Source organism: Triturus cristatus, chromosome 1_2, assembly GCF_964204655.1.
Source record: "Triturus cristatus chromosome 1_2, aTriCri1.1, whole genome shotgun sequence".
NCBI classification, from domain to species: Eukaryota; Metazoa; Chordata; class Amphibia; order Caudata; family Salamandridae; genus Triturus; species Triturus cristatus.
Window position 1 is genome coordinate 693,924,516 of NC_140580.1, and position 144,179 is coordinate 694,068,694.

The 144,179-nt window shown below is 45.3% G+C and overlaps 1 protein-coding gene across 1 annotated transcript; it reads right to left on the reverse strand.

The window, feature by feature from the left end:
• Positions 1-2,146: 2,146 nt before the first annotated feature.
• On the reverse strand, positions 2,147-87,172 carry LOC146867846 (cysteine-rich motor neuron 1 protein-like). The gene is made up of 5 exons (XM_085608551.1): positions 86,652-87,172; positions 64,346-64,504; positions 50,640-50,777; positions 49,029-49,268; positions 2,147-4,821 (listed from the first exon to the last, which is right to left on the reverse strand). Exons 1-5 carry the CDS (start codon positions 87,079-87,081, stop codon positions 4,706-4,708), a joined length of 1,083 nt encoding a protein of 360 aa, XP_085464677.1. The 5' UTR covers positions 87,082-87,172; the 3' UTR covers positions 2,147-4,705.
• Positions 87,173-144,179: the final 57,007 nt, after the last annotated feature.

The following is a 144,179-nucleotide window of genomic DNA, read 5'->3' on the forward strand; positions in this document are numbered from 1 at the left end:
GTTTTTTTACTCTGTAAGTGGTCAATGCCAGTGCTCTGAAACTTTAAAAAGTATATGTCAAATTGTCTCATCCCAAATTGGCATGTTAACTTTCTTATATGTTCCTAGTGTATGTTACTAGGGGTACCCAGGGCCTGTAAGTTGAGTGCCCTAGTGGACTGCAGCACTGGTTGTGCCACAAGTGTGACATGGTACAACATGACACCGAGACAGTAGTTACTCAACCGCTAACTTTACATTGCCATTTAAAGTAATGGCAAATCCCAACCCTTCCTTTTTAATATATATGTCACTCTTGAGGCAGGGTGCTGTATATTAAAAGTAAGGCATGTGTTTTTACTATCCTGACAGTAAAAAAACCCACATTGTTGTTTTTACTGTAGAAAGGCTAATAGCTTCACTGGTGAGTACAGGGTTACATGCTGACAACTCGGCAGTGCTAACTTCTTAATGGGACTTTTAAATATGGTACTTCAAGGTATCAAAACAATTGCTGCACTAACCAAAATTGTTGTTCAAGTTGAACTTAATGTAACATTTGCACAAATGGCAACTTGGGCAAGTTGTAATTTTGCTGCCCAAAAGTTCCCAGTGACCATTTATGATTGCACACAAGCTGATGTCTTCGAGACAGCCTTCTGTCTTTCTGGGGAGAGGTGTGAAAGACTCTCAGGAAAGAATACAAAGGGCCTGCGAGGAATGAGGGAAGAGGTGTGACCTCCTCCTGGTATGATGGACAAATAGGGTGCGAGCCCAAAAGGAGAGCTACAAAGGGGAATCTGTCTTTGAAGGGCAAGTGGTAGTCACAAACAAGCGAGGCTGCTCTTTTATTTTAGCAGACAAACTGGTATCTCAGGCAGAGAGGGGAAATGTCTTGCCAAACTGTTTTTTCCATAGGCATGTAGCCAAACCTCTGGGACGGATAAGGAAGCTCCAAGCATCAAGAGAATTGTTCGGCCATGTTGAGAATCGGCAGAATTGTGTACCCTTGGATGGATAGAAGCTGTTCTCAGGTGGGAGTGACCTGGGAACCAAATTGGCAAGGTAGCCGCCCCATCCCCTTAGCTTGCAATGGGTATAAAAGTGGCACCCAGACCTCAGATCATGTCAGTACTGGAGAGAGGGCCAAAGGTCTGCCTTGCTGTTCTCTGACCCAGAAAAGAGAGGCTGCAACAAAGACTGGACTACACCTGCTGCTCCTTGAGCTAGCAAAAAGGGGACTGTGACTGTGGTGTCATGCTCAAGGAAAAAGTTGCTCCTGAGCCACAGACAGAGAAGATGACTCCAAGACTTAGTTGGCTTCCTCCCTGTTACCGCGACTAGGCCATAAAAGCTGAAGAAACCTGCCCGGGATAGTTGAAAGCCAAGAAAACCTGATCGCCACTGACTGCCGATGTGCAGTCTGGGAGATTGTGTCCCTAACCCGCAACAGCTGCACCCAAGTTTGCTGGACCCGGTAGAGTTGTCAGAGTGCATTTTGGTCATCCAGCACAGACAATACAGTAAGTTAAAGAGAACCGCTGGTTTTGTTGTAACAGAAGACCATTAGACCAGTGGCAATTTTTGGCTGTACTTCATTCAGACTTTGAGGGAAATTATTCCCTGGGGCAAAGTCACCCCACCAGGTTTGTGGAGCGAGGGGTGGCAAAAAGAAGAAACCCAGACATCTGCTTTGCCTTTTTGAGCATCTTCAGCATCCTGCATCCGTTGCATCAGGACCACCCCATTGATTTCTACGGCAGGTTGCTCATAAAGCCTGGAACTGGACTCGAGACTGCTTTCCTTGGAAAGTAACTGTTCAGCTAGACCTTGTTGGTCCCAGAGACGTGCTGGAGTTGCTTGCCACAAGAGTGCCCTCATAACCATTTTCAAGTTACATGCTGTAGCGAACCATAACCTGTGAGTTACTGTAAATTAAACTGATTTATTGTGCTAAATGAAATCTGTGATTTATTGTTCCTTTAAAAATTCATATCTTGACATCCCTGTGGTGAATTTTTGTCATTGAGGTGTCTATTTAAAGATAAAAATACAACCTAGTTTTATAAATACATATTGGATGTTGTTCCTTTGACAAAGCCTGACTGCTGTGAGCCACAGCTACCCAGGGCTGAGCTAAGGTTTTACAAACTAACCTGACACACAATTGCGTCTTTGTCTTTATTACACGGCAAGGTTGCACAACCACAACCCAACTACTTTCCTTACACAACACATTTAGCACATGGTGGAAAATACATCTAGTAATTTCAGTCTTATTTGAAGCTCTGTAGTACAGATGAAGAATAACTTATGACTTACCCAGCACTGGTCAATATCACAGCTATACAAATGTGTTTTATGCATGCTTTTAACTGTGAACATTACTGATAATTATTAAATCATTTCATGGTGAGTACTGTCAATGCGTAAATTCAGTGGATTGAGAAAATGTCCTGTAGCCGAGGTCATTCATTTTTATCGCTTTCCCTGGTTCCGATTCTGAATAAAGGACTAACATTATATGTCATAAGAAAATGGAGTGACTAGAATTCTTGTATCTCATCATCACTGTGCATCTTCTTTCCCTTTTCTACCTAGTCTTCTTGTAAAGAACATCTTTAAAATGATCGATCTTTAACTGATGGTGGAATAGTCAAATCACACCCCCATTGTCCTGCTCTCTGCTTCAAAAGATGAAACCATGTAATAATTGTCACCAGATATTTTCATGTACACAGCATATTTGTGTCTGAATATACCTGGATATACTAGAAGAAATGTAGCATTTCTCTCTTAAGACCTCAATTTGTTAACGTTCCTCTTTATGTATTCACTCTAGACACATTCAAAAACAAAAAAGGGTCCCTGAACAAACTAATATGTATGGAGAAGATTCCAGGGAAGAATACTAGCAACAAAACTGAACATAAACCTCTCCACTTACCTTAACCCCTTGAGTGCCCATGACGAGATGGTCTCGTCATGGGCCGCGGTTGCGCTGTGCCCATGACGAGACTATCTCGTCATGAACCCCGCCCGCTAATTCAACGCCCGGCACAGGGCGGGGAAAGGGCGGGGCACACAAGGGGTTAATATAAAAACAATATGTTTACAACATTAAGGACTATAAATCAGACCAGTGTAATTACATAAGAAAATATTTGTTTTATATCAAAAATATATACATAGATTTTTGTGAGCTCCACATAAATTCAAAACATACATAAACAAAAACAAGACAAAGAACATAACTACATAGCATGTTTGGAGGAACACTCATACTCTACAAAACAAATATGTCAAAACATTATAGACAAGACAAAATGATTATTTCATATTGTGATTGGATTTATCGTACAGTTTAGAAGTTTCTAGTGTCCTAATTTCTAAAACAAGAAATTAATAGATGGAGTTGCACCGACACATGTTTCGGTAGTTAATGGCTGATTAAAGGCTGGTTGAAGAAGTTGGTGCAACCTTCATCAGGGCGCTGTCTGTACTCAGTAATCAACGGCAGCTGCCATCCAGTCTGAATGTATTCAAGCATGAGGGGCTCATAACGAATAGCAAGTACTGGTTTAAAAATGTATAAAATTGTTATAGCCGTCTTGATTCCATAGTGGGTATCGTCTAGTGAATATCTGAACTGAAGACTTTCCCATCAACAACAGCGGGGGGATGTACCCGTCTCAAAGGAGATTATGAGGAAAACCAAGGGGCACTACTGGCAATCTCAGATCAAAGGAGGTGATCGAAGTTAAATAGGGGTGGCCTCATTTTCATAGGTTACAGCAAAATCCTGGTAATAAGATATAATTCAGGAATATCTTGCGGAGTGCAGAGTCACGTACGGCCAGTGACCAAGATTTATGTATGTTTTGAATTTATGTGGAGCTCACAAAAAATCTATGAATATATTTTTGATATAAAACATATTTTCGAATGTAAAAAACAAATATCTATTTTGATGAATATAAATTATGAATTACACTGCTCTGTTTTATGGTCCTTAATATTGCAAACTTATAGTTCTTATATTAAGTTGATTGGAAAAGTTTATGCTCAGTCCTTTTGCTATTTCACACACATGTTCAAAACGTTTGAAGCATCAAGCTGAGGAAACAGCAGGAAATTGAGGTTGTGTAGTTAAGGCCCCAGTAGTGAGCAAGGATCCATCCTAGAATTTACACACCAATCTCATCTTTAGGTTCAGAAGTAACCAAGACATCAGCAACAAAAGTTATTTACACGGGAGCTTTATAACATTTCCCACTGCCTCTTTTCCAAAATGTAGTCAGAGTCCTCAGTCAGGTAGCAAAAACTTCAGCATTCATCTCAGTGTTGGCCTCGAGAGGCAATCCTTCTCATGCAATCCAGTCAAATGTACTAATTTAGTATGCAAAGCAGGTCCACAAGTGGCCATTCATTGAGGAGAAATCCCTGAGATCCAACTGCAAGAAATACCCTGATGCAGTTTTATGAACCCAACACAAATCCCATCTGATAAATCAGCAGTCAAAGTGATACGAATATTTTCAAGTCAACTTATGTATAATAGGGAATATTACTATTCTTCAAGTATTTGTGAGCTTATGAACCATTTTCTCTTGCCATTTCAAGGGATGATTAAATAAATTACAGGATTGTGTGAAGTTCAATATGAAGAATTAGCTGTCAGAACTCATAAGTGCATTCATTGTCTCTTTCAATTTCTAACTGTCCTTCAGCTTCTCGACTCCTTCACTCCTGCTCGGTTGGTTTTCTCCAAGTGGGAAAAGAGAGGGTGCAGTCTTCTTCTTTGCACTATGTTGTTTTCCCTGCCTCTTCCATTCTTGAAATCTTTGGAAAAAGAACAATTAAGAGGAAAATGTTGAAAGGATAGCAATAGGTGAACAAACTGTAGCAAAAGCCAGTAAAAGACAATTTACAAAATATTTCCACAGATCAGGGCTGCACACACTGGCTCCTTTGCATGCCTTACTGAATATGGCACTGTAGCTTTACTTAATGACACTGAGCTCTGCACATTGATTAGATAGTACCTCTTAGAGGCACAGTCGCTGCAAAAAAATGACATCAGATTACAGCTTATTTGTGATTTTCCATGTTTTAATCAGTTCACCTACTTCTGTTGGTACAGTCAGTTCTCCAGATACAAGTTTCCAGCATGCACTTTCTTTAACCCTCATGTTTCAAGATTAAACAAATTGCAACTTACTCTCCATTTCTCACCTCAAGTATATACACATTACTGGATCTGACAAAGAAGATGTGAGGCCAGACAAAAGCAATCAGCATGAGAAAGCATACTAGCAAGCAGCTTCCAATGTTTTGAGTATTCTCCTACCACCTCTTCTTTACTTTATCTGTTACTTCCCATCTCTTTTATCTGCTCACTAGTTTCTCATTTTATCCACTCTCTTTCCTCTCCTTAATTTCTCTTAGCCCCTTTCTTTTCTTGGTCGCATTTCTCCTTTTATCTCTGCTTTCCCTTTCTGTCTCTATCTCTTCACTCTAATTTCTACCTTTGTCTCTTCCTCTCTCTAGCCCTCATTTCTCTCTCTTTGGTCTCCTTTCTAATTTTCTCAATCCTCCATCGTTTTGATTTATCCTTTTCCCTATAATTTCTACATGTTTCTCCACCCTTTTATCTCCTTGCACAAGACATTCTCTGCTCCTCTCTTCTCCCTTCTTTCAATCTCTCCTTTCTGCCTGTTCACTTATGTTACCTGGGGGCTGCACCCCCAGATTACATCAGTGCCCTACCTGTATATCCAGGCAGAAGGACAATCTGCAACACCAATGTGCACAGATCAGCCATTTAAATGAAAGGTAACTGAGGGCTGCTTGCCACAGTCCACGATTGGCCAGCTACTGAAGTATAAATGGTAAGAAACAGGCACTTCAGATGACAATTCATAGTTAGGCCAGGCCCACAGTGCTTAGTTTATACTGTTATGGGCACTGGCCCGCATTTTTGGTAACCACGTCTTATTATTCATTGTGAGTCTTTAACCCAGAGCAAGAGAGAGAAAAAGGCCAAAAGTGCGATAGGAGGAAGAGAAAGAGATAAAACAGTAAAGGAAGAAAACGGATAAAAGAGAGCCTACACAAGTGAAATGAAGAGATAGGAGTGCAGAGTGGTGGAAGATAGAGGTATTAGATGGAATCAAAATTAGAAATTGTTGGTATTCAGCAACTCAGGCATTTGACAGCATTAGTGCTGGGTTCCTAAGAAAAATGGAAAATTTATGGCTCATGCAATTTTTTTTGACATATTAACCACTTTAGGCCAAGCAGTGCCCATGAAATGAAATGAGACTGATGGGTGGTGATTGCATGGCTGTCCTACTCACTGAGCATTTGTGGTTTACCAACGGTATTGAAGCACATGTGGAACATCTAAGGGAAACTGTATGTTAGACTATCACAAAAGAGACAGTCTTTCTGCCACCCTGAGGAGCAGATGGCGGTTATTATCCCGATCTGCCTGTGGTAGAGCACTTGAGATCCCAGGGTGTCAGGTTGATAGTCTACCTGAATGACACTGTAATTTTTTTTAAATAAAAGATAGGTGGGGGCTGCCCAGAATGGGCATGCAAATACCCCAACTCCTCCATACAAAATGGGTACAAACTTTCTGGCAGATGGTGGTTATTACACCTGATCTGCCCCCCCCAGAAGGGGGCAGAAAGCCCACTAAGGATCCAGGAAATATTTATGGGCATGTCAGGGAGTGGCCCCATAGTCAAAGGCCCCTTCGCTTTTTTTAGGCACATATTTTAGCCATTTGTGCATTGGGGGCAGATCAGCAAAATGTTTAGGCTTAACTGTCCCCAAAGAGGGCAGAAACCACTAGATATCAGGGAAAATGAGAGAGAGAGAGAGAGAGAGGGGGGAGAGAGAGAGAGAGAGAGAGAGAGAGAGAGAGAGAGAGAGAGAGAGAGAGAGAGAGAGAGAGAGAGAGAGAGAAATGGAGTTTGGCTGATGGTCTGCATTTGACTGGCTGTGTCTGTACTGGCATTTAGCAGGTGTGTGTGGACTAGCACTTGGTGGCGGTGTGTTTACTAATGCTTACCTGGAGGTGTGTGTGGACTGGTGCTTGGCTGTCAGTGTACGTTGGATGAGGCTTCGTTGATGGTGTCGGCGAACTGTCACTTGGCTGGCGGTGTGGCTAGCATGGATTTCCCAGCATTTTATTACCCAGAATCCACTGCAAACCTCAAATTTTGCTTAAAAGTAACACTTGTCTCACATGTCTGTGTGGGAAAATTGAAGGATCACGCCACCAGTACAAATTCCCCACCACTTAGCGTTCCCCTCGAACTCCTGATAAAAATGATACCTCACATGTGTGGGTACCCAAGGCAGAGCCAGCCTAGAAACGTTATAAAAAACCTGTTCTTATGGACATGTTTTGGTTCCCCCTCAGTTTTTCATTTTATACATATTAAAGCTGACTCTGCTTTAGGCACCCACTCAAATATGGTACCATTTTAGTCGGAAAACCGAGGGGAACACTAAGCTAAATTTGAGATTTGCAGGGGATTCTGGTTAACAAAATGTTGGGGGATCCACACAAGGCATATCTCCCTGGACTCCCCCAGGTGTCTTGTTTTCAGAAATGTCTGAGTTTAGTAGGTTTACCTAGATGTCTGCCAAGCCCTTGAACAAAAACCCAGGTGCCTCCCTTGCTATCATAAAACAACCTGTTTTTGCAAAAGAGTCTCCTGCGTTTTATTCCCGGGCTAAGCGGCCATCCAGAGAAACCTACTTCACCCAGACATTTCTGAAAACTAGACACCTAGGGGAGTCCAGGAAGGTGTGGCTTATGTGTATCACCCAAAGTTTTCATTTATAAAAAAAATCCCTGGTGTCTAGTGGGTTTTGTCTCCCCTGGAGGGCAGATTGAGGTAATAACCCCCATCTGCCTTTTGGGGGACAGAAATACTGTCCCTATTGTGATTGGGGGAACTGACATGCCAATTTTGGGAAGCCCCTACTCCTATGCATTCAAAATAAAATAATCCCTGGTTCCTAGTGGGATTTCTGCCCCCCCCAGGAGATATGGAGTAATAACCCCTTATCTGTCCCCCCCAGGGGGAGGCAGAAAGACTGATATTCATAGGGTATGGGGGTTGGGGGGCATTGGCATGCCCATTGTGGGTAGCACCCACCCCTCTTTTATAAAAAAAGAATCCCTGGTGCCTAGTGGGTAGATTGGGGGTAATAACCCCATCTGATCCCCGGGTGGCAGAAAGACATCTATTATTAGGGTCTGGGGACATTGGCATGCCCATTGTGGGTAGCACCCACCCTTCATTTATAAAAAATAATCCCTGGTGCCTAGTGGGTTTTCTGCCCCCACAGGTGGGCAGATTGGGGGTAATACCCCATCTTCTCCACGGGGGGCAGAAAGACATTGATTATTAGGGGCTGGGGACATTGGCATGCTCATTGTGGGCAGCCGTCAACCCTCTTTTATAAAAATAAATAAATATTCCCTGGTGCCTAGTGGGCTTTCTGCCCCCCCCAGGCCAGATCAGGGGCAATTGTCCCAATCTCCCAGGGGCAGAAAGACAAAATTGTCAAAAAAACGTTAGGGGGGAGCAAAAGCCCTTGCCCAAGGGGACACTCCACCCTCCCTGGTATCTAGTGGTCGATCCATGCTTGAGGATCACCCTTTTGCGGCGATCCCCAAGCAGGGATCTACTAGGAATTCTCCCCTTTCCAATAATACCTCTTCCATCTGCCTAGGTGCTTGAGGGGCGGAGATAGCCCCGCAAGCAAGTAGGCAGGGAAAGTGAAATGAGCAGTTTAGCTCATTTCATTTTCAGTGTAATGATGTGGCCTCCCCTGATGCTCATTCCAGGTGGGCTCAAAGGGCCATAATGTTTTGGGGAATGGAAACTGTTCGATATCCACAGAGCGTTGTAGGTCCCTCTTAATTAAAATCAACCCAAAGTTGGGGGAGCTTTCCATTTCAGTGGCAGGGTCTGTAGCAGAGGGCAATCTATTTGGTGATCCATTCTTAAAAGAATTAGTCAAGTTTGTGAATACATTGAATTCTCTAGATAAATTCCAGACTTCTAATAAACACATTTTTACACCCCATGTTTTTACCGGAGCCGGTCTTGGAAGTCGTTGCTCGACTGGCCATGCTTTTCATCATGCCTCCATCAAAGGTGCAGAATCTCGCAGAGGGCAGTGGCAAGATCCAGCCAAATTCAGCCATTTTTACCCCATCAGATCCTATCCCCATCGCCGGGGTGCAAGAGGAAGGGGCATATAATACCCCTCAAGTTGAGTGTACAGAGTTCCGAAGGGATCAAACTTGGGGACAGGCTATTTTTTTTTCACAACTGGGCGACTCTGACCATGGACGTGTGGGTTCTTCAAATGATCAGAGGTTTCAAAATAAAGTTCTACGACTCCCCACACCAACCAACTTGTCACAGACTCCTAGTTTTCCTTCCTGACCAATTAGCGTGAGTGGATAGTGAGATTGTCCATCTTTTGGAGAAAGGTGCAATTATTCCAATGACCATACACCCCAAAGGGTTCCTCAGCAATCTCTCATGGAAAAAAGGGACTGGAGCCATTGCCCTGTCATCAATTTAAGGGAAGTCAACGTGTTTCCGGTCTATTGCCACTTCAAGATGGAGCGTATCAATCTTCTCAGGGATTTGCTACAAGCTCAAGACTGGATGGTCTGATTGGAAGGCCAGTCCCAATCTTCCTCGTCACACATTTCTACAATTTCAATGGAGGTCAACTCCCTCCCTTTTGGTGTGTCTTCCGCTCTGTGGTGCTTTACCTAAGTGATAAAACCTGTGATTGAGCACTTGAGATTCTAGGTTGTCAGGTTGATAGTCTACCTGAAAGACATTCTAATCTTGAATCTATGTCCAGAGGCATCTGTCATCTCATCTGCAGATGAGCATCGATCTGTTGGAATCTCTCGGCTTCGTAGTCAACAAGGAGAAATCATCCCTAACAACTTCTCAGAATATTCCATTCGTGGGATTTGCAGTGGATTTGATCAAAGCTACTGTTAGCCTTCCCACTTGCAAACTTTCCAAAACAAAACACAAACTCCAGAGAACTGTACCAACGATTTCCCTAAGGCACTTAGCCCGGGTAGTAGGCCTCCATTCATTGTCAATACAGGCCATTTTTTCAGGCTCCTTGCATTACCACGCACTACAGCGCCTCAGGATCTTTCACTTACAACGGGGTCTCACTTATTCCCAATTCATTCCCCTTTTGGAAGAAGCAAAAACAGAAATTCACTGATGGATCTCCGATATGGAGGCATGGAATGGTTGGTCCATTATTGGCTCCCAAACCAATCTGGTGATAGAATCAGATGCCAGTGGATCGGGTTGAGGAGCACACTGCAGGGAATTCTCCAAGGGAGGAAAATGGTCATCCACAGAGCAGGCTCTTCACATAAACTGTTTGGAATTAATGGCAGGCTCTTTTGCAGTGAAATGTTGGACCAAAGACAGAGCTTAATGCTGTGTGCTCCTCAAGATGGACAAAGTCACGGAAGACCGCTAAGTCAACCATCTAGGCGGGACGAGATCGCAGGCTCTCTCAGATCAGGCCTGCTCACTTTGGGAACTGTTTGATTAACCAAATTTTGATCTCTGCAGATCATCTTTCAGGAGCCTCCATTCAGGTGGCAGACTGGCATTTTCATAATTGGCAGGATGCCAGTCTGCACCCAAGGGGGTTTCAAGAACTTCAGAACCATTGGGGCCCATTCACAATCGATCTCTTTGTCTCACGACTGAATCATCAGTTGGAGAGGTATTGCAGCTGGCGACTGGATCCCAGCGCAATAGCGACCAATGCATTCCTCCAGGATTGGAATGCAGAGAAAGGGTATGCCTTTCCTATCTTGGCAATCATTAAGAGACTGTCCACTCAGGTTTAGCAACAGCAGGCGGACCTAGTGGTAAGTACCTCGATCTGGAGATCTCAAGTATGGTTTCCAGTTCTGATGGAACTTTCTTGGAGTTTTCCAATCCCGCTACTCCTGTTTCAGGATCTCCTCTGGGATCCCCATGGGAATTCACATCACCTGGTATTCACGCGTTCACTCCGTCTTATGGCATGCTGGATTACAGGGAAATTTGAAAAATCCCAGGGATTTCTGCAGAAGCAGCCGCATTACTTGCCAGAGCCTGGGCAGACAGCACAAATCAAAGATAACGCTCTGCCTGGCCACAATGGTGGGGTTGGTGTTATCAATGGCAACAGGATCCAGTGGGGGCAGATGTCTGCATTTTGAATTTTTGGCAGCTTTAGCTGCGGAGGGCCTTGCTTATAGGTCGATTAATACCTTTAGATCAGCCATTTCGGCTGGCCACATTTTAATTGATGGACATCCGGTTGGAGAGCATCCTCTGGTCTGTAAACTCCTAAGGGGCATCAGATTATTGGTCCCTCCGTAACCCCAATATTCTACTCTGTGGGATCTTAATAAGGTCTTATGCCAATTTAAATCATGGTCTTCAAATAAGTATCTATCTAGGAAACAGATATCGGCAAAACTGGCCACCCTGTTATGCTTAATTTCCTGCCGCAAAGTATCAGATGCGAAAGCCCTGGATTTGACAAGTTGAGTATTCACTCCAGACAGAGTGACTTTTAATATTTCCAAAAGAATAAAATATATTTTGAAAACTGGGTCATGCCCATGCTTCTCAGATGTTCCAATATTGTGTGTTAGAGCATTGAGGGGTTACGAGTCTATGTTCAATGATATACATCGTCAGGGTGAAAAACAAATACTCATTGATCTCATGAAACCTCACAAAGCAGTTTCTTCCCCTGCCATTGCTAGGTGCGTCCAATAGGCCATGCTAGAGGCGGGGAATGATGTTATCCATTTTGGGGTTCATTCTGTAAGGGGGTTATGGCCTCCAAAGCTTTTTCATTAGAAGCACGTTTGGAGAACATCCTAAATGCTAAAGATTGGTCCTCAGAATCTACGTTCAAAAGGTTTTACTTCAAATCAGTTACAAATCTGGAACCTCTAGAGTTGGAGAAGCTTTAAACTAGCCTAGCCTCCGGTTCTGACACAGAATGAAAAGTTTCCTAGCTATCTTAAGGGAAAGTTTCATTTTGATTAAGGACTAAGATGCGAGGTTTAGTCCACCCTCTTCTAAAAATATTTGGTACTCCCGCCTGATAGGAATTACAATTGAAAAATGATTATGTTCTTAATGATGATGTATAGTAGTCATGATGATGATTTTGATAAGATATCTTGTTTGTGGTGAACTTGCATAATGTTTTATCAGTTGTTTTCTCATACATGTGTATAGGGTAATAAGATCATCTGGATCCTTGCATAATTCATTTGTTTTCTTGGCGACAGATTCAAGTAAACAGGAGTGATACTAGAGCGAACGATCGGCTGTGTTCGCAGGAAGAAAGAGGAGGATAGAACGTCCCCGAGGAATGTTGAGAGGATGGACTCCGCTTTGATTGGATGAACTGTGTGGCTTTATTTTGCTTCACAAGGGCTTATGGGAAATTAAGTTTAATGTTAATACAGACTTTTAATGGCTGCTGGTTAGTAAGAGTGAAGGAAGTTGAAGCCTAATCTTTGCCTCCAAGTTTTTAATAGAAGTGACACTTTCCGTCCCGATAGCTAGAAACTTTTGAATTCAGCAAGTTAATACCAGGAGATTGCAGAGGGTATGGGTGTCTTCATGGGATGCTTACGCACTAGGCATCCCTCTAGGACATCCAGGGGGAAAAGGGCGCCAGTATGGTGGTGCAGATATCTAGGTAAAGTATTAAAAAAACATCTTTACCCAATCATGAAAATAGCCCCAAGGAGCACAAGCCACATTACCCTCCTTTTCAGGGGCTCACAAAATCTGGACAAAGGCAATTCCCTTAAAATAAAAAGCAAAAATCCTTTTTGTGTATTTTTCTATTGTGTGTTTTTTTCAACTTTGCTTTGAATAAAGCATCTTAATTTATTTTTGACACAATGCAGAGGATTTTTTTTTTAATTAATTGTTTCATTCCACAAATCATAGTGAGGTACACATCTCAAAATAACCTCAGTGTATTTCAGACCTATCTGGTCCTTCATCAAGGATTGCCCTACAAATAAATAAAGCATTTATCTTACAACATGACTGGAATTAAATGAAATAAAATAAGACAAAAGGGCACATCAAACAAAGACAACTCCAGTAAATAAAGTCACCGATACCAATCAATACTGAAGCCATAACACTTAATATACTTACTTAGATATAGGGTAACACCCACGCTAGTACAAGAGAAAAATTGTAAACAAGTGATGTAGAAAACACTGTCCTAAACCCAGAAAATGGACATAGTTATAAGTCAAATGATTTGTTTAACCAGGATATTATCGACACTAAAAGGTTGTGCAACATGGATGAACACCAGGAGCAATATATTCAAACAATTATGAACAAAAAAACACTGCACCAAAAGAGTGCCTGAATACTCCCCAGATGTAAACGTACAAGATGAAGTGACTGAGCCATAACTTGCTGTCTCAAAATTAGAAACACAGAGGAGGTAACCACAGTTGACATCCTAGCCTCAGAACAAGGTGAAAACGGTTGTGGCTGGAACTGCATACAATGAGTAACTACCTTGTTTGACCCAAGCACCACATGCATGAACTTAAAGATAGTGCTATATCGCCAAGTTAGGCCCATGTAGCGAAGCAGCATATTTCTAACATAGTCCAATTTTGTAGCAGTAACAACATTATCACAATGCCCTGAACATAATGTACAAGGTCTCCTTCCGCCCTACGTACAAATGTCTTCTCTATCTTCATCCAAGGGGTGACAGGGCTATCCACATATCCACAACATCACTAATCTATACGCACATTGCAAGGCTGCTTTCTATTATAAAACATGAGCATCCCGATAGATTAGCAGAGGGGGCACTCCCGCTGATACCAGTGGTCCTTGCATGCTGAGAATTCACCATGCAGTGGTCTGACATCTTGTGAGGGGTGTCCACCTCGTGACCAAGACGGGGTCCTTCCTTCTCTCTCACCAGGTAATGGGGTTGGATCATCCCTTGGGGGTATTCTTGGCTCTACACCTACACAAACTCTAGGTACACTTAGAGTAGGGTTCATATAGTAGGTGTATGTTCGATTACTGCCTTGTTTTATATGCCTGCATATATACATGGTCTTGACACCATGGTAGGACTACATCTACTATTCTTGCTTTCAGTGCTTGTAATCACTTGTATCTGCTTCTGTCTATTAATCATTGCAGCACATGTATTCTATACAAGAATAATGTTGGTTCAATAAATATATTGAAAACATCTCACTGTGTATTCTCTGAACACTTCTCTGAGAAAAAGTGAGCATGAGTGACTGGGTGAATGGTTCTGTACTGTTTCCACCATCCCTGAGGGGACAGAGTTGTCATGTTCAGTGGTTGCTAGAAAGCATTCACTCCCTGGTAGCTTACGGGGACTTACGGTGGCACTGTGAGTTAGCTGGTTAAAGGCTAACATATCTTGTGGGGGTGTCTGGAATCAGTCTTGGCACTTAGCCCCAAGTTTATGTTGTCCAAGCGCTGACAGATCCTACGGATTACTCGTAACTACACAACGTGGTACCTCCAACATTGGTTAGGCTGTTATTTTAAGGATCAACCTGAGTAGTTCAATTGCACTTTCTCAGAGACCCCTACTCACATTTAAACAGGAAAAGTCCAAAGTGGGAAGGGAAACAAATCTCCCTCAGCTGAGTAGGTATACCTTATGTATTGACTGTAGGTTATTCAAGCTTGGAGGATTAGAAGTTCCAACATTGTGCATACCACAGCTCTATAAATAATTTTTTACTCCTTCTCTGACAATGACCGAACAAGCTGAGGATGTTGAAGGGCAGGTAGTGGCTCTAAATGTTAAAGAAAATTGCAGACAGGCAGTTACTATGAAACTATTACAACATGGCCTCCCGGGAATGGGTGGAGATGTTAACTTTATGTTTGAAAAACACAAAGCATTCAGAACAGACGTATTCTACTCATGGGTTGAATTCCCACCTGCAGATGCACGTACATAGTTGTTTCACACTTACATTGAGGATGAACCACCAGAGGATTACTTTCCATACGTGGACATAGAAGTCCCATTAACATACCAAGAGCATAACAACTGGTTTAAATGCACCCCACCCCATACCACAGAAAACGTGAGACTTTGTCTGCTCAGCAAAGAAGGAGCAGCCTGCTCGGTCTTAGCATCATATACACCCACATCCAGACATTGTTACTTTAACAGCTGCAGGAATGCATACACTTTATAGAGATTTAGTAAAAATGAACAGAAATCTTACATAATGAGAACATTGACAGTCCAACCTGCGAGGGCTGCAAGGGCTACACAACCTCAATTGGCTACTACAGGTATTAGCCCCCAAACGATGAACGCCGTTATGAGAATGATTCCAACCAGCCGGGAGAAGTTCCCGTTCTGAATAGTACAGAAAACAGCACAGCTTGAGGCCATTTTTCCCCATGCCGGTCCACAGGAAAAACAAAGAATACTAACAGTTTGCTCGCCAATGGGGATGGCTCCCTCAATAAAAGACTGTGTCCCTTAGGGTACAATCTTCACTGCCATTTATACCAGAACACATGGTACTCTTTCAACAGCAGTTATACCAGATGTACTGAAACAAATACAGAATGAGTACAGGGAAGCCTGCCCTAGATATGGGGATGAAATTGATGGGCAATGTTGCCCAGGTATCTGCCATTATGTTGAGTACCATAAAAGGGGAGGCAGCAGCAGTGGCAATACGCCAACGCCTGTGAAAATTCTCTTCTGCACAGCAAGCGCGAAATTGCCTAATATTATCGAAGAAACATATGCTTCACTAGGGAGAAATAATCTGGGAGCAAGACCTGGGAAACAGATAGTTAAGAGGAATTCTGAAAAGGATGACTCTAAGCAAGCACCCAATTCTTCAAAGAAGAAATGGGATAGTAAACAAAAAAATAAACAAAACAAAGTCACAGGGTGTGTCTCCTCAACAGGAACACACCGAGAGAAAATACAATTTGAGACACAGTGACAATATTAGAAAGTCTGACAGGTTTCGGGATATTGATACATGTTCCTCTCATTCCTTTCAGGAGTCATCTGAACAACATTCAGAGATGTTGCAGGGATTCTGCCCAAAAACAGAGCTATAAGCAGGATTATGGGACCTTGGTGGATAGGGACAGAGTCATCCTACCACCTTAGTACCCATAAGCCCAGGACCAACTAACTATAGTGTCTCAGTTGCTCCCCTACTCACTCACAGAGGAACAAATGATTAGACACCCCAGAACACAACACTCCCAGATCTCTAAAGAATTGTGGTAACAAGACACACCTTTTGGCTCTCACTCTTATACTTATCCACAGTAAGATCTGACATAGTACAAATACAGTCAGCATAGCAGCTAGTCCATATATCATGAAGGGGGATGTCATAATGAAAAGACAATAGACCCTAACCTCCCTCCCCTTTCTAAGAAGCAGTATTTTTATATCTTAGAAGATCTCTGGGCTTTGTCAGCAGACGGAAACTCTCTTAAATCTTTAGTGACGATGCTGGCATCTCACAAAAGGTGAAGGACTGTCCTCACAAACCACCAGGTGTCATGCTTCATCATCGGCAGTCCACACTCTCTAAAAATTAGGTATAATAGAGAGTGGGCCTTCGGCTGAAGACAGGGAGGCACTTCTAAAGCTAAGTGGGGGCCTGTGAAAGTGAGTGAAGTTTTAAAAACCAGTATAATTACAGAACAAACAGACTCAGATATTTAAAGGTCCCTCCATATCAGAGAACAGCGTTGGGTATAACTCCAACGCATGTGGGACACAGGACTGAATGACGAGATTCCTTGGCTCCAGATGGGCAAGTAATATAACCATTGGGAACTGGGTCACTCTCTCCCTCACCCTGCCCCCTTCTACAATCTGAAGGTGGACAACTGTAAATCTGATACTACGGAATCATTAGAAAACCTCGCCAAACTTGTACCACCTTTAAGCTTTAGTCATGTGCTGAATCGACTGTCTTGTTCAAAACAACGCGATGCAATGCCTTTATATCTGTGCACTCCGTCGCTTGTAAATCTCAAACAGCAACACATGCGTACCATCACGACTGACCCTTTATTTTGAATCAATCATGATATGCCAAGTCATGAAAACCCTCACTAGCTCAATGGTACATGTGAGTAACACGCGCATGTAAACATTAACCTAGCATGTCCCATACTGTACGCTAGTACACCGCCCGGGCTAAATTAATCAAGGACCAGTGAATTATCTCTGCTTTTTGCACTACCTCTTTGGTGCAACTCTAATGTCTTTTGTGCAATTTTATTCCAAGAAATTTTGATTTACAGCATTGTATTGGACTAGCATGCATGTTCCACACAATGCACGGCAATACGCCCCGTGTATGTTTTTCTCTCTTTGAGCTTTTTATGCAATACAACGTAGTCTCCCTGTATGAAAATTTTCAAATTCCTTTGACACCAGGGATGAGTTGAGCACACTTGACACCACACGAGGCCGCAATCCCAGTGTGTCTTTTGTTTTCAAACTTTGCTTGTGAATTCTACATGTAATGCAATACTTGTCTTTATTTGTTCACCTGAGCCCTCTGTGGTACTTTATTGATCTCGCCACCATGGACAAGTGAAGCATACCCCACGCTTCATGCAGCATCCTCACGTTGAGCTTCTTTACCTTGTGACAGGCTCGTCCCATTACGAGCGTATGACTTCGGAAACAGCTGACACAAAGGTCAGGCTCATTACCCGTGCCTGTAACATGGGCGTATCCCAGACACCGGATACTTCTTAAAACCACAGGAGCTCAGCCTCAAAGCAGAAAGAACAATTGATGGACAGAATGCAGAATACTGTCATACATTCACCCCAGTACAGAGATCTGTCCCAAATCTATTGTTTTTTTTCTCACCATGCCATTCCAGTTTGAACCCAGCCATATGCAAATCAGTCTTGACCTGTTCCAAATAGAAACAGTCCAGCCCAAACTGCCAAGCCAGGCACTCCCTGGACTGTGACCATGCATCATAGAACCGGTTTTGGGGTTTTCACCCATCAGCCAGATCACCACGCTTTCCGATTTAACTGACACGTAGGTCAGGCAAGCTGCCTGCTATTGTTAGGGCATTCTCACAACACTGGAACCCTTTCCAAATACAAGGGCATGTGAGTGCAATTTTCTGTATTCCACCAAGTAGGCCAATTAAGGCACTATAGAAACCCGACCTCTCTGCAGTTCATTTATCTCCAGGGAGGAAGAGCAGACACACCCAGGTGCAACACGAGAGACGCACCTTGACATAGTAAGAGAGTGAATGAGTGTATGAATGTTTATTTTTCACTATTAAGAAAGAGTTTTGACTCTAACTTACGTTGTGCTTATATCCCTTTTCCAGAGTTTGACTACAGGGGTCTCTCCTCCACCCTCCACCCATGGGGCATGTAGGATACTATCTTAGGGTAAGAATGTGAGTTGGTTCTTGCATTGTTTTTTATGAGACTTTGTATGTTCATAGTTGCAGTGACACATGTTACACACAAATAGCCACTATGTATTAAATTGTGCATGTGTTACAACTGTGTTATTATGCCCGAATATGTTGATGGCAAACCTTGTCTCCCTCTTCACTTTTGTTTACAGGTTTATTGAGAATCTCTCCCGGTAGAGTGTGACACAGGTCAACTTACCAAGTGGTAACGTCGCACCATAATTTTGGTAAGAACGGAGCCCTCATTATTTCTTTGTCCTGATGAGTGCCGTGGACCCTTTGGGCCAAGAAGGCAGAAACATGAAGACCAAATTAGCCACCACGGTGAGGGGACAATAATACTCTTACATTCTCACCGTCCTTGTATTTTAAGCATCATATAGTTACCTTTATGAATAAATGTAATTCTGTAATTGTACAGTTTTTTCAAACTTCACTCACTTTCACGGGCCCCCACTTAGCTTTAGAAGTGCCTCCCTGTCTTCAGGTTAAGGCCAGTTCTTTATCAAACCTAGTTTTTAGAGAGCGAGAACTGACGATGATGCAGCATGACACCTGGTTGTGTGTGAGGACAGTCCTTCACTTTTTGTGAGATGCCAGCATCATCACTAAGGATTTAAGAGAGTTTCGGCCAAAACTTCAGGAGCATCTTCTGTTGTGTATTCATGTTAGGTTGGAGGCCAGCTCGCTTCGAATGCCCCGCACCTCTAATTCCCTCCCCTAGGAGTTCATTGGGTTAGTGTGTTACACACTTTGTCAGCAGACCCCATACCTTAGCCTATAGATCTACATCATAGGTGCTGTCTCGCTCTTCTCCCAGGAAAGGTCCTTCTCCAAGTGTGTGCTTGAGGCATTGTCTTATGTAGATGACATCTATTTGACAGACGATGAATTAATGGAACACTTGGCTAGAGTAAACCACATAATCCTTGGGTTTGCTCACTGGGTTACAAATTCAATTTAAAAAAAATTAAAAATCCCCACTTCAGTGCACTATTTCTAGGGTACAAGTTGTCAAGTGAAGGGAAAAGCCTGGCGGCATAGTTTTTAGAAACAATGTGCACTGCTCCAATCTCAAACGACTCTGAAAAGACTACAATCCAAGACCCCAACTCTGGCCCAGTGCTCTTGGCAAAGAACGATGACAGGGGCAACTGCCTGAGTTCATTGACCACCTTACACCAGGATGGCGCACAGCTAACTGACCCTCTGACTATACCAGTGGTCCTCGGAGTGGGTTCTGGAGCGTGGAGGGGAGTGAGAGCAAAGAGGAAGGGCCTCTCAATCGGGAGTTATGACAAACGTTGTAAGAGAATTGGCTCACATTCCAGCCCCCCAGATTCCACAGATGCACTTAGTCTCCATTTGACGAGCCAGTTTGATGCTTTAAAAGCATCCTTGTTTTCAGCCCTAGATCTCAAATTAGCCCCCAATCTTCATCACTTGTCAACTATTGAAAAGGATCTTAAAAAGCTGGCTACACTTTCTCATGGTGATTCCCTCGTGTCGCCTACTCTCCCTATGGGCCCAACAGCCCCGCCTCCCAGTGCGTGTCATAGTGGGCCAAAGTGTGCAGGAGCCTGGCACAAGATTTCACTTGAAGCAACAACGGAGGGTGCAACTCAGTGTACATGTCGACAAGCGCCTTCCGCACACTCATCTACATTGGTCACAACTTTGAACACGCCTTTACTACCAGTATCAACTATTTACGGTAGCGCCTCTTCACAGATTCGGTACAAAAGGGGGTGGTGATGGACGGAGCATCAGAACCAATCAAACACTCACACCCAGTCAAGAGATCTGGGTTTAATCCATCACCATTCTTTAGCCCACTCTGCCACCCCAGTTCAGACATGGCCATATGCAAATCAGTCTGACCCTGTGCCTCATGGGAACAGTCCAGCCCGAACTGCCAAGCCATGCCATCCCTGGACCGGAAACAAGCTTCCAAGGACCGGTTTCTGGCATTTCAGCCGTCTTCAGCCAGGCTTGCTTGAATCCAGTGGCAAAGTGAGCAAGGGACTCAACGTCTGAGCATACCCTGCCAACTTATGGCGAACAAAGCGGTACAAAAGAGGGTGGTGATGGACGGAGCATCAGAACCAATCAAACACTCACACCCAGTCAAGAGATCTGGGTTTAATCCATCACCGTTCTTTAGCCCACTCTGCCACCCCAGTTCAGACATGGCCATATGCAAATCAGTCTGACCCTGTGCCTCATGGGAACAGTCCAGCCCGAACTGCCAAGCCATGCCTTCCCTGGACCGGAAACAAGCTTCCTAAGACCGGTTTCTGGCATTTCAGCCGTCTTCAGCCAGGCTTGCTTGAATCCAGTGGCAAAGTGAGCAAGGGACTCGACGTCTGAGCATACCCTGCCAACTTATGGCGAACAAAGCGGTACAAAAGGGGGTGGTGATGGACGGAGCATCAGAACCAATCAAACACTCACACCCAGTCAAGAGATCTGGGTTTAATCCATCACCGTTCTTTAGCCCACTCTGCCACCCCAGTTCAGACATGGCCATATGCAAATCAGTCTGACCCTGTGCCTCATGGGAACAGTCCAGCCCGAACTGCCAAGCCATGCCTTCCCTGGACCGGAAACAAGCTTCCTAGGACCGGTTTCTGGCATTTCAGCCATCTTCAGCCAGGCTTGCTTGAATCCAGTGGCAAAGTGAGCAAGGGACTCAACGTCTGAGCATACCCTGCCAACTAATGGCGAACAAAGCGGTACAAAATGGGGTGGTGATGGACGGAGCATCAGAACCAATCAAACACTCACACCCAGTCAAGAAATCTGGGTTTAATCCATCACCGTTCTTTTACCCACTCTGCCACCCCAGTTCAGACATGGCCATATGCAAATCAGTCTGACCCTGGGCCTCATGGGAACAGTCCAGCCCGAACTGCCAAGACATGCCTTCCCTGGACCGGAAACAAGCTTCCTAGGACCGGTTTCTGGCATTTCAGCCGTCTTCAGCCAGGCGTGCTTGAATCCAGTGGCAAAGTGAGCGAGGGACTCAACGTCCGAGCATACCCTGCCAACTTATGGCGAACAAATCGGTACAAAAGGGGGTGGTTATGGACGGAGCATCAGAACCAATTAAACACAGATTCAGCAGAATCCAAACCCAGGAACTGTTGCAGGCAGGTCCAATACGATGTCTGGCGGAGGGTCAGGAGGTACCCGCCCAGGGGACTCAAGTGACCCTGCCCCAAGTTCTTGCACCTTACAACTGCCACCAGAGTCAACTCCTCTAGTAGTGGTTTTAGCAAATGTACCCCAACTTGCTCCGGGCACCAAGGAAGACTTTGAACAGCTTAAGAATACAGTTGTACAGTGGCTAAACTCTAACATTGCGACTGGGCTGAGGGTAGATAGTCACATCATCATGTTGCGTAGATCATGGGTGGGCAATTCGTTGTTATTGCTCTGCTGACCTCACCATACCATGCTCATTGAGGTTATATACTGCCCCTTAAAAACTTCTGCAGAACTCCTCCTTCTGAATGAGGAGTTGCAGTCCACACCGTGACTAGGCATCATGGTGTGAGGAGGTTCCTGACAATGAAACATGCCACCTATGGTGAGTGAGGAAAATCATCCTTTAAAAGAAATATTCCATCCGAGCTAGGTCTTTGTTTTCCCTCTTTTAGCTTTGATTAGTTTATTATCCTTATCCATGTGTCATGTACTCACTAAAGTCAAACTAATGTATGAATTAAAGTTCCTGTCCCGCATGGAAACACATTCTATGTCATCATTAATGTGAGTGCCCTGGGAATTAACTTTAAAGTGCAGTTCAAACTCAAGGGCCATTTTGAAGTGGAGTGATTAGAGTTAATGCATGCTTGAGTCACTGAGTTGTTCACTGTTTCTTTTTTTTGCATTGTTCACTCACTTGAATCAAACTATTTGCATACAATAATATTACTAATACTATGAAATTCTAATATCCATGAAACATGAATCGGAAAATACAATATTCAATGAAAAAATCTATATAAGGTGCACATCCTATATAAGGATGTTCACCCAATGAGAGTAGTCATGCTAATAAACACGTGGCTTATTGGAGTTGACATCAACAATGTTCATCAAGTTAAATATATGTATGAGTTCTTGCTGACATACCCATTGCAAACAGCTCAAAGGATGGTTGTTGGACTTGGCCCTTTTTCCCTCATTTTTTTCGTTTTTGTACTGTTAAGGTGCAGGTGCTTACTTCTCCCAAGATGGCTGCCACAGACCCCTGCTACTGCAGGGTGGTCGTTTTTCATAGTAGCACCCTAGCTGCCAGGAGCTGGCTGGGACCCACAACAATGTTGCGATACCAGCCCGCCTTTTTGTCCCATAGTTAGAATGGGGAAGCTCCTGGAAGAAGCTGGAACCTTCTAGAAGGGAGGTGGGGTTTTACTTTTGCCGCCTTGGCTAGAGGTCACCTGACCTAGGGCTACTTAAGAGTGGGAGGGAAACTTTTGTGGTGAGTTGGCCATTGGGGTGAAGCAGAGCTGGAAGAATTCACCAGGAGTGTAGGCGGTAGGGCCTAGCCAGGGACTTATGCCTCTGAGAGTGACAGGATTTAGATACTGCCTCTTAAGTGAGTGAGGTGCCCTGTGAATCCCACTGATCTTGCCCAGTAGTAGGAGGACCCAGAGACTCTCTGCCAGCCTGACTAGGAAGGATCTAGTCGCCCTCTCCATCCCTACCCCTGTAACAGAACCCCTTAAGGGCGCCAGATACATCTGCGCCAAAAGACTTCATCTGTCAACTGAGAACTGAAACCTAACTTTAAGAACTGAGACTGCATGACAAGAGCGAGCTGTAAGCCTTGAATGCCAGAGCTGAGACTGCGTGTCCAAGCTAACCTATTGAACTAATTGCTAAACTGATTGCCAAGCCACCGGGGATCGACCAGGTACTAGCGCTGTGACCCCCGCGCTCCCTGCCCTGGTCTGGGACCCCCAGCAGCGTGCTCCGCTGAGCACTTTACCCCATCCTTAATTTGAGCCCCCCCCTGTGACGACGAAGCCAGCGCGCTCACTGCCGCGGCCTGGAGGCCTGGAGGAGTGCCCTGCTGTGTCGCGAGGCCCAGGCGAAGCCCGGGGCCCCGTCGCTGCCGTCGCAGCCGTGTGAGGAGGTGCGCAAGGTCGGGGCCGAGTTCCCCCAACGTCGTGAGGACGGACGCCTGCTGACGCCAAGACGGAGGTAAGCCCGGAGGCCGAGATCCCCCCTGGTGCGCCCCCTGCTGGTCTGGAAACCACACCGCACTTGGCCCGGGTTGTCCCCTCCGTGGGAGTCCCCTCCCCTGCCTGCGCGACGGAGAGACCCCGCCGAGGGATCCTGTCCATGTCCCCCCTTTGGTAATACTGAGCGCGGTGCTCTGTGAACTGCACCGGAGCATAGGGACCCGCTCCTCAAGTCCGGTCACCCTCCCCGCTGGAAGCCGCCCAAAGAACTGACTGACATTACCCTCGTGTGGCGCTTCACGCCACCGACCCTGCTTCCCCAGCCGGAGAGACCGGGACTGCGAGTAACCCACTGTGTTATATGCTCCGCTCGAAAGTAGATTTCATGCCAAGGAATGCGAGTAGTGCACTGTGTTATATGCTCTGCTCGAAAGTAATTACCTGCCCAGGAATGCGAGTAGCGCACTGTGTTATATGCTCTGCTCGAAAGTAATTACCTGCCCAGGAATGCGAGTAGCGCACTGTGTTATATGCTCTGCTCGAAAGTAGATTACATGCCAAGGAATGCGAGTAGCGCACTGTGTTATATGCTCTGCTCGGAAGTAATTACCTGCCCAGGAACGCGAGTAGCGCACTGTGTTATATGCTCTGTTCGACCGTAGTTACATGCCTAGGAACGCGAGTAGCGCACTGTGTTATATGCTCTGCTCGAAGGTAATGATATGCAACTGATTACGAGTAACGCGTTGTGATAACTGTTCTACGCAAACGTTTCCACATGCAACTGATTGCGCGTAGCGCTGTGTTTTATGTGCCTTGCTTCACAGTACTAGGGGCCAGTGGTCACGAGGAGCGCTCAGTTCGACAGGCGCCATGTTGATGAACCCAATGTTCCCCCTTACAAGTAGTACGCTGTGTTAGACGGCCTGTTCAGGGAAAGACTTTACATAAGCGCGCACAGCGCTAGAATCTCCCGCATTTAACCAGCGGGCGTGGGTACATGAACGAGGTTAGGCACTGCATAGATATCACCAAGAGTGTCGCATGTACTGAACGATGGTATTATGATTCATGTATTACCTTGTTATTTCCTGAACTGCAACTGACCAGCTATACTTGGATAAACTTGAAGTATTTGCATAATTTAAACGGTGTGGCGTCCCTTATTGTGTGTGACTCTAGTCCATGAGAAGCGTGTGGTGTATGGTTGCTTAACACATAGCCCTCTGATTGCCTGACCGGCTCGCGCCACGTTACCGCCCTTAGGGCCTGGTGAACCCAGGTTCCTACATTGGTGGCAGCGGTGGGATCCTTGGGACTTGTGACCATACAGCACCCTTCCGTGAGGCGAAGGGCGCCACAATTAAACGCCTGTTGTGTTCCAAAGCTCTAAAAACATTGATTGCTGCATTGTTAGTTCCACTGTCCAGGTTGAGAGTGCAAGAAGCCTGGTGAGCCGGTAACTGTTGCCTATACCCTAGGAATTTTCTCCTTAGTGTCTAGGTCCCCACCTGCCAGAATGGAATCCCGGTTAGCTGACCTCGAGGGGTACACAGTGAAGCAACTAAGGGAGTTCGCGCAGGAGTTGGGGGTGCCTGGGATGCGGAGGGCCAAAGCGCCGGAACTCCGTACCGCCATTAGGGCATGGGTAGAAGCCCACCCAGAAGGGAGAGGGGATGAGGGACAGGAGGCGCCAGATGCACCTCAGGAGGAGAGCGCCCAAGAAGTCCTAGACATTGTAAACATAGAGGAGTCTGAAAATGTGCCCCCAGGGAGACGTTCTGGGGCCAGTAGTAGGACAGGGTCTAGTAGGAGCGCGTCTCCAAAGGAGTATGAGGACAGAAGGGAAAAGAGGCAATTAAGATGGGAACTAGCCAAGTTGGAGCATGAAAAAGAAAGGGAAAGAGAGAATGAGAAATGGGCAATGGAGGAGAGGAGGATGGCGCACGAGCTTCGGATGAAGGAGTTGGAGCTGCGTGCCCTCCAGATGAGTGTGTCCAGTGAGGACACTGGTGGCAGCATACCGGAAGCTCCACAGGAGCTAGAAGTTTATTTACCCCAGGATGACATCACCAGGGTGTCTGAGGAGGCATTGGGGTGTGAACCTGAAGGGGGTGGTGCAGGGATCTCCCAACCCAGCGAGGTGGGAGAAGTGGCAGATAGCCCAGCTAGGTCCCAGGGAGAGAGGGTTGTAGGGCCTCACGACCTATCTGTAGGAAGGCGTGAGACGGGGAGGTGTCCCGAGGTGCCCCAACCGAAGTCTCAGGGCCTGGAGAGTTCCGCAAGGGAGCCCCAGGTTGGGAGCCTAGACCGTCCCGATGTGCCATCCAGTGCAGGGGAGCCCCTAGTGTCAGGAGGACCCAGGGCAACTGTAACCAGCGCGCCTGAGGTTCTGGGGTTGGCCCAGTTTCAGGGTTTAGATCCTGTGCTAGGGTGCCAGGCTCAGGGGTTGCCTGACCTGGCGGGTGGGACATCTATCAGCAGTGTCCCCCCAGGATTGACTTCCAGGGGTACCTTTCCCGGTGGGAGGGTGCGGAACTCTGGGAGGGGGTGCAGAGGGAGGAAGGTCTTGCCTCGGGCGCCGACTCAGCCTAAGGGTTTAGACCCTAGGTTGAGGAATCAGTTGAAGGGTCAAGGCCCTAGACTGAGGAGGAAGTGGTGGTCTGAGGGTGCCTCGCAGGGTAGGGTGAGGAACCCCAGAAGGAGAGTTAGGGGGAGGAGAGCCTCGCCCCTGAAGGCTGGTCAGCCTAAGGGTGTGGACCCCAGGAGGAAGGACCAGAGGCAGTTTAGGACTGCAAGGAGGAGGACCGGAGTGGTCAACGGGCACTACAGGCCTGGGGCTACTGCCCCCCACTCCGCGAGATCACCCGGGCCAGAGACATCTGGACGGCCCAGGGGCCGTTCCTGGCCACAACTAGCTAGGGAGCCCCAGTGGGGTAGTTTCGTTGGTCCAGGGAGGTTTGTTAGGGAACCATCGGGTTCCAGAGCGGAGGAAAACCTGCGGGTGCTCCTGCCGTTGCGGGCCTGCGTCCACCTTTTCTCGCCCCAAGCAGGGAAGACCATCAAGGCATTGATCGGTCTACCCTGGCTTTCGGCTGGAAGGGGGTTATGTTGGACTTGGCCCTTTTTCCCTCATTTTTTTCGTTTTTGTAGTGTTAAGGTGCAGGTGCTTACTTCTCCCAAGATGGCTGCCACAGACCCCTGCTACTGCAGGGTGGTCGTTTTTCATAGTAGCACCCTAGCTGCCAGGAGCTGGCTGGGACCCACAACAATGTTGCGATACTAGCCCGCCTTTTTGTCCCATAGTTAGAGTGGGGAAGCTCCTGGAAGAAGCTGGAACCTTCTAGAAGGGAGGTGGGGTTTTACTTTTGCCGCCTTGGCTAGAGGTCACCTGACCTAGGGCTACTTAAGAGTGGGAGGGAAACTTTTGTGGTGAGTTGGCCATTGGGGTGAAGCAGAGCTGGAAGAATCCACCAGGAGTGTAGGTGGTAGGGCCTAGCCAGGGACTTATGCCTCTGAGAGTGACAGGATTTAGATACTGCCTCTTAAGTGAGTGAGGTGCCCTGTGAATCCCACTGATCTTGCCCAGTAGTAGGAGGACCCAGAGACTCTCTGCCAGCCTGACTAGGAAGGATCTAGTCGCCCTCTCCATCCCTACCCCTGTAACAGAACCCCTTAAGGGCGTCAGATACATCTGCGCCAAAAGACTTCATCTGTCAACTGAGAACTGAAACCTAACTTTAAGAACTGAGACTGCATGACAAGAGCGAGCTGTAAGCCTTGAATGCCAGAGCTGAGACTGCGTGTCCAAGCTAACCTATTGAACTAATTGCTAAACCGATTGCCAAGCCACCGGGGATCGACCAGGTACTAGCGCTGTGACCCCCGCGCTCCCTGCCCTGGTCTGGGACCCCCGGCAGCGTGCTCCGCTGAGCACTTTACCCCATCCTTAATTTGAGCCCCCCCCCTGCGACGACGAAGCCAGCGCGCTCACCGCCGCGGCCTGGAGGAGTGCCCTGCTGTGTCGCGAGGCCCAGGCGAAGCCCGGGGCCCCGTCGCTGCCGTCGCAGCCGTGTGAGGAGGTGCGCAAGGTCGGGGCCGAGTTCCCCCAACGTCGTGAGGACGGACGCCTGCTGACGCCGAGACGGAGGTAAGCCCGGAGGCCGAGATCCCCCCTGGTGCGCCCCCTGCTGGTCTGGAAACCACACCGCACTTGGCCCGGGTTGTCCCCTCCGTGGGAGTCCCCTCCCCTGCCTGCGCGACGGAGAAACCCCGCCGAGGGATCCTGTCCGTGTCCCCCCTTTGGTAATACTGAGCGCGGTGCTCTGTGAACTGCACCGGAGCATAGGGACCCGCTCCTCAAGTCCGGTCACCCTCCCCGCTGGAAGCCGCCCAAAGAACTGACTGACATTACCCTCGTGTGGCGCTTCACGCCACCAACCCTGCTTCCCCAGCCGGAGAGACCGGGACTGCGAGTAACCCACTGTGTTATATGCTCCGCTCGAAAGTAGATTTCATGCCAAGGAATGCGAGTAGCGCACTGTGTTATATGCTCTGCTCGAAAGTAATTACCTGCCCAGGAATGCGAGTAGCGCACTGTGTTATATGCTCTGCTCGAAAGTAATTACCTGCCCAGGAATGCGAGTAGCGCACTGTGTTATATGCTCTGCTCGAAAGTAGATTACATGCCAAGGAATGCGAGTAGCGCACTGTGTTATATGCTCTGCTCGGAAGTAATTACCTGCCCAGGAACGCGAGTAGCGCACTGTGTTATATGCTCTGCTCGACCGTAGTTACATGCCCAGGAACGCGAGTAGCGCACTGTGTTATATGCTCTGCTCGAAGGTAATGATATGCAACTGATTACGAGTAACGCGTTGTGATAACTGTTCTACGCAAACGTTTCCACATGCAACTGATTGCGCGTAGCGCTGTGTTTTATGTGCCTTGCTTCACAGTACTAGGGGCCAGTGGTCACGAGGAGCGCTCAGTTCGACAGGCGCCATGTTGATGAACCCAATGTTCCCCCTTACAAGTAGTACGCTGTGTTAGACGGCCTGTTCAGGGAAAGACTTTACATAAGCGCGCACAGCGCTAGAATCTCCCGCATTTAACCAGCGGGCGTGGGTACATGAACGAGGTTAGGCACTGCATAGATATCACCAAGAGTGTCGCATGTACTGAACGATGGTATTATGATTCATGTATTACCTTGTTATTTCCTGAACTGCAACTGACCAGCTATACTTGGATAAACTTGAAGTATTTGCATAATTTAAACGGTGTGGCGTCCCTTATTGTGTGTGACTCTAGTCCATGAGAAGCGTGTGGTGTATGGTTGCTTAACACATAGCCCTCTGATTGCCTGACCGGCTCGCGCCACGTTACCGCCATTAGGGCCTGGTGAACCCAGGTTCCTACAATGGTATATATGGAAATTAACTCAAAACAACTGAAAATTTCCTGTAGTAAAAAATGAAGTTAAAAATGTAATTCGATCTAAGAGCTTTATAAAGATATTTATAAAAAAGCACATTTGAAGTCTGTCTTTCAACCGCATTGGTTAGAGGTATTCATATGTTGGATCCACGATCTCTCTCTTTGTAACAGTCTTTTGTTGTTGTCAACCTGTAGAGATGCAGCAATACCTCTAAAATTTGAAATCTGAATTGTCTGATGTTGTTTTTGCACTCATGTCAGTGCATGGCCATTCTAGACTTCTCGTGAGGTCCTAAACTGCTTTTGTGTTCTGATATACTAGTGTTTTTAAATGTTTTTATTTCTGTTGTACAATGTAGAATAATATTGAGTGCCTCTGCATGGGTTTAGTGGTTTCATTTTGGTATAGCAGAGCAAAAATGTCCAGTAACTTCTTGGGATATATCTTTTGGCTGTTTTATCTGCAGACATATACATTTGAAAAAGACCGGAGTGCGATGAAAGTGAGAAAGTAAGGGTAAAACTGATGACCATGTACACAAAGCATATCGGGACCAGGGAAACTTAAAAACTGTATAGTTTTGCTGTTTAGTATACGTCATCAACTCAATCCAGGTCAAACGCGTGGTACAATAAGCTTTATATTGCACAATATTCAATCAATAATTTCAAGAGAATGTGGATTGTCTTTTAGCATAACACTAATAATTAGTTCTTCAAACAACAAAGAAGATCTTTGTTGAATGGGCATGACCATAAGTAATCTGAAAAGTCACTGTGCAGGAAACAGTTAGTGGGAATTTGTGCACAGATGAATTGGAATCTGGGGACATCAACATCAGTGTACAGACAGGAAAGTAACTGAAAGAAACTATTCCTTGAACTTCAGAAGTTATTAATGGCAGCCCAAGAGCCCCCTTTCCTGGGCCCTCACAGGACTCGATCATGGAGCTAGGTTTGAGAGAGTAAGGACCTGGGTCTCACTTCTGGACAATGGGTGCGAGACTCAGGGAATGGAGGCCCATCCCCTGGATCTTGGAATGCTGGGCCATGGCAGGGAGACCTCGATGACAAGAATCAACTCCTGGCCCTACCATCAATTAGTTCTAAAAGTGAAAAACAGGCTCCAACCTCATAATTATAACCCCCTGTACAGTACTCACCTTTCAACAGTCACTTATCTGGTAATTAGCACGCCTGTGGTTTTAGCAAGAAAACGCTAATATGGGATTAGCAAAAGTTGTCGAGTTAATTTTTGGGATTCCATGTCACAACAACCTATCCTAAAAAATAATAATTATTTATTTTTTTTGCAGAGTTTTATATAGCGCAAACTTGACACAAATCGGGTATCAGAGAGAAAAATGAGGCCCCCAATCTCTCTAATAAATGAAAATATGGATTGTGGGAAAGTTATTAGGTTTGAAACAAACAGTCCTGCATTGCATTCTTGGTTCTCCTACTTGACAAAATAGTATGATGTTGGCCAAATATTGTTCTGCTTGGAACTTAATCCCTTATCTGCCATTAGTTGATGGGCTCACTCACCATCAATGTAAAGGGGCTGCTTCATTCTTAGTTTTCACATTCCTCCTTTTCATACTCCTATAAATAAACATTTTAATGAAGAGGCCTGTGTGACCACGCCCAATGCTATAAGCCCTCCAGTGCAATTATCTTGTAAACAAAGGTGGCTGACCGACTTCTGCAAAGTGGTTGTTTGGAGTCCTGCTCGGCTGGGTAATTTGCTGCTTCTTAACTGACCTGTTTGTTTGACATACGTTTCTTGTTGCCTGCACCAGTCCCATGGTGTGCAAACAGCGGGACATTTGGCATTCCCATGAGCTCACTGCAGGATGCTGGATAAACATCTAAAATGTAGGACAGTTTTACAATCCGCTACTTTGTTGAGTCATGTAGCACAAGACCATGGATGTGAAGCCCTGGGTACAGGCCTCCTCTCCAAGGCCTCACAGGACTGAATCATGACTGTGTTGTCCAGGGGCAGGGGAGCCATCTTCTTCCCCTCAATCAATCAATCAGAGTTTTGTATAACATGCTGATCATCCAAGGGGTATTCAGGCACTACCCCTTGCAGTGCTGGTACATGGCTGCGAGGTCCAGCAATGGTGTCAGGAGCCCTGGTGAAAGTAATCTAAATTTCAGGCTAAACTGTAAAATACAGCCATACGTTGAGTGCATTTGGTAGCTACTACTTGAGCAGCTTGGTACTGCTGCACAAACTGCACTATTGAAAGCAGCACCCTTGAGAGTCATGGTTCTGCTCTGGGTAGCCCTGGGAAGGGGCCTCCCTCCCCTGAGTTTCGCAGAGCAGGACTATGGCTGCGAGGACCATGGAGTGGGGCCAGTGGCATAGCAATGGTGCTGTGGCCTTAGTGTTAGCAAGCCTAATTGCCCCAGACACATCTACTGACTAGAGAATAAAATACAGTGACAATATGGGTGCATTGGGCCCTCATTACCCAGGGCACTTGTACCACTGCACCTGCTGCATAACTAATAACTATGTCCCTCAAATGATCTCATTACCCACGACCTCGCAACCCCTACCTACTGGCTGGATTGGAAAAACAGCTATAGTTTGATGCATTGGATCCTCAACACTCCTGGTCTCCTGTACCAATGTACCTGCTGCACTATTGATAGCTACGGCCCTAAAAGGGCCCTCATACCCTAGTCCCACAATCAGGGTATAGAGCTGTGAAGGCCAGGAAAGGGGTCCTTCCCTGGATACTTGCAGTGCTGAATCATGGCTATGAGTACTTGGAAGGGGTTAGGTGGGCAGTGGCATGGCATAGGGCTGTAGGTCCGGGCACAAAGTAAATTGCTCCGGGCATGCACTCGCTAGATAGTAAAACAGAACTAAAATCTGGGTCCTTTAGGCCCCTAAGACCACAGGGCCTGGTGTCGCTGCATGTACTGAACTACTTATACTTAAGCAATGAGAGGGCAATGTCCTCTGGGCATCGCAGCCTGGGTTCAGTGCTGAGTGTTGCAGAGGATGGAGGCCCCTCCCTTGGGCCGCCCACTGTTGGACCTTGTTTGTGAAGCCCCAGGAAGGGAGACCCTTCACCTGGGTCTCAGAGCGGTGGATCTTATCTGTGATGCCCAGGGCAGAGGTACCTCTTTTAGGCCTCGCAGCACTGGATAATGGATGCGGGCCCATGGGAGAGTGGAGTGACCCATCCCCTGTACTTCACAGCCCTCTCTGATATCTTATCACACCCTTCTGAAATAAAGAGTGGGGGGAAACAGGATTAGTGTAGAGGAAGGCCAAGGGGCTCCATGGTGGAGCTGGTGTGGGGCCCTGGGCAGCAGCCTAAGTCGAATGGCAGCATTGATTAAAACAGGCCCATGACTCATCTTTATATGGTTACTCTCTGTCTTGAGTGGCACAGAGGGCAAAAAATCACCAGACTGGAAAAAGGGTATGAGTGATTGCCATAGGTTGGATTTTTGCTGGCATTCCCGCCATCCCCTTTGTTTATAACATGACTACCCTTGGCTGGGGTCATATCAGCAGATTTATGTCACAGCTATATCAACAGGATTTTGCCACTAAGCACCATTCAAAAGTAGCCTCATTTAAAATGAACTCTCTTACATCAATAAAGCAAGGTTGCTTGCTCAGCGTTTGACTGATTGAATTGTTAGTGCTTGCAATATAAATGTCACTCTGCACACGCAAATAACTTAACTGAATGGAGTCTTAGAAATGGATGACACTTTATGCTTTTCCTGATTCTGATATTGCTCAACATCTCAGCTGCCTTCGACATAGTCGACCATCCCACTCTCATATGCATCCTGGAGTCTCAAATAGGATTCACTAGCAATACCTTTCACTGGTTCGCCTCCTACTTTTCAAACTGACAACAGTTTTTCCAAATGGGTATCCCCAGGTCCCAAAACATCCCCATCACCTGTGGAGTACCCCAGGGTTCCATACTGTCACCTGTTATCTTCAACCTTAACATGGTGCGCTTTTCATAGATAACAGCATTAAGAACCACCAATGATGATGATACACAACTGTACCTGCAAGTCTCATTCAATGCCTCAAACACTGTATGCACATCATGCAGAGTTGGATGTTTAGCACTTAACTAAAGCTCAACCCATCAAAGACAGAATGTGTGTATTTTGACAAGAACAAAACAAGAAAAAGTACAAACCAGGCTCACTGAAATAAGATTTGATGGTGTAAAACCCAGAATTTACTGAATGCCAGGTCACTTGGATGCACCCTGGACATCAAATTCATTCTCAAGGAACACACTGCAACGATGAGATGACCTAGTGCCAGATACCTCTTAAGGAGAAAGCAAAACTGTTTCTTCCAGAAAGGTACTTCAGAACTGCTGTTCAAGCCTGCATACTCTCCCATCTTGGTGGTGGTAACGCTCTGCTCCATAGCTTCCCAGGCTCTACACTGGCACCCATTAAAGACATCCTACATGCTGTCCCAGCACGTCTCATCTGGGGACTGAAGAAAACAAGACAGCAGGCTTTTTCCATCTTCGACCAGGATCTGGATAAACATCCACTTATCCATTAGGACCACCTCAACGCTGCACCACTATAGGACAAAGTTGAAGAGGCACCCCTTTAAGGAATATTACATAACAAAGCATTAACAGTCCACACACCATCTTCTCTATCAATCATTGACTTTATCCTAGTCATTGATCATGTAAAGTGCTCCACTGAATTTGACTAGGTCCGTGCAATAAAAGTACAACATACATTTATATTCAAATTTGAAGCAGGGTTTCATTTTCGGTCGTACTGTTTTTTTCTGATTACGTCACAACTTTAATGGGATGGCACTGGTTTTTCCAGTACTTACACACAGCATGCTACACTCCAGCACACAACCTTCCATTGCTAACATATACACCAGGGGTGGAGCAATCAGCAGGTGCAACCGGTGCAGCAGTGCTAGTATCAGAAGTGCATGGGGCCCAGATGAAAATGTCCTTGAATAGAGCCTCACTGGAGCCTGCCTTGTGTTTACTCTTCACCTGAGGAAGGAGTGTGGGGAAAGTCATGGAGAGTAAAGAGGGGACATTTTAATCCAGTGAGAGAAAGAGTGGGTAGAAATGGAGAGGGTAGAGAAAAAACATCAGAACATGTGATAAGGAGGAGAGATAAAAAGGGAAGAAGTAACAAGGAGAATAAAATGGGATAAAATAGAGGTAATATTAACATTGCCAATAGGTCTCGCCTTTGGGACCTTATAAGTGTTTAGCCATGCAACAGTTAATGTTACTGCACCAAGGATACTGTGCTGGATAACTAAACACTTAAACGGTCCCAAAGGCGAGACCTATTGGCTATGCCAATGCTTGTTAGCATTTGAGTGTGATTATAGAGGTATGGGCGAAACCGTTTAGGGCCGTTCCGTCCAGAATTTGATGGCCTGTGTTGTTGAAAGCACTGCTAGATAACAAGGGAATAAGAAGTCGGGAATGGGCACAAGTGAAGGGTATGACATGAAATTCAAAATGTCAAAATCATAAAATGTGTGATTTAAGATATGGATGTCGTTTAAGAACAAATGTGTTATTTTCTTGAAAGTTAAAAACAACCAATAACTGCATTGTAAATAGAGACACGAGTTTTCCATTTTTACTATAAATGCTTCCCTCTCTTTATTTTAAAAATCACAAAGAAGTAGAGGTTAAGGGTCTGATTTGCAAAGGGACTTACGTGTAGTAAAGGTACAAGTGTGGAGTCTCTGCACTCTGGGCAGCCTCTCTGTCCAGCGCACTGCAGTGAGTGCAGTGCGGAAATTCTGCCATGAGTGAAGAGACACGTAACTTTATTGCATATTAGTCCCTTTGTGATTTGAGCCCTAAGCCTTCATTTAAGGGTCTCACCATATGTTCAATCATGTCTGCTAGATCAAACGTTATGCATATAATCAGAAGCCCTAGTATTAAAACATGTCATCTTGTAATGTGCCATACATTGTCATTACCTTTTCTGTTTGCGAAAGGCACCAGTTATCGAAAGTAGTAAAATAAACTTTTACTAAACTCACCTTGGTGAAACTGCAACGATTGCTGCTGCTTATTGAGGAGCATAAGGGCGGGTACACAGCTAATGCCCCGTGTGCTCATTGAGAAAAGTGTGGGGTGACCAGCAATATCAAAGGAGAGGCAGAACGATCTAAGAGTATGAGCATAGACAAGAACAGAGGAGAGGATAGGATAGTGGAATGAAGGGTCCCGAACACAGGAGAGGGTTGAGTAGTCGGTTACAGGACAGGCAGTCAGTGCGAAGGGAAACGCAGGGGAAACTGTTGGATGAAAGAGGCAAAGATTTGATGAAGGGAGGACGAAATGGTTACAGGGGGGGCACAGGGTGGATTAGCTACTTTCATAAGAGGAAACGTTTGTTAGGAGGATGTTGTGTTAAATCGTAATAATGTAACTGCGCAGGGTTGAGGCGAGTGAGGACTTGAGCACTGTGGACTAATTATAGTGTTAATCTTGGAGCAGATGTAGCAGGGTGAAGTCATGAGCAGGTAAGGATGAACAATAGAATACTGATAATTGAAGATGATGGAGAGAGTAAAGAGCTGAAGGTTTGCACAGAGCGCTTGCGGATGGTGAGGTAATGAGGTCCTGGAAATAGATAGATTTGACACCTCCTAGATCATTATGCAGTGTATGAAGGGCTTGGTTATTAACCAAGAAGTTAGCAGTGAATATGTGCTTTCGCCATTTATGTACTGCTGCCCTCATTTACTGTTATGTGCTCTTATTTCAAGTGTAATTCATGGCTGAGGCCTATCTTTGGTACAAGGTGGATAATGAAGCAGTTGTATGAGCTGAAGTGCAAGACTGAAGTGAGGTCTTTATGAAGATCACGTGGAAAGCAGTGAGAGCAGTGGGGTCCTGTTTTCTACAGCAGATGGGTACATGAGAGAGCGATCTACAAGGAGGCGAACTGATTTGCATGTGAAATGTGTGATGTCAGATGGAGCGATGATGGGTTTAGATTTGGATAAAGTGTTTGAAATTAGCATAAAATTGAGTGGCTTACCTTACTTGTGGGTGGGATTAAGGAAGGTGTAATTTGAGGAGTGATCAGACAGAAGTGGAGACACTGCCGAAAGCATCAGTAAAATATTTTGGCAAGTTATGGTCACAGCAGTGAAAGCAGAATCGTTTGCTGAAGGCAATAAATAGGTGTGTAGCATAATTTCCGCCAGCTGTAACTGAAAGCCATTACTATATAGTTACAGAGACGAATGCGTTTCCAGATGTTTGGAATGAAAGAGGCTTATGGTGCGAGTCCTAATGAGAAAACATCTTGTCATCCATAATAAAACACTGACCAAGGAGAGTAAGATCACATAGGTATGCTTTACTAAGGTAATACCTAAAACAAAACAAATGTTAGATTGGTTTTAAAATAACAGTAAAATCATGAGTCTGAGTCTTAGGACCTGGAAGGCCAGTGCAATCAGGAGTGAAATACGGACAGTATTGGAGCATGCTAGTATAAACTATGTTCAGGATCCTTTGAGACACCTTTAAAAATACATTTTAATACAAGTAAAAGGGATAGCTCCTTTCCGCTCCTAAAGCGTCTTTCTTTTAACGCAGAACAAAATGCTGTATGGTGCTCTGTAAAACACGTTAGCGCCACCTGGTGTATTTCATGCAATACGGCCCCAGAAATGTTCTGCCAAATGCAATGGATCTCCGTCACATAAACAAAGGCAATAAAAATCAAACATCAAAGCGGTGAAAGTGAAAGTAATCGAGCAGAGCATCAAAGGGCTGGGTGAGAATGGAGGGGGGAATGCAAGGGTCAAAGCGGCTAAAGTGAAAGAAAGCTATAGAGAAGGGAGGGGGGAGTGGGAGCAGCTGTGCACGTGCATGTGATCGTGCACTCAAGGTTTAGGCCAGCCAAAAGACTGTGGGTAGCACTTTGAAAATCCCACATACAAAATGTCTCTTCGAGCCTTTGGCTCAGCGAGACCTAAAAAGGGAAGCTAGCAAGAAGTGAAAAAGAGAAAAATGGTAAGGAGATACAGGTGAGTGGAAATGGATAAGGGGCAAAAGGAGTAGGAAGAGAAAGAAAATGCAGAAATAAGGATGTCAGGGAAAATAGGTGAAAGGTGAAGGGAGACAGAAAAGCGAAAGAGCACAGAAGAAAGATATATATGTGAAAGGGGGGTAAAAAGATTGAGAGGACTGCGAAAAGAGGGGACGTTGGTGAAAGAGAAATAGAGTACAGGAAACAGCAGAAAAAGAATGTAGATGTGGAGGTATTAGGAAGGGTTGGAGGAAAAGGAGTTGAGGGTAAAGAGGAGTAAGGAAAAAACAGTTAGGAAGGGAAGGAACAGAGAAGGAAAGAGAGTGAAGTGGATGGGGAAGGAATAGAATCTAAGATTAAGCAAACACAGGGATGGAGATAGGGAAGAAAAAACAGCAAGCAGGGGTATAGCTATTAAAGAACCAGAATCCAGGGATTAGATGAACCCTCTGCATTCCCATTAGGAATATTTTTGTATTTGTACTTTGAGATATTTGTAAAGTGCATTATACCTGAGGGTGTCAAAGCGCTAGCGAATAAAGAGCCACTATTGGAGAGATGACCATAACTAGCATCATAGCATCACAGAAAGGAGAAGTGCCAGGTTTTCAGCTGCTAGCGGAAGGTGGCATGGGAGGAAAAGCTAGCAATATGGATGAGAAGAGTGTTCCATGGCTTGGCAATAGCGACCAGAAAGGATCAGGACCCCCCAGTCCACCCCAACCCCCCAAAGTGGCTTTACAAAATCTCGGTATCTCCACCTTCCTGAGAGAGGCGGACCTTAGCTGTCTATTAAGGGTGTGCCAGTGGAAAGTCGTTTGCAGGTGCATCGGGCCCTGAAGGAAGAGAGCGGTATGAACTAAACAGAGAGCTTTGAAAGTCACACGCTTCCTGACATGCCTCTCTGACTGACAAGCGTTTGGGAATATCCAGGACAAACCGAGCAGCCGCATTCTCGATACTCTGAAGCTAGTTTTAATATCGATCCATGGTGTGGTGTTGGGCCTCTGGCCCGCATTATATAATTGGTAGACACAGACACCAGGCGAGGTAGTGTAGTAACTGGCCACGAGCCCGTGCACCTGTGCCTTTTTATTGATGGGGCCACGTCACTCGTGGCACCCGTGATGGATGGGTGTGGGGGTGCAGTGTGTCCAGCCCTCGAGGAAGTGGCTGGGGTTACAGCTTCCTGTGGAACACTAGAATGTGTCCGGCAGGACATTACATTCCTCCCCAACATAAGTGAGGAACAAACAAAATGTTAGTCCAACCTGTGGGGACAAAACAAACAGTTATCTGAATACCACAGGGTCCATCAATCTTCTGAGTCAGGTGGCAGGACGACGTCAGACAGGAACTGGTAACTTGACTTGCAGCAGGACCTTCTCAGTGGGCCCCGTAGTTTAATCTGAGGAGTTCGGGACACGACCACTGGCCTGGAGACGTTCACTGCATACCGCCAGTTCACTGATGATGACACGTTATAAGATCTTGCATGGCCCCCACCTTGCTGACATCGGTGATGGTCTGTGGTAAGTTCTTTCAGTTCTTTACAGTGGGTTGCGTCATGATCGTGGTTGGAGTCTACAGTGAGAATTCACAGAGGTGTTGCGGGACCAACTGTCCCTGCTGAATTGCTTGGCTGTCACCGGTAACCTGTCGGTGGGGCACTGTCTCTTCTCGCTCTCCTGCCTGGGGAGGCCCGTCGTCGGGGTTGCTGCGGGACTGTGGGAGGGCCGCTTGTGTGCCGTCTGGGGGCAGCTGCAGGACCGCTGAGGAGCCGTGACTTAGTCGCAAGCACAACACTCACGGGTGGATGAGTCTTGGCCAAGACTTGCACTCGCTGCCGCGGTTTCGGTGTGGGTCAGGTTCACAGGTGGCTTCTGATTTCTTTTAGTCAGCTGGTGTGGCAACGGTGTCGGACTCCAGTCCATCGGTACTCTGGGGGTGATGTTGTTTAACGCAGGTGCTGAGGGCTGACATGATGGCGGTTGCATGTCGGTACAGCAGGTAGTGGTAACTTGCTGGGAGAGTTGTGTACCAAGAGGGACTTAGCAGCCATGTGTCTCTTCCTTGTGGAGATTGATCTTCGGTGTTGGCTTGACACGTAGAGCGTATGTATCTTCTCTTGTCTGGCTTGGGGCCACTGCCGACTCCATCTTGAGGTGGTGTGAGGAAGGACGCTCAGGGCTGATCTTCACCTGTGGCACATGTGGTCTGGGCAGGGATGACGCTTGACTTAGACTGCCGACGTTCGGGGGTGGCCGGTCACCTGGGGAAGCGTTGGGGAAAGACGCGGTTCGTGACTGCTGCGGCTCACTTTCGGTTCTTCCGTGAGGCTGTGTCCAGGGATGTCGGTACACCTTGGTGGCTGTCTGATGTGTCAGGTTGTGCTCTTGGCTTGCTGTGAGTCCTCGGTCTTCTCCCTTTGTTGGTCTGTTCAGCCCACCTGTGTTCATCCGGTTTTCGGGGTGACAGGGCTGTCACCCTCTTCTTTTTTTCAAGGACGTCGCACTTGGACCTCGAAGTGGCACTGCCCTGGCGCCGGCTTCTGCCTTCGCTCCGGCGCGCTCCTTGCTTGCTGGGTGACGTGACGTCCGGTCGCGTGTCGCTGGTTGTAGGCATGCATGTTGCTGTGGTGGTCTGCCACGTGGAGTGTGCAACTCCTCTTGCCAGTCATGGGTCACGGCCAACTGTCTTGAGGCAGTGTGAGGGAGGACACTGTGTGTGGTCTTCGGCCCACAGCGGGGCTTTCCTGGGGCGGTGGAGACATGGGTGCTCTCCTACCTGCGTTCAGCAGTGCTTCCTTGAGGAGATGTCTTTATCTCTCGGGTGCCTGCCCGTGCTGCCAGATTCGCTGGCGTGGCCTTCTGTGTGACTTAGTGCGCTCCACTTTCTTCTGGGACGCTTACTTCTGGCACGTGGAATGCCTGAGGTGTAGTTTGCGGTGATGGCTGTACATCGGGAGGAGCAAATGGCTTGATCTCTGCTCCGGCGGTGGCATTGAGCAGCCACGTGTGGTGCGTACTCTGCACCAGTCATTTCTTGTGCTGTTGATGGGGACAGCTCCCCTGAAACGTTGCCATCTGTTCCGCTTGCTTGCGTCTTGTGGTAGCGTGGAATCTACAGTATCGCACCTACTGCGATGAGTGTCTGTGTCTTGGACTTCTTGGGGCCTTGAGGAAAGTCTAACTCAGCACCTGAGTTGGAGGCTCATGCAGGGGGGCTGCTAGCTGTTGCAGCACTAGTTGTGTTTCCCCTGGGCTTGACCTGTGCGTGAGGGGGGGGAGGTCCCCCAGTGGTGATGCGTGTGCCAAGGCTGTCCATTGTGGAGTAACTCTTGCTGGCTGATGGCTCCTTCCTTGCCCTTTGTGGAATGCGTCAGATCAGGCAAAACGTGATGCGCGGACTCACCTGCTTCCCTGAGCAGGTGTTGGGGTCAGTTGTGGAGGAGCAGGCTTGCGTAGCAGTGCTGCCCCATCGCTCGGTTTGATCGACAGGGCAGCTTGCTGCCGCGTGTGTTTCTGCTGATTTTAGCCTGCAGAGCGGGCATGCGGCTGCTAGGTGGCGCTGCCTGCCAGTGCTCCTCTTCATCGGCTGCTGCAGCCTCCGTGGTACTCGCGGGCTTTGAGGTGCGCTGCGTGCAGCTGGCGCAGGGCCTCCCCCGACGTGAATGGCTCTCCGTGACACATCCGCGCTGGGCAGCCGTCGGTGTGCATGAGCCGTCCGGTGCCTCAGGCAGTACAGTAACAGGGAGCTGGGCCAGGGCTGGAACGTCTCTCTCACTCTCCCCCCATTGTGGGCCGCAGGGCCGTTCGACTGTGGAGGCAGCCGCTTGAGCGCAGCGGCGGGCGCTTGTCAGGCAGTGCAGAGGGGGTGTAGGCACATAGGCGCTTTCCTCGGGTGGTTGTTGGGAGCAGTCGCGTCCCTACAGCCTGTGCTATCAGTGCAGGAGCGGCGGGTGAGACAGTCTGTGGACACGTCCGGGCATGGATGGGGTACTCAGAGTCGGGGCCCCAGCCGCATCTAGCACAGCGGCAATTCTTTCCCCGTCTGACCGCCTTCTGGATCACTGACCTTCCTTTGCTGGGCTGGCCAGCGGCAGGGCTGCTGCGGCGCTCATGCGTTGGTGTCTGCCCGGACCTCCCCCGTGACGTTGGTCCATGCCTTGGGTGTCCACCTGCCTCATCAGCGCGGTCTTGCCCGTGGTGCTAGCAGTGGGCACAAGTGGGCCCCACTGGCCGGCCACCTTGAGCCATCGGATGGGGAGGTGGCAATCAGGAGACACAAAGGGCTCAGTCATCACCGCAGTCACGGATAGCTGTGTATGGCACGCACTGGGTACTGCCTGCCGGGCTCATTTCCTCTTCCACGAGGAACGAGGAAGCATGGGGCAGCAGACGTGCGGGGTGAGCTACCCGCCTCATTGCCAATGTGGTGTTGGGCCTCTGGCCCTCATTACATAATTGGTAGACACGGACACCAGGCGAGGTAGTATAGTAACTGGCCACAAGCCCGTGCACCCGGGCCCTTTTATTGACGGGGCCACGTCACTTGTGGCACCCGTGATGGATGGGTGTGGGGGTGCAGTGTGTCCAGCCCTCGAGGGAGTGGCTGGGGTTACAGCTTTCTGTGGAACACTAGAATGTGTCCCGCAGGACATTACACATGGGTTAAATAGGGAAATGGTTGCATGTTGTTCTTGCTTGTATTAGGGCCCATGCTTCGCTTGGCATGAACACACACACAAACAACACTAACCAAAGTACAGGCTATTTCACTAACACAGGTATGATCAAATCACCGCACCAACACTAAATGACAGCATCGCACCCATCACACAGGCACAAACACCTTCACTCACAATCACACACCATGACCTCGCATGGTCATAAACACACAAACTTATACTATGCCCTGTGAGCCCGTCATACACACACACACACGCCCACACACACATGCAAACGCAAGCACACACAAACGCACACATGCTCACACACACACACACACAAAACCATAATCACACATTGAGCGTAGCTTGCATTGTAGAAGTCTGTGCTATTATTGTTCTGTGATTGCAAAGGATGCTTATACACACTGACAATACACGTACAGAAACTGTTTCTGTACCAGTATCATTACTGTGCCCAGTCTGCGAGGAAAGTTTTGACTGTGCTGCTTAGCGTCCTGTAGCTGTGCTTTATGCATGAAGAAGCTAAAACCAAAGTGCATATCAAAGTATTCAAGAGCGAACACTGACCTCTTGTGGCACTTATGCGATACTACTATTATGACGTGACCACTTTAAAAATCATTTTTTTCCACCTTCTAAGCTTATTGTGTCCCGGTTTCACAACTTTTTCTTCATCCCTGGTAAACAAACGCTTGGTCATAGTTTTTTTTTTCTCAGTTACCAGCACACTATAAACAAAACGTGTGGTGTGTGCCTACAAATAAACTTCAAACTATTTCATGTATTGTTTTACTGTTGTAGAATAGCAGAGATGGGTACAAGAGTATTTTAAAGGGCTGGAGTCCTAGAAACTACTATTCAGGATGGATATTTCACAGTTAAAAAATATAGATTCAGAGCAGGTACCTTTCAGATGGAATATGGGTGGAGAAAACGTACTTCTTGGTGTTCTATTTTGGAGGTAGGTCCATACACACTACCGGAACAGAACGCAAAGTTAAGGAAATTGAGGTCTACTGAGCTACAAGTGAGTAGCAAAATATAAGACTGGAACAAAGAGCACCATATATCTCTTCCCCTGAAATCTGCATTGCTGATCTCTGCTTCTCGACACACCTACTATAGCTATTGAACAAGAAGGGAATACAGAGGCTCCTAAAGTCAGACAACAGAGGCCTCAAGATAGAGCAGGGTTTTCCCCTTAACCACCGCCCAGACTGTGTTATGACGTCTGAGCAGATAAGGATTCTTTATCCCCAAAAATATTTTTTAATTCTTTTCCTGATTTCAAAACAGACCAGTTTTCAAACCAGAAAAATAATAAAAAATATTTTTTTTAATAAAGTATATTTAGAGAATTGACTGTCTCGTCTGTTCAGAACTCAAAACCCAGTCTGTCCATATCTATTTTAGCATTTAGGCTGGTGGGGATACCCTCCTGAATGCAACTCCTCTGTGTCACTCCCCTGCCTACTTCTATCTTCAGTCTGTGGTGGGTACTCTTCACCCTGAGGCCTCATCGCCTTTATTATGCCTGCCCATACCTCTAAACTCTCATCTACTTCGCCATCTGTCCGCATTGCTTTCATGTGCATCTCTTCTGCAATTACCCATTCCAGTCTTTTTACTAGACTACCATCATGGGGCACGAGGGACACTAAGGACCAGAATTATCAAGATTTCACGCAATGTAGCAAGTCAACTTGCTGTGCTTTGTGAAAGGAAGAGAGAAGAAACACACCATATCTACTAAGAAATAAAGCATTCATGCTCTCTCCCTGCGCTGTCACACTAAGTCCTGCCTCATCCAAATGTAGTCACCATTGTGCCAAGGTACAAGGGTGCCTGTGTTACAAGGAGGATTGTTTTTGTGAAGGAAGAAACACCTTCCTGTACAAAAACAATCCTTAGAGGCAATTTCCTCTTTCTATGTGTCCTGCAGAATGCAGAAAGAGGAGATAACAAGGATAAATGAAGATATTTCCACTTCTCACACCTCTGTTGGGATAGCATACCATTTTGACGCAATCCCAAGTTTACTACCAATAGTAAATATGGTACTGCATCAAAATCCATGGGTGGATGGATGGAAACGCCCATGCTCCACCCATGGAACACCTTCCAGTGTGGAGCAACACAAGTCAGCAATTTATGCTACCTAGCATTACACTGGATGCACTAAGCAACGGTGCCTCTTCGTGGATTAATAAATATCACTGAAGCCTTTGCATTGCGTCAGCTTGTGTGATGTAAGGGTTTAGTATATCTGCCCCCCACAGTATTGTTTTCTTCTTTTTTGCTTCACCATCTCCATGCTCGCAATTTTGCATTGGGTTTTCCATCCTTTAGGACTGGGTATAATTCCTAGGAGGCAATGTTTTGTTGATCTTTGTCATCACAGCCAGACTCTCTACACTATGTCCCTTTAGTAACCCACTAATTTCCTGCAACCCCAGCTTATGTGTGAGAAACTCACCTCCGGCTCGCCACACCACAGAGAACCAGAGGACTTATGTAGACAAATTCTGGCTAACCTCTGCGGGGATATGCAAAATTGTGGAACTGTGTATGCTTAAACTTTCTGTTTCTAGCTACTTCCTGAACTTGAGCACAGACTTTCCCACTAATCTGTCAAAGGCCCCAATAGCTCCTCCTAGGCACCCCTGTAAGGCCGGTCCCATTCGGTCTGTATTCACTGCTCAATAGAGCTATGAAACTAACCTTTGTCCACTATCGGACTTCACCAACTCCTCTAGGATCGCAAAACCTGCTAGGCCAGCAGGGAAATGTATCCAAATCTCTTTTGTTGTGTTTGTGAGTTCAGCAAATTGAAGAGACTGTTCAACCCCTACTCCAACTGTAACTGTTGCTTCCTTAAATGTAATGAATGTTTCTCCTGGGAGGAGGTTTCCCAGGATCCGACACCCTTTCTCTCCATGGAGCTATATCTCTGCTGATTCATCTAAAGGGCTGCACTGACCTAGTGAAGGGGAGATTTTCAGCACCTTCTGGACAGCTTTCTCCCACGTAGTGCTAAACCATCACATTACATCGGTGGATTCCTCGGGTAATGTATTCCCTCTCATCAGGCACACCGGTAGTTCGTCCTCCACCCTCCACCCTCCACCCTCACCCCAGTAACCCTCTGTAAAGTTCCTTCTTCCAGTTGTCCTTCTCTAGACATCATTGCTCAGCATATTGCAACTGGGATGCCACATAATAAAGCTCCAAATCCAGCAGGCCCCGTCCACCTTCATTGATGTCCCTCTTTGCATTGAGATTAACTCTACTCCTTTTACTGCTAATACCTAAAAGCCCAGGAGGCAGTCGAGCTCCCTCTTCTGGTCTGACAAAAGATGCTTTGTAGAATATATAGGCAGGGCTATTTTTGCCAATGCTACCCTATCCCTAATGGAGACTGAAGCATACTTTAAAACAGGATCGAGGCCCTCAGTCCTTGAAGAGTCCTCCTCAAACTGAATCAATATTGTTTCTCAGGAGTACATGCTACCTGTACTCCAAAGTATCCAGGGTTCCCATTTCAAAACCCGTCTCTGGAAGCTTCTCTAGATTCCTGCAGACCACAGTTCGTTACTCCATATCTGTGACCCTTCACTACCCTTTGTTGTATTTTTGATATGTGTCTGGGGCGGGGCAAGTTGGAAGTGGATGGTGTGTCTGTCTTTGTATGCATATTAGGAGTCAAGATATTGTGTCTTCTGTGAATAGACTAACTGAAGAACCAGTTAATGGGTTCCTCTTCAGGGTTTTATCATCATGGTGCATGTGACAGCCTGCATGAAGCTTCCCTTGTAAATTATGTAGCCACTGTGGAAGCTCTCTTGCTGCAACGAAGGACTGACCAAAACCAGTGTGGCCGTGTGGGCAGCTTGACCACAATACTGCCCCAAAACGGCTAAACTACTCTTGGGGCATATATAACTATTTGTTCTTTTCCCAATTCTGGAGAAGCCATGCTGCTACTCCATTCCTTAAAGGACAGCTGTGGGATGAGCAGATGAACTCATCAGGAGCACAAGAACAAGGCTTAGGTGACAGAAACCTGTGTGGGGAATAACTGAAGGATGGGAGCCTTCCGGGAGCTTTTATGATCTACAGCCCAGGCTACCAGAAATAACATTGAAAAGAGATAACTACATAAATCATCTGAGGGTCGAAGATATAACAAGGTTTTTAAAGGCAGTTGTTTATCGGTGAATGTATTTGCTCCTGGGCCTACACACTACAGGGGTAGCCAGTATTTCCCATTACTGAGGTTGAGTGGGACGAATAATAATATTAATAATAATCGCTTTAAAAAAATATATATTGCACTGCTTACTGAAAAATCAAACTCACGAGTGACAAGGAGGAATGCTTGCAAATAGTCAAAATCCCTGTCAATAGCTCCAAATAATATTCCATACACAGTTTTCCCCCCACTGTGCCACTCTATACAGAGGCCTGCTTTATGCAAATTAATACTGACCAAGAAAAAGGTCCATCTGAAACAGTAAGGTAAGGTCCCCTCTAACACAGGAACACAATCAATCCCAGACAGAATCTGGCCTTGTCAGGGAAGTATGTCTTAGGTAAAGTTGCACAGCAAGTAGAGAACCAATGAAGAGCAGGGTCAGTATTGATCTGCATCAGGTGAGCCTCTGTTTAGAGTGGAATGGTGGGCAAAAAATGATGGACTGGAATGCAGCCCTGAGAGACTGTCAGTGGCTAGATTAATTCAAGCATTCAATCTAGCACTTTGTTATTGGTGGCAGTTAACGCTCTTATTGCTATAGGTATGCTGGGGCTTGGATCCCATGTTCATTGTGCGACAGTATTCAAGCGGCACCCCACTGACGAAGCCCAAATAGGCTGCAACAGGCAGTTCTGGTTAGGCTTCGCATGGCTGCTCAGAAGGGCCTTTTCTGATGAGGGGCAGGGCCAGTACTGATTTGCATGAGGTGGATCTCAGTCTAGAGTTATGTGGTAACTGAAAAAAAGATGAAGTAAAACATGGCTCCGAGCAATTCCCATTGGCTGGGATTAACTTAAGTATTAAATTCACCACCTTGTTGTTTGTTGCATTTGGACTTCTTACCACATGCCTATTATTTCTAAGCCCAGCACATAACAGGTGTTTATAATAGCTAATTTACCAACCTAGAAAGGATGGAAAATGAGATGGCCATGTGGGGTTTGTACTCATAATTGCAAGTCACAGTAATTGTCTGAAATGAGCATTCAATTCACATAGACATTGTGTTGACTTTTTATGCTTTTACCCTGAACCTGGGCTACATGCTATTGGCTAAAGCAGGTTCCAGGGAATCCAGAATATCATAGGTATTTCAAGGTGGGCATTTCGAGCTGAGCATTACAGAGATATCTGAACCTAAACAGAGAGTTATGCAGCATCGAGAAATAAGGGAGAGCATATGTTTCATATGTCAGGGAGATGAAGCCTACAGTCAACTTTGAAACCTTATGAATTGGAACCATCTATAATAGTGGAAACCATAACAAAAGGAATGAGGGTAGTAAGTCAAATGTGGTTAGATAGGCATGCTCCTACGTCAATGAGGAGATTTGCAGGAGATCAACATTCTAAATTAAAGTCTAAGAGGGTGCTCTGTCATCCAGTTTACATTTTTCCTGGGGCCTTGACAGGTGAAAGATATCACATTATTTTGGAACCTTCCAAGCTTGTCACCTGTGTACTATTGGAAGGCTACACCTAAGTCATGCAGATGTTCACCAACCAGTTTGTTAAACAAACTAAAATGACTAGGGTCTAAGAAGAAATCCTATGGTCCTCCGTGAACTAAGGAGACAGAATTGGGAATGAAATTGTGTAAACTGATTAGTAAAACTTTGTTTGTCAGGTATGATGTGAACCAGTTGAGGACCTGCCCCCACATTAGCTAGGTAAAACTGCAGAGTATCAAGGAGGATTAGTGGTCTAATATGAAATGGCCGAGGGCAAATTAGGACAGATCAAACAGCATAAAACAGAGTTTATACTGTGGCTCTCCCTATACCCCACCCAGTCCTGAAACTGACTGGTAGTCATTAAGTGAGTTATTCTTGGCAAGGAATTTTGACTTGGTGAGCCACACAAGTCTGTGTGACACTGGCAGTGACAGTACGGTCTGTAAAGGACTATTAATTAACTCTAAAGATTGTGTCCCATTATCAGTTTTCAAAGTAGACTTAAGCAATACCTTAGTTGTTAGATCCATTTTAATTTTATTTACTGATTATTCATATATGATTGTGTATTTGTGCGCTGGGTTTGCTAGCTGGTTTATTATCGTTTTATAATGTTTATTTGTGGAGTGGATGAGGATGCCCTTTAATTTATTTCTGGCATTGTGCACTAATAAAAATAAAATCAAAGATCATCCCTGAACATAAGTTACCTTAGTTGGACCAAAAAGGGCTAATGTATTGGTTAATGAATTTAGGGAGGGTGGATGGTAATGTATCCGAACATAACAATATAGACTACGGTGAAATATGGCTTGACTGACTGAGAGACTGAATCAAAAGTCAACAAATTAAACATAACTTTCCTGGAGATAGAAGGGAAATGCAGAGGGGTTAAGGGGAGTGTAAGTTTGGTTTTATGGTTCATCCCTTTTCTTCAAAGAGCTCAGCAAACTACTTAGAGTAGAAAACCACGAACTCAGCAAACTACTTCAGAGTAGGAATTACAAATGGGACAGTGGGAGTTGGGTTGGAGGATTTTCAGAGAATATCATACAGTTGGTAGGGTCTATTACAGCTGAATCTAGTTTTGCTCTATAAAATGAGGTTTTGTCATCACAAATATACTTCACAGGTCCTTCTCTCAGCCCGGTGGTTCGATAGTTGAGAACCATAGGGGTTATGGTGCCACATCCGCTTTAACGTTTTAACCATCTTTGATTTGTATGTACGTAAGTGAAGTCAAAGGAAGCCGGTGTACTCCGTGCATGCTCAAAAGCAATTCACATATTAATTAAAATATACACAGAAAAAAACGTGTTCTTACCTTTTATACACTTAAACTGATCACAGCAATTGCCGGGGATCCCTGTCCCATTTTCAATCACTTCTTTTGATGCATTTTCTGAACATCCTTTTGGACAGTCATGAAAATTGCAGGTGCAGTAGCTAGGGATGGTGGGGCAGCAGTGTCCTGCTGGAGTGTGCGTCATGGTGGCTACAGAATCCCAGGGACAAGTTGGATGAGTGATCTCAGGACACGTGACATTAGCACATTTCACTTTCACTGGAACACAGAAGCATGAACAAAAGTCACAGTACAATGAATACGAAACCCTTGGTCCTTGTTTACGCTAATATACAGGAAGATTGTTTAACATTCACAGACAGATTTCTAATTCAGTCTCTCAAAATGTTATTTGTTTGGTAATTGGTTTTAACATGGGGACAACATCAAATAATACTAGAAATAATGTTACTATAGCTAGTCAACTTTTTGACAAATATTAGTTCTCTAATGCCATAGTTTATTGAAGATGGTGAAGGGCTGGAATATTGAGTATGGAACATCGCATTAGGTTAATGTTGCAGCTAAAATATGGAAGACAAAAATATTGACAGGCAAATCTGCATAGATATTCTATACCTAACTTCACATCTATGTATGTTGGAAATGCTGTAAGGTATGTAGCTGTTAAGTTAAGAATAGTAAATCTATACCTCTCTCTGTACACTTACCAGTCAATATTTTAGTCCTTGATACGTTGGCTACAATATTAAGGTAGTAAGATATTATGTTCTCGACTTCACCCAAGCAAACAAATGAGCAGATCACAAGAATGATATACTGCTGTGCCATTTGACTGATGTTGTACTTTATTTTTGGGCATATTCGTCCAGCTTCATTTTCTTATTGATGCAAGGCATAGGAAATTAGGGGAACTCTTACCCTTACTCGATGGTGGCAGTAATAAAAGATTCATACTTTGATGTGTATGCCTTAAAGAAAAGGATAGAGTTTTACATGTAACGCGGTCATGCAGATGGAAGGTAAAATATTGAATGAGCTAGGACCAGGTAATCAATGAATAGGACTAGAGAACATGTTCTGTTATAATGAGAGCAAGATTTGGCGCTAATCACCAATATCGATACAACTCTGACACAAGGATTTCAATGTCAGGAAATGGAATCTACATTCAATGGCACTTTCCAATGGTATGCAAGCTTTTAGAATTCCAAGTATGGAGGGCATTAAAAAAGCTGTACTGAATTTTGCTCCACTTTAGTTTCCTTGAAGGATCATGGCTCAAGATTTTCAGGTTTAGGCTGCAAGAACCTCAAACTGAAATCTTTTGTTGAAATTAGCCAGCTTCTTCTGAGCTTGCTTGCTTCACAGCCTTGCTTTGACCCGCCCCCTGTCTTGGGACAACCAAGATGGGTTTAACCCCTGTTCAAGAAGAGGAAAATGAATGAGTGCCTGCATTAATGAATGGGTACGTTTTGAGGCGGTAGAGTGCAGGTTTTTTTCAAATGCAACATCTTTGCTAATATAGTAAAAGTAAACAACCATTGCATTGGTCCACCTTACAACATCAACACATGCTGCTTATGACAAAACGTTACTTTCTTAAGGTTTGAATCATCTTAAACTTACCAAGTGCAGCATTACATTCGATTTGGTCCCAAAACTGATATTTTACGCCACACGTTCGACTTTTGCAAACACACTGCCCTTCGATAATATTACAGCCTCTGTCCCAGCATTCGTTGTTTGTGTCAAACCGGTCCTGTTCTGGAAAAGGTAGATCGAATCTTTTTTTAGCAGATACAAGAAATGTAGTGCCATAGCACACAACAAGCAGACAGAAAGTGATACTTTCAATTAACATACTTTTGGGGTCATTGCAGGAGGGTACCAGTCTATTACCCAGTCCGCCCACCACTCGGTTCCAACACCAGACTTAGGCAAACTTTAAACAACGTTTTAGAGTGGGGATTTACCTTGTGCCTGGAAAAAAGCGTGTATCAGGCCGACTCTGAAAAAGCCTACCATGGATCCTACAGAGGTCAAAAATTATCGACCTACTTCATGCTTGCCAGTAGCAGCCAAACTCCTTGAAAATCAGTCAACAGGGAGCTAACCCAATATCTAGACTCCAATAATCTGCTTGACCCAAGTAATAATAATAATAAAGAGGTTTATAAAGCGCCTGGTTATACTAGCTAGTATGTCCAAGCGCTGCGGTAAGAGTGGCCGTCCTCAGCTCAACATAACGGTCCAGAGAAGGAAAGGCTGAGACAACTAATCTGGCTGAAAAAGCCAGGTCTTCAGTTTTTTTCGAAAAGTGGTTTCGGACTGCTCCAGTCTCAATTCCTTAGGAAGATTGTTCCATTGCTTGGCTGCAAGGTAGCGGAAGGAGCGACCCCCCATTCTAGCTCTTTTTATAACCGGCACTTGAACTCGACCCGAACCTGAGGACCGCAAGGCCCTGGATGGCGAGTAGGGGGAGAGAAGATTATTAAGGTAAATCGGAGCCTTCCCTTGAAGAATTCAATGACTGATGCAGAGGGCCTTAAAGGAGACTCGTTCTTTTACTGGAAGCCAGTGTAGAGTAGATTGTGCATGTTTCGATGAGGCTTTCCGAGGAAGCATCAGGACAAGACGGGCAGCCGCATTCTGGATATATTGAAACCTCTGCAAGCTTTTCATGCTAGCGCCCAAGTAGAGGGCATTCCCATAGTCCAAGCGAGAGGTGACCAGTGCGTGGACTAAGGTTATCCTAGCTGCTACTGGGAGCACATCCAGAACTTTCCGGAGGCCTTTCATTATACCGAAACATTTACCGGCCACCGCTCTGGAGTGGTGGTCAAATGAAAGTTTGGAATCTAACCACATTCCCAGGTTCTTCACTTGCTCCCTCGGGGCAGGGATAGGGCCCCAGGACTGTGGCCACCATTTGGGGGACCATAACTTGGTGTCTCTGCCCACAATCAGTACCTAGGTTTTATCACCGTTCAATTTGAGGCAGTTGTTCGCCATCCAACCGGCAAGTTCTTGAAGGCACAGTGAGAAGTTGGAGGCATCCTCATCACGGGATTGGGATAGAGATACCACAAGCTGTGTGTCATCTGCATATGACACAACATTGACACCGTATTTTTTGATACTATCAGACATGGGAGCCATATAAAGATTGAAGAGCGTAGGGCTCAAGATAGATCCCTGGGGAACCCCCTGCTCCAACCTGATGTTCTTGGAGTAGAACGGGCCTTGGGCTACTTGGAAACTTCTATCCTGTAGGAAGGAGCTAAGCCAATCCAGAGCCAGATTTGCCACTCCACCTTCCTTAAGGCGCTGCAGCAGAATGGAATGAGCCACAGTGTCAAATGCAGCGCTAAGGTCGAGCAGGATCAGTGCAACCGTCTGACCTGCATCGACCAGACTGCGGATGGTTTCAGTGGAGAAAAGCAGAGCTGACTCTGTGGAGTATGTTGCCCGAAAACCCGACTGCGTGGGGTGCAACAAGTTGTTCAGATTAACGTGCCTCACCAGTTGCTCGTTAACCACCTTTTCTGCAATTTTGGCGATGAAAGGTAGAAGCGAGATTGGCCTCAGATTATCCAACTGGCTAAAGTTCATCCCGGGTTTTTTTTTATGGGCACAACCACCGCCTGTTTCGAATTCCGTGGGACTATGCCTGTGTTAAAGGAGAGTTGGATGAGATGTCTAAAGTAAGGCGCCAAAGTGTCCATACGGTCCTTCATGATTCTAGGTTTCATGGGATCTTTCGGGGAGCCAGACTTAATGCTCAGGGCAAGAGCTCGAAAGACAGGAACAGAAGGAAGACTAAAGCCCAAAAGGCGGGAAACCACATTAGTAGTCCCGACTCTCGGCAGATCAGATTTCCCATTACGAGCTGCTTAAGGAAAGGTAGAGTAAATTCTCTCCACCTTCTCGGAGAAGAACTCCGCTATCCTATCACAAGCCTCAACTGAGTCCCTATTAGGGGGTGAGATTCTGTCCAGCGACGATAGTTCTTTAAAAATTATGAACAGTTCTCTAGAGGAGTTCTCTGCTAGTTCAATTTTGGTGTTGTAGTAGGCAGCTCGTGTTTTCCTTATAAGAGAGTGGTAGCTCTTAAGACTAGATTTATAAGATAGCTTTATGCCCTCGGAAAAATCTACTCTCCAGCTCCGTTCCAGGCGTTTGCAGGAGGATTTAGCGACCTTCAGTTTTTCATTGAACCAGGGGGCAGATCTACTCTGCCTCCTCGGAGCGTTAGAGGACCAAGGAGCTACCTTATCGAGTGCCTCAGTGATGCGGTGAGACAAGGCACTGCAGGCCGTTTCCACATCGCTCCACCCTAGGGGCCCCCCTGACAGTAGGGCCTGATTAAACTTGGAAGCAGAGAAGCTGGCCCACTTTCTCTGTGGTTTACCTATATTAAGCACAATCGGAGGTTTGAGGAACGAAAAACTAAAGGGAACCAGATAATGGTCAGACCATGGGACCGGGATCGGGGCGTCAAGCCTGATTCCTTCCCAGTTGGCAAAGATGGGGTCTAACAAATGACCCAACTGATGGGTAGGGAGAGTGGATTGGAGCATTAAATTGAGCAAGGCCATTTCCTGACTTTCTCTGTGGTTTACCTATATTAAGCACAATCGGAGGTTTGAGGAACGAAAAACTAAAGGGAACCAGATAATGGTCAGACCATGGGACCGGGATCAGGGCGTCAACCCTGATTCCTTCCCAGTTGGCAAAGATGGGGTCTAACAAATGACCCAACTGATGGGTAGGGAGAGTGGATTGGAGCATTAAATTGAGCAAGGCCATTTCCTGACAGAATTCTTGAGCGGGGGCATTATCCCTATCGTCGAAATGAAGATTAAGGTCACCCAGCACCATTAACTTCGCATACCGCAATGCTAATTGGATGACCTGTTCTCTAAGATTATTAGTGAATGGTAGGATAGGGCCAGCATGGTTTTCGATCATGTCAATCTACAGAGACTGCTTTGATTATGGGAACGGAGGAGATTCGCTGACAGGTTGATGGGGGGGGGGGTCAGACCTGTCCTTATCCTCTTTGACCTATCAGCAGCATTTGACACCGTGAATCATACGGTGTTAGTGCAGTGACTGAAGGCTGTGGGGATTGGGTATACGGTTCTGGCCCTTCTCTCCTCCTTTCTAGCCTCTAGGGAGCAGAACATACACTGGTAAAATCTACAATCCGACACATTTCATCTTCCGTGCGGAGTGCCGCAGGGATTAGCCTCGTCACCAACTCTATTTAATATCTATGTTACTCCACTGGCCAGACTCGTCAGAGAGCATGGCTTTACTTTGTTCTCGTATGCGGACGATTCGCAGCTTGTCATATACGTAGCTAAACAGTCAGAGACCACCGCCATTAGCTTTCATGGCTGCCTGACGGAAATCATGAGCTGAATGAGTCAAAATTTTCTTAAGATCAACACTGATAATACGGAGGTAGTGGAGTTTGGGAAGGGCAAATCCCTGTGGAATCAAATTTGGTGGCCAATTGAGGCTGGTGAATGTCCCCGTCCCAGCTTAGGCCAAGAACCTAGGAGTGATCTTTGATAATCAGCTTAATTTCGCAGCTCAGATCAATCATCTAACTTCTTCCCACTTCTTTTTACTGAAGAACTTACGGAAGATTTCCCCCTTTATTCCTCAGGAACTCAGGAAAACGGTGGTAGTAGCTCTTATTCTTTCGAAAAGAGATTACTGCAATGCACTTTTTATGGGCATTGATAAGGCACAGAGGACGAAATTACAATCGTTACAAAATGCTGCTGCATGATTGTTATTGAACATTCCTAAAGGCCATCCCACCTCGACTGGCATAAGGTCACTACATTGGCTCCCTATCCAGCAACGAGTAGAATTTAAGGCCCTCTGTTTGGTGCACAAGGCACTATATGGAGGTGGTTTGGTTGATATCCAGAAATCGTTCTCATGGTACACTCGCATCAGAAATCTTAGTTCCACAAATGCGGGTCTCATTCATATCTCCAAAATTCGCAGAGCAAGATGGGGAACTAGGAGTCTATCACACTGTGCAGATAAACTGTGGAATCAGATACCTATAGGTATGAGACTACAATCCAACAGGTAGCTTTTTAGGAAATTGCTAAAATCCTGGTTGTTCCCCCTAATTAAGCCGCCGGTGTCAACGGTACAGTCCCTCTTCACACTTTCAGCACCAAGACGCCAAGGCATTCGATCGCTTTACAAAATGTATCTTATCTTATCTTAGGCACAAGGGAACCTCCCTTTTTCTAGTGGCAGAGCCGCAGATGGCTCTGCCGTCAGAAACCGATTTGCAGCATGTCAGCCTCCACAGAAGTGCTAAGTCCATACCGCACTGGAAGAACCTGCTTTATTTATGGCACCAATCGATCATTCCACCATGGTGAGCTGAACGGCATTGCACCTGTGCTTTGTATTAGGGAAGCTTGCATTGCTGCTTCCGATATGCTTTGTTGGGTGTTAGTGAAGCTTGGTATAAACATTTACACTACTACACAAAAGCGAAAATGATTGGCACAGTCATTGTTTGTTGCAAGATGGAGTAAAGTTCATTTAACAATTAACAAGGGTACAGTCAAGCATTTATATTCTTGTAAAACTTTTACATGCATGATGATCTCCCCAATGCAAACGGACAAAATACTGGAAGTTCTGGGGCTTTGAGGGACTCAAAAGGCATGCATTACCCTCCAAGCATTTTCAGTGAGTCTCCCTTTTTTCCTCACCTTGCATTAATTTTCTCAGCATTTCTGGGAACCAATCTCTTAATACACCTCTTAATAAATTGGTGTGCAATTGTTCTTAAGGCACTGTTCATTTCTACAGGGTAAGTGCAATTGACAATGATATTGTTCTTTATATTAATGAATATTACAGTATGCTTATTTACTTATATAATATGGTCACCTTGCAGTTATGCCTTCATTGAATTTGTAGTTTTATTCCTGAGGCCCTTGTGCTCCATTTTAAGAACCATTTCATAATGGGAGTTAGCCAGTCTCACATATACAGTCCATAATAGAGAATTTCAGAGATCCTGAGACGGCAAATGCTCAGAATGCAAAAAAACACATACAACTTTATCGTACAACTTGATTCCAAACATCAAGCAATCTGAAACATGAAGTGCAGAAGCAAACATCCGAAACAACTCTGTCGCCAAGTGTGATGCATATAGTGAAAACAAGCATATATATATATATATATATATATATATATATATATATATATATATATATATATATATATATATATATATATATATATATATAGAAGGCAACGCAAGGGGAAAAGTTTACAAATCTCTGCAAGGTAACCATCCCCTCTACTGTCCAATAAAGTACAATTTCACTAGCAGGTGTTCCCTGAATAGAGACAACTGTACTTGTCTCTCCTGACAGATATGTGAGAGTTCACTGCATACATCAATCTGACCATAGAAGAGGAAGACTATTTCACCCCCTTTCTTGGGCAGCTGTAAACCTAACAGAGAGAGAGAACCTCATTGTTGGGAGAAGCAACAGAGCAGAAATATAAATATGAACTTCCCTACAAATATCAATGTGATAAGAAAGATTACTGCATCCGAACACGGGGATAAGAGGAAAATTGTCAAATTAGACTTCTGCTCCTAAAGGAAGGAGGGGCCCATCTTAAGAAGGACCTAACTCGAGCTGCAGCTGGTCTGAAAAAAATCTATCAAACAACTACCAGAAAAATGTCAAAGACAGAAACGTCTTTGTTACCTCCTCAATGGATTTAATTAGATGAAGCACTATATAGGCCAGTTACAATAGCAGATCATATGTAGAAAAAAAAATTGCAATTCAGAATACAGTTTAGAGGAACCCTTAAGAAGTCATAAAACGAAGGGCTGATGTTTCCCCACTCATCGTTTTAGGATCATTATAAGCCTATTAAATTCTAATCTAGAGACAGACAGCCCTAAATTAAACCCTGTTGAGGAAATTAAGTATAAACAAATATATCTAGACAGTATATGAGAAACATTCCATTTAACATCATGCCTCAAAGAAGCCCCAGTGGTGGAGGGGAGGGGAGGAGAGAGAGAGAGAGAGAGAGAGAGAGAGAGAGAGAGAGAGAGAGAGAGAGAGAGAGAGAGAGAGAGAGAGAGAGAGATTGAGTATGGGTGTGCGTGGTTGTGTGCATGCGTTCAGAGGATAAAACCTCTACCCCAGACCACCTTAATCTCTTAAACCCAGCATAATCAATCAAAAATCTGAGAGTTTAAGGCGAAGAACCATTAGCAACACCAGGACCAGGTTCAGTAGCAGGATGAAGGAGATGATAGATACGACTCCTGGTTCAGTGACAACTGATGAAGCTAGGGATTCCAGTCACTTCTTAATCAGAATGTGGATACTGCAATGAGGTTCATGTGAAGGCTGAACAGAAATCTAGGAATTAGAGGAAAATAAATTAATTAATAGAGAAGACAAGATGGATATGGAGCTACAACGGTAGCTATCTTGTGAATTCCTTCCAACCAAAACATGGACAAATAATTGGAAATAGGGGTGTTATTGTGGCTGGCAAACAGGATTTTCTCTTGAGATTCCAAATTGGTTTGATGTCCAAATTCTGGTATGGGGTAACCACCCCATAAATGATCGTCCCACTCATTGTCTGTAGCCATGAAGCATACAGTCACAAAGCAGTAGAGACTAAATGCTGCCCTAGATCAGAGCTGCAATGTTTGTATGGGCAAAAAGAACAAAAGTTGGTCCTGCTTACAGGTTTATGGAGGGTTTCGTCACAGTGCAGCTTTTCCTGACCACAATTGTGTGATCCAGAAAGTTTGGAGCAAGAGTTCTCATGATTTAGGCATGTTCATTCACGTTTAAACACTGAACTATTTTAAATTCTACCCAAAAAGACGGAGTCGGATTCACCCACACTACTCTCATTGCAATCAGTGGTAAGAACCACAGCTGCATCTGGAGGAAGCAGCCAGAACTCGAGGGCATCTTTTTATATGCTGAAGACTAGAACTAGCCTTTCAAAGTCCTTTGACCTGAAATCCTGGTACTTCAGCAGGGGGTGAACCAAGGGCCCTGTATACAGCTTGCCCCAAGGAAACTCAGGAGGGAGAAGTTCTGAAATGAGACAAAGTCATCATTAGACTTGGAATAATGTTTCCACAATTGCCTGAGAGAGGCAAAATCTTTAACTCGGACAGTGGTCAGCTGAGTCTTCAAAACAGAACTGTGTTACTAACAGTCACTTTCCGTCCGGAGGCTCGTAGATGCCTCCTAAACATCTGGGAGCCCACTGACCTAAATAATCATAAAACGCAAAGGGTCACTCTTGGGTTTACAGTAGCCAAAAGAAATATAGCACAGCTCTGGAAAGCAGCATATGCACCCACGATTGTAGACTGGAAAAAAGACCTCGATTGGTGCATGTACAGGGAAAAGACAGTCTACATAGCTCGAGGTTGCCCCCGAAAATGGTCCAAAATTTGTGACCCATGGAATTCTTATTGGGGGAATATATGTAGCCCACCCCATAGCATTGACTATGATGATACTCCTACTCCGTATCACCCAATGGAAAGTAATGTTTTATTTATGATCACTGTCTGTCTCTGTTGTATACACCCATGCCAAATCCTTTGTACTGTATGTATATGTTGATGACTGTTGATAAAAAGAATTATATAAAAAAAAAACAGAACTGTGTTACTTTACAGAGTTCCCAGAGGCATCTGGAATCAGTCCAAAATATATTCTAGACACTGCATAGGTTGAAGATAGGGGTGCAGATTTACAAGCCCCTTGCTCTGCCAGTATGTCACTTTTTGTGACGCACTGGCAGCGCATTTTTCTGCTCCATATTTACAAGGACAGGAAAAGCCACCCTGTGTGGCTTTTCCTTTCCTAGTATATATGGCCCGTTACATGCAGTACTTTGCGTGAAAGAGGCGTTCCATGAGTGTTGCTGGGGGTGTTCCCAAGCAACACCCATGGAACCTGACACATTCCCAGATTTACGAGGAATCGTAAACCTGGAACTGCGTCAGTATACTACGCCACCCTAGGGGTGGCGTAGCGAGGCGCAACAAGGAGAAGTGCTTTCATTTCGCCTAGTTTTTTTCCTCTTTCAATGCGTGCTGCATTCTACAGCACACATTGAAAGAGAAAAATGCCTGTAGTGATTCAGCGCATTCCTGTGCTCTAAAAGTGCAGCAGCGTGGCTGAGCCAAAGGGCTTGCAGTGCCACGCTGCAGCACTTTCTTGTAGATCTGCCCCCAAATTTCTTGATGATCAGAAGGAAAAATCGCTGTGTATCCAGTATTGGACTAGCAGTCTCTGAATCCTTTTCTACCAGTAGACATGCTGGAGTGTGGACTAGCCTTCCATCTGAACTGTTAGAATCCTACAGTGATGTATTCCTACCAAAGGTAGACCTTTGTGAACATTCTAGGATAGGTCTTGAAGGTAAAGGCACTAAGAGAACTGTCAGTATGATTCCTGGATTCAAAACCTGTGAAACCTTTGAGATTGCTCAATGGGTATATGGAAGTGCACGTCCTGAAAGTTGAAAGATGTTATCAAGTCACAGGGTGGGCCATCTATAAGATGTATTCATTTCAAAAGGATTTTGTATCATGTTAGACATGTCACCTTGCAGCCAATTCAGAGTGTTCGTTAGCATGAGATGTGAACATTTCGGATCTCATCCAATTCTATGATCCTCATCAATGGCAATAAATTTGTTTGAGACAGGTTAGGAGCCCACCAATGATTGGCTCAAGTGACTGGGGAGCCAAACAGTCAGAATTCTTCCCTAGGTAAAAATATCAAATTTGTTCATGTCCTTGAGTAAAAATGGATGGTCGACCTATACCTAGCCCCTCTGATGGGGAGTGAAAGAATGGTATGCTAAAATCACTCTAAAAAAAATGTCTTTTGGGTGTTTTGTAAACTAAAACATGGTATAGTTGATTTCTCTGAGCTGGTTCCATTAATTCCAAGGATGAGGGTCCGTGATTTTAAGGATTCTTCTTTTTTGATGTTTTATTCATTTAAGTTTGCAACTAAAAGTGGGTGTGAGCCAGACAAAGAAGTCCAAGATACTCTTGTAGTTTGAAAAGTCTTTATTTCCTTATAAATAGTTTCAAAATGTTAATGACAAATTAGGCTCAGCCAACGCGTTTCGTTCTCTCACCAAGAACTTCTTCAGGGCTGAAAATGACACGTAAAAAGACACCAAATCAAAACACAAAATGAACCCTATGACAAGTAAAGTACAGTACAAAAAAACGAGAAGCGTGCACAGGACTTAAGCAAAAAACACTATTAAACCTTTAGATGAAAATTAAAAAGGACACATTCAGAGACACAGACAATAAGACATGTGACAGAACAGAAAGACACCCTTGTACCAATAATCACATTTAAAGACAAAGACACATATGCCAATTGTGAAAAGCAAATTGTATGCAAACGTCACAGAGATATTGCATATGTGGTAAGTGGAAACAATGTGCAGAGTATTCCAAGCAGATAGAAATCCTATTATGAGCCAAGCCCCATAAGTCCTGTGCACGCTTCTGGCTTTTTTTGTACAGTACTTTACTTGTCATTTGGTTCATTTTGTGTTTTGATTTGGTGTCTTTTTACGTGTCATTTTCAGCCCTGATGAAGTTCTCGGTGAGAGAACGAAATGTGTTGGTTGAGCCTAATGTGTCATGAATATTTGAAAAATATTAATTGGAAATAAAGACTTTTCAAACTACAAGAGTATCTTGGACTTCTTTGCCTGGCGCACACCCACTTGTAACTGCATTTGGGACACAGAGGCATCCCATAATGGCTGGTGCCTAGGTTGCAGTGTGCAGGACTTTTGAATTTGGGAAACTGGTGTGAGGTGCAGAACCAGTAGTCTGCCGTTGAAGCTTTGTTCTTTCTATTATTCATTTAAGTTTGCTTTGGCATAGTTGGACAACATTCTGGTATCTGAGAATCCTTGTGGGCACATAAGAGCCCACATTTTACAGAGAGAGTGGGACTCTATTGAAAAGGCCTCATGCATAGTACATAGCTTCTTGAACTAGATACTTTGATGAACCTGGACTCAATGGAGTGATTTCAGAGCAGCAGTGATGTACCCATGCTTTTTGAGATTTGAACACATGCTGGCCAAATAATTTTTTAATTGTTACAATGTTTCGATCTATGACTTAGGTAAACCAGCATTAATAATCTCCCAGTAGTCCAACTTCAATAGTATCTAGAGTCTTAGATTGAAAACATGGTTGACATGTAGCAGAGGGCCAACTTGTCTCAGTATGTAAAGTTAATAGTTTGAACGTTTGACTGCAGAGTTTTCTGGAGCATGAAAGACAACTCGCCATTGAATAAAATTCCTAGATATTTTCTTTTGTGTAGGAGTTTGGGCTTGGCACAATAGAGTAGGTCATGTAAAAGGCATTAGATACAAAGCTAGGATCACATTCACAATCTAAATTAAACCTAGGTCCACAAAAGAGTAACCTCCAAGTTTAGATTATGTGACCCTGCTATTAGAACTACGATTACTGACTAGATTTAAATTGTGCCTAATATCCTAGGGCCTTTGGTCACACAACCAGGATGTGCAGATGCTAAAGATTGCAAATAGAATACAGAGACTCAACACGCCTCATATCGGGTAATATCGGTCGGGTACTCTCGTTTGCTAAAAACTGGCCTAATATTTGGTTGCTGATTCACACTGTCACCAATGGGACACATCACTAAAGCAAAACATGCTGCTAATACTGAGGTGTTTTTATTATTTTGTGAGCTTGCAAGTGTTCCTACCACTACAGCATTTTAAGGACCTCAATACTCTTCTTACACAACTTTGCTGGGGCAAAGACCGAAGGAGAATAGACTCTTGTAAACCCCCAATTGCAATGCTTGAGAAGATGGTTATCGCCGGGGTTAAATGTCGAACACTCTGAGCTTTTACTTGCATTGGAGCCTGTATCATTGTAGGAGTTGCTCCCCAGAAATGTCCCTCTCCCTCCTCACTGTCTTCAGTCCATGCACGTAGACCGACAGTGTTAGTAAAGACTATGGAAGAGACTACAGTCTTATAAGCGCTACCACTCTGGCTTGTCCGGGAATTTGAAGGCGCTGGCTGGATTGCTTGTGGTTGGTGATTTATATTCCAATGCTACATTGCATACATGACACCCTTGTGGATCACTGGGAAAAGGGAATGGGTCATTTTCTCATGCATGGCGCCCTGATAACAGCAGCTAAGAACACCTGGGAACAGGGTGATGTAGAGTCACACTTCAAATACGTCATTGAGTTAATGTGGACACACATGCAACCAAGCCTTATCTTGCCTCTATGACACTATTCCCATCAGTATATGTGGGGAGTTGATAGATATCAGGACACAAAGGAAGGGGCCACTAGGTAAGGAACTTTTGAATAAAGAGTGAGACAAAATATTGCTGTACACCAAGACAGTCTCTAGGAATCCCTGGTTGAAATATATTCAACTGAACAACTAACATCAGACATATTTGACACCAAAAAGAATTGCACGAAGATACCCAGGTGCAATAGATAGCTGCCCGAGGTGTCAGAGAGCGAGCGTGGACTTTATCTGAATTGCGAAGGCATGTCCAGTGATTATGCAGTATTGATAGAAGGTGATAGAGGTCCTGTCAGAAGTGACCTGTAAATTGATTAAAAAAATATTTTTCCTCCTGGGCCAGATACAAAGATAAAAGGCTGGCAAATAAACTGACAGGTTTTTGGATCTTGGCCTGGTTTTGGCAAAATAGTCCTTTTCTATTGCTTGGAAGGCAAGGCATCCATCATCTATAAAGTTGTGGCTTGTAGATGGCCAGAAAAGGACAAGAACAGAGATAACAGTCTTATTGGATATATCCCAATATTGTGACTGTCTCACTATTACACAATCGGATATTATATTATTAGCAGCTAGGGGACCCCAAATGTTGTGCGTCAGATCGCATATCTGGAGCCTCACAGGGGAACAAAAACTTCATCATGCAGCAATTGACGAAATTTGGCTAGAACTCTGCATTACAAGAGAACTGCGGAGTCGCCAATTCCGCAGGCAGGATAAAACACTCTAAGCACCCCTAGTGAAAATGTAATATTTTGTTCCAACAGAAGCTACCCATGGGTCTGAAACTTGTTTTTCGCTATTATGTTATTTTTGTGTAAAATCATTCCCTAACACTGTAAAGATGGGGTCTATCAAGTGTAGATATCACTTGACAATTGTTGTACAACCACAACCCAGTTAAGCTTTATCCTACTCTTTGTTCACCTTCTTAGAAAACTGTGAATGAGATGACTATGTATAAATACACTTTACTACAAAAAAGTCAATTACAAATGTTTTTTAAAACAATTATTCTTGTAGACTGATACATAGTGCTAAGGAAAATAGGATGGTATTATGGAATTTCTTCAGCTGTAATTTAAAGGTTGGGAGCAAAACTAGGGTGTAATGGTCTATGGAAATAGAAAATGAAAAGAATACTTACAAGCTTACATGTATGTAAGTAGTCCAAAATATTTTACATAGCATTTCCCACAACGAAAACATAAATCGTCTATTAAAGGCAGAAGCAAGTGTATCTGGGACGGGAAATGAATATCATTGGGGTGTAAAGGAAGCGGTTTCTCCAAGGTAAAAATATTTTCCTCTCAGAGAAAAAAAGTTTTGGGGGGCAAATGCTCAAATGTGCTCCGCATACTTATCTGCTGATGCAGATACCCCACCCTGCAGACAGTGCTCATGAGTAGGCACAGGGAGGGGAATGGACAGGAATCTACTGTGCGTAGCTTTCTGGGCATTACATGGGGATGTTTGTGAATATTTGGAAAGTTAGATAGTCTACAACCTGAGGACAGAAGGGAGAAATAACCTAGGAGGTGTCTACAATTGTGGATATTTCAATTAAATCTAGACAGTTTCAACTACTGAATCTTTGCCTCTTAACAATATGTAAGAAGAATTTGGAGACGTTTCTGATGTGGGCAGAGAAGGACTTTCATAGCCGCAGGTGGGTTTGGGGTATCAGCTATCCCAAATGAGTGGTAATCTGGTCTGTGCTGTGGAATAGCTAATACCATTGCTGCACTGGTTTGGAAATGGATGATTCAGAATCTGCTTTCGCTGATTTGAGAAATCTCCCACCCTATCTTGCCATGTGACTAAATAATATGATGCATAATAAACTGAGCTAATATCTGAACACAGAGTACATATCATCTTCCTCAGGCGGGTTAACTTACCATATATCGTGTGCTTTCTGCATATGTTTATGTTAGGGTAACTGAAAACATGAAAGCAGCTTCGAAGCCGGCCGCAGACACAGACACTCATCCTGATGTTACATCCGGTCACCTCAGGACAGTTGTCATCTTCTTCAATTTGTAGGTATGCTGGTAATCCTAATAAAAAATAGGAAACAAATACTGAATCAGAGTTAAATGTGACCTTTTGTACATAGTCAGGATAGCTGGTGTGTGTTTGATGAATCCATGCCGCTGTGACACCATGTTTCCAGTACAGGGCCTTGAGGCAACACACTAATGAATGCTGGGAGTTGTAGCTATGGTTCACTTTGAACAATTGCCTTAAATCAACTGGGTATGAGCTTTAGGATTGTGAGCACTACGGAAGGCACTATATAAATACCAGTACATCACAATCACAAAATCTTGACAGAAACAGTCCCTGTTCAGAGTAGGATGCCAGACACCAGAAACAACCCCATGTCACTGCTGATGGGACAACCTGAGATCTTTATTGAAATTGGCAGCCGCTGCCCATGCAGGTAAGAGCGGTGGGACGGTGGGGCCGGGGGGGATTTCGGTGGACGATGACAGGGGAAAATGTATTATTTATTTAATTATCCCTCGTCATCATCCTTCGAAATCCCCCCTCACCCGGCCCCACGATCTACTCTGCACGGGCCGCAGATGGAAATTTAGACTATTTATGGGCACAATAAATGTAAGGCTTGCCGCTTGAGATAGGTTCCTGATCACATTTTCACAGCCTGAACAAGATGGTCACTAAATTATCACAAAACAGAAATCTTGGGTGGGTGCGTGTAAGGTGCTGTAGTTAAGCTAGACCATGTTTTTCTTTGCATTGTACTTAAAATTAGCAAGGAAAAAAACCATTATAAACATCAAAATTCTAATAAAAGCGGGACTCAATAAACTACACATAAATGATATTTAATTTTTTTTTTTTAATTTTAACTATTTGAACATGTACATAGGCCACAAGGACAATTATGCTCATCTGTTTGAAGAACATCACTCCGGCAACCCACATCCAGCGCCTTGAGACCCTCACGGGTGAGTAGAGCCCTTCACAAATCCGATTGATTGATTGATTTATTGATTGGCATCAAAGACAGCCCAACTACTATGATGTACTATCCATTATAAAGTTCCTAGGTCATAGAGTTCCTACCTCAGAGTTAAAAAAAGGTAGGTTTCCAACATTCTCTTGACCAATTCCCTTAGTGATGAGTGTGCAGAGTCCTTTCAAAATCAAGCCACAATAAATCACATAGAACCCAGGGGCATATTTACAATGCCCCTGATGCAGTTTTACGCACACTCTGAGCTTTTACTCGCATTGGAACCTGTATCATTGTAGGAGTTGCTCCTCAGAAATGTGCCTCTCCCTCCTCACTGTCTTCAGGCCATGCACGTAGACCGACAGTGTTGGTAAAGACTATGGAAGCGACTACAGTCTTATAAGTGCTACCACTCTGGCTTGTCCGGGAATTTAAGGTGCTGGCTGGATTGCTTGTGGTTGGTGATTTATATTCCAGTGGTACATTGCATACATGACACCATTTTGGATCACTGGGCAATGGAAATGGGTCATTTTCTCATGCATGGCGCCCTGATAACAGCAGCCAAGAACACCTGGGGACAAGCTGATGTAGAGCCACCTACAAATACGTCCTTGAGGTGATGTTGACACACAGACATGCAACCAAGCCATATCTTGCCTCTATGACACTATTCCCATCACTATGTATGGGGAGTTGATAGATATCAGGACACAAAGGAAGGGGCCACTAGGTAAGGAGCTTTTGGATAGAGTGAAAAAAAATATTGCTGTACACCAAGACAGTCTCTAGGAATCCCTGGTTGAAATATATTCAACTGAACAACTAACATCAGACATATTTGGCCCCAAAAAGAATTGCACGAAGATACCCAAGTGCCATAGATGGTTGCCCGAGGTGTCAGAGATCGTGCACGGACTTCATCTGAATTGCAAAGGCATGTCCAGTGATTATGCAGTATTGTTAGAAGGTGATAGAGGTCCTATCAGAAGTGACCTGTAAATTGATAAAAAAATATATTTTTCCTACTGTGCCAGATACAAAGATAAAAGGCTGGCAAGTAAACTGAAAGGTTTCTGGATCTTGGCCTGGTTTTGGCAAAACAGTCCTTTGCTATTGCTTGAAAGGCAATGCATCCATCAGCTATAAAGTTGTGCCTTGCGGATAGCTAGAAAAGGACAAGAACAGAGATTACAGTCTTATGGGATATATCTCACAATCGTGACTGTCTCACTATTACACAATCAGATATTATATTATTAGCAGCTAGGAGACCCCACATTTTGTGCGTCAGTTCGCATATCTGGAGCCTCACAGGGGAAAAAAGATTCATCGTGCAGCAATTGGCGAAATTTGGCCAGAGTTCGGCATTACAAGAGAACTGTGGAGTTGCCTATTCTGCAACAGTATAAAACACCCCACCCACCCCTAGTGAAAATGTAATATTTTGTTCCAAAAGAAGCTATCCATGGGGCTGAAACTTGTTTTTTCACTATTATGTTATTATTGTGTAAAATCATTCCCTAATACTGTAAAGATGGGGTCTTTCGAGTGTAGATATCACTTGACGATTGTTGTACAACCTCCCCAGTTAAGCTTTATCCTACTCAATTTTCACCTTCTTAGAAAACTGTGAACAAGATGACTATGTATATAACATTATAAACATCAAAATTCAAATAAAAGCGGGACTCAATAAACTACACATAAATGCCATTTTAAATCTTTTTTTTTATTTTAACTATTTGAACATGTACATAAGCCACCAGAACAATTATGCTTACCTGTTTGAAGAACATCAGTCCAGCAAGCCACATCCAGGGCCTTGAGACCCTCGCAGGTGAGTAGAGCCCTTAACAAATCCCTGATTGATTGATTGATTGATTGATTGATTGATTGATTGATTGATTGATTGATTGACATCAAAGACAGCCGAACTACAATTAGCTTCTATCGCTGGAATGTCACTTTTGTGATGCTTCTGAGGCGCAGTGTGCCGGCCCATATTTACAAGACCACATAAAGCCAACCTGCGTGGCTTTTCATGGCCTTGTAAATATGGGTCCCTTTCATGCATTGCTCTGCATGAAAGGGGCGTTCCATGGTTGTTGCTGTGGGTGTTCCGACGCAAAACCCATGAAATCTGACGCATTCCCAGATTTACAAGGTTTCATAAACCTGGGAATGCGTCAGATTCTAATGCCTCCCCAGGGGAAGCGTTAAAGTGGAGAAATCCCTTTATTTCCCCTTGTTTTTTGCTCGTTCTATGTGTATGGCATTCTGCAGCACACATAGAAGGAGGAAAATGCCATCAAGGATTGCTTTTGTGCAGGAAGGTGTCCCTTCCTGCACACTCTTATCAGCCCTGCAAATCAGGCACCCTTGCACCATGGTGCAAGAGTGCCTGCTTTAGCGCTAGGCAGCCCAGAGGATAGCACAGGGATGTGCCGTATTGCTGTAATTACAACGCATCCCTGTACTTTCCTAATGATGCAACTCGGCATGGTAAGATAGCTTGCAGCACTGTTCTGCGGCGTTTTCTAGTAACTAAGCCCCTTCGTTTAAAAAAATACAGTTTCCTACATTTTTTAGGAACATGCTGTACTGCTAAAAGTCCAGGCTGCCGAATACCAATGATGACTAGTCTTTTTTCCACCTCATGGTTCTTCCTTCCACCATCCTACGCTTCCTGGGTTAGACTACCAAAAGTGTGCACTGGGAGCAATAAGTCAAGACACGGTCTGTGCCACAGTTTTGGGCTAACTGGTGTCTTAACTAGTTGAAGAGCTGGAGCAGTGCTGTTTTACCACCCAAGACAGTGGTAATGGTCGCTTCTCACGGGATCTTTTAAAGCTTGTGCTGCTTTTGGCCGAAAAAGTATCAGCATTTGTTGAAATTTAAAGTAAACAACTGAACATAACAATAACATACACAGAGTAACACAATTAAAACATAACAGGGTATGTCACAACAAAACAGTGTGACACAACAGCCTCAATACAACACAACAAAATCCCCTAGGAATAATGTCGCACAAATACAGAGCAGCACAAATGCACAGCAGAACACATCACCACCATAATAATGGGGAGAGGAGTTGGCCTAATGGCTAGGGCGCTTGACCACGGACCTTGGGAACTGGGTTCGAGTCTCGGTAATGACGCTGTGAATCTGGGCAAATCACTTAATCTCCCCGTGCCTAACAGAAAAATGAATGTGTGTCCTCATGTACCGTAACTGGTGCTATGTAAAGCACTCTGATACTTGATTCGATTTCGGGTCAAGTTCACGCTATATAAAACTGTTCCAAAAAAACAATAAACATCCCACACGAAAAATATCGACAAACGTTAATGTCACGCATTACCACCTCAAGAATCCTGTTTTCATTGTAAGGTGGTAAAAGGTGTTTTAAGAAAGCACCGCCTTAACTTATCAGTAAGGACATGTAATTGAGCCAGTAAAAAATGATCGTGATCTGGCACAAGGCCGCTTTATCTTGCAGGTTCTTTTTCATATCTTCTCCCTTTTTCCTTCTTCTTCCTCCTTTTCTCTCCCTTTCTTTTTCTCTTGCACAACGAAAGAAAATCTTAAGATAAAAAATATAAGAACTAGTCCTCCAAAAAAGAACGACGGTGTCCATCACCTGCACAAATTAAGCACTGTCGCCATCCTTTTAACATTTCATGATCAAAACCAGAAAAAAATTGTAAGCAACTATGTATAAAGCATTCCCTTTGAAAAGCACATAAAAGACAACTGCTTCTAATGACAACTCAGGCATCTATTGTCATTTTTTGTGCAGTTTTATGTGCGACGAACTTAGCCTAAAGGAAACAGAGCGCTGTACATGAGGCCCACATTACACAAGATCAGATTACTTACTCGGACGCGGGACGTTTCAGTGCTGCGCCCAGAACGTCAGGGTGTCGAGCCGACGCCTGAACTCCAACTGGGCTCCCCAGATGCCAGCTCAGGCCTATAGGCCACACTTCATTACAATCAAGCGAGCAGTGCGAATTCTTAAAAAGTGGTATGCCACATGGTAGGTGGAATCCGAAGGGCATTCTGTTTTTTTTTTTTTACATATGTGTGTGCTCCGCTCGCACTCTGTTGCACGTTCTTCGAATGTCGGTAAATAAAAAGGGGGAGGGGCCGGTCCCAAGCCTCTCCCAGCCCCAGGACCCAGCCCTTTGAAGCCGCGTGTACAAAGAACGCCTGGAGGGGTGCATTTGAAGCTGTGTTTTCCCCCTCTTGGCCCTTCTCTTTGAAGAGTAGGACGCAGCATGATAATGAGGGCGAGGGGCATTGACCAGGGCTGGCTACACAGGGCCTCAAGGCGTGGGGTGATTGGAACGTCTGAACCCATAGCTCACAGCATTAATTAGCTTTGGCGCTCTCTTTCAGCTGACAGCTGGAGCTTTGTGCACCCACGTTTTGTGTTGCTCATTTGCACAATAAGTCTATCCAATGCAATACGCTGAGCCGACTCTGCAATGGCAAAACCCAGCGCATGGGGGTATGCACTTTCAGGCTTCATTAATGCAATGACGTTGATGCTTCAAATAAGTGTTTCCGAATATATTTAAAGTGCTGCTCGAGGGCCGGGTGCAATACGTCTGTTATTTTGTTTACCAAACTGGGGAACCCGGGGACAGAAAACGTGCCAGCTGTGTTCGTAGTCTCCAAAACGGAGACATTGATCAGCTCCTACAACCCACTTAGATGCACTGGGTGATCCTCGGCAAACCCCGCAATTCGGCTGCAAAGTGAGGATGGTTAGAAGCTTTGGTGATCTGCATAGAAATTAGCACAGGGGATGGGGGAACGTTGCATATTTTCTGTTGACAAATTATTGTATCACGTAATCAGGATTCTGTCATACCCGTCTGCTCTAAAAGAGAACTGCCGAACGATGGCGCAGGAGAAGTTTGCTTTTACAATGGAATTTAAAAAAAATGCGTGGCGCTTGTCACTGTAGATCTGCTATTGTATAGCTCTATTAAAAATACCTGTTACTTTTAGCTACCTCAATGATACACACTCATCAATCACGGACGTGTTAAAGGCAGGGTGAGTCCCACTGGGACTTAAAGATGTGACCTTCAGATTCCATATATATTTGTCAGCACGTGTCTAGGCTGGTCGTCATGGAAACCTAAATAACCCATAGAAACTGCTGAATATTCCATAACAGCCCATTCATTTAAAGAAGCCCCCTCGGCACCCACGTGCAATAGCCGAGAAACTCTTGGACTGTGTAGTCTAGAGGTACAAAGCTTGAAAGGGTCTTTGTCCTAGACACTTACAAATACTATTCCACATCAATAGACCTAATTTTAGGGTACTGTGAGGGTTATAGATATTATGATAGACAGATAGTCCCACTGGACGTTCCCAGACATAACTTGAGTTCAAGCAGAAATAAAAATAAAAAACAAGAATGTGATGGGTGGAATGCTTGAAGTAATCTCAGCTGCAGATAATTACTTGGACGGCTTTCCAGACCATAGCTTTTGCCCACTATCCCGATCCACGCAGGCACTAGTCATATGCAAATCAGCTTTGGTCCTGCTCTGGTTGGAAGACCAGCCCAAACTGCCAGGCCAGGTGCCCTAGCTTCCTTCATGTTAGGAACACAAGTAACTCCAAATTGGTTTCTCCTTTGTTGGCCCTCATTAGTGAAAGGAAACTCGAGTCCTATGGCAAAGTGGGCACAGGACCATCAGCTGGGCATTCTCGTCACGTAAGAGCTAGCTAAGATGGCTGTACAAGCCAATTGCTACCACAAGAAATGTGAAGGTTTATTGATCTGGGATTTGGTTGGGTGGTGAACCCTAGAGCACACTGGATACAGATTTGACAACTCTTCTTAACCAGCTTGAGTCCAAGAAAAAAACTTAAAACAAGTCCACTCAAAGAGATGTTCTCATCCCTTCTTAAAGCTTCCAGAACCACCCATCTTTTCTCCCCACAAAGGGACAATGTCCCTGTTAGAAATTGGGTTAATAATTTGTCAGAGGTGTGACCCAGGGGGGTGATGGCTGCCAACTTAATGAATACAATATGGTTGGGTCAAAATACAGTTCTGGAAGAAGTTTCGCTCAAACCCTTATAGTTGTGGCAGAAGGCAATCCTCAGAGAGGTGCATGTTATGTTCAGGCAGCACCAATAATTTTACAGTAAAGAACACAACAAAATAAAATTTCTGAACCAATTTAGAAAAATAGAGAAAAAGTTAAAAAGAAACAGATTAAAATAGGATAATGGGGACTGAGAATGTGACATTTTATAGATGTAAGGCAATAAGCACCTACAAAATGTAAAGCACCGTTGAAATTGAATAGTTTGCTGTAGACCAGTGCCCTGGGAATTATTTCAGACTAACTGCGATGGAGCAGAGGTTAGATACACAAAGGAGATCATCCTAGTCAAAGTTTTTACCTTCAGACCTTTCTCTGAAATGAAAGTCAAAATTTTCCAGAGGGACAAAGTTCAAGGCTTCGGCTGTCGAGGGTTCTTCAACGACTGATTGTCATCATCAAGAACCTGAGGAAGCCATTGGTTTTGGTGCCAAAAAATCCAGAGAGCAACAAAGTGCTTTTCATAGGCGCGAAGGGTGCTTCAAAGTTTGGATAGGTTTGCAGTCTCTCTGTGGTCCAAGGTTTTACCTTAGGAGTTAGTCACTTTTTTCAAAGCAAAATCTTCCAGCGGGCATAAATGAAAGCGGTACCCCAGAAAGGTTTTGCTGAACCGATTTTCAGAATGTCAAAAAAGTCTGAGTGGGGCGAATCTTATTTTCTTGCATGTTTTGGGAGCGACTTTCACGGGAAAGCCCCTGCACCTTGTCCTAGTCCTCAGAAGGTGGAATAAAAAGGTCTCACTTTTCTACAACTGGTGGGAAAGTTCCTTTTGGTCAGTCCACAGTTATTAGCTCCTCTGGGTACGTTTTCTAGACAGCGTGTCTCTCTCCAGCCAGGTCTCCCGCATAGTCTGCCGTTGTTAGAGGGGTCCACTTGGAGTCAGGAGAACTGCTTTTAGAGTGCCTGAAGCAGGAGAACAGGATGCCAGTCACTTAACCCTTGGACAGCATTAACAGTTCATGGGTGCAAGCAGCAGTCAGACATCCTTCAGCACATGAGTGAGTCATCTTTTCAGCAGGAGTCAGAAGGCTCCTATAGAGTCTGCCCAAGGCCAGGAATGTCATGAGAATGTGGTGATGGAAGTGCGCACTACCCAGTGATTGGAGAAATTATGTCACCAAATCCTTTTTTCGTACAGTCTCCCTATCTCTATTTGTAGTACTTCCTCTTTGCCTTACTGTAAAATTAGCCTATAACCTGTTTCAATATAGAAGAAGCTTCCTGCCATCAGACAGTACCGTACTCAGCTCGTTGGCCGCTCCCCTATTAGATATGCTCTCCTACAACCAGACAGGATCTAAAATGGTTCTCTCCTATAAGACTTGTTTTTTTCAGTGGGTTTATCCCCAGACGTTTTGCTTTTTGGCCACCTGTTTTTTACCTATTTTTCGTTGCTTTTTGGACTCTGGGCACTTTACCACTGCTAATCAGTGCTAAAGTGCATACGGTCTCCATGTAAATTGTGTATGGATTGGTGTTTCCATGATTGGCTTATTTGATTTACCACTAGATCCCTAGCAATGTGCACATGTGTGCCCAGGGCATGTAATCAAATGGTACTAGTGGGCCTGCAGGACTGATTGTGCCACCCACACCAGTAGCGTTTCAAAGGGGTTCTCAGACCTGTCACTGCCGTGCCTGCGTGCAGTTTTGGATTACTGTATGTTGGATTTTTATCATTTTGGTCTTGTTTTACACAGATGAATATTTTGTAAAACTGGTGTGGAGTCCTTTTGTAGTGTTTCACTGTATTACTGTTTGTTATGTGCAAATGCTTTATACAATGCCTCTGAGATAAGCCTGACTGCTCGTGCCAGGCTACTAAAGGGGTGAGAAGGGGTTATTTTAGAAGTGTATTCCCCCTTATGCTGTCTAGATTGGTGGATTCTGCGTGGCTAAGGTGCATACCCTAGAAACTAGAAAACCCATTTCTAACATCTCCCCAACTGCGACTGGAACCTGGTTGACTAGAAGGGTCCTTTGACTGAATAAGAGAAACCCTCCCTGGCATCTCTTAGACAAAAGAGCAGGCGCTGGGGCAATTCTTTGTTCTTATAGCTCTTCCTGCCCCCTCCAAGTAAGCGAATCTGTGCCAAGTGTTCAGCAGTTAACATTACCTTGCCCATCCTGGGCTGAGAGGCAGGCCGTTTTCTTTCAAACCAGGGCTATTAACACTAACAGCCAATGATGTACATTCCAGCTCTCAATGTGTGAAGAGTGGCAGAAGTCGTTTTAGGCCAGTTCTGTTTCAGGCAGGATAAAGTACAACTTTATGAAGTTTCTTTTTTACTCAAATTAACAAAAAGCTGACTTTAAATTTATCAGATTTTGAGTGTTAAATAGAAATAACTTTGAGGGACTTTTCTAGCAGTATCCAGAAGATTATACAGAAGTAAATGTTGTATGTGCATGTGTGCTCGGGCCTGTGTGAGCATATGTGCACAAGAGAATAAGAGTATTGAGCCCAAAGCAAATAAATAATAATCAAGCCACTGGAATTATACGGCAGGAGAGGGACAAATTATGTGGTAGAGTTGATTAAATTATGCAGCAAGAAAAGGCAAATTATGCAGCGTAATGCAGAACATTTTCTGATTGTATTACTTCATTATTTTGTTATTAGGCCTCGCCTGACCCAGGGCATGCTCTGGTCTGGCGAGACTTTTAGTGAGGGCTCAAAAAATGCTACCATGGCCAGCCTATAGCTACAGTGCATGTGCGCGGGTGCGCGCTTAGGAGCAGAGGCACCATATGGCAAACCTCATCATGCTCATTAAGCGCCCGCGATCTCTTTCACTTTTATCCGCGATCACTTTCGCGGTGCCCCTTTGATGTTCTCGTTCAAAGAACATCAAACATCAAAGAACATGTTGTTGTGTTAATGCTTTGCTGCGCCCGTTTGACTTACAATGTGCTTTCTCTTTCCACAAACTCAATGTTTGTGTTCCTTTATTTTGATATGCTTTTAGTATTACTGTCACACACACAACCACACACCCAACCACACACACAACCAAACGCACAACCACACACACAACCACACACAACCACACCCACACACAACAACCACACACACAACCACACACACAACCACACACATAACCACCCACACAACCACACACAGAACCCCACACACAACCCCACACACAACCCCACACACAACCTCACACACAACCACCCACACAAAACCACAACCACACACACAACCGCACACACAACCACAACCACACACACAACCATATGCACAACCACATCCACATCCACACACACACAACCACACCCAGCCACGCACACCACACACACACACACAACCACCCACAACCACACACAACCACACACACAAACACACACAACCACACCCACACCCACACACCCACAACCACACACACAACCACACACACACACACACACACACACACACAACCACACACACACACACACACACACACACACAACCACAACCACACACACAACCACACACACACAACACACACAACCACACACACAACCACAACCACTCACCCAACCACACACAACCACACAGAACCACACACAACCACACACACAACCACGACCACGCACACAACCACACACACAACCACACACAACCACACCCACACCCACAACCATACACACACAACAACCACCACACACACACAACCACACACACAACCACACACACACAACCACACACACAACCACACACACACAACCACAACCACACCCAACCACATCCACAACCACACACACACAACCACACACACAACCACACACACAACCACACACACAACCAACCACACACAAAACCACTCACACAACCACAACCACACACAACCACACACACACAATCACACACAACACCCAACCACACACAACCCCACACACAACCACACACACACAACCACACACACAACCACACACAACCACAGACACACAACCACAGACACAACCGCAGACACATCCAACCACATCCACAACGACACACACACACAACCACACACACTACCACACAAACAACCACACACAACCACACACACACAACCACACACACAACCACACACAACACCACACAACCACACACACAACCACACACACAACCACACACACACATAACCACACACAAACACACACACAACCACAACCACACACACCACACACACAACCACACTCACACAACCACACCCACACAACCACACACAACCACACAACCACACACACACACCACACACACACACAACCACACACAACCACACACACAAAACACCACACACACAACACCACACACAACCACAACCACACACACAACCACACCCAACTACACATCCACACACACACCCACAACCACACACACAACCACAACCACACAACCACACACACACAACCACAACACACATAACCACAACCACACACACAACCACACACACAACCACAACCACACAAATACAACCACACACACAACCACACACACAACCACAACCACAACCACACACACAACCACACAACCACACACAACCGCACACACACAACCACACACAACCACACACACACAACCACACACACAACCACACACACAACCACACACACACGACACACACACGACCACACACACAACCACAACCACACACACAACCACAACCACACACAACCATACACACAACCACACACACAACCACACACAACCACAACCATACACACAACCACACACACACACACAACCACACCCAACTGCACACACACAACCACACACACAACTACACACACAACTACACACAACCACACACAACCACACACACAACCACACCAAGCATTGGCATAGCCAATAGGTCTCACCTTTGGGACCTTATAAGTGTTTAGCCACGCAACAGTTGATGTGGTTGCACCAAGGATATTGTGCTGCATAACTAAATACTTAGAAGGTCCCAAAAGCGAGACCTATTGGCTATGCCAATGCTTGTTTCTACACTTGTTAACACTGTCTGGGAATAGGTTGCACTTCATTTTAACACCCAAATATAGCAGTAAGAAACAGAAAGGTGAGAAGTCAGCCTTTACAAAGGACCTTCCACTGCGCAGCAGCACGTGTTGCTATTATTTTACTAACTTTTGAACTGTCTTAGAAACAATTTTTTTGAGTAAAATCTGCAGATTATGCAGCAGATGATGGTATATGTGGCAAATGCAACAGATCCATTATGTATGTGAAATAGAATTATATAATTCCATTTCCCTGACAATAGAAGTGTGGCATCAAGAAACTGCACTGGATAAACAAGCATTGGCAAAGTCATTAGATGTGGAATTGGTCAAGCAGGTGCATTGTTAATTCAAAAAAGAATATTGCATTAGTTCAGTTCAGTTCAAAAATCTTTATTTCGATGGTTTAAAAATCATCATAAAAAGTACATATTAAAAATACAGCAACATATACAGTTATACATATCATCAATATAAAAATAACCATCAGCCGAACTGTTACAATTCATTTAGGTGCAAATAGTGGATTAGTCTCTAGTGTTCCTTAATCTCACTGCAGCTTTCAAAAAGCTTATCACTGAACATAAAGTGTACATATCACTTGCTTTTTGGAGAAACAACAAAGCTACCTTTGCATGTCGGAATTTTCCACGTTTTAAAATATCAGTTAAAAACATTTGTCTAGGTAAACGGTAAAATGGACACAATAATACAAAATGAAGGGTGTCCTGCGGAGACAAGTTGTCGCAGCCGCAGGCACCCTTCTGCTCAATAGTTGCAGTAAAACCCAATGGATAAGATAAAATATTATGCAACAAATTGAGCCTAAAACGACACATTAAAAATCTATCCTGTTGTTTATGCAACAGGAATAGATATGGTTCCATGCCCCCTGTCTCCTTAACTAGACAATGGGCTACCACTGAGCGTTTTGATGTGAGTGCTTTAGTCTCCCTGAGGGCTTCCATTTTATCCACCAATAATCTTTTAATTTGTGTTTTACTATTTCTTGAAATTAGAGCAGGGGTGCTAAAGAGTATGTGCTGGCCTACAGATTCTAGGGTTACTTTAACATATTTCAGCCATGGGATTGACATTCCTTTGTCTCTTTGTCTCTTTGTAAGCAGTCATTAAGAATTTCCTTGCTTAGTTCAGCATCCGGGTTTACCCAGATGCTGAGCCAAGCCAAAACTGGTTTAGTTTTGACCAAGTCAGCAATGTATGGGATACCAAGTTCAGAGTGTGCGATTTCAGCTGGTATCGTGTGTGGGATCTTCAGTATTCTGCGAATAAATTTATCTTCTTCCATTTGCAGATATTTAACATCCCTGAAGCCCCACACCTCTGCTCCGTATACCGCTTTGGCTATACTTATTGAGTTGTATAAGGTCATTACTTGCTCGGGGGACCAGCAGCCTAATCTTTGTGCGAAATTCAGGATTGCACCACATGACGAAGCTAATTTAGAGCAGCGTTCCTCCACCAATTTATCAAATTGATTTTTTTGATCAAACAGTAGACCTAAATACGGGAAGGTATTTACTATATCCATGACATGGGTCCCAATATTGAACACTGGTTTTTTAATCGTTTTTTTGCCTGCGATCAACGCAAATGACTTGGTCAGGTTTACAGACAAATCTAATTTTTCCATAAAGTCTACAAAACCATTAATCAATATTTGGAGACTTCGCGGTGTCCGAGCAAGGAGGACTGCGTCATCCGCATATAAAAGAACAGGTATTTGACGCTTTCCTACCCTGGGACAATCGGCTGCCTTGGCTACGAGGGTTGCCTCTAAGTCATTTATATATAGTGAGAATAGGAAGGGGGCAAGAATGCACCCCTGCCTTACTCCACTTGAACACGGGAAGGTATCAGTTTGTCCCCCCTCCATGCTATAGCGCACCCTCGCCGTAGTGTTCCAGTGCAGCTCTCTCAGAATGTTTATCAATCCCTGATCAATCCCCAATGCAGTCATCATTTCCCAAAGCTTACTTCTGTTCACGTTGTCGAAAGCCGCTGCAAGGTCCATAAATCCCATGTAAATGGTCCCATTACTCGCACAGGTATATTTAGCGACCAGTAAGTATAAATTTAAACATTGATCACTGGTCGATCTTCCCGCTCTAAAACCATACTGGGTGTCAACTATTGTGTGCTGTTCTTCCGTCCAGGCCATTAGACGATTTAAAACCACCCGCCCCAAAATTTTTGCCGAAACATCAATTAGTGATATAGGTCTATAACATTGGGGATTGTCCTTATTTCCTTTTTTAAAAATAGGAACTATTAGGGCAGTGGACCATGACCTCGGGAGTCCTGTTTTAATGGCTGCGTTTAGCACTCTCATCAAAATAGGTGCCCACAGATCAACATTACTTTTATACAGATCTGGGGGAGTGCCATCTGGCCCAGGTGCTTTGTTTGAAGTTAATCCATTAATTGCTTGCGTTATCTCCGTGAGTGTGAAGTCCCGTGCCTCATTCCTGTTGCCAACCCATTCCCCTTCTTGTTTACAGGCCTTGGAATTATTATAGAGCTTCTCAAAGTGGGCTACCCATTGCTGTGGGAGTATATTTGTGCTGACGACCGGTGTGTTACAATCATACAGAGAGGGCCTATTTATGATCTTCCAGAATTCAGTAAAGTCTCTGTTTTCACCAGCCTCTCTTAAATCCGCCCATAATTCCGCTTTTAATGTGGCTTTTCTTTCTAGGATCGTTATTTTATAGATTTTCCTATGCTTTGCCACTTCCCCAATATTCCTCGGCTTTACCTTTAGGCTTGACTTTAGATTTCTTAGTGCACGTGCACAATTTACATCAAACCATCTTGGGTGACTCATTAATTTTCTGGGGCCTTTTGCCACCAAAAGTTTCCCAACGCGTTCCGTTAGCTCCCTAAAAGCGGCAACTAAGTCAGCTCCCTCAATGTGGAGGTCTAAACACTCCTCAAGCCACTTTCTCCCCTTTTGCACCAATGCAATATAAAATTCAGGGGCGTTGATTTTTGCCCATTTTAACCGCCTTCCCTGATCGGTGGGATGTAGAATAATATCCAGTTGTTTATTCATTTCAGTATGGTCTTTGTACAGTATATCTATAACCAAAGGGTTATGATCGCTGAAGGCACTCCATTTGGTATTTATCATCCCAATCAGGTGTTTAGCGAAGGTGGATATAAAAATATAGTCTATAATAGACGAACATCCCCTTCCTTTGAAGGTCGGTATCAGGGTGCCCTCAGGTTCTGGGATTACCAAGTCAATGGTATGTACTAATGAGTGTCTCCCTAATATTTTTGATATTAGTATACCCTCGACTGTGTGCTCCAAATGTGGGCCCTTTTCAAATGGGCATAGATCCCAATGGGTAGTTACCGGTGTCAAACGTGCGCAAAGATGACAATTTAGGTCCCCCATTAGGAGGACGAATAAATTATCTCCGCCTTTTCTTAGATCAGATTCCTGTTGTAGTCTAAGATCTAATTCTTCCAGCACGGCATTAGTGCCACTTCCCGGGCCGGGGTTATAGAAGTTAAATAATTGTACCCTCAGCCCATGTCCCTGGAAGGTAACTGCTTGCAAGTTATCTGAGGTCCAAGCAGGCACAGTCCATCTCCCCTTCAGGTTAACATCAGCATATATTAATAGACCTCCCTTTGCTCTACCAGCCCTACTCTCTCGAGCTGGTACAAAGAAGGATTTATACCCCTCTAAATAATAATTATCGGGCTCAACTGCCCATGTCTCCTGCAGGGCTATTATATGGGAATCCCTTAATTGCTTCCTCCATTCTGTATTGCTTATTTTCCCAGCAAGGCCTGCAATATTCCAGGATGTTATTTTCACTATTGGGTCCTGTGTCCCGGAGAGCCTTAAGCCATGGGTAACCAATTCGTGTACCTCCCTCCCTTCTAATAGTGGATCTGTCCTCTCCCCAATCTGGTGTTGCGGGCCGATTTCTAAGTCATTGGATGTGTGCATTCCCTCTGATGTTAGTTCACTTATTTCCGTGGGCGTCTTTAATTCCTTCCCTACCAAACATACAACTGATTTAATCAGTCAATCATTTTCGTCCAATGATTGGAGGGGGCTGAATCTATTCTCCCACTGTGGGCCCAGCGAGTTTAAAGGTGGGAAATAACTGTATTCACTATTCCTTATCCAGCCTCCATCTGTACCTCCTCCTTTCCCCCCTAGATTGTGAGTCAGAGGGGGCACAGGGCCATTTCTAGGATAAAAATAGGCCAGAGGCAAAGTTCGAATAGTACTAGTTGCATTTTTGTTGTAATTTCCCAGTATATACTCCACTAACTTTGGGTTCCTAAAATTTGCGATAATGCAATCCCCTTCAATGTCTTTTCCTCTGTTGCCCAACCATGGTACTCTTCTTACATGGATGATTTCTCCCCTTTCCCTCCCCTGGAGCGGTCTGTGTGTATTTAACCAGTATATAATTTTATTTTTTAGCTCTAGGTGTACCTCCCTTTGGCCCCCCCTGAGTTCAGGAACCCCAGCGAAAATCACAACATAGGGGCTTGCTTCAGGGGGTAAATTTACTCCAGGGGGAGGGGTAGATTTTTCCCTTGCTAATAGGTACTTTCTGCCATGCATCCGCCTGCTCATGGGACACAACCTGCCCTGACTTTACCTGCGGTCTACTAGACTGATCTTTATTTCTGAGTTGACAGTCTTCAGTGTTTTCAGGCCGACCTCTATCCTGTAACTGGTCTGCACTTATAGATGGAACATGAACCTGGGCAGTAATGCATAGCTCATTTCTAGTGCTAGTGTTATCCATGGGTGGTGGCCTTGATGGGGGATTTACAATTGGGGTTGAATTTCCAGCAGGGTTGGAGTTACTTTCCTTCAACTTAGCCTGTTTATGAAGCTCATTAGTGATTTTATCTAGTTTGCTAAAGAGTGGCTTTATTTGAGCAGTGATGAAGGATTCTAGATGTTTTTGCAAATCAGCTATAACTGGTTGTAGCCATCCTGGGGGATTTAGTGGAGTTGATGTATTTACATCTATAGGCTCGTCCTCAGTTAATTGCTTCTTCCTACACTTATTAGAAGGTTTTGACTTCTTTGCTTGCGTGAACTTGGGGCCTCTTTTAGGCAACATAGATTTATCAGAGTTGAGTTTTTTTGTTACCTTAGCAATTGGTGAATCGACCTCTATTAGTTGCTGGCCACAAGGTAAATTTTCAATTGAAATATCCGGGCTGTTACCTAACAGGCTATCACACAGATTTACTTGCGGGCCTTGCATAGGACTACTGTGTGTTTGAGTATGAGGGTTTTGCGTGGGGGTCATTGATAAGCGTCTCTGGGTGCGTTCAATTTCCCCGTTTACTGCCCCAATGACCTTCCGTAGCATTAAATCAATGGCCGTTGGGGGTGCAGAATACCCGACAAGAGTATCAGTGTTAGATGGGCCATTTGACGTAATCAGCGGGGTGCTCGCTTTACTTTTGGTAGATCTAGTTTTTGGTTTGGTAGCCATTGCCCTCTTTATGTAAACAACCCCCTTACACCCAATATGGTGAAAACTAAGTGACCAGATATTATTCAGCGTTTGTTAATCAGCAGTTACCTACTCAATACAACAATACACCTCATATATATCAGTTACTCTATTACCTGTAGCGCTACACAACCACCACACCAATCAACATATGTAACCTGGACAGTCCGGATACCGCTACAATATTCACAGGTTTGCAACAGAAGCTCTCATATGTCATACGAGTCCAGTACCCAATAATCAATTGTGACTGGACGTGGCCCAGCCCGGCCTCCTAGTGCCTCTGAGGGCCACAGAGGGCCCGCCCTTTGCCCGGGCTTAGCCCGGCGCGTCCCGCGCGCGTCCTCGCGGGACGAGCAACCGCCCTCAGATTTAAATGCCTCCAGGCGCGGGAAAGCTCGTCAGCGGGAGCGTCACCTGGTCCCCCTGGAATGCTGGGAGATGCAGTCCCTATCGGCGGAACCCAGCCTGGCCGATCGTGGCGTTGATGGGAAAAGCAGTGCAAGTGTGCTCAGCGGAGCACAAGCCCGGCCGCACACAAAGGATTCCAGCAAAAAAAGAAAACATGCCTCCTATAAGTGGTGACCATAAGCATGCAGAAATAAATTTAAATAAAAAAAGATTTCCTATTGCATATAATTAAACAGTATCGGTGCACCCTATCAGACAGGTGACTTAGAATTGGTTTAGAACCTCTTTTTAGTTTTAATACTCATCACACGGAAGTATCATTCTTATTGATGCAAGGAAAAGCTACTATTGGCCCTTAATTACTGTAACCTGAAGACCTATTTTAAAAAAACACACTGACTAAAAAAATGGATAAAAAGTGGAAAGGAAAAAAGCATTGCAAAAGTACTGGCCCACCAGCCTAGCACTGAAGTGCACCTTCTAAGGCAAATTTGCCCATGTGAACAAGAAAAATGCAGTCACTCTCTGTGCAAGCTGGCCAGTGGTCTTCATGAACTGGCCATTTACAGCATGTCATTTCTTGTGGTGAGCGGAAGCAGAACATGAATGATAGCTGCTCAGACCCGTGGATGAAGAGAGTTGAGTACAATCCCCTCCACATATGTATGTTTTTTTTATTCATGGATGTATCCAAGCGTAAAAATAAAAAGAGGTCAGCTGGGCTTCATTTTCAGGCAGGAGCAGAAGACAGATAGCTCTGTGATTTTTTTGCTGCTATTATTGTTTTCTATTGTTTCAAGTTAAAGTGAGAGAGGACTGGGGGGTTTGGGTGTGTGTGTGTGATCGGGGTAGGGAGGGGAAGAGGACAGCCTTTATCAGAATCTGGCATGGCTGCATAAAATGCGTTAAAGGTGTTCAGTAGGTTGTAATTTAAGGATCCTCTGCTCTATATTATCATTGTACAGATGTCTAAGATGAGGAATGGATGAATTTGGTATAATTTTCCAAGACATGTCCAGCAAGCAGAGAGACTTGCAAAATCCATCCGTTGCACTCAGTGAGTTCTTTTCTTAGGCTGTCTTTTACTGTCGGCAACACACCCCTATTCATTCGCTAACCGGAAAAAAATAGATTGCATTTTGGGGGGTTGTGTGCTGTGATTCCTTCTGTGCCAGAAGACACCACAAGTCAGTCAGTCTTGGTTATTTGAGGCCTCAAACATATTTCCATCTGTGCGTAGGATATCTGGAACCAGGACCCTAGAAGTTCCTAGAAGATTGGTGGCTTCAAGCAGAGAGTGGCAGATGGTGAGTATTCTATAGTGTGGTGGCAGGAATGTATGACTAGTAATCCTATTATCTTTAGGGATAACTGAGCTAAGATATTGAGACGTGCATGGTGTTACAAAGAATCTACCCTAGAATATTTTCCTACTCGCCTCCCGATACCAACTAACGATGATGTAAGAAGACCAGATGGGATGGAAGACACAACTACACATCTGCCTTCAAGCTTGGTTGTGCCACGCCAGGGCTGGCGGATTGATGGCTCCTAAAGAGGGACATTTGAGATGTTTGACATCCCCCTCCAAGACCCTAAACATGTTTGTCATTGACTGGTTTCCATAGTGCTTGAAAGACATGAACACAGGTCACACTCATCACTGCCTCTCCTCTGCACCGACCACCTGTTTCAGACCCAATATGACAGTGCTTGGCTGGTGTACAGCAATGACCCAAATTTGCATACTAAACTACCAACACCCAATACCCCACAGAGCTCAGATCACATAATGCTGGCCTACAACACTATGCAGGCCGAACATAACCCACTATGATGACCAATGTGCATGGTTTTTAATTTGTCAAAGTTGTTCTGAGGATTCTTTCACATGGTCTGATTTGGCCAGTCAAAATAAATAGACTAGGATGCATGAATATGCTCATTGCGTATAAGAGAAAATGAGGATGAGCCCTTTAAATGAGGATCTCTTGAAAACTATGTTGCTGAAGGAGGGAGCAGGGCCCAGGAGTGTACAAATACTGTTTGGTGTTACCTGGTTAAAAAGAACAAAAATGGTAAATCAATAGTCTATGATGTGCCAGAGCTTTCCCCTGCCATCTCCTTTCATGTAGAAAAGATAGGCGAACCGACCATGACCACTTACATTGCAGACGCCATTGCACACATGGCAACATATTGGGAATACGTAAGAGTTAATATTAGAGAGATACATTCCAATTTTATTTTCTGTTAGCTTTCTTGAGAATGAAGGAAAAAAGATGAGAAAGTTAAAATATAATTTTAAGCTAAAAGTCTTCCCTCTATTTCACAAGTTTCCGTATCCATGCCATTATGAACTAAGTGCTATTTTGTGTGCGCTCATCCAGATATTTTGTTTTTGTTCTCTATGGGTATCAACGCACCGAGCAAAGATCTGAAATTCCAGAGGCAGGGTCTGGTAGGGCTGAACCAGGACCCCACATCACTGGCACAAGATAGAACATTGGTGGCCCAACATCACTCAGTGCTCGCCTAAATCACCGCAATGCAGGGCTTTAAGTGGGCCGGGTCTCACCGGGTCTGAGCACCGGCTTTTTTTTAAGGAGGCCTCGAAACGGGTCTCTATCACGCTCTGTTTTGTGCCCTGGTACAGGCGGTCCGTTTTCTCGAGGGTTATAGTAGGGGAAGGGAAATCCTTTAAAGAGAGTCATTTTCTCTCTGGATTTCCCTTTTCTTTTTAAACTCAGGAGCAGCAACATTGTCGTGGTGTCACCAGGGCTTTAAGTGGAAGCTTTTTCAATATTAATACAAGTCATAGTTGCTGCTCATTTATCTTATGCAACTAACATCCATTGACAAAGCCAATAGTCCTGACTTGTTGTAGGTATGATGTTACTTGTTGTATCATATATCTAGAAACAGCAAAATGCCAGTCGGCCGGCACACTATGCTAAGCACAAATGTTTAGCTTACGTGTTTTAAGCCACGCCCTTAATTACATTGGCCACGCCCCCTTGAGAGACCCCCCAGTTTTTTCATCCCACTTAAAGTCAGCCGCAATGGCTCATAATCAGACAAGTGTGGCCTAAAATCACACAGTAATGAGATGGTGTGTACACATTTCTGGCCAAAGACCACACAGCATAGGTCAAGATCACTTACATATTTTAGTGGGTCATAACAGCAAAGTGGCTATTAATTGCTATGTATGGGTTATGTCACGTGCTGAGAGAATCTGCACATTTGGGACATTTGAGATCACTAACAGGGACAATGCAAGTGCAAAACGAATACTCAACAGTTAGAAGAAGAAGTGTCATTGTATCATGTCCCACCCCTAGCCCTGCCACTAGCCCAGCCCACTAACCACACCCGTAACTCAATTAGATGAGAACCTGCACTTCTTTTTTCCCAAATCGTTGATCTGAAACAACAAAAGCTACAGCTGCCAGAATACATGTGTATCTTATATGAAAACCCACAACCAGAATCATTAACTAAAAACTGCAAGATGAGAAAAAAACCAATCCTGACTTTCATTCAAGCACTTTGCATGTTGGTACCTGTACGCCCATATTTATCACGGGGAACGCACATTTATAAAACAGAGAGTGGAAATCATTGTTGGAGGAAAACATATGACTGGCAGAAAGTATATAACGTGCCTCCGGGCCACTCGGTGGGAAAAACCTGCTTGGGTTTAACCAGCTACACACACGCACATACGTTTTGCATAAAAGACAGCTATCAAAACTCAATGGTTAGTTAAAATGCGCAGGCGGTGGACATTGGAAATTATTTTGGGGACTTTTTTTGGGGACCCATCTAAGATGGGTCCCCAAAATAATTTCCACTGTCCACCGCCTGCACATTTTAAGATGGAAACACAAGCAAAGATGGGCCATTTATTTTTGCGTCGTAAGACTTTGACTCGGAGCGACAGAAAAAAAAGCTGACAGGGAGGAAGGAGAAAATCAACACTAGAGAGAGGAGAAGGGATGAAAACAACCTTTAAGGGTGAGATTAAACAGATAGGAAGTTTAGGATGGAGGAGAAAAAAGGCATGGCACGGAATGCAGCGTTGGTATGAACCGTAGTAACCCGCAGTTAAGTTTCCAAAACTAAGCACTGGCCCGAGCTAAAGTATACGACAACTTACGCTTGCAGACGCCGACGTCCGGTATCTGCACCAGCTGGGTCCCATTCACAGCCGCACACATCAGACGGTGGTCGCAGTAGCCCAGTTCCCAGTTCTCGCCGCCGCACGGTTGCCACTCGTCCTTGGCGCAGTGCCTGCAGCAACCGCACGGGTCCATAGCGTACTTCCCGCTGCAGGAGAGAGGGTTTGGGGGGCACTTCTTCCTGTCACATGCAGTGCAGTTGGAAGCCAGAGCATCTTTAAAGAGGCAGGGTAAAAAGAAACAAAGTAACACTCGGGCATTCATTGTGAACCAGAGCAATGGTCCAGTTTCTTTCGGTCCAAGTGGGTACGTGCCAGGCTCTGTTCCGTGTCTCAATGATGAACACGTGGTACTGTGCCGCACTGCCTCCCCTCTGCCTGTATTTAAGGAGGGAAGCCGACAAAACATTGACCCCTTTGTTCTAAGAAGGAAGCCCTTCGGCTCAGGCTTGTGAGGAAAGAGGTTCTCATGTTACCTCTTCTTTACACTTTGGACTGGGAAGCGGTTCAGCAGCGCCACCTACTGATGCTTTGAACAAACCGTCGTATGTTAACGACAATGAGAGAGGCATGGTAATCATTGATTTTGTTGGTTAGAAGGAGGGACCCGGGCAAACATTCTAGGAGTGAAGTGCAGACAGTATCACCCGTTTTCACACTTGGTGTAGGGAAAGGAAACACATTTCATTGAAATAATTTTCCATCAAAGGAAAAAAATAATACGAAATTATATTTTTAAAATATCTACTTTCTTACTGATACGGTGTAGTGTGAGTAAAGTCAAGACAGTAAAGTGGAACTAGTGTCCCCATTTTCACAAGAAGCATAAAGAAAGGGAAGAGTTTGCAAGGGAAAAACATGTTTCTCATTTTCCAAGCTTATGCTTTATTGTAATTAGCGTTAGTATGGGAAAGTGAAAATCTGGCCAGGCAAACAAAGAGGCATATTATCAAGACAGGCGATAAAATTATCGCCGCTTTAGCGGCAGAAAACTGCCGCTAAAACGGCGATAATGGGCTTGATAATATGCTCTATGGTATTCCAATTGAAGCCCATGTTAGATGCCCTTCATGGGCTTCAATTGGAATTCCATAGAGGATATTATCAAGCCCATTATCGCCGTTTTAGCGGCAGTTTTCTGCCACTAAAGCGGCGATAATTTTATCGCCTGTCTTGATAATATGCCCCAAAGATTTATAGAGAATGTAAAATTAATTAACAATTTGAGTGTGAAAGGCAGGCACTTGAATCAGGGCTTTAAGTGGGATGAAAAAATTGTGCAGTGGGGAGGGTTATAGAAAGGGCATGGCCTACGTAATTAAGGGGGTGCCTTAAACACATAAACTACATTTCTGTGATTCCTATAGTGTGCTTGACGACCGGTATTTTGATTTCCCTGAGCTTTGTTACTGCATCTAGCCCTGGCGTAACACAGGCCACCACAGTCCCCGGGCGGAGGGGGGGGGGGCTAGTTCCAGGGGCCCCCCTCAGCACAGGCTGAGAGCTCCTTAATGAGTCCGGAGGTGGCCCCTACACATACCTTGCAGGGGGGGCCCTCAAGTTTCGTTACGCCAGTGGCATCTAGATGTATAACACAACTGACACACCTAAAACTAGCCAGGACTATTAGCTTTATCAATGGTTGTTGGCTGCTCAAGATAAGTGACTAGCAACAACAAGTTTGTTGTTAATAATATTGAAAATGTTTCAATTTTGAAACTGCGAGGCTGTGAATTAATCATTGCTGAGACCTGTTCAAAGGGCAGTGGTCTCAATTGGTCCCGTTATGTTCGCTCTGTTTTAGACACGTATGCCCTTTTTCTCTTCACATCTAGCCCATCTGCACATCTTACATCTCTTTCCTCTTCAGCACCCTCTTTCCACTCCTTCCTGGATGCACTTCACATCTCCTTCATTTCACCTGCCTCCAAACACACAACGCACCCACTCACCCGTAAGCACGGCATTTTCTTTTACTTTTGCCTTGTCAATATTTTAAGGAATTTGTACATCCATCACAAACATTTGCACAGAATCACAATTGCAGCCGCAATAGAAGACCATCGTTCTATGCGCTCAGCATAGAGGCCATGGATTGGAATGCCATATGTTCTGAATACCTTTCTGACCTACTGAGAGTCACTGTGAGAAACTTGCACTGCCTTCAGCCTCAACTCCAGAGCTTTCAAACGTGGCCTGTTTTAAACACCTGGAGGCAACTCAGTTCAAAGCATGCACTATACAGGAGTAATAAGCAAAAACAACAAAATACAGAAACACAACATCCTGGGAATAGTGAACACTCTTAAGGAATGCAAAATTTCTACAATGGTTTAGTCGTGCTGGCTAAGTGCTTTAGTGGAAAAAGTGTAAATGTCGAGTACAAATATGTTATACACCAACAAAAAATAGTTTTCCCTGTCAATATTATGGCTGGCCCAATGGCTACAATGATTCACAGTGAGTCTTTCTGGTTTTCAAGCGAAACAATGTAAACAGTCCAAAACTTCTTAGCATGTCCACCTAAGTTTTGACCACTAAGCGGGACGAATTGGAGGGTGTCTTCATCAGGAAATAGGATTATCATCACCAGGTTTATTATCCCCAATATCAAGGGAACATTCTCAACTGTGCAGGAGGGTAAACCAACTATGGATGTAGAGTTGTTAGTTGGAAATTGTGGGAGAAAATAATCTCTTTGCTCATATGTGGTGGACGTGATGCTTTCTGCAGGGTCACCACGAGATTTCTTCTTTCCACTGCCATTACTTGCTGAAGCTGTTATTGTTTGCTTTTAGGACTCTGTGCACTTTTCCCTGCTAATCAGTGGTGAAGTGTTTGTGTTTTTTCCCTAAGTCATAGTAGAATTTGGATTACATCTAATTGGTACATTTTATTCACATGGTAAATGGCACTCCCTGTACCCACAGCCTGTAAATTAGATGCTGCTAGTGGGAAGCAGCCCTCATTCTGCCACCCACTAAAGTAGCACTGTAAATCATGTCTCATGCCTGCCACTGCAGACCGTATGTGCAGTTTTAATTTGCCATTTCGACCTGGCAAAATCCAGATTGGAACCTTCCTTTTTAATACTCATAAGTCACCTCTAAGGTAGGCCCTAAAGGTTCACAGGGAAAGGTGCATTGTATTTAAAAAGTAGGACATGTGTATGTTTTAAATGTGATGTTAGTGAATAACTCCTAAAGTTGTTTTTCACTGTTGTAAGGTATATCTCTCCCATTTACTAACACTGGAGTACCTTATTACATTTAAAAAGTACTAACATCAGATTGAAAGCAGATAGAGCTATGCTATTGCCACTCATATGCGTTGTCATTTAAAATCCTCTTTAATGGTGAAGTCAGATTTAACTTACAATTCCGAATATGCCACGTTTAGAAAATCTTCATTTTCTTGTCCGAACCAACTGTGCTTTCCTGCTAGTGTCCCGTGTCACATGGCTGAGAATGGCTCCGATGTTGGGGTTTGTGTATTACTTCCAGACAATAACAAATAGGGGCTTAGGTGTGGACAGGATGGGCAATCTTGGCAGGATGAGTGGGGAGAGTCTGTACTCAGCCCCACTTACACCTCAAAGGGTTTTGCCTACAGCACATATGAACAAACCTGACACCAGATCTGCCCTGCGTTTTGTAACCCAAGACAGTTTGGAGCCTTGACCATGTGGAAGGGAGGAGGACTTTCCTAAACCAGTGTTGGGTGTAGGACAGGGAGAACCCTCACACAAGGCAGGCACCAACAATATGTTGGACCTACAGAGCCACTCATTAGGACTCACCTGGACCTGTGGAAGATTCAGAAGAAGGCCTGCCCTGCTGCCAGAGGACTGCCCAGCTGCTTGAAGGAGTGCCTTGCCGCCTGAAGAAGGAAGCCTGGATCTACTTGCCTTGCTCCCAGGCTACCCTGAGTGACTCATAAGGTCAGTTGACTGACCTTCTATGTGAGTTAACTGGAAACAAGGAGCTTCTGAGGTCTCCCTGCAACTGCCCAGCAGACAGGCTGCAACTGGACCTGCCTGGACTCTTGCCAGAGCCCTGCTGCTGGCCTCTTCTGCAGTGAGTCCTGATCCCCAAGAGTTGCCACCAGGTCCCGAAACCTAGGCTGGCATCAGTGGGACCTCGTCCAAGAAAAGGTTAAAATCCTAAAGTTAGAGCTCCTAGAAACTGTGAACATGCCAGTTTGCACCCAATTTCTGCTGCCTGCAACAACCGCCAATGCAGTGAGACCTGCTCTTCATTCTGACAGCGAACATCCATGACGACCGGAAAAATGAGACCTACACTTCATGCTACAGCAGCAACAGCTTACAAGGACTGCCAACAAGAAGCTAGATCTCTTCATACTACAACAACTACCATCTGCGATGCTTGATCCATTCTTTGTGCCAAAAGCCTCCTCCTTGTGGAGTCTTCCAACGGAAACTAAACTCTTGAAGCCAGACTTGAGAAGGTACATTTTCAGCAGCACTAATCTGGTCCCTGTATCTGATCTACGCTCCAACGCAGTTGGCCTGAGCTTGTGACTTTCCCCCGTCTAGTGTGACCACGTGACCACGAGTAGCACTTTGTGCTTTTAGGTACTATTTTAATTTAAAACTTAATACTCTGGTTCTACTGATTTGATTTTTGTAGTTCTGGTATTAGTTTAATAATTAAAATGTACTCTATTTTTCCAAATTGGTTTGGCATTTTTTTGTATAATGTTTTCACTTCATCACGGTTTGTATGCTGCATAAATACTTACATTGCCTGTAAATTAATCCAGACTGCTTTGTGCCAAACTACCAGAAGGTTAAGCACAGGTTAATTTAGTCACTATTGTGGCTCACCCAGACAAGGATTGTGGTTGTTGCTTGAGTGGGGCTTGAACCCCCTCAACCAATAACCCAATTTCTCACAATATGGAAGCCAACAGTCCTTCAATTTAAAGAGAATTTTGAGCCAATGTCTGGGGATTGGAGACAGAATTGGGGAAGAAAAATCCTCCGAAAGAAGATGTGTGGATGCAGCCTCCTGGGAAGCATCTTGCAGCAAGAAAAATTGCCAGGCACCAATGTTCAATCGAAAAGCACTAACCAGCATTGTTCAGACAGCTGCACCATGCCGCATTGTCAGAGACAGTGAAATGACGAGATTTTGCGGCTCCAGTGTATTCCATATAAATTCGGATTTGACACATTTGCCATGTTATGCATCACCAACTGCATAATCTGCATATTTTAATACAAAATCTATCTCAAACAGGTAAAATGTTACTAAAAGAGCAGAACACATGTTGAAGCATAGAGAAAGGCCCTTTGGTTATCTGCTCACCTTCTGTTTGCTTATTGCTAGATTTGAGAGTTGAACCAGTACTAATAAGGTAAAACCTATGGCCAGACAGTGCTAAGAAGTGTAAAAATTACAACATTATGAAGTAATACTATCACGAAATGTGCTGCCTTATGCCGCATTATTTGCTTTTTTGACACATGATTTAGCAACGCCTGCCTCATAATTTGGTCTTCCCCTTCCACATAATTCCGGTGGCTCAGTTGACTGACCTTCTATGTGAGTTAACTGGAAACAAGGAGCTTCTGAGGTCTCCCTGCAACTGCCCAGCAGACAGGCTGCAACTGGACCTGCCTGGACTCTTGCCAGAGCCCTGCTGCTGGCCTCTTCTGCAGTGAGTCCTGATCCCCAAGAGTTGCCCCCAGGTCCCGGAACCTAGGCTGGCATCAGTGGGAGCTCGTCCAAGAAAAGGTTAAAATCCTAAAGTTAGAGCTCCTAGAAACTGTGAACATGCCAGTTTGCACCCAATTTCTGCTGCCTGCAACAACCGCCAATGCAGTGAGACCTGCTCTTCATTCTGACAGCGAACATCCATGAAGACCGGAAAAATGAGACCTACACTTCATGCTACAGCAGCAACAGCTTACAAGGACTGCCAACAAGAAGCTAGATCTCTTCATACTACAACAACTACCATCTGCGATGCTTGATCCATTCTTTGTGCCAAAAGCCTCCTCCTTGTGGAGTCTTCCAACGGAAACTGAACTCTTGAAGCCAGACTTGAGAAGGTACATTTTCAGCAGCACTAATCTGGTCCCTGTATCTGATCTACGCTCCAACGCAGTTGGCCTGAGCTTGTGACTTTCCCCCGTCTAGTGTGACCACATGACCACGAGTAGCACTTTGTGCTTTTAGGTACTATTTTAATTTAAAACTTAATACTCCGGTTCTACTGATTTGATTTTTGTAGTTCTGGTATTAGTTTAATAATTAAAATGTACTCTATTTTTCCAAATTGGTTTGGCATTTTTTTGTATAATGTTTTCACTTCATCACGGTTTGTATGCTGCATAAATACTTACATTGCCTGTAAATTAAGCCAGACTGCTTTGTGCCAAACTACCAGAAGGTTAAGCACAGGTTGATTTAGTCACTATTGTGGCTCACCCAGACAAGGATTGTGGTTGTTGCTTGAGTGGGGCTTGAACCCCCTCAACCAATAACCCAATTTCTCACAATATGGAAGCCAACAGTCCTTCAATTTAAAGAGAATTTTGAGCCAATGTCTGGGGATTGGAGACAGAATTGGGGAAGAATAATCCTCCAAAAGAAGATGTGTGGATGCAGCCTCCTGGGAAGCATCTTGCAGCAAGAAAAATTGCCAGGCACCAATGTTCAATCGAAAAGCACAAACCAGCATTGTTCAGACAGCTGCACCATGCCCCATTGTCAGAGACAGTGAAATGACGAGATTTTGCGGCTCCTGTGTATTCCATATAAATTTGGATTTGACACATTTGCCATGTTATGCATCACCAACTGCATAACCTGCATATTTTAATACAAAATCTATCTCAAACAGGTAAAATGTTACTAAAAGAGCAGAACACATGTTGAAGCATAGAGAAAGGCCCTTTGGTTATCTGCTCACCCTCCGTTTGCTTATTGCTAGATTTGAGAGTTGAACCAGTACTAATAAGGTAAAACCTATGGCCAGACAGTGCTAAGAAGTGTAAAAATTACAACATTATGAAGTAATACTATCACAAAATGTGCTGCCTTATGCCGCATTATTTGCTTTTTTGCCTCATAATTTGGTCTTCCCCTTCCACATAATTCCGGTGGCTCTGCCCGTAGTCACAATGTGTGCAAAATATGTGTAGTAAGACTCTAAACAACTTTGCATTTCCCTCCTACCAAGAATGGCATGCAAACTCACCAAAATGACTTGCTGTTAACACAGGATCCTTGGTCTGTCAGTTAGAACTGTTTGAATACTTAAAATACAAGGTTAGTACAGGAAACCTTCTGTTAGAAGCCCTTTCAGAGGGCCACATGGCCCACAGGTGTTACTGGGACCAACTGTGGTGGTTGAGGCCTTTTACCCCTGAAGTCTCGGAGCCTAACTTACTATGGATCCCACTCAACTGGGCCAAGTACTCCTTTTGCATTTCACTCTCAGTGGGAGCTGTGGTTGAGCAGTTAAGGCTCCCTCCCTTAGTGAGGGGGATATAGATACAGGTCAGTAAACACTGCTCATAACTCAAAGTGCAAGCAATACAAACAAAAAATCAATGTCCAGCCAAATACTTGTTTTTATAAGAAAAAATAGTATTTTACTTCTAACTTTAAACAGGCGAACTAATACGATTTTCACATGCCATAAGTCCCCTTGAGGTTGGAGGCTCTAGTAGTTGTCAGGCAAATCCCTGTCCCGCCTCCTTCATGTTACTTGTGCGGCGTTATTCACCATTTTCTGGTGGCTGCATATAGGGAATGCTCAATATTAGGCCATACTCAAGAATTCCCATTGGACTCTTCAGTATTTTAGTCAAAGGGTCTATTGTGCCTCAGCACCATTAGCAATGAGTTCCTTGGGGCCCAAATACCCCAATTTATGTCTTAGCTGTTCTCGCAGCACAGAAGAGTCCAGTGGGTGCCTTCAACATGCACCCGCAAGTCCTGCTCAGTTTGGAGAAGTAAGGGTGCTCCTGGCCCACATGGCAGCACCTGATGATGGAGGCTCGTTCTCCTGAGTGTGAGTGGCACTGCCGGAGGTCTCTCAGCTGTCAGACAAGCACCTAGCTCTCGAAAATGGGGTAAGTTGGCTTTCACTCTACGGGGCTGGGAATCCTTTCTTCAGAAATGAAATGAAAATAAATGAAACTAGGATTCCTAGAGTGCTACTACCTGTGGGTGTCTTGGCGCTGACTTCGAGAGGGTAGACCAGGAAAAGAATAACCGGACAACAAAGAGTGTGGTCCAGGTGAGAGCCAACACTGAGCTAGTTGTTATACAGCCAGGTTTTAAGTGCTTTGCGAAAGATAAGCAAGTTTTTTGAGGTCTTTAGTGTCAGACGCATCGAATTCTAAAGTTTGTCAGACAGCTCCTGACTAGAGCCGGCAAGGGTACAATGTTATCTCCAGCAGTCCTCAGTGGTGAGTCTAGGACAGTTCCCTTGCAGTGCAGGTCTAACCCCCTGATCATATCCTCAGTTTATCTTTCTGGTGGTGGCCTGAATCCTGTGGCAGTATTAGTATAGCAAATACAAGGAGATGACGGACGGAGCGTGGAATCTTTTCAGACACTCACCCCCAGTCACAGGTCTGGGTTGAATCCATCATCGTTCTTTAGCTCACTTCGCCACCCCAGTTCTGATCCAGCCAAATGCAAATGTGTGATGTGTGTGACATGTTCTGATAGTGAAATACAGAGTATTTCGTTTTTCACTCTATAAGGGCTATCTATCCCATAGGATAGAACGGGAGACACTTTGTAACATCTTATAGGTATAACTTCCCATTGGAACAAGAAGGAGAAATGGAGTTTAGTAGGAATGAATTTAGAATGTAAAAATACATCTTTTAAGAAAGATGATTTTTATGTTGTGTGCTTGAAAATATCGCTTTTAGAAAGTGGCTATTTTCTTACTTGGCTATCCTGTGTGCCTCTGCTGGGGTGTGGATTGACTGTCTGGCTTTGAAGTGACAGGGGCTGGGGATGTGCATTCACTGTAGACAGCTGGGGGGGGAGGGGTGTTGAGGTGTGTCCTGTCTTTCCTGGATGAGCCAGGGCTGGGTTGAATAGACTTGGGCTGCATTCAGAGTAGTGGGAGGAGATTTAATTTTTCTTGCACCTGAATGGACCTGGTCTGCCTTGGACAATTCTGTCTCCACATCCTGCCAGGAAGGTGGACCAGAGAGGACAAAACTGGTTTGGGCTGAGGACAGACACTCTCGGACGAAAAAAACAAAGAGAAACTGATTATAAATATTGGGGCCCAGATCTCAGAACTTTAGATTACTGCTGGACTAAGCAACCTGCCAGGAAGAAGAGCTGGAAAAGCTGTCAGGAGGAACTGCCACTTTGCTGTGTGATCTGCTGTGTTGGCCTGCTGCTTGCTGCTTCTGTCTTGGGCAGGGAAAGGACTGGATTGTACTTTCATCATCCTGCTGTTCGAGTTTTTTCCAAGGGCTTGAAGTAGAGCTTGCCTCCTGTTGGAAGTCTTGGTGAGATAAAAGACTTCAGAGAACTCACTTGGATCAAGGAACCTGCCAAGAAGAACTGGAAGAACTGCCAGGAGGAGTACTGCCCCTTTGCCAGGTTGTTGCTTTGCTGGGTTGGCCTGCAGTCAATTCTTCTGACTTGGGTAGAGAAAGGATTGGAATGAACTCTCTTTGCTTGCCGCTGAGTATCTCCACGGGCTTGAAATAGAGCTTGCCTCCTGTTCACGAAGTCTCAGGGACAGCAAAGACTTCACTTACCTCTGTGTACCACCTCTGGAACTGTGGGTTTCAGTTGCCACAGAGGAGGAAAGCAGCCAACACCATCATCAACACCACTGCAGGCTCTGTGTCCTGAAGGCACCACAGAAGGCACCGCCGCACTTCGCACCACAACGCTGGTCTCACTAACGACGACGACCGCCACCGCCACTGAACCTCTGCTTGCAACGCAACCGGTGGGTACCGCACTCTGCACCACCTCACTTCACTTAGCCGTTCTGGTCTCACCAGTGATGTTGCTGCATGATGACCTCGACACCAGTGACTGCATCGTGGTTTCGGGGTGCTGCTCATAAGTCACATGAAGCACCGCCCCATCCCACACCACAGTCTGGGCCAACCAACACCAGCTCCCATCACCCAGCTGAAGAACCGGGTTTTTGGAACCCAGCGGCGCCAGGGGCATGCCCAAAGTCTTCGGGTTCACCTGTCTTAGAATACAGAGACACAGGATACTTCTTGGTGGCATCAGAGATCGAGTTTATTGGCTGCAGCCAGTAACAGAAGTCCTAGAAGTCATCACGGTATGAGTTCTCAGGAGACTGCTCAAATTTACAAAGCAAGTCATCCCTTTTTATGCCAGAAAAATCACATTCCAGACAAACACCCATTATTTTACAAATTGTCCAATCGCATGTAACCACACCAAATGTATCGCATGACGGTAAAACCCACTTTTCAGTTGTCCGGCCCATGATCAATCATCGAACAATCCCAACATTCTTCTTTAAACAAGCCGGACAGACCCATGATAAAGAGACCACAACCCATATCGTAAATGGACCATAAAAGAAGAAACAGAAACAGATAGACTTAGGATGGGGCATGTTTGTGTGCAATAAAACTTTACGAGATCCCGTGCTCTGACCCTTAATCAAGATCAGCTAGCGGGCGGGAACGGGTTTGGCAGGGTCGGCCTCAGGCAACGAGGTCAGTTCACTCGAGTCATGTAGGAGTCAGCACAAACTCAAGCTAAGGTGAGCCTGACCAAAGAGCTCGTTTAACCACAGTCATCGGCCTATGTGAGGGCAACCACAAAATGGCTACCATGCGCAAAATGGAACCCAGGGTTCGGAACGAAAACCCTAAATATGCAGTGAATCCATTGGTGTAATGTGACGAAAACACACGTACTAGCTGAACTCACTAGTTACGGTTCGCTGTTACCAAAATCGTAACGGAACCATGATATTTATTACGCAGATTCAGATTTCACGGAACCTCAGACCCTCCTTTTGCCCTTACATAGGCAATCTCAGTCTGCATCTGAATTGATGTCGATGTTCATCAAATCATCAAGGTGCTGTTGAAGCATCATCTTATCTCTCTAAGCCTTTCTCAAGACAGGCGGTCTCCTAACAAAGGTAGTAGCACAAAGGCCACACATGGCAGGACCACACTGTACACAGAGACAACACAAGAAAAGAGTCGCTAAAACCACACCAATGATCGACAGAATCCTCCATCCCCAAGCGGATAACAGTTCCCAAAACCATCCAGTTAACGACCAATCTCCTCCGTCCGTATGTATTGACTCGGAGATCTTATGTAGCCTGGAGATGGCCTCGTATACTGTCAGAGCATTATCTGGAATGAAAACGCAGCAACTCGATTGGATCACTTTACACACTCCACCTCGATCTGCAAGTATGACATCTAAAACCATACGATTCTGCAATGTCATAAGGCGATCCGCTTGAAGCTCAGCTGTCAAATTACTAAGGGCACCGGCAGTTTCGTTTATGGTGGATTCAACCACTCTCGTCAATTGCCGCAAGCTCCTACTGTTAACCATAGGTCCCCAAAACGGTAGGAAACCCTTAAAGAAGTCTCCCACTTCTTGTCCAGCGGTATCTTCCTGATCGAAGACACCCCTGACAACTCTCGTTTTGTGGTAATCTGCGGCAGCAGTATACGTAGGAGGCAACAAATATCCAACATAACACGTTCCCGAAAAATCAGGGGGCAACCATGTATATGCTCTGTTGTAGCAAACAAAATACGTACCCTTGGCTGCCAAAAACGGCGGGGAAGACTGAGACGTAAAAACGTACGTCTGAGTACAAACACTCTTCCCTAACTGAGCTTTCGGATTCCTGCCAATACCTTGCAGACAAAAATGACTTTGGTGGGGTACGATCCAAATCGGGGGTGACCTCTTTCGTCTCTGCTTTTCACTCAGGCTAACACTGTATCCAGTCGCGTTCCAGCCAACATAAGCTAGTAACTCATCTTTGGGAATAGTCCTATACGTATCGATATCCCTACTCATATTCGCAATTCCGTTCACCAAGGCTTTATTACTTGAGTTATCTCTTATGGAACGCAGGGGATAGACTTCGATAGCATAAATGAACATCGCCTGGAAAGCCCATAAAGACCCATTCTAACTAAACGGCAGTACCAGATAGGGAATACGTCTATCCGTAGTGTGTGGCATAAGACCACACACCCAACAATTAGTGACATTCACCACCAACTGATGTTGATGCAGAAGCTGTACAAATGAGTTATTTACAAATTCTGTCCTTCTAATCTGCTCGTGTTCGGGTAAGATATGAAAGGAATGCAAAGAAGTAGTAATAGGAAAAGACGTAGGTTGGGAAGTGGGTGCAGAAGTCAATTGGGTAGAAAAAACAATCCAACCCACCAAAGCTAACGTCATGCTAAGAAACATCATAATACATGTAATCGGAAATCATTTGAGATGCATTATCCTGCATAGTTTCATCTTAAAGTTTGTTTTCTCAACAGCTCTCTTGACCTCAAAAAATTCCATCCTCTCACCGTTCTGTTCGCGTCGGTTGGTTTTCTTCTGCTAAGGAGTGCGTCTGTCAGTCCAGGGAATGCCCTAGGACCAACCAGAACCATTGACCGTGTGTCTACACGGCTGCAATCCCAAGTCTTTACACCGCGACCTTACAGCTGAACCCGGATGGTGGTTCGAAAAAAAGAAAAAGGGATCAAAACAGTTTCTCGGCTGAGAGAGTGCTGTTCTCAAAATGAAAGGAATTATTTGTTCTTTATTAGTCCATTGTCTCTAGACCGCAGGTTATAACGACTTTTTCCAGGCTCTGTCTGACTTTGAAACAACAGTTCAGGTTCAGTGGTGTCCAATCTTAAAGGTGAAGGCACAGCTGCTTGCAAGACATCGTCATCTCCTTTCTCAGACCTTGTCCATACCAATTCAGCGTCGCTAAACGGTGTGAATTTTGGTAATCTCTCAGTTTCGGTGTCTGCGATGCCTTCGCGGATCCACTGGTCGTACGGCAGTGGTAAAGGTACCCTCTTACAGTGTACGCCGTGGATCCAATTTCTTTTTCCGAAGACTTTTACAGATGTCCTTGTAGACAACAACACCTGGTGAGGGCCCGTCCAACGCGGCTGATCTTTCTTAGTCCTCTGAAAATTCTTTACCAGGATCCAGTCACCAGGATTGATAATATGACCTGGGTCCACAGATGCTGGTGGCAAGCTATCATGAACCTGTTGATGCAAGACACGCAATTTAGCTGTCAGGTCATACAAATAGTCCACCAACACAGGATAATCGATGTCACTGAATTTCGTTGGTCTCGGCACTCCCCACACTTTTGCCGGTCGACCAAAAACAATTTCATACGGACTAAGTCCAATTCGGGAATGTACTGTAGTTCTAGTTGACAAAAGTGCCAATGTCAAGGCATCGGGCCATTGGAGACCAGAGCTCGCCTGAATCTTGGCTAACTTCAGCTTCAGAGTGCCATTATAGCATTCCACTAAACCAGCTGATTGGGGATGATTCGCAGCGTGGAATTTCTGTTTTATGCCCAAACCCTCACATACTCTCTTCATGATCCTGCCCACAAACTCACTTCCGTTATCACTCCACACCATCCTTGGCAACCCGAACCTGGGGAAATATTCTTTGAGCAAGACTTTAGCTGTGGACAAGGCAGTATTAGGGGGTATGCCTCTACCCATCTAGAAAAGGCACAAACAACTACAAGGACGTATTTCAAATTGTTGCATCTTTCCATGTGGATAAAATCCAATTGCAAAACCTCGAACGGATACGTCGGAGGTGCGAAGTGACCAGCTGGAGTTGAAGTTCCCTTACCAGGATTATACATCAGACACACCATACAGTTTTTGACCACATTCTCCGCACACTTGGGAATTCCTCCATTCTCCCACACTGGAGCCAACAGCTTACAAATCCCTTTCGCACTGATGTGAGACATTCCATGTGCCATCGTAACCACCGCAAGCACATATGCATCGGGTAACATCCATCTTTGGTGTTCCGACAACTCAACCCAACAACCGGTCGAATCCAATCTACCCGTAGTTTCTCTCCACACGTTTTTTTCACTCTCCGTAGCTTCGGCCTGAATCGATTTCACACTTTCAATCGTATCCTCACACATTCCAGCCGCGCCAATCCATCTCGCAGGGCCTGCAACATACATTCGACCCATCATATTTTTTGCTGTTTCTTTCGCAACTTCGTCCGCAAATGCATTACCACGGCCAACATCGTCCATAACCTTTCGGTGAGCACTACACTTCACAATCGCAACTTGCTTCGGCAGAGTAAGTGACTCAAGAAGCTCATTCATCAACTGTCCATGTTGGATTTTAGTCCCATGCGATGTAAGAAATCCTCTATCTCTCCACAAGCGTCCAAAACTGTGTGCTACACCAAACGCATACTGACTATCGGTATATACATTCACTCTCTTTCCTTCAGATATGACACACGCTCTTGTTAATGCGATCAATTCAGCTGCTTGTGCTGAATTATAGCTCACTTGTGCAGTTTCAACAATCGTACACAATGTCGTCACGGCATATGCCGCAGTCGTATCACCATTCGGGAGCTTGTAGCATGACCCATCAACCCATAGCGTACCATCTGGATTTGAAAGAGGAGTATCTTTTAGATCAACTCTACCCTTCGTTTCCTCTTCTGTCCTAAGAAAGCAATCATGCTGTTCCTAACCATCCCTATCCACAGAAATCGGCAACAATGTCGCTGGATTCAATACGTTACACCGTTTAATGTGCACGTGACTGGCCAAAAGCGTCAACTCATAACCCGACAACCTTGCACTAGTAAGATGCTGAGTCTTTGTTCTGTTCAATAAAGTATCCACTGCATGTGGAACCATCACCACCAACGTATTATCCATCACCAACCCAGCAGACTGTCGGATGGAAACAGCCGCTGCTGCTGTAGCTCTCAAGCAACTCGGCAATGCTCTAGCTACCGGATCCAAAGTCGACGAGAAATACGCACATGGACGCTGCTTCTCACCAAACTGCTGCGTCAAAACTGACAATGCACATCCCTCTCTCTCATGAATGTAGAGTGTAAAAGGCTTACTGTAGTCAGGAGTACCCAACACCGGAGCAGAACACAACGCGTCACGCAATTCAGAAAAACTTTTATGACAATCGTCAGACCAGGGAAGAGGACTCGGTGTATCCTTACAAGTCAAAGCCAACAAAGGTTTTGCCAACAAGGAGAAATTCGGGAACCACTGTCTACAGTACGACGTGATACCCAAGAAAGCACGTACCTCTCTCTGCGTACTAGGCACAGTCATTTGAGCAATCGCTTGGATTCGTTCTGGGGTCAACCTTCTTCCCTCCTTCAACAAGAGATGACCTAAGTAGGTCACTTCTTGGCGACAGTACTGTAACTTTGAAGGTGACACTTTATGATGCACATCAGACAAATGTTGTAACAACGAAAGAGTAGTTTCTTTACAAGTTTCCTTATCGTCAGCAGCCACTAACAGATCGTCAACATACTGAATAAGAGCAGCACCCGCAGGCAACACAAAAGTATCAAGCTGAGTTTTCAAAGCCTGACTATAGATGGACGGACTTTCGCAATAGCCTTGAGGAGCGCGCTTAAACCGGAAGCTTCGTCCTCCCAAAGAGAAGCCAAAAATATCTCTACTTTCTTCGGCGATTGGAATACTAAAGAAAGCATTTTTCAAGTCTATGACGGAGAACCAGGCAGCTGAAGCTGAAATCAAAGTCAACAAAGCAGTAATGTCCGGAACAACAGGAAACTGGGGCACCACAATCTTATTAACCTCTCGAAGGTCAATCACAAACCGATACTCAGGCTGCTGAGAAGAATCAGTACGCTTTAAGACAGGCAGAACAGGACTGTTACACACGTTACCTCTCGTCTCTTTGATCACACCTTTCTCAATTAAATCATAGATGATCGCTGAAAGCGCTCTTTCACCATCACTCGAAATCCGATATTGGGGAATACGTGGCAATCTAACATTCGATTTGAGCGTCACAACATATGGTGGAATCCCCAAAAGACCCACATCATTAGGACCAGTAGCCCAAAGAGTATCAGGGAGACAACGCAATTCCAGTGGAAGCTGATCTCTAGACAGATACATCGGAGAGGTCACTCTCTTACCCAATGTAAGGTGTACTCCCGAAGGAGAACAATACAATGTCACATGCAGTCTCTTTAACAAATCCAGACCCAACAAATTCTCACCACAACCTGTCGTTAAAATAAGGGGTGCTTCCAATTCACAAGGCCCAATAGAAAGAGACAAGGGACTAGAAACTGGATTACGAACCGGGGCGCCAGAAAATCCCACTGAAATATTCGTTAAGCCAGACAAAGGTGCGCCTGGGAGTTTAGATTGCATGATAGAACTCTTTGCTGCACCAGTATCCAAAGGAAAAGGCTCTACCACACCCGATGTAACCACTGCAACATAAGGTCCACCCTGGTCTACTGGAACTGACACTACTCCCTCTCTTTGTCCTTGGCTGTCCTAGCAATCATTATAGCCAGTACTCTCACTCTCAACGTAGCAATCATCAACATAATATTGCGGAGATCTGCCAGTCTGTACGTTCTGCTGATCAAAAAAATTCATAGACGTCTGTGGGGGAAAAGAACGTTCGTTCTGAGGGAACGTGCCACGTCCTCTACCCCTAGACACCTGCTGGAAACTACCATGACCTCTTGGAGCCAACATACCGCTCGCACGTTGTCGTAAAACAGGGCACTCATTCTTGTAATGACCTTCCTCTCTACAATACGCGCACTGATTCAGACCCAAAGGTGGTCTTGGAGGAAAATACTCGGGTTTCTGTGACAGTCTCTGAAACGATGGAGGTTGCTGAAACTGTAGACGTTGCTGTGATTCCTGCTGATTCGAGCGAGGCGCATACGCCTGCTGCAGAAGAACCTTCGTTTTTAAGTCTTTTGTCTTTTTCTCTAATCTATCTTTCTCATCCTAATCCCTATTCTCGTAGTACTGTGCAGTCGCCAATATCTGGGCCGACGAAGAGACAGCCCAAGAACTCTCAGAATCTTTCAACTTATTACACAGTTCGGGAAGTAAATTAAAGACAAACTTATCTACAAACAGTCTCTGGCCACCTTCCGTGCTCATATCTTGACCGCTATGATCTATAAAAGTCTCTTCAAACCTGGTGAAGAAGTCAGACACACTTTCGTCCTTCTTCTGCTTAAATGCTGTCAACTTGTCCCAATTCACTCGTAACGCTGGCATCATCGTTTTCATCATATTAATAATTCTACTGGGTAAATCCGCTATTAGGGGCTCAGGTTTAGCTCCTCCTACCTGTCTAGCATCTGCAGCCGCAATATTCACCCATGTATCACCTAATTCTACCATATGATCCTCATGGCGAATCTTCGCCCACAACGGTTGAGGGACTACATTACCCAATAACATATCCACATCAGCTAGATTCATAATGCATGCGTCGACTGTCTGGGACAACTCCTTATAATACCCCGCGGGATTCTTACGGGGGTCGGGTAAGGTTTGCTTAAGAGCCAAAACCTCAGCTCTCTTCCAAGGGACATGTATCCAAACTCGTTGGAAATGAGCCAAAATAGGTGGATTAGCGTTTGCGTCTCCCTCTCTCCAAACTGGAGGAACTTCTCTCATTGGATATTGTCGTACCTTCTTTCTGACTGAGGCATCAGGCTCAAACAATGGCTGGGGAGGAAGTGCAGACCTATATGTAAGAAGTGTCACTACCGCATCCTCGACACCAGCTCCCACTATCGTCCCTTTGGCGAACTCACTCTGAATATCAAGCAATCCAACAGGAGCCAACACCAATTCATCATCTTCCCATTGTTCCCGAAGCAAAGTACACATCATATCAAAAACATACCGCTGCGTCGGCTCTTTCCACTGTAGGAATGTATTCAGAACCACTCCCGGATCATACCTAGAAACATTCGTAACCCACCTACGAGCCAACAAATCCAACACTCCATGCTCCACAGAACCAGGGAGCTGACTACGTCTCTGTCTGTCATCAGAAACGGGGGTCGTGACTAGCGACCCAAATAGAGAAGTTAAGAAATTAGCAACAGTGTCAGCCACTCGCCGACGAACAGAAGGGGAGGAAGCAGTCATAAGAACAGGAGAAAAGGTACCTTGCGATGGTAAAGAAAAAGACGCAGAAGTGGAGGAAGTCAAAGGGACAGGAGCAAGAGGCACAGCAGTCTGAGTCAAGGCGGGCAAAGGTAAAGTAGGCAACCCAGGAAGAGGGGGTGCCGGAGGAACCTGAAACAACTCTGTAACAGGAAAAGGGGGTTGCAGAGGGACTAAAGGCTGACCAGCAACCTGTTGTACAACAAGCGGTAATATCGGTGCAGTAGCACCTTGCACGTAAGGGGGAGGTGACTTTAACAAATAAGACATTAATGGATCCTTTTCGGGATCCTTAACAGGATTCGCAGGAGGGGGTGACAAAACTGGATAACATTTGTCAATAGCCATAGGATGTTGCCTATCTGACACCTCAATCGCTTTATCTTCTTCATCTTCTTTAAACTGCCTAGCAGCTTGCATTATCGATACACCCTTTTCTCTCTTATCTCCTTTAGCTTGTTTTATCTCTCATTGTCTGGCTTCTTTGCGCCAAAGGCGGAAGGAGTCGAACATTGCCGGCCGGGCTTTCTTCCTAAATAATTTTGCTTCCAAATTGTCTAAAATCTCTGTATCAAAACTACCATTTTGGGGCCATCGTAAGACGCCATCTTTCCTAGTGTAGCGGACCCATACTTCATTGAATGTAATGGGGCCCATGCCGTGTTCAGAATAGAGCTCATAAGTCGGAGTTCCAACTGGAGGTATCGGACACGAGTCCTCCAATCGGAACTTCCTGTTATAACCACAACAAAACCAAGTACCAAATTTGCTACGATTAGGCATCTTCGCTCACGAATCGAGCTTCAAACTTCAAGGGGCTATCTCTACCGATACACTCGTAAATTTACGAGACCCTCAGCTTTGGAAATTGCAATTTTCAAATCAAAACTAAGGACCAAACAAACTAAGAACCAAACTAAGAACCAAGCAAAACCAAGCACTGCTCAAACTAAGGACCAAGTAAAACTAAGAACCAAACAAATTAGTGGGAGCGACCCAATTATACTTAACCAAGTCGTCTGCTACGCCACCCAGAAGATCCGTCGATCGTCTCGCCTTACGAAGTTTCACAAAAGGGGGGGTGTCCAAGACAGGGCGACAGTCAGGGCAGCGGTCCTTACGTAGCCGTCAGAAGGGGGAAATCTTGTGGAAAAGACCTTCGGTCCACGTTTTCGACATGCAGGGGTCGCTGAGGTGGGGCCCTCCTCCAGAGTTTCCTCACGAAGTTCCTCTCGATCCTCGGGCTTGGACCGGTACCGCTTGATGTCGCCCCACGTCGGGCGCCAACTGAAGAACCGGGTTTTTAGAACCCAGCGGCGCCAGGGGCACACCCAAAGTCTTCGGGTTCACCTGTCTTAGAATACAGAGACACAGGATACTTCTTGGTGGCGTCAGAGATCGAGTTTATTGGCTGCAGCCAGTAACAGAAGTCCTAGAAGTCATCACGGTATGAGTTCTCAGGAGACTGCTCAAATTTACAAAGTAAGTCATTCCTTTTTATGCCAGAAACATCACATTCCAGACAAACACCCATTATTTTACAAATTGTCCAATCGCATGTAACCACACCAAAAGTATAGCATGATGGTAAAACCCACTTTTCAGTTGTCCGGCCCATGATCAATCATCGAACAATCCCAACATTCTTCTTTAGACAAGCCGGACAGACCCATGATAAAGAGACCACAACTCATATCGTAAATGGACCATAAAAGAAGAAACAGAAACAGATAGAAGTAGGATGGGGCATGTTTGTGTGCAATAAAACTTTACGAGATCCCGTGCTCTGACCCTTAATCAAGATCAGCTAGCGGGCGGGAACGGGTTTGGCAGGGTCGGCCTCAGGCAACGAGGTCTGTTCACTCGAGTCATGTAGGAGTCAGCACAAACTCGAGCTAAGGTGAGCCTGACCAAAGAGCTTGTTCAACCACAGTCATCGGCCTATGTGAGGGCAACCACAAAATGGCTACCATGCGCAAAATGGAACCCAGGGTTCGGAACGAAAACCCTAAATATGCAGTGAATCCATTGGTGTAATGTGACGAAAACACACGTACTAGCTGAACTCACTAGTTACGGTTCGCTGTTACCAAAATCGTAACGGAACCATGATATTTATTACGCAGATTCAGATTTCACGGAACCTCACAGCACTGCTGCTTGTATGTAACCAGTCACCACCACAATGAGCACCACACCGCTTTGCACCGCAGCCCTAGTCTCACCAACGCCACTGGATGACTGCCACTGAGCCACTGACTGCACCACAATTTGAGGGCGCCGCACGCTGCACCGCTACACTTCACATCGCAACTGCGATGGTTGCCTCGACCGGCCCACAGCAATGCAGTCAGCCAGAACCAAAGGTACTGTTTACGAGTCTGCTGACACTGACGCCGGTCCACATCGACACGGTCAGCCGGAACTGTCAGATTCTGTTGTCTTCACCTCTGCGGTAGCGCCGGACAGTGCTACCTGATTTAAGGAACTGGATTTTAAAGTCATTCTTGCAAAGTGCATATTTTTGATTACTCTATGCTGGTCTTTTATCGTTTTGGTCTTGTTTGCACAGATACATTTGTTTATTTTTCTAAAACTGGTGTGGTGTCCTTTCGTAGTGTTTTCACTGTATTACTGTATGTTATGTGCAAATGCTTCACACACTGCCTCTGAGATAAGCCTGACTGCTCTTGCCAAGCTACCAAGGGGGTGAGCAGGGGTTATTTCAGTAGTGTATCCTCCTTATCCTGACTAGAAGGAAGGGTCCCTATTTGGACAAAGGTGGAAGCCATTGTCAACTAGAGACCCCCATTTCTAACACTCATGAAAGATGTCTGTCACAGCAGGCAAAACTCAGAAGCTAATTATCCCATAACTCCACTCATGGGAGTGACCAGAGTTCACACCTGGATGTCAGACACAGTGATACATACATCAAAAGGTTCATTCTTGACCCCACGCCCTAGTCTTTTTGGATTCCCCTATCAGCACCATCTCCAGTCCTGAGATGTGTTCAGGCCCCTTCCTTGTGATCTATCACTGAATTAAAAAGCAGTCTTTTGAAATGTAAAGAGAGTCTCTTCCTTTTCCCTCCAGTGCGAGTCCCACCTAGCTCACAGTAATGCAGCAATATGCCAATCTGTATGGAGCGATTCCTCTCGTCCTCATGTCTTCACCATTCAGTCCTGGCCTTCCCAAAATGGAACCCAAGGTCCCCATAGAAATTTACCACTACAGGCACACTTTCAGCATAGCACTGTTACCTCTATGCATTGTACCTTTACATGTACACATTCATGCAGTACACACACTCAGTCTCCTCACACTGTTCAGCATTGAACCTTTTCTGTCTTTAACCAGTTTATGTGATTTACAAACACACACATTCACCACACACACTCATCTATGTGCGCACTGCACAACACTTCACCCTTCATGTATTGAATTCACACAAGTACACATACACCCAGATCATGCTCTCATTGTGCACCAGCTCACAGCACTACATCTTTCATGCCATGTAATCCTCACATTTGGGAAAAAGGGGGTGGTGATGGACAGAGTTTCTGAATGATGCAGAATACTCTTACCAAGTCAAGAGATCATGGTTTTAATCCATCACCGTTTTTTAGCTCACTGCACCATCCCAGCTCAGAACCCGGCTACATGCAAATTAGTCTGTACCTGTCCCAGTGCATGATGGGAACAGGGCAAACCAAACTACCAAGCCAATTCTTATACTGGGAAGGAAACAAGCTTCCGGGGACCGGTTTCTGGCATCACAGCCTTCGTCGGCCCGGCTTGCCTGAATCTTGATGGTGCAATGAGCAAGGGACTCACGTCTGAGCATACCCTCCCACACTGAGTGTGGATAAAATCGATTTGGGAAAAAGGGGGTGGTGATGGACAGAGTTTCTGAATGATGCAGAATACTCTTACCAAGTCAAGAGATCATGGTTTTAATCCATCACCGTTTTTTAGCTCACTGCACCATCCCAGCTCAGAACCCGGCTACATGCAAATTAGTCTGTACCTGTCCCAGTGCATGATGGGAACAGGGCAAACCAAACTACCAAGCCAATTCTTATACTGGGAAGGAAACAAGCTTCCGGGGACCGGTTTCTGGCACCACAGCCTTCGTCGGCCCGGCTTGCCTGAATCCTGATGGTGCAATGAGCAAGGGACTCACGTCTGAGCATACCCTCCCACACTGAGTGTGGATAAAATCGATTTGGGAAAAAGGGGGTGGTGATGGACAGAGTTTCTGAATGATGCAGAATACTCTTACCAAGTCAAGCGATCATGGTTTTAATCCATCACCGTTTTTTAGCTCACTGCACCATCCCAGCTCAGAACCCGGCTACATGCAAATTAGTCTGTACCTGTCCCAGTGCATGATGGGAACAGGGCAAACCAAACTACCAAGCCAATTCTTATACTGGGAAGGAAACAAGCTTCCGGGGACCGGTTTCTGGCATCACAGCCTTCGTCGGCCCGGCTTGCCTGAATCCTGATGGTGCAATGAGCAAGGGACTCACGTCTGAGCATACCCTCCCACACTGAGTGTGGATAAAATCGATTTGGGAAAAAGGGGGTGGTGATGGACAGAGTTTCTGAATGATGCAGAATACTCTTACCAAGTCAAGAGATCATGGTTTTAATCCATCACCGTTTTTTAGCTCACTGCACCATCCCAGCTCAGAACACGGCTACATGCAAATTAGTCTGTACCTGTCCCAGTGCATGATGGGAACAGGGCAAACCAAACTACCAAGCCAATTCTTATACTGGGAAGGAAACAAACTTCCGGGGACCGGTTTCTGGCATCACAGCCTTCGTCGGCCCGGCTTGCCTGAATCCTGATGGTGCAATGAGCAAGGGACTCACGTCTGAGCATACCCTCCCACACTGAGTGTGGATAAAATCGATTTGGGAAAAAGGGGGTGGTGATGGACAGAGTTTCTGAATGATGCAGAATACTCTTACCAAGTCAAGAGATCATGGTTTTAATCCATCACCGTTTTTTAGCTCACTGCACCATCCCAGCTCAGAACCCGGCTACATGCAAATTAGTCTGTACCTGTCCCAGTGCATGATGGGAACAGGGCAAACCAAACTACCAAGCCAATTCTTATACTGGGAAGGAAACAAGCTTCCGGGGACCGGTTTCTGGCATCACAGCCTTCGTCGGCCCGGCTTGCCTGAATCCTGATGGTGCAATGAGCAAGGGACTCACGTCTGAGCATACCCTCCCACACTGAGTGTGGATAAAATCGATTTGGGAAAAAGGGGGTGGTGATGGACAGAGTTTCTGAATGATGCAGAATACTCTTACCAAGTCAAGAGATCATGGCATTCCGTCCATCATTTGTTTGTTGTAACGCTTTTCGCCCTAAGTGGGATGGGTATTCCCAGACGTGGGACCCGTGCTCACTACGCCACTGGAGTCAAGCTATCCTGGCTGATGACGGCTGATAGCCAGAAACCGGTCCTAGGATGCTTGATTCCGGTCCAGGGAAGACATGGCTTGGCAGTTCGGGCTGGACTGTTCCCATGAGGCACAGGGTCAAGACTGATTTGCATATGGCCATGTCTAAACTGGGGTGGCGTAGTGGGCAAAAGAACGATGGATTTAACCCAGATCTCTTGACTGGGGGAGAATGTCTGCATTGTCAGCATTCCGTCCATCATTTGTTTGTTGTAACGCTTTTCGCCCTAAGTGGGATGGGTATTCCCAGACGTGGGACCCGTGCTCACTACGCCACTGGAGTCAAGCTATCCTGGCTGATGACGGCTGATAGCCAGAAACCGGTCCTAGGATGCTTGATTCCGGTCCAGGGAAGACATGGCTTGGCAGTTCGGGCTGGACTGTTCCCATGAGGCACAGTGTCAAGACTGATTTGCATATGGCCATGTCTAAACTGGGGTGGCGTAGTGGGCAAAAGAACGATGGATTTAACCCAGATCTCTTGATTGGGGGAGAATGTCTGCATTGTCAGCATTCCGTCCATCATTTGTTTGTTGTAACGCTTTTCGCCCTAAGTGGGATGGGTATTCCCAGACGTGGGACCCGTGCTCACTACGCCACTGGAGTCAAGCTATCCTGGCTGATGACGGCTGATAGCTAAAAAACCGGTCCTAGGATGCTTGATTCCGGTCCAGGGAAGACATGGCTTGGCAGTTCGGGCTGGACTGTTCCCATGAGGCACAGGGTCAAGACTGATTTGCATATGGCCATGTCTAAACTGGGGTGGCGTAGTGGGCAAAAGAACGATGGATTTAACCCAGATCTCTTGACTGGGGGAGAATGTCTGCATTGTCAGCATTCCGTCCATCATTTGTTTGTTGTAACGCTTTTCGCCCTAAGTGGGATGGGTATTCCCAGACGTGGGACCCGTGCTCACTACGCCACTGGAGTCAAGCTATCCTGGCTGATGACGGCTGATAGCCAGAAACCGGTCCTAGGATGCTTGATTCCGGTCCAGGGAAGACATGGCTTGGCAGTTCGGGCTGGACTGTTCCCATGAGGCACAGGGTCAAGACTGATTTGCATATGGCCATGTCTAAACTGGGGTGGCGTAGTGGGCAAAAGAACGATGGATTTAACCCAGATCTCTTGCCTGGGGGAGAATGTCTGCATTGTCAGCATTCCGTCCATCATTTGTTTGTTGTAATGTAATCCTCACAGGCATATGCACATGCACTGACCACACATGAACTGCACACATGCACTGCACTTTCTCTGTACTGTATCTTACCTAGGCACACATACAACCAGTTCAGTCACTACACCTGTGCTACGCATCTCTCCGCATCAACCTGATGTAAGCCAAGGGTGAGTTAAGCGTACAGCAGGGGAATTTTTTAAATGTGTGCGAGCCTGTAAGCCTGGGTGACAGGGTAAAAAGATCCTGTTCTCAACTACTGATCACTACATGGTATGCTGCCACCACCGTGCTTGTGTTGCTTGACTCCTGATGAAAGCGATAGCCTTCCACCTCTATGAGGGTAGTGCTTTTGGTACCCCTTCCTGTCCAACAAGCCTACAATCTGTGAGGCAGAGCTATGTCATGTCACACATGCATGATTGGTGATTACTTATGACAAAAAATCAGCTTTACGGATCCAGGAAACAGTACAGTTGGGAACAGAGGCCAGGGATAGATGCCACTACCATGCAGAGGACTTTTCCATCTCAACAGATGACCCTCGCAGATCAGAACACAACAATCTAACTTCTATCCGGGAGAGGTTGGTAAAACCGTAGGGAAAGTCTTTCAGCATTCCTTTTGCTACATCTGGCTCTGTCCTCCACTACTGTCAGGAAACAGCAAGCTGGTGGCATTTGGAGGTACCCTAACTGTGTTGTTTGTGCTTCTAAAATAAATAACTGTTGTAATCATGTATGTCTCCCCAGCTTGCCAGGAGAAGACTAAAGTAACATTTTCACATTGTGTATTGTGTTTGAGCAATGCTTGTTTGTAGAACTACACATTCAGACATTGGCAGTATAATCTTTGTTTTCATTCCTTGACACGTGTTCACCAAGCACGCGTAAGAAACGCTTCCCCAGTTGCCTGGAAACGTGTTTTGTCAAGCACGTGTAAGAGACGCTTCCTAGGTTGCTTGGCAATTAATAAGCTGCACAAGCGTTTGAAGGAAACGCCCGGTTGCGGCTATAAATAGATCGCATGCCATTTCCCGTTGCTTGACTTCGTCAGTTCGAGTCCGGTGATCCGAGTGAAGTCTCCTGGGAGCCTGCACGCTTTCGTGGATTCAGCTTGTCTTGGGAGAGTGGATCATCTTCAGGGCAGCGCGCAAAGCCTCCGAGAGTGGAATAATCTTCAGGGCAGCGTGCGAAGTCTCCTTAAGCTAAGTCCCGAGTTTCTTGGGTTTGTTGTTTATTTTTTGAACGCGCATCACGCGCTTGGGCGATTTAACGCATGCGAGTGACATTATTTTGAATGCGCAGCACATGCTTGGGCACTTGTGAGATCAGACCTCTAAGAACGCATGCAAGTGACATTGTTTTGGACGCGCAGCACGCGCTTGAGCACTTTGAGATCAAACTTTCTAAACGCATGCAGAAAAGCAGTATTACAAAGAAAGCTATCAACCCCGTTTTTACATACATGACTTTGGATTTGGATTTTAAATATTGGTTATTGAAGAACCCTTGATTCTCTCTCGAAGTGATATTGTTTATTCATGTAAACTGATGTTGTTTGCACATTCTCAATGACATTATTCAATGTGATATTTGTTATAGTTTGGGAAATATGTATTACTCTAAAAAAAGGTGAAGTTCTGTCTGAATTACAATTCGACTAGATATGTGTGAAGTGGGTTACAGGTCAATGTTTAGTTTGTTGGCAGACCTTCTTCCAAGAACAATAGACGCTTAGTGGATAATCTCCTTTGCAAAAAGAAAGAAGAAGGTGAGCAGTTTATAGTGAGATCTCATAATTAGACAATCAAGTATGTAAAGATTTTTTCATGATAATTTTGCTTCTTTACTACAGTGAATATCTAATAATGTCAACGCTTAGAAAAGAGGTGCAACCTAGAGGGCAGACGCACAACACTTAAAAGGTGATACTGGTAGTAGTGTAGTGAGAAAGAATTGTTTTCACTTTCATTATCTGAAGGAAGTCTTAAGTTTTGTTTATTGTGTTTCTGTAGCCCTTAAAAGGTAGAAAGCAAGCAACCTTCTTTAAGTAAGAACCCGGCTGGTCCAGGAGAAGAGTTGCAGTGTCTCTTTTCTTTTTGTGTTGTTCGTAGTCCCAATCCCCTTCCCTTTTGGAGTATTTGCCAACGTCACTGTTTGAATCAGTGAGGTTGAGAGATAGTCCAGACGGGTTTGGGAAAGCTCTTCTTCATTGCCCCTGTCAACTACCTGGGTTTCAGGTGAGTGGTTCGATAATCACGACAGAAAGTCAAGCCCGACCCAAGGTGACGTTACAACCACCACGTTTCACTTTACAGACTACAAGTTCTGAAACTCCCTCAGCCCCACCCATTAATGTTTCTGTCACCACCCCAACTTCTGTTCCTTTAGCTCCCCCAGAGCGTTTTCTTGGAGATCATGCAAAATTTGACATTTTTCTTAATCAGTGTCAGTTACATTTTTTGTGTCGTCCAACTGCTTTTCCTAATGATGAAGCTAAGGTGGCCTTCGTGTTATCTTATTTGGGTGGCGTAGCTGCAAATTGGTCTATTCCTTTTGTAAATAGGGATGATCCTATTTTACATGATTTTTCACGTTTTAGATCAGAATTGCGCAAATTGTTTGCTAGGCATCAGTTTATTCAGGCCAGTGATGACGAACTTCTGAGTTTACGGCAAGGGTCAAAGGATTTATTGACGTACATGACTTCCTTCAATCGTTTAATTGCCGAAACTGAATGGCCTGAAGAGAAAAGAACATCTTTGTTTTATCGTGGGATTCGGGATGAGCTCAAGGATGTTTTGGCTCAAATCGTAGATCTGCCTACTGATTGTTCAGATTTTATGGATTTAGTGGTCCGATTAGATCATCGGTTAGGTGAACGTAAAGGGGAAAAAACGCGAACTGATGCTCCCAGAGTTTTGGTCTTTATATCGGAAAGAAAGGAATCCAACCATACCAACTCAGATGGTGTGGAGCCCATGCAGATAGGTGGAGTCAGGGGACCATTGTCAAAAGAAGAAAAGGACCGTAGGCGTAGGTTGAAACTTTGTTTGTATTGTGGGAAACCCGGGCATTTTGCTCGGGAGTGTTCGTCAAAACCAACCACACCTAAAAAAAGTATTGGTTGTAGCGATTCTTCTCTGGTTACAGATGATCCTTCGGGAAACGCCCTAGCCCGATAAGAGATGAGACCCCCTTGTCGAGCATTTCTAATTCTCGGGTCTCCCCACAGTATTTGGCCAATACGGTGACTATTGTTCCCCGACATCTAACGCTCATAGTCACTTTATTTTTGTCAAACCAGGTCCGGAAAGTCATTCCAATTCTTCTAGACTCAGGAGCTACGGGAAATTTTTGGGATATTGGGTTGGCTTCAACTTTAAATATTGACACATCTAAAAAGAAAATTCCGGAGCCAGTCCGAGCTGTTGACGGATCTGAATTGACCTCAGGTTTGATCCAATTCGAGACTCAACCATTAACTATGGTTTGTGCGGATGGACATTCGGAGGAGATTCAATTTGATTTGATTGACACTCCTGTTTTCGGCGCCATTTTAAGAATACCTTGGCTGCAGACACATAACCCCAAGATTGATTGGGTTAAACGAACAGTAACCTTGGATTCTTCTTTTTGTGCTCACTCTTGTTATCAAAATGAGAGTAGGTCTCCGACACCTTTGTATTGTGCCTCTGTTAGTGGTCTTTCTGAAGAGCAAGAATCTTTAGTGCCTCACCATTACAAAGATTTTTCTGATGTATTTTCAGAGGTACAGGCTACCCAACTTCCACCTCATCGGTCATTTGATTGCCGAATAGACCTCATCCCTGGTGCTACCTTGCCTTGTAGCAGAATCTATGCTCTATCAGATCCAGAAATGCGATATTTACGGGAGTATCTTGATGATTTACTCTTGAAAGGGTTTATACGTCACTCAACCTCTCCAGTAAGTTCTCCTTTGTTCTTTGTACCAAAGAAAAATAAGGAACTCCGCGCTTGCATTGACTATCGCGCCCTTAACAAAGTCACAGTGAAAAATCGGTACCCTCTTCCACTCATTCCTGTTCTCTTGGATCAAGTTCGAAATTCCACCATTTTTACTAAGCTTGATCTTAGAGGTGCTTACCATCTCGTCCGCGTAAAAGACGGAGATGAGTGGAAGACGGCCTTCAGAACGAAGTTCGGATTGTTTGAATACACAGTAATGCCCTTTGGGCTTTGTAATGCTCCTGCTGCGTTTCAGTTTTTTATTAATGAAGTGTTGCAGGAGTTTTTGGATGTTTGTGTCATTTGCTATATAGATGACATATTGATATACTCTAAATCCAATGATGAACACATTCACCACGTCAGAGCTGTGTTACAACGATTACGTGAAAACCAGTTGTTCATTAAATTAGAGAAATGTATGTTTCATGTCTCTACTGTTGAGTTCCTTGGTTACGTACTATCACCTCAGGGTATAGCTATGGATCAATCCAAGGTGCAGGCCATTTTGCGTTGGAACTCCCCTAAATCCGTCAAAGACGTCCAACGATTTTTGGGATTTGCTAATTTTTACCGACGTTTTATCCCAGGATTTTCTTCTGTTGTAACTCCTATTACACAATTGTTAAAAAAGGGAACTCGTTTTGTTTGGTCTGAGGAGGCTGAGAAAGCGTTCCAAAGTCTAAAAAAGGCCTTTACTGAAGCGCCCATCTTACATCACTCTGATCCCAGTCAACCTTTTTATGTTGAGGCAGACGCTTCTCAGGTTGCTGTAGGGGCCATTTTATCTCAGAGAGATGCAACTTCTGGTCACCTGCATCCTGTTGCCTACTTTTCAAAAAAACTGCTACCAGCTGAACAAAATTACACGGTAGCTGAACGTGAATTACTTGCCATAAAGTTAGCCTTCCAAGAGTGGCGTCATCATTTGTTGGGGGCACGTCATACTGTCACTATTTACTCTGATCACCGTAATTTACAGTTTTATCAAAGTGTCAAAGCTTTAACACCAAGACAATTGCGCTGGCTTCTTTTTTTTAACGAATTCGATTTTGTCATCACCTATAAGCCAGGGAAGGAACAACAGAAGGCTGATACTCTATCACGTCTTAGTTTTCAAGGTACTGAGACAGATCAAGAAGAGTGTAAACCAGTGATCTCAGATCATAAAATTGTTGCTCTCTGTGTTCCCCAAGAATTTCAGTCTCAAATACAAAAAGCACAAACAGAAAATGAGATCTTGCCTGGTTTAATTAAGAAAAAAGACTTGTGGTACTATGGCAATCGTCTGTATGTTCCTACAACGGAACTACAACAAACAATCCTATCCTGGACACATGATTCGGTCTTTGCTGGCCATCCTGGCTGTCGAAAAAATATCGACTTGGTTGAACGACAGTTTTGGTGGCCTACTCTCATAGAGGATGTTAAGAAATTTGTTCAAACATGTCCTGTTTGTGTACAAACTAAAAGTCTTCATGTTGCCCCAGCAGGTTACCTACATCCTTTACCAATACCCCCGGCTCCTTGGCACACATTAAGTATGGATTTTGTCACAGATCTTCCTGATTCAAATGGTTATCATATTATTTGGGTGGTGGTAGATTATCTAACTAAGATGGCTCATTTTGTTCCCCTCAAACATATGCCATCCGCTAAGGAACTCACAGACCTTTTTATTCAACACATCTTTAAATTACACGGTTTGCCAACAGCCATCGTTTCCGACCGGGGCCCCCAGTTTATTTCTAGGTTCTGGCGCAATTTCTGCTCTACCATGAAAATGGATGTTCGTCTGTCTTCTGCTTATCATCCACAGACGGACGGACAAACTGAACGATTAAATCAAACCATGGAACAGTTATTGCGTTGTTTTTCCTCTATGTGGTCCACAGAATGGGATAAAGCCTTACCTCTGGTTGAATTTGTTTATAACAATTCTGTTCACACAGCAACAGGGGTATCCCCTTTTTACTGTTTATTAGGCTATCATCCACGTATGTTACCCATTCCACAACAGGATCTGGATATTCCAGTTCCTGCTGTTTCTGTTCATCATGCAAAATTACATACTATGCAGAAAAAGGTCGTTGATCATATGTCCCAATATCAACAGCAGGTAAAGACACAGGCAGATAAACATAGAAGAAAGGCTCCACAATATTCAGAAGGAGATTTAGTTTGGTTATCTTCCAAGAACCTAAGGTTGAGTGGTTCTCGTAAGCTTCAACCTCGTTTTGTAGGACCTTTTCCAATTAAAAAAATCATCAGTCCAGTTACCATGGAATTAGGTTTGCCCAATGATTATCAAATTCATCCAGTATTCCATGTTTCCCTCTTGCAACCTTATGTAGCTCAAACAAGATCTGGTCCACCTCCTCCTCCTGTTAAGATTGATGGTCAATGGGAATACGAGATTGCTAAAATATTGGATGCAAAGAGAAAGAATGGCATTTTATATTATTTGTTAAGTTGGAAAGGTTATGGTTCAGAAGAAAATTCATGGGAGCCAGCATCTTCTATACATGCCCCTCGATTGATTAAACTGTTCCATCTACAACACCCCATGAAGCCACGTCCTGTATCGGGGGTTTTGAGGGGGAGGACTGTCAGGAAACAGCAAGCTGGTGGCATTTGGAGGTACCCTAACTGTGTTGTTTGTGCTTCTAAAATAAATAACTGTTGTAATCATGTATGTCTCCCCAGCTTGCCAGGAGAAGACTAAAGTAACATTTTCACATTGTGTATTGTGTTTGAGAAATGCTTGTTTGTAGAACTACACATTCAGACATTGGCAGTATAATATTTGTTTTCATTCCTTGACACGTGTTCACCAAGCACGCGTAAGAAACGCTTCCCCAGTTGCCTGGAAACGTGTTTTGTCAAGCACGTGTAAGAGATGCTTCCTAGGTTGCTTGGCAATTAATAAGCTGCACACGCGTTTGAAGGAAACGCCCGGTTGCGGCTATAAATAGATCGCATGCCATATCCCGTTGCTTGACTTCGTCAGTTCGAGTCCGGTGATCCGAGTGAAGTCTCCTGGGAGCCTGCACGCTTTCGTGGATTCAGCTTGTCTTGGGAGAGTGGATCATCTTCAGGGCAGCGCGCAAAGCCTCCGAGAGTGGAATCATCTTCAGGGCAGCGTGCGAAGTCTCCTTAAGCTAAGTCCCGAGTTTCTTGGGTTTGTTGTTTATTTTTTGAACGCGCATCACGCGCTTGGGCGATTTAACGCATGCGAGTGACATTGTTTTGAACGCGCAGCACATGCTTGGGCACTTGTGAGATCAGACCTCTATGAACGCATGCAAGTGACATTGTTTTGGACGCGCAGCACGCGGTTGAGCACTTTGAGATCAAACTTTCTAAACGCATGCAGAAAAGCAGTATTACAAAGAAAGCTATCAACCCCTTTTTTACATACGTGACTTTGGATTTGGATTTTAAATATTGGTTATTGAAGAGCCCTTGATTCTCTCTCGAAGTGATATTGTTTATTCATGTAAACTGATGTTGTTTGCACATTCTCAATGACATTATTCAATGTGCTATTTGTTATAGTTTGGGAAATATGTATTACTCTAAAAAAAGGTGAAGTTCTGTCTGAATTACAATTCGACTAGATATGTGTGAAGTGGGTAACAGGTCAATGTTTAGTTTGTTGGCAGACCTTCTTCCAAGAACAATAGACGCTTAGTGGATAATCTCCTTCGCAAAAAGAAAGAAGAAGGTGAGCAGTTTATAGTGAGATCTCATAATTAGACAATCAAGTATGTAAAGATTTTTTCATGATAATTTTGCTTCTTTACTACAGCGAATATCTAATAATATCAACGCTTAGAAAAGAGGTGCAACCTAGAGGGCAGACGCACAGCACTTAAAAGGTGATACTGGTAGTAGTGTAGTGAGAAAGATTTGTTTTCAGTTTCATTATCTGAAGGAAGTCTTAAGTTTTGTTTATTGTGTTTCTGTAGCCCTTAAAAGGTAGAAAGCAAGCAACCTTCTTTAAGTAAGAACCCGGCTGGTCCAGGAGAAGAGTTGCAGTGTCTCTTTTCTTTTTGTGTTGTTCGTAGTCCCAATCCCCTTCCCTTTTGGAGTATTTGCCAACGTCACTGTTTGAATCAGTGAGGTTGAGAGATAGTCCAGAGGGGTTTGGGAAAGCTCTTCTTCATCGCCCCTGTCAACTACCTGGGTTTCAGGTGAGTGGTTCGATAATCACGACAACTACAAAGTCTAAACCTTGCCAAGAAATAGACCATTTCAACAACTTGGGGTTCCCTCCCTTCATAGCCATCAGCCATTTCAGTGACTTATGATCTGTTTGCACCACAAACATAGTGGCAAACAAAATTGGGCACAACTTTCACAAGCCCCACACTACGGCAAAGCACTCCTTCTCAATAGTCACCCAGTTCTGCCATCTGGGTGGTAATCTACTCCTAATAAAGGCTACTGGACACTCTCTACATTTGTAATGCAGTTGAGTAAACAGCGCTCCAACTCCTTTGTTAGAGGCATCAGTTTGTGACTGTAGTCAGGTGCTTTCAGCCCTGTTTAGTGGACAGTGCTTTCTTTAGTTCCTCAAATGGAATTCAACACTCTGCAGTCCAAATTACTATCCTGGGCTGCTTCTTAGATGTCAAAGCAGTCAAAGGGGATCTATACTTCCATAGTTATCCATAAAGTTCCTGTAATACCCGATAAGGCCCTCAATTCATTCTGGGTAGTAGGTACCCCCAACTCCATCATAGACTGAGTCTTGTCATCTAGCGGGCAAATCTTCCAGTTCCCCACCTCACGCCCAAGAAGTCCTGCAGAAGACTGCCCCACCTGACACATAGTTGCCTTGATGGTCAGTTATGCCTCCTGTATCCTTGCCTACTCCTGTTCCAGGTGCCTCAGGAGTTCCTTTCATGATTTGCTGAATACTGCAATATCATCTAAGTACGCCACACAGAACTCCTCCAGCCCTGCTAGCACATTGTTCACTAGGCACTGAAAAGTGACAGAACCATTCCTCAACCCAAAGGCCATCACTTTAAACTGATACAGCCCCTCTGGCATAGAAAATGCAATCTCTCTTTAGCATTTGGTGCCAATACGATTTGTCAATAGCCGCTGGTCAGATTTAATGTGCTCAAGTAACTTGCAGCATCTAACTGATCCAAAACCTCATCCGCCCTGGGAACTGGATGTGCTTTGGTTTTGGTTAGAGCTCAGCAGTCAACACAGAACCACAAGTTAGTAGACCCTTGCTTTGGTACCTAGAACTACAGGACTAGACCATGGACCTACAAGATCTCCATCGCCTTTAATACATTCCTGAACCTGGTCAGACATTCTTTACTTTCTGCCCTTCACTGACAGACCATTAGCTGTGTATTTGTCATGCACACAGACAGGTGTCAACCCTGGAGTCAGTGAGAAGAGGTTAGCAAACGGTCCTAACACTTCACTACATCTCTCTGCTGCTCAAGCATTTACCCAGGGGCTAACTGAACCCCTTCCACAGTACCATCCTTCATCTCACCATATGGTTAGTCAAGAGAGGCTTGCTGTCTTCCTCAACTTCCTCTATCATAGTTGTGATATTCACTGTGTAGTCCCTCCAGAGGAAAGGCTTCGGGATGCTCACATGAACAACCTCTTGGGTTCCGTTGTGGCACCTGTGTCCACCAAGTAGTTTACTTCAGACACCTTCTGAACAACCTTGTATGGCCCGCATCATTTGTCCTCCAAAGCCCTGGGTCAAATAGGCTTTAGCACCAACACCTGTTGGCCATCCTAATATACACTCAGTGCTTGGCTGTACTGAAGGTTCTCTTTTGCCTGACTCATGTATTGTGCCATCAACTTCTTGAGGGCAATCATCTAGTCCACCACATCCTTCTGTGGAAACGCTGAGCTTCCTTTCCATCCATATGTTACTAAGGTGAGGGGGCCCTACACCGGGTGTACATACAAAAGTTCAAAGGGACTGAACCCTACTCCTTTCTGCAGAATCTCCTGGTAGGCAAACAAAAGACATGACAGGAGAAGTTCCCACTACCTCCTGATGTTCTCTGGCAGAGTTTCCATCATTCCCTCAGTGTTTTGTTAACCCGCTCCACAAAACCATTGGTATGTTGGTGGTCGCCTTGGGAAAATGGTATGTCACATCAGCTTGCTCCCACATCTCTCTCACATAGGGAGAGATGAAGTGATTCCCCTATCGGAAATGACCGTCTTTGGAAATCCAATCTTAGAAAAAATCCCTAGGAGAGCTCTCACTACTACTTTTGTAGTCATGGTCCTCAGAGGTACAGCTTCAGGGTATTTGGTGGTGTGATCTACCACAATCAAGATATACGTGTTGCCCGACTGTGATGGGGAGTCAAATGGACCAACAATGTCTATTCCCACTCGCTCAAATGGAACACCTCCAACTAGTAGAGGCACTAATGGTGCCTTTGTCTTCCTTCCTGTCCACTCATCTACTCATCGGGCAAGCAGGACAGGTTGTAGAGAACCTCGCTGTGTCCCTGCGCATCCCTGGCCAGTAGTAGAAAGGGTCCAACCTATTCTGGGTTTTTCTAATCCCAAAATGTCCTGCTAAGGGAACTTTATGGGCCAGTGACAACAGGAAGTTCCAGTGACAACAGGAAGTTCCTGTGGACTAATGGAACTACAAGCCTCTTACTAGTACCTGGCTCAGAATTTACTGGTTCGCCATATAGTAGACCATCCTCCCAGCCAATATAGTGTTATCTGGCCACTCCTTTGCTGACCTGATCCTAGGCTTCCTTCCAAAGTCCCACAAGTGAAGGGCATTCCTCCTGTTCCTTGCAGAAATCTTCCAGGGTAGTCCTTCCAGCGGCTAACAAACCTTGCAGCTCTGTAAGCGACCCAGACTGCAGCAAATGGTCTGCTTCAGTAACCTCATCCTCCTCTCCCTCTGGAGCAGAAGTGATGACTTTCACGCCTACTGCCTTCCAGGAATCTGCCCTTTCCTGCACACTACTTGTGCTGGTCCCTGCAAATCACAGATGATCACAGCCTCACTTTTAGACTGACGTGCAGTCTTTTATCACAACCCTCGCCAAGTAAGTCAAGTTCTCTTTGCTCCCTTCTGTCTAGATTACATCTGGGTCTGCTCAGTACAAGTTTGGAGGAAGCATAGGGTAGGAAGAAGGCAGCAAATACATGTAACAAACATACTTCTGGAAGCTTAGCACAGTCCCAAGAGAGATATTATGGGTTAAGTTATACTGCAACACTATCATGAAAATTATCACATACACATCATGAGCCTTAGGAATAGGATTAGTGAGATCCATTTCACAAAACCCAAGTACTTCGAAAGGCCTAGAACCTTCTATTCAGACTGTGAGATCTGAAGACCTTGGCAGCCATTTTATTTGACAAAGCATAAAAGGCCTCTCCCAAGCTAAGCCTTGCTCAGCAACTGAACAGCTACCAATGAAGATGCACACTCATCCTGGATAAAACACTTACCTGAACTCTTCAGTTGCTAGGATCCCCGAGGAGGGCCTGAGTCCGATCTTCCTTCTTCCTCCACCGCTGCAGTCCCAGGACTGTTCTGACGAATCTGAAAGAGAAAACAATTGCAAGTAAAAGTTTAATGTTTACATGAACTCGTTCTTTAAGTTTGGGAATGGACAATGCGCGTTAAGAGCTAAAGTGAGGCCTTAAGTTGGAACTCTACCCTGCTAGAGGACATAAAGTGTGCAGCAACCACAGAGGGAAGAGAAAAGCTAAAGAGATAAGAAAATGCAGAATGAAAATTGATCTTCGCAAATCCACCACAAAATTCAATCTCATGCAAAAAAGAGCAATGTACTAAGACTCTGTTTTGCAAGCACAACTTATTGTGTAGCAATCATAAGACTTTACAAACAATTTATTCTTAGGAAAGGCGCATGTGGTGATGAAACCAGGGGCTGTGTGCACAAGGAATGCTCAATGAAACAAAGAACTCACTCTAAAGCATATATTGGGTAAATGAATAAGGCCTCAATAACACAAGCTAAAAACACAGCATAATAATAAAAATAATAAAGGATAGAAACAGGATCAAATCATTTGTATGAAGATATAGTTATTAATGTTCTCTAAAATACATGTAATCACTATATCTATTATTGTCCATGACGCAGTTGCAGAGCACCACAAACCCTGAAGGAAGAGACGTATCTTCCAGAGACTGGTTAAATGCATAAATAGAGGTGGTCTTTGGTCGTGCAGCATCAGCAGACTGGAATCTGTCTGTCTCTCTCTATCCCTATTCCCCCCTTCCCCTCGGTGTTCTCGGCATTGAGCATTTAATTGTTCACACCACAGAGCCCAGTTGGGCATTGGAGGACTAATCATGGTTCCTGCTGTGTTCGAACTCTACAGGTGAGTGCAACTGTAGACTTGTGTTCTGGCACCTGTGCTCTGTTCAACACAGCTGATGGTGTCCAAGCAATAAAGTCTTCTGGTCCTGGCACCAAGCCAGGAGCAATCAAATCATTGCCCAAGAGACATGTATCTCCTTGCTTTTCCCTTACCCTGACATCAATCATGTCCCTCTTGCCATTTAGACTAATGTCAGCTCTGGCAAGCAGATACTCCATGCCCTCTCCTCTGGCTACCAAGACTGTATATTTGGTCCCAGGGAGTATCTCCTCAGTCTTAAGGTATTTCCTTTCAACCATAGTGCGGAAGATACCAATATCCCTCAGGGTAGGCATTCTTCACATTGATACTAACACCCTGCACAAACCCCATTGTGTTAGGATGGATGTGCTTCAAAGCATGTGGGTCCCTCTTCCAAATGTCCATAGCTACTAGGTTGAGTACAAACGTTCCTTCTCGGGGACCTTCACCAACAGGTAACATGCTTGCTATCGCGGGTGTCGCTGTGTCCATTTCCTTCTCTTGACATTCTCTCTTGTAATACCCCATCTTGAGGCACTTAAAATAAGTCACCACCCACTGGCATAACAAAACTTAAGGGGGCCTCCCTTCAAGGTACTTGGAGGGGCCCCCTCGGGGCTCAATCAGGAGCTCTCCGGCCAGAGTGCTGTGCTGAGGGGGCCCCCTGGAGCTTGGGCCCCCCACACTGCAGGGGCTGCAGGGGCCTCTGTTACGCCCCTGTCACCACCTTGGACTTAAACGGGCTTCCCTTGCCTTCCCATCTTATGATGCTCCTTCCTGGATACACCATCAACATTCCCTTATTTCCTGGGCCCTCCTCAAGTCCCATGAGAATTTCCCTGGCCTTACCCTCCTGTTTCGAACCAGTCTGGGGAGAGGTCTTCTCACCCTTTGGCTTAGAACCATGCTGTTCCAACCCTTTGTAACACCTGTTAACCAACCACTCATCAGCTCACATTGCAAGTTTTGTTGGATTCCCCTCCATCATATCAGACAGTTATTGCCTAAGTGGGGTAAAGCACTCCTCCTTGAATCGATCTGTGTTTGCCTATGACAAAAAACAGCACTGGAGATCCAGACAACTGTACAGTTGGGCAACCAGGGCAGGCTTACACATCTTTTTCATGCAGACAGCGTTTCCGTCTCAACACCTTCACAGCTTCATGACAACAGATAAAATGAAACAAAGGCTCAGCTCTGCATGTAATGAGACAACAAAGGCTCAGCTCTGCATGTAAGGAGACACAGGAACCTGACCTGTAATCTCAAACGTCGCACGTCACAAATAAGACTGAGTGAATGTTGAACCTTGAATCATTCTAAAATTCAGGTGATTTTTATTGCAGCAGGTTTCTGATGACTTATAGGCCATCACTAGTTCTTTCTTTCATAAACAGGTAAGGCTACCAACTATACAGAGGTTCAAATAACTTGCTCTGTTGTCTTCCAGCTACCTTCATCTCTGGGAATACACATAGATATGTCTGATTGGGAATTATGTTGCTATGTCCCTTTTCTGAGGATAGACAGTAACAACATTGCTAACTTTTATCATATTTAATTATTAAGTCTACTTCTTTGCCCAACCAGACATTTCAGACCATAGAGCAAGTACTATGCTGTTTCTGCTGACAACTGATATTCTTGACAGAAGACTATACAGGTATTTCAAAGTCCTGTAACTCCATTATTTGCAAGAGACGTTTGGATCACAAATACGTTTTGGCAGCTGTCTAGATTATTTTATGTGGGTCCTCCACAAATTCGCTTTAAAAAAAGGCCTGACCTGAAGGCCGAAACACGTGTTGGCTGTGCTTCATTTTCTGAACTTGATTGCACCATCTCCAATAACAATAAAGAGACCCTAGGAGAAGAAAGAACTTCTTGATTACACATGCGTCTGCTGCCCATTTTATAAAGCATTCTCTGTGTGGTTCTTTTTATTTACTTTCAAGGTTCCTCATGTGATAAGGTGTATTGTGCTATTTTTGTACTGCACACTATAGCTCCTTCTTTCCCTAATTAGCAAACATCAGTGAGTTTTGGGCTTTTATGCACTATATTAACATCATAGGTTTCTTGCAAAAGCCAGTCAATGAAAAAATAAATGTAACACTGAAGGCTGCAAAGTAAGATGCAGCAAAGATAGATATAAACAATATAATGTGTTTTATTTTGTTTCAATTGTGTTTTTTGTGCATGTTTAAATTTAGACATGCAAATTTAAATATTATGAGTTTACAAGCCACACATGTGCCCTAACTAGAGCTTCCACACGTCCAGGTTATGACAGAAATGATCTTTAGGTAGCCTATGAAATTTCAAACTGGCTTTATGCTACATGAAGATACTGCACCCGTCTCCGCCATGTCATGGCTTGCTTGTATTACTACTTGTGTTCCCTTTCAGAGGGGACATGTTCTGTAGGTTGGACTGATTTACATATCGCTGGTTCCTGTCTGGGGTGGTATGGTAATAAAAAAATCTTGTACTGGGCTGCAGCTCCAAGTAATTACCAGTGGCTGAGTCTTACTCAACCATTCCACCCACCATATTTTTCTTCACGAGAGTAAAGTCCTAAGTGTGATAGGTATGACCAGACATTGGTCCTGTTTCTATTGTGTGACAGGACTCAGACTATAGTTAATTGCCAAGGCCTTACAAGGCCGCAATTAGTTTGAGGTTGCTTGTGTTTCCATTCAGACTGGATCTAGTCTAGCAGTTTGGGCTATGTTCCTATTGTAGCAGGGTGAAGGCTGATTTTTATGTAGCTGGTTCCTGCCTGGGATGACATAGTGGGCAAAAGAAAGAATGGTTTGCCCATATAACCCCTCATAACCTGAGCTTAAAGACATAAACAGTGTTGAAACGGTATATAATGGGGATCGATTGCATCCAAAACGTTCAACACAATAAGACACTTCATTCTCATTGAAACCTAATTTATTCAAGCACATTGGTGCAATCAATGGACCATGTTATGTGACCCTTCATTATTTGCATCTAAAGTACCCCACAGACCCTAAGTACATGTATATGTACATTTTACACAACATATACCACAAAACATATATGCACAGAATTCTTTATACAACAATACAAAAAAATGTTATACAACTATGAACATTTTATTTTGTTTTCTGGTCCCTCCTAAACAGATTCCACTAGAGGTTTCTCAAAAAGGAGTTCATAACAAAGTCCACCTCAGAGATAGTCTATCAGACCAGGAAGATACCAACACTTCCTTAATATCTTTCCTCCTTGTCATCCTAATATATCAGTGCAGCTCAATTTATTCCCTGTGCCACAAAATATATACTTTCTCCAACACCATATTGCCAACTTCACCAAAATATTTGGCATCACGCGATAGGAGGGACATGTCAGGATCCACCCCAATAGGGAGCCATCTCAAAGATCAAGACCCAGGTTGTCTTGTTTGGGAATGGTGCGTCATGTAGCCAGTGTAGTGGCCGCTGAAGTTGGACTACAGCATATTAAGAATGTATGACGTTACTACGCATACATTTACAACGCAATACTTTACATCGCATTTGTTACAACACAAGTCGCTACAACGACTTGCACTGGAGAGCGCTGGACTTAGGAATAGTATGATTTACTATTCTAACTCCAGTCTACATACAGTAGGGAAGGTGTTGGAATAGTAAATCATACTATTTGTTAGGTTAGAGCGCCATCCAGCGCAAGTCATTGTAACAACTTGCGTTGTAATGCCCGCGATGTAAAGGCATTGCGATGCAATGCCCATGTTGTGAAGGATGTTTCCCGCATATTAAAGCTCACTACTGGGATCGCTTAAGCTTCCCACTTCCAATGCTGGAGTCATTGTACCGATCGCTACCCAATGTCTCGTAGCGCCCCTGATCAGGGAGGTTAGCAGTCGCCCGAGCTCCAAAAACAATGGTCTCTTCAGAATCACTGGGAGTGCTGCAAAAAAATAAAAGAGTCAGGGAAGAATTAACATCTTCGCTGCGGACACTCTTACCGTAGGCGACAGTGGCAATTGTGTCCAAAATGGTAGTGATTGCCTGATTGAGGTGAATGACCTACTGAGGTTACCATCTATAAAATCCTATTCCAAGTGGTAAACATGGACCCCCAAATATTTGAAAGTATCAAACGCCCACGGCAGGGGTAAGTTCACACCAGGAGTATGCCATAGCTTGGGCGTGTGGAGCAGCTGCAAAAGGCACAATTTCCCCCCATTGATCCGGAGTCCAAAGTCTTTCAAAGTCGACATGACTGCTGGTAAAATCAATGGGTCTGCTTTCAAATAAATCATGATATCATCGACATACATTAAAACAATCTGTGAGTGATCTGTGACACGGTATCACCATACAATCACTCACTTCCGTAGAAGATAAGCTAGCAGTTCCATGGCCAGAGCAAACAACAAGGGAGACGGGGGCAACCCTGCCTAGTCCCACGTTCAATGAGGAAACGATCTGAGATAAAATCACCCATGCGTCCCTGCTGGGGGATTATAAAGCACATAAATCCACCTGTGAAACCCCTCACCAAACCCAGCCTCCACAGAACACCCTGTAGGTAGTTCCATCCTAGGGTATTGAACGTCTTCTAAATGTCCAAGTAGGCCACGCAACCGTGAGTGTCTGTTTTGCAAGCCCAGTCCATGATACTAAATGAACTACAGATATTTTGGAACGTGTTCCTGCCAGGAATAAACCTGTTTTTGTCTGGGTGGATCACCGTGTGCACAATCGAGGTCAATCTATACGCCAAAACCTTTCCTAACACCTTGTAGTCCAGGTTGAGTAGAGAGAGTGGACGATAGGCAGCCACCTCGAGTGGGTCCCTACCGGGTTTCGAAAGTACGGTGATCGGGCTACCCACATGCTTTCCAAGAGGTGACCTCACTCTCTGGCTTGTTCATATAAAGCCAACAACCATGGAGCAAAGTAGAACAGTACGAGGCAAAGAACTCGATAGGCAGGCCATCAACACCAGGTGTCTTACCTCTGGCTGTGTGCTTAATAGCTAAGGAAACATCCTCAAGAGTTAGAGGAGCATCCAATTCTTGCACCAATAGGGGATTGAGAAGGGGTGCCTCAGGGGCCGTAGATAAGTGAGGACCGCCTCCGGGGTCACACCCAGCGGAGCCCAATACAATTCTTTGCAATAACATTCAATTTCCTTATCGATGTCTAACTGAGAGTTCACTATGGTGCCTGCGTGTGATGGGATGGCTCAGATAAAGGTGCATGGACGTTCTGATTTCAGCAGCCATCCCAATAAACTACTGGCCTTGTCTCCCAGTTCATGTTGTCATTTGGGGTATTCCTTGAAATTGAAAGTGTCTAAGCGCCCATATAGGTTCCTGTAGTAGGTCCTAAGATGCTCCAACACTGGATATGTGGCCGAGTTGGACACCCAATCCTCATTCGCTGACCTCAATCTATTCTCTAGGTCCAGCATCTCTGCCTGAAGGGCTCTCTCCATTCCATGCCGCATGGCCATACACACACCCCAGAACACCACCTTGAACTCATTCCATTCAATCATCCATCCGAGGCAGAACCCTCATTTTCTGTAAAATATCTATCTATGTGGTCCCATACAGTTGTCCGGAACACCATGTCCACTAGCGCCAGTGGTTGTAGGTGCCAGGTGGGAATGGCTGGGTGTGGTCTTCCCCAATGAAAGGTTACCATCAAAGGGCAATGGTCAGACAGTGTACGTAATGCAGAGTAATGGGAATAATCATGCTGACGTGGATAGACCATGTGCCAAACATCAAGCATCTATACATTGTAGTCCATTGCTGCAATGTTTAGTGGCGTAATGTGATTGTACACCTGGAACAGGATGGGTTGACTTGTCCAGCTCCAAATCTGGAACACAATTAAAGTCTCCACACCAGAATGTGGGGAAGTGTGCCAGGCAGAAAAGGGCAGGGGACAATGAGGCTAAAAAGAGAGGTTGGCCCACATTAGGAGAATAAAGCACTACCAGGATAATAGGGTCACCATCAAGCGTGTCCTCTGCAATACCGTACCAGCCCTCCGAGTAAATTAAGGTGTGGCCTGGGGCAAACGGGACTCCCGGGGCTACCCATAGTATAGGTAGACTAAGTGGTGCCCATTATAGGGCCCGCCAGTGTTTACACAATTTCAGGAGCTCTCCTGCAATTAAGTGTGTCTTCTTAAGTCAGACAAATTGAATACTGAGCCATTTCAAATAAGAATGGTTCTTATGTCATTTGCTATAGGTGCCCATTCCCCTCACATTCCATTTAAGTATGTTATATTCATGTGTGGTCATGAATTTCATGTTTGGTAAGAAGTCTCAATTGTGATCTGTGTTGGGAGGAGGAAGCACGAAGGTCAGGCAGGTACCAATCCCCAACAAACCCCAGAAACCCAGGCCACACCCTCAATCGGTCACAGCCAAATACTGTCAGTAGTGATTTGGCAACTGATATCAAGTCTAATCGAAGGAGGGGAGGGTCCAAGATAGTCATTAGAGAATACCACAGTCTGGTGTCCCTGTGATAGTACAGGAGAAAGAATACCCTTTCATCCCCTCACAGCAGTAGTATAGCTCCCATTGCTCAACCTTTCCCACCCTCTCGAGAAGCCCCAGACAGGAAAGAAACATTATCAAAAGGATATATGTTCTGCCGTCAGGCACTCTGCAATAAATCTGCAGTCATTGGAGTGGCAAGGAGGCCACCACGCATTTCCTTTGGTAGGTCGGTGTCGTGCATGGCATTATGTAATGCCCTTGTCTCTTCGTCAGAAGCTCCACTGTCCATACTGGATAAGAATGCCTGCCCCGCTGCAGCCAGCACCGCCACTCTGCCCAGTGCTGCCTGTATTTTTGAGGGTCTGCCATGAATATTCCCATGGAACGCCTCCTGTTTCTTTGGGTTTTCCATGGCCCACCAGGGGCCAATTGTGAGCAGCACTGATAGTCACCTTGGGTCTCCAGCCAGGTCCACACCTCCTGGAGTGTCAGAAGAAACAGTGTCTCACTCCCTGACATGACCTGTAGCTTTGCAGAAAATAACAATGCAAATTTAATATTCAAAGCACATAGGGGGTGTTTCACCTCCCTGAACGAATCTCGCATAGTTCGTACCGCAACGTGGAATCTGGGAAGATCATTACAGTGTTTTTCTCCACAGTCCAGGGGCCCTGTATCAATCTGTAGGATACTGTCCCAATCCCTGAAGTTAAATAATCTTGTCACCACAGGCCGAGAGGGGGCTCTGAAGAGAGGGCGATGCCCTGGCTCCCTGTGTGCTCGTTCCATGGAAAAGAAATTGGATATCCTGTCCCCTAGTACCTGATCCGTCAGCCATGTCTCCAAGAATAAGTCCATACTCGGGCCTACCATGCCCTCGGGGAGGCCCACCACTCTAATATTGTTTTGGCTGGAGCGCCCTTCAGTGTCCTCAGCCCTGTCTCGCAGGTGTGCCACTTCCTTCCCAAGTGTTTCAATCCATTGTTATTGCTCCATCACAGATGGACAAGCTATCGCCAATTCTGTTTTTGCATCTTTTAACCTGTCCTTTAAATTCTTGTGGTCCTCACGAAGGAACCCTACGTTGATCATTAAAGAGTCTAGTTTGGGTTCTAAGGAGGACTTAAGGTTATTGACCAACAGTTCTGTAAATTTTTCTGTGTGATCCTGTAGGTGTCGCTCTACAGTTGATTGGTGCGCCGGAGGACTCGGGTCCTTGGTGGCACGCACGTTGGGTCCGTCTTCCCCCCTTTCCACCTTCACTTTAGATATGCTGTCATACTTCCACCAAGCGTATGTCTCCTGGGTACGGAGCAAGGGAAGAGCGTATCAGTGGTCCAGTGAGGGATCTCAGCTCAGCCAACATGCAGAAAACTCACCACCCACAGGGAAGAGCCAGCCAATAACAGGAAGCACACATGGGTCACCACCCCAGGCAGAACCAGAGGTGCCATACAGCATTGTCACTCTCCAAAAGGCCCCAACAGCCATCACGTAGGACTGTAGTCCTGGAAACACCATCAGTGAAGTACACTGTGGAAGGGAATTCCAGTTAACCTCAGCAGCGGCCATTGCAGGCTAAAAGACTGTGTAGCTAAGACCAATGGTTGGCTGATTCACCCCAGGCAATCAGGCCTCCACCATTCAAAATGACATGTATGGGAGCGAAACAGGAGGGAGGATGCACAGTGTGCGTAATGTACAGGGAGGTAGGGTGCCTGCAGTGATGTAATCTCCTCTGGAAAACACTGATGCACATCACCAGGAGTGACGCCTCCCTCAGAACATGTGGCACCAGTAGTCAATGCGCTGTGGTGGCAGGGGCTCAAGGCCTTATCAGCTCGTGGGCCTTGCAGTGCAGTGGAGTGGCCTACCAAACCTCCAGTTGGTCTGGTCTAGTCCCTCCATTATATAAAACGGTGACTCCAGAACCGGGAGGCTGTTGCCAAATGTAAGGTTTCTGCAATACTAGGGCATGGACCACAACAATCAGCGGGGGCCTCCCTATATGCTGCGGTGTCCGTGTACTGGCTGTTGGGTGTGTTATTGGCTGCGACCAAGAAGGGAGCCCTTGTCACAGAGCCAGCGTGAGAAGTAGGGCCGCAAGGATCGCCCAGGTCTCCCCACTAGCCTCCACATATCGGGTCCGACAGTCTTACCCCAATTAGAAGTGCGGCAGTGATTGCAGGAGTTCGGGGTCAGAGGAAGCAGGTGCATTGCAGGGTCTGGTAGGGTGCGGGGATAGACAATGGCCACAGGTAAGGCCGGTCAGCTTCCTGGTGCCCGTGATCATGCCAAGTGCACCATGCACAGCGCTGGATCAACGTGCCTGTGAGAGGTCAGGCACCTCCCTCTGGCATGTAGCGTAGGCCCCAGTGGTGCAACTGTGTGGGTAGCTCCTGTCCATTAGAGCCACCCATGGCTCCTGGTGGGAGTCGGGGGGAGCACACTCACTTCCTGTTTATTAGGAGTTGCAGCTTTTGTCCTGGAGCACCAATACTGTAGGGAATTTAGGCCCATAAATGTGACGACGGGCCAGAGCTCACATTCAGGTGACCGTCCAGTCAACTATCTTAACACACCCCCAAAAACAGTATGAAACATCTAAACGGAACATAAATGTAAGTATACTAAATCGAAGTCGTTGCATTATTATATGTCAATAACAAACTTGCAAAAGTTAAAATATAATATATATTTACACTATGACACTACTTTCAGATTCAATGACACAGGTTCCAAATGTATCACTTCACAGAAAGAAAAGCAGTCACTAAATCACATGGGCTACACCTACAGCCAAGAAAGTGCATCATCAGAAAACATAAACTGGAATGGAAGGGCAACTACAAAAGATGATGTTGTAAATCATGTAAGAATGTACAACTACACCCCAAATGTGACAGAAATAGAAGTAAGTGAAACATGGCAGGATATAAGAGAGGCAATCACTTGGTTCCAGGACCCCACAAGCAAAATCCTTAAAGATATACTACCTAAAGTCACAGAACATAAACAGGGCAGAAAACCTCCTCGAGCAGCAATGAAGAAGCAGTGTCTCCTGGCGCGCCGCGTGGTGCTGTTTGTGCTGATTTTGCAGCTCAGATAAAGCTCCTGGTATTAAAAATCACCTCGATGTGCTACTTCAACCTGCCTGCTGAAATCTGTCAAATCTCACAGAGTTTTTATGTAACTGTGAGAAATTCCACAGAGTGGAACTCCACAAGTTCCACCCAACCTTAAACATGCCTTTATTTTACAAAAAAAATTAATGAATAAAATTATTGGTTGCAAACATACAACTATTTATTTTTCTATTTCAAATCACAATTATAATAATAAAATAACACAAAGCATTTCTACTACAGACAAATAAAAGTAAAATATATTATTTTTAAAAGTAAAATATATTTTTAAATAAAATTATAAAATTACAATATTAAACTCCCACATGAATCATTTAAAAAAAATGTAGACTCTAAAGGAGTGACATTTACTATTCCCATTCTAATCTTACCCTATCGAATGATGTTGTTGGACACTATAGGGTTGACATTTACTATTCCCACACCAATCTAAACCAATTTGTGGAAGGCGTTGGACACTAAACAGGTGACATTTACTATTCCCACTCCACTATATTCATACTGGGAAAAGGTGTTGGCCTCTAAAGGAGTGACATTTACTATTCCCACACTAATCAAAGGCTATTTGAAGAAGGAGTTGGAGGCTAAAGAGATGTAATTTCCAATATCCACAACAAAATAAAACCTTTTACACAAGATAATACAAATAAATATTTTTAACATAAACAACCAATACTCCATAATCAGTTTTTTAATATAAAATTAACTAAACTTTTATCTAAAAACACACTATTTTAAACTACAAACCTTTATATACATACTCAAAATTTAATATATAAAATTAATATTTTGATGATTATTAAAAACTAATATATTCTTGGAAATATTTACCACAATTCATATATTTTTAAAAATAAACTGAAAAGAAAATAATACAAAATTATACATTTAAAAAAAGTACTTTTAAGGGCGTGACCTGGCTCCAGCCAAGATGGCTGCACACTGAGCGATCCCCAAGGTGCTCAATAATCTAAACCCCGACATCCCTCCTGAAATATGCACATATTGGATCTGTAAGTGCACACCCTGACACTCCTGGGTGCTTGGTGAGCCTAGGGGTGTATTTGAAGCCAGCCTATGCCTTGAAGACTGAGGCCTGGGTGATTGAGGAGCTGGGTCCCTGCATCGTGACATAAGCTGCATGACCTGGAGCTGGCCTGTAAAGAAGAAGAGTTGCCATTCCTGCTGCGGCGCAGCGACTGGGGGAGGAAAGATGCAGAGCCCCTGCGGACCTCATGCATCTGCTGCGGACTGCCCCAATCACTGTCTCTACCCATGTTGTCCGGCACCTGTGCAGGAATTGAGGCACATACCTGGATCTCGGGGGGGCCCCAGACTCGACTTGCCGGTAGTGATCCATGACTGGTGGGGACTCACTGTGCAAAACCGCATCAGTCTGGAGGTGAGGCAGTGAGGTTTGCGACTGGGGAGCTGATGAGCTCTGGTGGAGCAGGGCAGAGGCCGGGGTGGGCTACCAAACAAGGAAGACATGCTGGGAGATTTTGCTCTGAGGCTCCACACTCGGAACCATGGAGACATTGTGCCACGAGGGCAGGGTGCCTTGGACAGTAAGTGGGACACCCCTGCAGTGGAAATCATGCTCAGGGACTGACGTGGGCCCGAGCGGCACACACCCACTGGCTGAGGGGCCTCTGTGCTGGACTCTGGGACATGGACATGCACTAAGGCTCGACTTTCCTTGCAACAGCCGCTATCCTGGTGTAGGGGGCCGCACTGGACCTTGAGGCACTGGGGGTTCCCGAACTGTGCCGAGGCCTTGGAGGGCCCTCCTCCTTGCAGATGCCTGTTGTTGGCTTTCCTAGCGCAGTTGTTATCAGCCAGGGTGCGGTCAGTGCTGCCTTGCCCTAAAGAATTGGGTGCTCATCTACGCACATACAAGTTGGGCAGCAGGAAACACAGAGCAATTGGCCCTTAGCAGTGGGATGACGATCCCCATTCCGGCGAGGTGGCCCACCTCCTGAGGGCTGACACTCTGCTGGCCTTCATTGAATTTGTGCCAGCACCACCAGGATGGGGCCAGACTACTCTTTGCAGGCCTCAGATCATCGCAGAGTACTGTGAGTGCCCTCAGGAGGCGGTTTGGGGTGGTGAGCGAGACCCGAGAAGTGCGATTTGAGCGTGGGCTCCTAATGTAACCTGCCATATCTCAAGGACTTGTCTGTGTCCTAAGTAGTTCTATATTACCGTACTGCATGCCATTGAGCAATTGAGGTCCACCATTTGTGCCCCTGGGGACGTGAAAACAACCACCCCCCTCTTCTTCTTCAGTACTTTCTCCTCGCAGCCATGGTGAGACCTAAGGGACAAATACCAACACAGTCCAACAAGATGAATGAATATGCTCTGACCAAATAGTCTTTGGATAAGGCTGGGTTTGGGACCGAGACATCGGAGTTGATGGAAACCTCCCTCTGAGCAATTATGGCAGAAATCTGTGATCTGAAGAGTACTCTTGAACCTAAAATATACGCTGTGACTGTGGACGTTAATCTTTTGAGAGCTGATTTCAAGAAAATGTTGGAGAAGGTCACAGCAGTCGAGTTGCACAGCCACCTGTTACAGTCTTCGTCTAAAAAGCTGGAGGAACAAGTCCAGTACCTTAAAAAGCAACTCATGATTAAGGCAGCTTAACTCAAAGATTAAGAAAGCATGGCATGTAGGAACAACATCAGAGTGGTTGGGGCTCCTGAGGGGGCAGAGGGACCTAGTGTGGACCTCTTCCTCAAAAGATCTAATTGTCAAATGTCTTCTCTGTTGAGTGGGTACACAGGGCACAGATACTTCCGCCAAAGGCAGGTCCCCCCGTACGATTATTGCCAGGATTTTTTATCACCGGGATCATGATGCTATACTACAGGCAGCCCTCTCCCATGGGTACTTGACTTATGGAAATACCACAATACGCTTTTCCCCAGATTTCGCACTACAGGTACAGTGCCAGCGCCGCCGCTTCGACAATGTCAAGAAGGTACTCTGCACTTAGGAACTCAAATACGATGGGTTGCGGCAGAGGGTGAATCTTTGTATTTCACCACACCAGCAGGGGCATGAGACTGGCTCGAGGGCTGCTGCACTCTTGGATGGTGGAACAACTGCAAGGCAAGTAGAGGGTGTCCCACTGGCTAGGAAGAGGACAATCCACTGATGCAACCTCAGGAACAATCCGCTGAGGGTGATGCAGCTGAGGCCTTATAATTAGCTTTGATGGCCATACAATAAATGACCCCCTGGTTGATGGAACTGCTCGCTGTGGGATGAGAAATGGAGGAGGGGGTGTTGAGCTTGGGATCTAAAATCAGGCCCCCCAGCTAAATGTATGATCACTTGGATGTGAACTCTGGTTGCTCGTAAGTGTGAGAAGCAGTAATGATCTGCTATGTTTCATGTATTACAGATGTTTGAACGTTTTGCTGTGCTTAGGGGTTATGGACATTGCATACAATAACTCGGTTTGTCTTGGTAGTGCAGGCTAACCCTTAATAGACTTTATGCTAAAGTTTGGGCCACAGGTGCTCTGCAAGTTGGGGTGGTGGGGGTTTCGATGCCTACTGTGCAGGGTAACAGGGTGGGGGGAGTTTACTTGGGGTCACAGTTATGTTATATTTTGATGGTTTTGCATGGTTAATGTCTTTTTGCTGTCACATTGCGCAACAGGGGAAAGGGGCTCAGATCATTTAGAAGGGGCGGTGGAACCTTTGACCCTTCCCACACTAGGTTGGACTGCCACACAGCATTACACCTCATGGGGACACACATCACTCTGTTCTGAAGATCATGTCATAGAATCACAATGGCTTAGGAAACAAACTCAAACGCCCCATTATCTTGCAATATATCCATATACATGTCCCAGACTTCATCCTCCTACAGGAAACCCATTTAAAAGGTAACCACTATAGGGAACTGGACCGATTGGGTTATTCCTTGTTGGCGCATGCAGGTTTCACCTCTTATTCAAGGGACAAAATTATTCTAATTAAATCATCAGTACATTACACGCCAGGCCAAACATGGAGTGACCCACTAGGTAGGTTTATTGCACAGACCGGTACCTGGAAGGGCCATACACTTAACCTTTGCTCAGTCTATGTGCCACCAAGACTACAGACGGAAACCTTTCCGGCACTTAGTGCATTGTTGCTGGAAATACCACTGGGCACCCTGATTCTCGGCGCAATGGACCCGGAGAGCGATAGGCTAGTCAACACTGTGGGGCCACTAACTAACTAAATTCCCCATTAATCTGCATGGGGAATTTGTGGATGCAATGGGATTAGTGGATTAGTGGTATAAACACAACCCGATTGCGAAACAGTTTACATATTTATTGGCGATGCATGGTAGTTTCACCCACCTGGGCTACATATTTACCCACCACATGCACGCAGGTCAGTTTTGAAATGCATCATACTTGGCACATGGTATTTCTGATCCCTCTCCGGTGGTGGGGTTATTCTCAGGTTCTACCTGGGACTCAAGGACTCAACGCTGCCCCCTAGGATAGATCCTTGGCATCTAAAAGACAGAAACTTCCAAGACAATATACAAGAACAGACAGACCAATACATTCAAGAAAATGAAGGGACAGTCGACTCAGCTTGCACCTTATGGAAGGCCTTCAAGGAAGTATTGAGGGCCATGCCAAGGTCCTGATTGGGGGTTATGAAAGAAGCAACTTATCAAATATGAGACACTAGAAAAGGAAATTGCCTCATTGGAATCGGAGGCTCTTGGGGGGGGGAGGAGACACCTGACCCTTGTCAGTGCCACAGGCTTCGGCAACAGGAGCTGAGGGACCAGGCAGTGATCAAAAGCCTGAGCTCAAGCACTGGCCACACAGAGGCACCTTTATGATGTTGGCGATAAGGCCAATAAGTTCATAGCCTGGTTAGAAAGGAGAGACAGTGGGTAGAAACTGGGTTTTAGACATCCTGAATTCTTGGGAGACAGTACATATCACTGGGGAAGACATAGCAGAGGCCTTTGCAACATACTATGAACATACGTACGCCTCGATGACAAACCAATCCGGTGATGACTCTGCTGACCTCTTTAAAGAGCTAGAACAGGACTTGATGGTAGAAGAGGTGGAGAGGCAATCCGAGATTTGCAATCTGGGAAGGCAGCTGGGCCTAACGGCCTTGCTGTATTATTATATAGATGTGTGTCTGACAAAGTCACAAACCACATACTGGGCATGTTCCAGGTGGCTAGAAAGGAAGGCACCCTCCTGATAGGCCAGAGGTTGGCTACTATTGAAGTTATTCCAAAAAAGTTAAGCCAGCTGCAGCTTGCAGCTCATACAGGCTTACATCTTTATTGAACCTAGAGGCCAAGGGCTTGGAAAAAGGCCCTGGCTAACAGACTTAAGACAGTGATAACCATGGTGGTCCATCCACCACCCATTCATGCCACACAGGGATATTAGTTTGAATTTGAGGTGCCTCTAGGGGTCTTATACATGACAGGGGCTCCCCAGACTGAGGACACCGTTCTGGTCTCCTTAGATGCTAGGATGGCATTCGATAGTATTGAATGGCCATACCTGTTTACTGCCATTACCAGAATGGTATTTGGCCCCCAGTTTTGTACTTGGATTAAACTTCTGTACCAGGACCCTTTGGCGGGGGTGCGGGTAAATGGTGTGCTATCCGGTTCTTTTACCCTTCACAAGGGTACAAGGAAGAGCTACCTGTTATCCCCAATAATTTTTGCTTTGGCAATAGAGCCATTGACGGCCTGGATTTATCAAAACCCTCTCCTGTGGGGTATCAGAGAGGGTGGAGACTGGGAGGAATATATCTCCCTATATGTTGATGACATCCTGCTGTACGCTACGTGGCCTCGCTTCACAGTGGACAAAATACTCCATATATTTCAACTTTCTGGGAGCTATTCTGGATACCAGATTAACTGGGACAAGTCCTTTATTTTTTCCCTCTAGCTGGGGGAAGCCCGGCCTTATCATCAAGTTGTGTGGCCCCAGTCATGAGGCACGGTTTCCAGTACCTGGACATTTATGTAACAAGAAGTGCTGAGGAGTTTCAGGGGAGAAACCTGCTTCCTCAACTGGAACGCCTCGTAAATGTTGTAGCACACTGGCGGATGCTTCCAGTGTCCATGATGGGATGAGCCATACTCTTTAAGGTGATGATGCCCCTCGCCCGACTACTATAGGTCCTCCAAAACACCCCATACAGGTTTCCACCCGACTTCTTTTGCATGGTCAATAGTGAGCTGCGTAAACTCCTGTGAGATGGGGTAGTTCACGTATTTCCCTCAGTAAGCTTCAACGAGGGTTTTTTGAAGATGGGCTAGCAGTCCCTGACATACACACCTACTACTGTGCATCCCAATTGATCACAATCAGCGACTGGGTTTTCGAGGGCATGGAAGACCCAGCCTATTGAGTCATCTGTGAGGCTATGGGAAGCCGCGGCTACCCATCAATCTTGTATAGCGGAAACGGGAGAGTTTGTTACCATACACACTCAGTCAGTGGTGAGGGTGTGGAGAGAGGCCACCAAATTTCTTGGATGGGAGGGCAAGCTAATAAACACAGGACCCCACCCTGGGAAGGGTTTTCATAAATGGTGGCTAACGGGTATCAAGCACCTTGGGGACATTCGGGGAGGGGGTGCTTTGAAGACCTTTGAGGACCTACAAAGAGAATACGAGATCGGGGAAACAGAATGGCTTAGGCATTTACAGTAAGGACATGCATTAAGACCCCATGCGCTGGAGTGTGAGCAATTACCGGAGTCAACCCCCGTTGGAGTACTGACCACTGTTGAACCCTATGCTGGAGAAAGTGATCTCCATGACTTAGAGGGAAATTAAGTACCGACTCACCTGACCCCCTTCAATCCCTATGAGAGGTTTGGGAGCATGACACAGGACTTATTGAAGAAGAGCTTTAGGTGGAGGCACTCCAAAGCCCTAGAGAGGTTGCCATACGAGTTTGCTTCAGTCTAATACAGATTAGAATACTTCATAGATCATACAATTCCAGGTCACTTGTACATCCTTTGGTTGATACGACATGGCTCTCTGCACTAGAGGGTGTGGAATGGTGGGGTCTTTCTTTCATACTCTGAAGGAATGCCCTAAATTCAACAATATTGCAAGGAGGTGGTGCAAATTATGGCCAAAGTCAAAAGTCTTCTGATACCATTGAAGGCCAGATGGCATGTGTTGGACTTGGCCCTTTTTCCCTGATTTTTTTTGTTTTTGTAGTGTTAAGGTGCAGGTGCTCCCTTCTCCCAAGATGGCTGCCACAGACCCCTGCTACTGCAGGGTGGTCGTTTTTCATAGTAGCACCCTAGCTGCCAGGAGCTGGCTGGGACCCACAACAATGTTGCGATACCAGCCCGCCTTTTTGTCCCATAGTTAGAGTGGGGAAGCTCCCGGAAGAAGCTGGAACCTTCTAGAAGGGAGGTGGGGTTTTACTTTTGCCGCCTTGGCTAGAGGTCACCTGACCTAGGGCTACTTAAGAGTGGGAGGGAAACTTTTGTGGTGAGTTGGCCATTGGGGTGAAGCAGAGCTGGAAGAATCCACCAGGAGTGTAGGCGGTAGGGCCTAGCCAGGGACTTATGCCTCTGAGAGTGACAGGATTTAGATACTGCCTCTTAAGTGAGTGAGGTGCCCTGTGAATCCCACTGATCTTGCCCAGTAGTAGGAGGACCCAGAGACTCTCTGCCAGCCTGACTAGGAAGGATCTAGTCGCCCTCTCCATCCCTACCCCTGTAACAGAACCCCTTAAGGGCGCCAGATACATCTGCGCCAAAAGACTTCATCTGTCAACTGAGAACTGAAACCTAACTTTAAGAACTGAGACTGCTTGACAAGAGCGAGCTGTAAGCCTTAAATGCCAGAGCTGAGACTGCGTGTCCAAGCTAACCTATTGAACTAATTGCTAAACCGATTGCCAAGCCACTGGGGATCGACCAGGTACTAGCGCTGTGACCCCCGCGCTCCCTGCCCTGGTCTGGGACCCCCGGCAGCGTGCTCCGCTGAGCACTTTACCCCATCCTTAATTTGAGCCCCCCCCCCTGCGATGACGAAGCCAGCGCGCTCACCGCCGCGGCCTGGTGGCCTGGAGGAGTGCCCTGCTGTGTCGCGAGGCCCAGGCGAAGCCCGGGGCCCCGTCGCTGCCGTCGCAGCCGTGTGAGGAGGTGCGCAAGGTCGGGGCCGAGTTCCCCCAACGTCGTGAGGACGGACGCCTGCTGACGCCGAGACAGAGGTAAGCCCGGAGGCCGAGATCCCCCCTGGTGCGCCCCCTGCTGGTCTGGAAACCACACCGCACTTGGCCCGGGTTGTCCCCTCCGTGGGAGTCCCCTCCCCTGCCTGCGCGACGGAGAGACCCCGCAGAGGGATCCTGTCCGTGTCCCCCCTTTGGTAATACTGAGCGCGGTGCTCTGTGAACTGCACCGGAGCATAGGGACCCGCTCCTCAAGTCCTGTCACCCTCCCCGCTGGAAGCCGCCCAAAGAACTGACTGACATTACCCTCGTGTGGCGCTTCACGCCACCGACCCTGCTTCCCCAGCCGGAAAGACCGGGACTGCGAGTAACCCACTGTGTTATATGCTCTGCTCGAAAGTAGATTACATGCCAAGGAATGCGAGTAGCGCACTGTGTTATATGCTCTGCTCGAAAGTAAATTACATGCCAAGGAATGCGAGTAGCGCACTGTGTTATATGCTCTGCTCGAAAGTAGATTACATGCCAAGGAATGCGAGTAGCGCACTGTGTTATATGCTCTGCTCGAAAGTAAATTACATGCCAAGGAATGCGAGTAGCGCACTGTGTTATATGCCCTGCTCGAAAGTAAATTACATGCCAAGGAATGCGAGTAGCGCACTGTGTTATATGCTCTGCTCGAAATTAATTACCTGCCCAGGAACGCGAGTAGCGCACTGTGTTATATGCTCTGCTCGAAGGTAATGATATGCAACTGATTACGAGTAACGCGTTGTGATAACTGTTCTACGCAAACGTTTCCATATGCAACTGATTGCGCGTAGCGCTGTGTTTTGTATGCCTTGCTTCACAGTACTAGGGGCCAGTGGTCACGAGGAGTGCTCAGTTCGACGGGCGCCATGTTGATGAACCCAATGTTCCCCCTTACAAGTAGTGCGCTGTGTTAGACGGCCTGTTCAGGGAAAGACTTTACATAAGCGCGCACAGCGCTAGAATCTCCCGCATTTAACCCGCGGGCGTGGGTACATGAACGAGGTTAGGCACTGCATAGATATCACCAAGAGTGTCGCATGTACTGAACGATGGTATTATGATTCATGTATTACCTTGTAATTTCCTGAACTGCAACTGACCAGCTATACTTGGATAAACTTGAAGTATTTGCATAATTTAAACGGTGTGGCGTCCCTTATTGTGTGTGACTCTAGTCCATGAGAAGCGTGTGGTGTATGGTTGCTTAACACATAGCCCTCTGATTGCCTGACTGGCTCGCGCCACGTTACCGCCCTTAGGGCCTGGTGAACCCAGGTTCCTACATTGTTGGCCAGCGGTGGGATCCTTGGGACCTGTGACCATACAGCACCCTTCCGTGAGGCGAAGGGCGCCACAATTAAATGCCTGTTGTGTTCCAAAGCTCTAAAAACATTGATTGCTGCATTGTTAGTTCCACTGTCCAGGTTGAGAGTGCAAGAAGCCTGGTGAGCCGGTAACTGTTGCCTATACCCTAGGAATTTTCTCCTTAGTGTCTAGGTCCCCACCTGCCAGAATGGAATCCCGGTTAGCTGACCTCGAGGGGTACACAGTGAAGCAACTAAGGGAGTTCGCGCAGGAGTTGGGGATGCCCGTGATGCGGAAGGCCAAAGCGCCGGAACTCCGTACCGCCATTAGGGCATGGGTAGAAGCCCACCCAGAAGGGAGAGGGGATGAGGGACAGGAGGCGCCAGATGCACCTCAGGAGGAGAGCGCCCAGGAAGTCCTAGACATCGTAAACATAGAGGAGTCTGAAAATGTGCCCCCAGGGAGACGTTCTGGGGCCAGTAGTAGGACAGGGTCTAGTAGGAGTGCGTCTCCCAAGGAGTATGAGGACAGAAGGGAAGAGAGGCAGTTAAAATGGGAGCTAGCCAAACTGGAACAGGAAAGAGAAAGGGAAAGGGAGAATAAGAGATGGGCAATGGAGGAGAGGAGGATGGCGCACGAGCTTCGAATGAAGGAGTTGGAGCTGCGTGCCCTCCAGATGAATGTGTCCAGTGAGGACACTGGTGGCAGCATACCGGAAGCTCCCCAGGAGCTAGAATTTTATTTACCCCAGGATGACATCACTAGGGTGTCTGAGGAGGCATTGGGGTGTGAACCTGAAGGGGGTGGTGCAGGGATCTCCCAACCCAGCGAGGTGGGAGAAGTGGCAGATAGCCCAGCTAGGTCCCAGGGAGAGAGGGTTGTAGGGCCTCACGACCTATCTGTAGGAAGGCGTGAGACGGGGAGGTGTCCCGAGGTGCCCCAACCGAAGTCTCAGGGCCTGGAGA

Coding starts and splice junctions, on each gene's coding strand:
- LOC146867846 (XM_085608551.1), bottom strand. CDS start 87,081: ATGTTTTGTCGGCTTCCCTCCTTAAATACAGGCAGAGGGGAGGCAGTG. Junction 49,269..50,639: donor CGAATGTAATGCTGCACTTG/GTAAGTTTAAGA, acceptor TCTGTGTTCCAG/TGAAAGTGAAATGTGCTAAT. Junction 4,822..49,028: donor TCAGTTTAAGTGTATAAAAG/GTAAGAACACGT, acceptor CTTTTTCCAAAG/ATTTCAAGAATGGAAGAGGC.